The sequence below is a fragment of the Pelodiscus sinensis genome, chromosome 4 (assembly GCF_049634645.1).
Source record: "Pelodiscus sinensis isolate JC-2024 chromosome 4, ASM4963464v1, whole genome shotgun sequence".
NCBI lineage: Eukaryota > Metazoa > Chordata > Testudines > Trionychidae > Pelodiscus > Pelodiscus sinensis.
In genome coordinates this window covers 30,874,955-31,000,408 of record NC_134714.1, presented here as the reverse complement: position 1 = coordinate 31,000,408, position 125,454 = coordinate 30,874,955, and the positions used below count along the sequence as shown (strand labels likewise).

Below are 125,454 nucleotides of genomic sequence, written 5' to 3'. Positions count from 1 at the left end.
AGGGCGCACCATACCACCCGGGACATCCTCCCACAGCCGAGGGTTCCGCAGGCCCATCCGTCCAATGTACGAATACCAGCAGCAGCACCTGGGGGCACTACGAGCCCTGCACTGCACCCTTAACCACTCGGTGGAGGAAAACCTGCAGCTTGCCCAGGGCCATGCCATCTGTGCCTATCTCCAAACCCTGGTGCAGATCATGTTGCCTCCTGCCACTCCAGCCTCTGCTGCCTCCCCAGTGATCACTCCTCCTCCCACTCCCTCTCCCCCTCCTGCTTCTCCCTCCACACATCCCCAGGAATGCTGAGACCCCTGCACCTGTGGTGCTGAGAGCCAGCGGCCCTGGCACCACTCTGATCCTGAGCTTCTCTTCCCCCTTCCTCCTCTTTTCTCCCCCTTCTAGCTCCCTCCTCCCAAGTTTCCCCCTCCCCTCTCCCACCCTCTCTCCTCTCCTGCCTTCTTTCCCCAGTCTCACCCGAATTTCATTTCCACCCAGTTTGGTTCAATAAACAGAGTTCAGTTTGTTAAAAAAAAAAAAAAACAAGCAAACTGTCTTTATTTTCCATGAGAAACAGGAGGAAGTGGAAAGATGTGAGGGAGGAGTGAGACACAAGCCCCCAGTGGGGTGGACCAGAAAGCACTGTTACTGGTCCTCCAGGTAGAAGCTCTCCTGCAGGGCCTCCTGGATGCAGACAACCCCCCAATGGGCCTCCCGCGTACAGGCTGGCCAAGTGCTCGGCCTCAGCCTCAAGGGCCTCCCCCTTCTGCTCATACACATTCTGCAGCACACAGCACGCTGCCACCATGTGCAGAATATTCCACTCTGAGAGGTCCAGGCGGGCGAGAAGGCATCTAAAATGGGCCTTCAGCCTCCCTAAGGCACTCTCGACCATGATGCGGGCCCTGCTGAGCCTGGCATTAAATGCCTGTTGGTTGAGGTGTCCAGTGTAGGGCTTCATCAGCCAGGGCTGTAGGGGATAGGCCGCATCCCCAACCAGGCAGACAGGCATTTCCACATTTCCGACCATGATGTGGCAGTCAGGGAAGAAATTCCCAGCATGCAGTCTCTGGCACATGGAAGAGTTGCAGTAGACCAGCGCATCATGTACTTTGCCCAACTAGCCAACATTAATGTCCACAAAGTGGCCCCGGTGGTCAGTCACGGCCTGCAGGATCACTGAAAAGTATCCCTTTTGGAGGCCTGGTGATCCAGGGCATGGATAGGGTTTTGTGTCCCATCGATAGCCCCCCCCCCCCCCGCAGTTGGGGAAACCCAGGGCGCCAAACCCCTCAATGATAGCATCGACATCGGCCAGGCAGATGATTTGGCAGAGCAAGATAGTGTTGATCGCCCTGACCACCTTCAAAAGGACACACAAAGCCCGACAATCACAGGGGCAGCAGGGTGCGTGACAGTTCCCCCCTTGCCACTCTAATCCCCTGCTCCCCCATGCACCAGGAGCAGCCCCCAGAAAGCCTGACCATTGCAGGCATGCCTTTGTGAGGCTGGGACAGAACAAACCCTCCCGGGGAGGGGACTTACACCACCTCCACCCCGGCCTCCCGCTACGGCAGCCCATTCCCTCCTTCCACCCCCTCGTGGGACAGTCACCCAAGATTGCCATACCTGCAGGAGCACAACCCTGATGGTGGATCTCCCCACACCAAATTGGTTCCCCACAGATCGGTAACTATCCGGCGTGGAGAGTTTCTAGAGAGCCATGGCAACACATTTGTGGAGGGGAATGGCAGGCCTCATATGTGCACCCTGTCACCTCAGAGCAAGGGCAAGCCACCCGCAGAGCTCCAGGAAGGTGTCCTTCATCCTAAGTTCTGGATCTATTGTTGGTCTCTCCAGTGTTCCAGGACCCACTATTCGGTGCTGGTATCCGGACGCCAGATGCCATGGGGCACACCGGTGTCCAGGTGCTACAATTGCTCCTCCACATACCCCAGGAGGGTCTGGAAGAAGGCCTGGCGGTTGGGTTGCTGCAGCTCCTATGAAGTAGCCTGCAGAAATTGCTGCCAGACTTGCAGCAACATGTCCAAGAGCAGCAGAGTGCGAAGGGGCAGCTCCAGCTCCATGTTGAAGAGTGCTGTGGTGTCCTGAGTGAGGGCAACCAGAGCACGCAGAGAACAAATGCTTTGCTGTCCCTCAGCGAGGTAGGCAAACAAGGAGGGAAACCTGAGAACCAGCTGTCCAGGAGGAGGGGCGGGGGAGACCATGTAAGCACGAACCTCAGATAGCCTCAGGCAGCAGCCACGCAAGGTAATTCCTGACCTGATGCCCTGCCAGAACCGGTTCCGGCCAGCCTTAAATGTGATTCAGCGTCCAATCACTGTGGATGCGCTATTTCGAAATAGCAAAACGCTATTTCGAAATCCATTTTGTGTGTAGACATGTTATTTTGAAATAACGCTGCAGTGTAGACATACCCACGGAGGCCTCTTGCAGCTCCCCAAAGTGCTTCCTGGGGTTCTAAGAAGTAGCCCCATTCACCTTAATGGAGCTCACCTTGGACTAATTTTGATGCTTCCCTGTCATGAGGACACATTGGTTCAAATTCTTTGAATCGGGAATTCTTAAGTCAAATTTAGCAACTTTGAAATAGTTTCCTATTGTAGACATGGCCTAAAATGACTTGCTGATATCACAAGGAAAAGAAAGTTATGTCCCATTAATCTCTTATGAGTTCTGAGAGCATGTCAAAGTAATGGATGAAGGAAAACCAATTGACTATTTAGTCTTCCAAAAGGCCTTAAAGTCCCAAAAAACCAAGCTGCTTAAGAAGCTTAGCAGGCAAAGTGTGAGGGGCATAGTATTGTCATGGACCAAAACCTGGCTAAACGACAGAAAACAAGGAAGATTAAATGATACCACAGCAAAATCTTAACAGCAGTGATTCTCTGTTGTATGTTAGGTCCTAGATTGTCTAATATATTAATGATATAGAAAGAGGTGAGCAGTGAGATAGGCTAATCTTACAATTTTGGGGTATAATTTTTGAACCCTTTGTGGTTGAAAATACTGTATCTTGAGGTAATCTTCAAGTTTAGCTGCCAGTTATGAGACCTACAAAAATTATATTGCAGGTTTTTTAAATTTCTGAACTCTCCCTGCCTTCTTTTCCCCTCGGGGTTTCTGACAAATCTAGTGTTGCCAACTCTCCCAATTCTGGCCCATGGTGCAGAGGCTTTCACTCCCCCATCTGCCTAGTAATTAATTCTGATCCCATCCCCACATCAGTTCTGTCTCTCCACCTCTGAGTTTCACCTCTGTTCTGCTTGCAGCTCCAGGACTCTTCACACACATCCTCACCCAAATCAGGTCATTCCAGGCAGAGAAAGGGGAGCAGAGTGGCTCACGCACGAAGGAGAAAGAAGAGGGACAGCTCAAGTAAGAAGAGAGAAGAGTTTGGCTGCCTTTCCCCAGGAGATGGAGCAATGGGGAGGATAGTCAGATGTGAGTTTCTCCCAGCTTCATTTCTTGCATCATCACCGCATTGGACTCAGCTCTAGCCAAACTTGGCAATATTTAGGTAATTTAGGTGGATCAAGACCCAAGATGAACTTCTCTACAGTTAAATAGTGCTCAAGTGGCCGCTTTTGAAGGCATGAAACTCATTTTATGTAACTGGTGGTCAGTCTGCTGCTCAGTTGATTTTGGTCACGATCGCATTTTACACTCACTAAGGCTATGTCTACACTGTGTCCTTGTTCCGCTTTTTTATTTTCAGGAGAGGCTTTTCTGACATTTCACCTGTCTACATGGGGCCAAATGTGGGAGAAGCCTCCTCTTTCGGAAGATCCCTTATTACTGATAAAATGAGGAATACAGGGCTTCTGAAAGAATGCACCCACTTTTTCAGAAAATGTTCCAAAAAAGCGGACACGTTCCCTGGACGCGGCAGAGTTTTTTGGGATAACTCTGGTATCCTGGAAAACTCTGCAGTTTAGACATACCCTATGTGTGCCAAGAAAAAGAGGCAGAGTGAGGCCGCTGACTAAGAAACACTTCAGGCTAAAAGCTTTGGTTCATCGGCCAGCATGGAATCCCCATCATTGGAGGTTTTTAGAAACGGGTGAGACAAACATCTAGGTTGACATGGTCCTGCCTCAGCAGTAGAGGTTGGACTAGATGACCTCTTGAAGTCTCCTCAAGCCCTTCGTTTCTATTATTCTAATCTGAAAGTGTATTTGCTGAAGACAAGAGAATTGAGCACTGTCCAGCTAACCAGCTCTCTTCAGAGAGAGACAATTTCAAGTAGAAGTTTTTATTTTTTCTGGTTTCATTTGCTGACAGGGCTGGTCTTCATTACAGTGAAGAAACCTTTTTCCAGAAAAAAAAGAAATGGATGCATGGCTTGATTTCTTACTGGAAGTTCTGCAACAACACTTTCCATCTTCTCAATCTAAACCTTCACACTCACCACTCTAGTTAAAATCTGAGGTAAAAAGCTGCACAAAGGAAACCATTTCCAGCACACAATTACTTTTATTCATCTAAAAAAACTTGTAGATAATTGAGAATATTCTTAAGGACTACACTGACACATTACCTGTTTACATGAATTACAGCTGCTGCTCAAGTTAAGGTTGAGGTATTGCTTTCTTGTTTAAAGGTTGACTATTCTAAGTTCTCTAAAATCTGCACACTTACTTGGAACATCTTGAAATTTGCTGTGCCTCTTGGAGTAGGAGTAGTAGTCCAAATCTGGAATAATTTGAGCAAGCTATTTCTCAAGATACACTTTTCTAAAACCAGCATTTACATAATTACCCTGTTTTTTAATACTTAACAGCAGGCTCCAACACACACATACTATAAAAATGCTTTTGCAGACACAGGACATTGAAGAAATAAAGCACATAAGCATTATAAGACAGAATCTAACATCTTCAGTTTGCGAAGGCAAACTTTGTGTTTTGGTCAGGTGTACTCAAAAGAAGCCATTTACTTCTATACTACACTCAAAAAGGAATCTACCCAACAGAAAAGTTCACACTTTTAAAATTGTATAATCTCTTCACCTCCTTTTATAATTCTTTGTATTTACCTAGTAGTTTTCATCAGTAACCCATCACTGAACCACAGATCATTCTCATTTTTGTTAACCTTTGCATCACCCTTACTAAACCATTTCCAGTGGCTACTGCCCACTCCAAAGGGCAAAGTTAAGGTTACATTGGTCCTTCTCTGTATTTCCTACTTTTCAAAATTTTATGTTTTAAATTACCTTAACTCTTAATTTTCAGAGGTTTTCAGAGGTCTGAGTTTAACTATACTCATCATTCTAGAAGGGACAAAATATCACTAGGCAACTTCAACTCTGCATTAACTAAGTTTTTGTCAATGAGAATACAGACCCAGGACACTTCTCTTACAACTCCTGCCCTGACTCAAATCTTAGAAGTCTTTTTGTTTCCTCAGACAATGTTTAAAAATGAGGCATTTTTCTCATCAAGACAAATATGTTTAAATCAAAGCATTGAAAACTAGGGGCTTGATGACATACTGATTTTAACATCCTTTTCCTCTCTAGCACTGCCATATGTACAGGGGCACGTACTACACAAATGTGTTTAATTTCAACCACTACTGGGAAGCGCAGACGACAGGTCAAGCACTGACTGACTACAGAGACTTAATTACGGGACTCTCCCACCCATAAAAGCGATCTTCTTCAGGGATTGGGGCAAGTTGGGAAGGCACTGGGGGAATACCATGCAGTCAATGCTATTCTTGCATTGTTGACAGAGTCAGGATATAACTTTTTACAACTGTTGAATGTGTCTCTTAAATGTAGTACAAATACCTCAGTTGCATTTTACCTGTTTTATATCAGATTTTTAAAATAGTTAGACTTCAAATACTATGGAAAGAGGCAAAGCATGGAGGTGGTCTGCTTTGAAGTGTTCCTAACGATCTGGATGGAGCTTTCATTAACTATATTATAAAAGCAAATATTCTGGTAATCAGACCGATGATGGAATGCACCTTTGTCAATTTAAGTTCCTTCCTTTAGGTTTTAAAATTAGAAATACAATTTGAGTCGACAGCTGTATGAATGTGAAAGTATTTTGATGAATTGAAAAATACACTTCTCTTGGAGAAAATGATATTTTTCTTGGAAAGACTACTCACAGGTTGTATGCATTGAATTGTACTACAGATACAAGTCTTTTCTAACCACTCTCCTAAACAGTGAGATATATCTTAAAAAAACGTGACTTTTCAGTCTTGAAACAACTGGAAAAGGGTTTGGGTTTTTTTTTTTAAGAAAGCTAATCATCTGTGATACTTTGAAGTCAGATCTGAAACCAATTAGCTGGATAGGAAAAAAAGATTGTATCAGATGCTATAAGATGTATTTTTAAGTGTCTATTTAAAAAGGGCTTTTTAAATTTGCATAAAATACATGAACTCTCTCCAAACAAATACAACTTTTTCTTTAGTATCACTAGATTAGTTTACCAAACTCGAGAATCATGTAGGCCAGAAAAGATAATAAGCCCCCTTTCATCATCCCTGCCCTTCCCACATGCAACATAGCTGGCCCTGATTGTTGTTGATCAACATTCTCAACCTCACTAAGTTGCATCCTTGCCAAATTGTGGCTTGGACTTCTTTAAATGTTTCCCTGTAACTATTAGTACTCAAAAAACATTCACTGTCTGTTCCATTGTGCCTTGCTTGTAACTTATACGAATGCCTTAAAAATAGGAACTAAGAAAATGCAATCAGCATTAAACATTTCTTCAAAACAGGGGTTTTAAGTTCCAACTGCAAGGATGTATTTCTTCAGAGCAACTGTTCAGTAGAAAAAGGACATTAGAAATGTGTGTGTGTGTGTGTGTGTGTGTGTGTGTGTGTGTGTGTGTAGGGGGGTCTCTTGCGAAGGATCACAGTTTCTTGTTGGGACTCTTCCCTGTTCAATGTGAATTTGAGGTCACTTAGGGTGTGTCTACACAGCAAAATTATTTTGGAACAATGGCCATTATTTTGAAATAACTATGCGAGCATCTACACAGAAATTGCACTATTTCAAAATAATTTTGAAATAACAGATGGTTTATTCCAACTTCTGTAAATCTCATTCTATGAAGAATAATACCTATTCCGAAATAGCAATTTTGAAATAAGGCCTGTGTAGATGTTCCACTTCTGCTATTTCAAAATAGCCCCTCACCAGGGCCATTCTAAGTTATTCCTCCTGGGGCTCTAAATCAAGATAGTATGTCTACCTTGATAGCCTGCCTCGGACTAATTTTGAGGCTTCCCTGCAGTGTAGATGTGCTATTTTGAAATAAGCTATTTCAGAATAACTATTCTGGAATAGCTTATTCTGAAATAACTGTGAAGTGCAGACATAGCCTAAGGGTATGTCTACACAGCGGTGTTATTTTGGAATCCAATATTTTCCAAAATAACATTGTGCGCCTCTACACTACATGCCTTTATTTCAAAATGATGTTGAACTGGAGGACTTCTTACTCTGACTCATGGTAACCCTCATTTCATGAGGAGTAAGGGAATCTGAAGGAAGTGTTTTCTTCCTTTGACTTCCTGCAGTGTAGACAGCACCAAAAGCCAAATTAAGCTATATTGACTTAAGCTATGCAATTGATGTAGCTGAAGTTGCATATCTTAATTCAACTTTAGCCCTGCTGTGTAGACGTACACTAGATGAAATTCTGAGGTATTTAGAGTTGTTGTGGAATCTTTACATGTATTCTGCTTTACATGATCTATACCCTGTAGTCGCTTTGCTTTCCTAATATTCAGCAGGAGATTGAAACTTGGAGAAGTTTCTGGGGCACAATCTAGAAAAAAGAAGATACTGGCATGTGAAAGTCAAAGAGGTTTTGCCCATCTTTTGCCAACAGGGAAATCCTGTTAGATCCCATGACTGTTCCTAGCATCTTAAGATAAAAGTTCTGGCCTGGGGTTCATTTCTTCATCTGTGGTTGACCAAGAAATTGCAGCCTTCTTTCTCTTTCAAACCTCTATTACTTCCAGATTAGACTTCAGCAATGTGATTTACTTTGGGATATCCTTCAAGACCATTGAAGAACTTCTTGACGTTGCTTTATGACGCAGAGCTTAGTTTAGATGTTGATTACTGTAACTGCAGAAGTCAGCTGGGGTGCTTCTGTCTTCAGCCCAAAAGGGGTTCTTCTCTTGAAGGCTTACAGCTGTGCAGTGCCAAAAGACAGATCCCTAGCCATGGAATTTGCCCCTTGTTGCAGTCTGTCATCCCAACTTTTGCAACTTAGGGACAGTAAGTATGGTTCATCAGTTTTTTGATGTTCCAATCAGGGTTTTTTCCCCAAGCAGCAGATGTGGTAGCTATTAAAATGAATGTTTTATTGTGTTTACTATCAGCAAACATATAGTTTTAAATCTAGCAAGGTGACAAGTTCTAACCTGGCTCATGGGTAAATAGCCTGTAGCTAGATTTGAGAGCTGATAAAAAGGAAAACAGATCAATTTATTTTTCTAGGACTGACAAAGGTAGACCTTCAGGGACCATGCTTCTGTCTAAAAAGAATTTACACTACAAGGGACTTGATAATTCAAAGCAGACACTTAATATTGCCAAAGCTCTTCTAGTCCCAATATGTGTCTGCAGAGAAACACTTGTGATTTCTCATTAGTTAGGAACTAAGGATGTTAAAATGCAGTTAATTGACTAATCAACTAGTCAATGGAATATCTATTGACCAGTCAATAAGCACTTCCGCATTCCTCTTTTGAAATCTACAAGAGCCCTGAGGAATGCAGAACACCGTGTACCCGTACTGTTCAATATCTTCATCAATGATGTAGATATTGGGATAGAGAGTACGCTTATTAAGTTTGCAGATGATACCAAACTGGGTGGGGTTGCAACTTCTTTGGAGGATAGGGACATAATTCAAAATGACCTTAGCAAGTTAGAGAAATGGTCAGAGGTAAACAGGATGAAGTTTAATAAAGAGAAATGCAAAGTGCTCCACTTAGGAAGGAACAATCAGTTCCATACGTACAAGATGGGAAGCGACTGTCTAGGAAGGAGCATGGCGGAAAGGGATCTAGGGGTCATAGTGGACCACAAGTTGAATATGAGTCAACAGTGTGATGCTGTTGCAAAAAAAGCAAATATGATTCTAGGTTGTATCAACAGGTGTGTTGTAAGCAAAACTCGTGAAGTCATTCTGCCGCTCTACTCTGCACTTGTTAGGCCTCAGCTGGAGTACTGTGTCCAGTTCTGGGAGCCACATTTCAAGAAAGATGTGGAGAAATTGGAAAGGGTACAGAGAAGAGCGACAAGAATAATTAAAGGTTTAGAGAACATGACCTATGAAGCCAGGCTTCATGAACTGGGCTTGTTTAGTTTGGAAAAACGAAGATTAAGGGGGGACATGATAGTGGTTTTCAAATATCTAAAAGGGTGTCACAAGGAGGAAGGAGAAAATTTGTTCCTCTTGGTTTCTGAGGACAGGACAAGGAGTAATGGGCTTAAAGTGCAGCAGGGGAGGTTTAGATTGGACATTAGGAAAAAATTCCTAACTGTCAGGGTGGTCAAATATTGGAATAAATTGCCAAGGGAGGTGGTGGAATCTCCCTCTCTGGAGATATTTAAGAACAGGTTAGACAGACATCTGTCAGGGATGGTGTAGACGGAGCTTGGTCCTGCCTTGAGGGCGGGGGGCTGGACTCGATGACCTCTCGAGGTCCCTTCCAGTCCTATGATTCTATAGCACAGGGCCAGTGGGGAAGTCCCAGCGGGGGCTCTTGTACATTTCAAAGGAGGAATGTGGAAGGCCATGTACAGCCCGGGGCCAGCAGGAAGTCCCACTGGCATGCCCGCTTTGAAATGCACAAGAGTCCCCAGCAGGGGCTCTTGTGCATTTCAAAAGCCATGGAGCCCGGGGTCAGCGGGGGAGTCTTAGTCCCACACTGACCCTTGGCTACATGCTACGCTTCATGCTGCTAGGAGCCCAGAGTCAGCTGGGGATTCACCAGCTGATCTCGGGTTCTGGAAGTCCACAGCTAACCCCCAGGTTCCACGGCTGCCCCTTTGAAAGGCGCAGAAATGGTGTTTTAAAGGGGCAGCTGCCGCACAGCTGATCTGCAGATCAGCTGTGCAGTGGCTGCACCTTTGAAACGCCGCCTTGGGGCATTTGTAGATAAAGATGGGTCATTGTAAGAAACTGATCTTACAAAAGATGCTGGAACAAAATCATCATTTAAAATGCAACAAGTGACTAGGACCAGATGGTTGATATTCAAGAATTCTGAAGGGACTTAACAATGAAATGGCCGAACTGCTAACAAAAATTATATATAATTAAATTCAAATTTGATAGTGGACAGAAAGTTGGCTAATATTTTATTGTGTTTAAAAAGATGATAGGCATATCCCTGAGAACTACAGATGTTTTAACTTTACTTCAGTATTAGGTAAATGGATTGACATGAGAGTGAAAAAAAGAATTATAAAACTCCTTGCATGAACAAACCAATATAACCCCAGCTCTCAGGCAATGCGCTAGCAGCAAGGTTGGGAGCTGTGAGCCCTTTCAACTGCTTCTAAAGGGCTCAGCCTTCCCGCAGGGAAGGCACAAGCACTTTAAATAAAAGCAGTTGAAAGGGCTTGCAGCTCCAGGCCCTGCCCCTTCTGGGGAGGGCCACAACCACTTCCAAAATTTGTGAAGTGGTCCCCCTTCAAAAATTATTGCCTATGTCTGGTTTGAAGGAAATCTTTTTAAAAAAAATAGGTTTAATCTCTACCCATCATGTAAACACTCTATTCGATTGTTAGCTTAAAATACCATTGGGGGAGGACCACACTTTTTCCAGAGGAGATAAAATACCATCAAACAAGTAACTGTGAGGTACAGCTCTCTATAATGGGGTGGGCAATAATTTTCATGAGGGGAGGTGGGCACTTCCTGGATTTTGGCACATGGTTATGGGCTGGCTCCAAGCCTACCAGAAGAGGCAGTGCCTCAGGAAGAAGGGGTAGGACTGGGAGCTGTGGAGAGAAAGCGTGTGTAAGTATGAAAGAGACACTGTGTGTGAGAGGCAAACTTTGAGACCGTTTGAGTGTGTAGAACAGAGAGTGGGGTTTGGCACAGAGATGGAAGAATGTGTGTGTCAGTGACTCTTGTGTGGGGGGGGGGCAGTGAGAGAGACAGTAACAGAGAGAATGTGAGCTAGCTGCTGCTGGGTATGTTTCTGAGAGAAGCCAAGTGCTGTTTCTTTAAGACAGGGAAAGCTGCCTGCTGTCTTCCTCCTCTCCTGCCCTACCGAGATGGAGTCTGGGGCTGGGGAGGGGGGCAGGGAGAGAGAGAGCGAGCATGAGGACTGAAATCTTAGAAACAATGCACTGCCTCTTAAGACAGGCACTACTCTACCATCCATGCTTCAGATTGGAGCAGCTCTGCTGTGTCTCTCTCTGTCCCCAACTCCTGTTCTGCAGAGATGAGGTTGAGGAGCAGGGGACACCATGACTTTACCATTTCCCTCTTCCCCACTCTACACAGGTAGTGGGAGACTACTGAGAGTAATTCGGCTGCAGGATGAAGCAAGGTGGGGGAGGGGCAGTTGAACACACACTGCTGGCTGTAAGTATGCACCTCAACTAATCAGCTGGGCAGGCCGGAGAGAAATGCTTGGCAAGCTGAATCTGGGCCCAGGGCCTGATTTTGCTCACCTCTGCTCTATAGGAACAAGTGAGGGAACAGGGAAGGTATAAAACAGATCAAAATGTCTGCTGGCATAGAATATACATTCTACTTGTTGACACAGGTCTGAAAATTTAGGAAACTTTCAGTGTTACTGTGAAATTCACAGTAATAGTTATAGAGTGTCCAAAGATGAAGAAGGGGTCACCTTTTCAAAGCTAGTAAAAGATGGTCTGCCGGAAAATTCTGAGCAAAAATGCTATTAAATCCCATCAAGACTGCGAGAAGCCATTTCATAAGAATCTTACACTGGCTATGAACAAACTCATTAACTGTTTGTTCAAGGCAGTCATAAACAGATGTAAATCATTAAAGAAATTAACAGCCTATTGTCACGTCAGTAAGGAAGCACATAATATCAAATCACTCAAAGTGGGCAGTCACTTAATGAAAAATGTCCTAATGAAAAATGTCTAGTTATGTTAAATTGATATTTGTTTTTATTTCAGCAAACACGCTTATTTCTTTGATCAAGTATTTCTCATTTGTTTGCCTAAATATGAAAGTGTTAGTAATTTGTCCAAATGATCATTCTGAAACATCAACTAATATGGTCAGCATAGAAAACCCATATTTTTCCTCTGATCTTGCTCTTTTATCCCTAGCTGTTACTAATAGATCAGTTCTCTTGGGCATTATTTGAAACAAAAAGTATTTCACTGATGCTACATATTTAAAGTTTCTAAATCTTAACAGCAAAAAAATCCAACTGTACTTAAATGTGAGTCTGTGGCAATTACATCTATTAGTTCACCATAGATATGACATTTGTGCTGCAGTAAACAACATGTGCAAGTCATTTTTTCTTTTAAATAAAAGCTAGCAGCTGTTCTAATTTTTTTATTCTGCATTATTGATTGCCAATTTACATGTATCATTTTTATTGTTAGCTTTTAAACTTTGTAATGCTGCACATAAATTAAAAAGTATATATATTTATATAGTGCAATGTAGTAAACCACAAATACTACAAGCTGTAGATTTTCACCTTACAAATATTTAAAACAATGAAAGCTAATAAAGATTTTACTAACTAGTAGGTTTGGCAAAATAAGTTTCGTGCTATAAAGATGGATCAAAATATGACAAAATCTCTTAAAATTTTTAAAGCCCTCTTGCTGGCATAGTGTCTCACATATATGTACGGATTTAAATGTCTCTATTTGCTTTTGATATTTAGGAATTTCCAAAGAGTGCATTTTGATGAAAGGAAGACTTTGAACGTACAAATAAAATTGGGAAGTTAGATTTTTGTTGATCAGAAGGTAAGTCGGGCTTAGCTTTCAAAGTTCTTTTTATAAATACTTCTTTGTACTTCCAAATTTAGGCCCTGATTTAATTAGTGCAATTGATTCTTTAGGTTGTTGTTGTTGCCACAGCAAAGTTTTTCTCTCCACAATGAAATGAAAATTTCCATTTTTCTTAAATAAAAGTTTAATGTTACTTGGGTTAAAGCTTAGTCTTCTCTAGAACTTGGGTTGCCAAGATACCTAGAAAATCACAGCACATAATTAACAAATGTGTATTAAATATATAAAATGAATTATTGCAACTGAAAATTGAAATCTTGAACTTTAAAAGTCATTAAGCAGCAGCTAAGCTTAGGGTTGCCAGATGGTTTAACCAAAAATACCGAACACCGCCTCCCTCCCCGCAAAAAAATAACACCAAGAAAAAAAATTCTGCTGAGAAAAGAAAAAGGGGGAGACCAAAGTTATTGAGCCAAAAAAAAAATAATTAAAAAATTAAAAATCAGCATGGCCCCTTTAAGAGGCTTTTTTTTTTTTTTTGCCACTGGCCATTTTGTTTTTCTGCTCCAAATACAAGACAAACCCCTGTGGAACCAGGTAAGTGGGGGGAGGAGGATGTCTGGCAGGGAGTCCAGGGGGCCCAGCAGAGGGTTGAGGGGGATCTGGGGTCTGGGCCCAGTTACTGAATGTGTCGTAGCCTTGCCAGGTGTCCAGTATTTTTGCCTCCTGGTGGGGGGAAAATGAGAAAATACCAGACATTATAGGTGTCAGGTACTTTCTGAATTTTTTTTACTGGACAGGAGGCAAAAATACTGGACGGTCCAGGTCAATACTGGACACCTAGCAACCCTAGCTGAGCTACATGAAAAACTGGTAGTAGCATAAATTTCAGAACTACAAAATTTCCAAGAAGCTTAAAAACTAGGTTTGACAGAATTCAATTTATTTTAAATGGTGGAAGTTAAAAGCTTTACAGACTTTAAAACATAACTTGTCAACATCATATGTGAAAATACAAATCTTCTTATATAACACATCATACCTAATTTTACTATTGACTTGTTAGTCTGTCTGTAATAAGTCAATTTAGAATTTGAAATCACTGGGGTTTGAGTCTAATAAGTTCTCAAGTAGCACTTTTCTTTCTTTGCCTATCTGTACATTTTGATCATCATTGACAAGGCATTTTATTTTCATTGGGTTTGTGTGTAAACAGCGAAAGAGACATTAACCAACCTTTATCAATATAAAACTAACCCTTTTTCCAAGCCTACTTATATAACATGAGAGAACTACTTTTAAGTTAAATGACATTTTCTTTTGTATTAATAATGCCATTGTACTAATCAATCATTGCTTTATAAATTCTTTAAAGTAGTCTGCCTTGTTACAAATTATTTGTGAAAAGTCTTTGTCAAGTGCATAAATCAGGAAAGTAAATGAGATACACATTAAGAGTTGCCATTTCACTTAGTTTTATCTACCTAAGTTGCTGCCTACAGTTTGTTTATACAGGCAGTCCCCGGGTTACGTACAAGATAGGGACTGTAGGTTTGTTCTTAAGTTGAATTTGTATGTAAGTCGGAACTGGTACATATTGTAGGGGAAACTCTAGCCAAACATTTTTTTTAGTTTTGGATAGCATAGGGAAAGGTTAACTCCCCTCTAATGTTTGTTTTGCTGTCTGTTCCCCTGTTCAGAAGATTTCACATCTATTTCTGTCCGTGACAAACTCAGGACTAAAGGAGTAACTCATCAAATACCAAACAGCTCTGCACCATGCTTTGAGCTAATAGCTTTATTTCCACACACTACCCAGGGTTCTAGGAGGAGGGTCCTTTTTTTGCTAACACAATGAGGCCAGCACTTTGTTTGTTTTGGTGAAATCTTTGTTTGCCCAGGGAGCCCAGCATGTATAGGGGGAGGAGGGGCGGAGAGGCTGCTTTTGTCTGCTGTTCGGCAGCCTGTTGCTGGCAGGGGGGGAGGGGGCGGGTGTGCAGGCTGCGAGGCCGCGGGGGGGGGGGGCAGCGGGCGTGGGGAGGCACTTTTCCTCTGCCCGGCAGCTCTGTGGGACCCCAGTCGGAGCTGGCCCGAGGAGGAGAAGGTGGATTCTAGGACCCAGGTGAGCGAGCCCCGGGGACGCTGCTGCGCTCCGGGAGCCTGGCATGTATAGAGGGGAGGAGGGGCAGAGAGGCTGCTTTTGTCTGCTGTTGGGCAGCCTGTTGCTGGCAGGGGGGGAGGGGCGGGGCGTGCAGGCGGCGAGGCCGCGGGGGGGGGGGGGCAGCGGGCGGGGGGAGGCACTTTTCCTCTGCCCGGCAGCTCTGCGGGACCCCAGTCGGAGCCGGCCCGAGGAGGAGGAGGAGGATCCTAGGACCCAGGTGAGCGAGCCCCGGGAATGCTGCTGCGCATGTGCGGGAGTTGCCTCACCCCGTTCGTATCTAGGGATCCGACGTAAGTCGGATCCACGTAAGTCGGGGACTGCCTGTACTGTGATAAATGAGTCATGTTTATTTTTATTGAACATTGGTGATAAAACCGTATTGCAGACAGTTGCACAGATGAGTTTTTAATTAGGGCTGTCAATTAGTGGGCATTAACGCCTGCAATTAACGCAGGGCAGAATTAATGAATAAAAAAAATTAACTCGCATTAATCCCAGAAGTCGGCACACCAGCATAAGCTGCTCCAGAGGCCGTCTCTGGTAAGATGCAGTAATGCACACTGCCACCAAAGGGCGCACAGAAAAATTAAGCAGCCAGAAAGGAGGGGAAAAAAAACCTGAAGACTGGTTCCAGCTCCAACAGAGAAGTAAACAAGAAAAGTAAAGATCCTGACACCCATCCTTCTCCCCTCCCAGGTGACCATATTTTTAAAAATAAAGCAGCCTGGGTGGGGGTGGGGGTTGCCTATGCTGTCATTCTCCCCCTACCCCACCAGCAGGGCTCACCCAAGCCACCCTCTTTTTGCTTCCTGGGACTGGGACTGACCCTCCCCACACATCTGATTCTGGGGCTGAGTCCACTGTCCCAAACTCTGCACTGCCCATGGTGGGGTCTAACCCTCCCTCCCCCTGCCCTGGGGCTGACTTGAGCTTGGGAGCTAATCCCCACCCCGAGTCCTATGCCACCTCCAATTGGGGGCTGAGTTCCCCTCCTGAATTCTGCACTGCTCACCACAGAGTCGACCCCCCTCTGGCCCTGTGCCGCTCACAGCTGGGGCAGAGCTAAAAAAGGACTCTTGAATAGGACACAAATATATTGATTATATAGAAGAATTTAAATACAACTTTCATGATAGAATTTGCACTACAATTCTTTGGAGATGTGAACTGAAGTTATTTTTTAGTGTAAATGTTTTGTAATAAAAAATAAATACAAAGTGAGCACTATACACTTGTATTCTGTGTTGTAACTGAAATCAATGTATTAGAAGATGTAGAAAACATCCAAAAATATTTAAATAGATAGTATTCTTATTTTTTAATTGCATGATTAATCGTGATTAATTTTTTTTAACCACCAGACAGCCCTACTTTTAATGCAAGATATATTTTATTGCATAATGCCTCCAGTTTAACAGAACTACTGTGATACTTCTCTTCATTTGCGTAGCATGGAGTTGAGCAAAGAACCCAAAATGGTGTGATTTAAAATTTTCCCCTTTACAGTGATCTTGGAAAAAAAAGCTGCAGCAAATTAGAATCATGTTGTTCTCCTAAGACAAATTATAAAGAGGCCTATCAGATCAACCTTGGGGAGGATTCACTATGCAGTTCTTCCTGTGGGAATGGAGGTTTGAGGGACATAGTAAAATAAAAAACTTAAAATTGCATCCACTAAAAAAAGCAAAAAGATGTTTCAAGTACTGCACCTGCTCCTATGATCACAATCTTGTTTTTATGCTCACCTTTTTGCTATGTAAAATGTTTCTCCCCTGCCTTACTGTGGGAAAGACCCACACAAATAGCAGGAAAAACTGATTTAACTAATAGACTGTAAATACGGAAACAGATTATGTACGAAGAATCAAAGTAAATAAAAAGGAAAGATCAGAGGAAAACATTTTCACTAATCTTTCAGTAACCACAATCTTGAGCATTGCTTACAATAGTAACAGACAAAACATTCTCAGAAGGAAGTGTGATTAAGTCAACACAGTCCTTTCTGTACACTCTAGTGCAGTGGTCTCCAACGTATAAAGCACACTTTTGCTTTTTGAATTTAAGTCAGTCCAGTATCTACCTCAAACCCGAAAACCCTTGCCCTGCCTCCTTCCCTATGGCCCTGTACCTACACTACCCCTTCTCCCAGGCCCCACCCTGCTCACTCTGTGGAGATGGGGGCATGGAAAGGGAGACACACCCTGACATCAGCATCCCTTTCTTCCACCCTGCACAGCAAGCAGGAGGGCCAGCTCCAAGACAGCAGTGGGGAGAGGGAGAGGCAGCTGAAGACAGCCTCCCAGCCAAACCAGTCAGAATCAGCTGTCAGAAGCTCCAGGATATACCAGTAGATCCCAATCTACTGGTTGGTGACCATTGCACTAGTGGCTAAATACTGGGCTGAACAGTATTATTTCCCAAGGAGGAATGCAGTGGGGGAGCCACAATCTCTAATAGTTACCCACAGACTTCCTAGAACATGATTCGTGTTTCTCTTGGAGAAAGGAAAATGTATTAGGGACTCTGATATTTCCTGACTACCTGTGCTGCCTAGTCAAATCTTCCAAAGGATGAGAAGATTTTGGTGACATTTACCAAGCTATTGAAAAATGGTCGTGATCTAAAGTCAATGGTTCAAACAGGCATTATTTCCTGGTACCTATGAAGCTAACTTGTTTCACTTGTATGCATTTTAAATTTGGTAGAATTTTTACAAATCAAGATGAACATAAGAACATAGGAATGGCTGTACTCGGTCAGACCAAAGGTCCATCCAGCCCAGTACCCTGTTTGCCAACAGTGACAATGCCAGATGTCCCAGAGGGAGTGAATCGAACAGGTAATGATCAAGCGATCTTTCTCCTGCCATCCATCTCCACCCTCTGACAAACAGAGGCTAGGGATGCCATTCCTTACCCATACTGGCTATTAGCCATTTTATGGACTTAACCTCCATGAATTTATCTAGTTCTTTTTAAAACCCTGTTATAGTCCTAGCCTTCACAACCTCCTCAGGCAAGGAGTTCCACAGATGGACTGTGCGCTGTCTGAAGAACTTCCTTTTGTTTTAAACCTGCTGCCCATTAGTTTCATTTGGAGGCCCCTAGTTCTTATATTAAGGGAACAAGTAAATAACTTTTCCTTATTCACCTTCTCCACACCACTCATGATTTTATAGACCTCTATCATACCCCCCCTTAGTCTCCTCTTTTCCAAGCTGAGAAGTCCCAGTCTCTTTAATCTCTCCTCATATGGGACCCATTCCAAACCCCTAATCATTTTAGTTGCCCTTCTCTGAACCTTTTCTAATGCCAGTATATCTTTTTTGAGATGACACCACATCTGTATGCAGTATTCAAGATGTGGGCGTACCATGGATTTATATAAGGGCAATAAGATATTCTCTGTCTTATTCTCTATCCCTTTTTTAATGATTCCTAACATCCTGTTTGCTTTTTTGACTGCCGCTACACACTGCGTGGATGTCTTCAGAGAACTGTCCACGATGACTCCGAGATCTCTTTCCTGATTAGTTGTAGCTAAATTAGCCCCATCATATTATATGTATAGTTGGGGTTATTTTTACCAATGTGCATTAATTTAAATTTATCCACGTTAAATTTCATTTGCCATTTTGTTGCCCAGTCACTTAGTTTGGTGAGATCTTTTTTTAAGTTCTTCACTGTCTGCTTTGATCTTAACTATTTTGAGCAGTTTAGTATTGTCTGCAAACTTTGTCACCTCACTGTTTACCCTTTTCTCCAGATCATTTATGAATAAGTTGATTGGTCCTAGGACTGACTCTTTGGGAATAGCACTAGTTACCCCTCTCCAGTCTGAAAATTTACCATTTATTCCTACCCTTTGTTTCTGGTCTTAAATTTTTGATGAAAATAGTAATTAGCCAAAACATGGCTATCAGCCTCTATAATCAGGAGCTGCCAGCACATGTCCACTTGTATTATGATATACACTATAAAATAAATTATTTTAAAAAGATAAACATTTCTGATATATCAGCTCATCAAAAAGATTTTATTTGAAGTGATCACTCACCCTGAAATAAATATAATTACACATATATAAGAGACTGCACAGACACACCACATGGTTTAAATTTTCTTTAGTCTTTTGGATACAAAATTAGTCATTCTATGAAGGTGGTTTTTTCAATAACACCACACATTTTAAATAGCTTACCTGAATATTCTCAAGAAAGGTATCCAAAAGTGTAATAGGAATTTAAAATGTAGTTCTTATACAACACAATACTTGCTTTCATACATTAAAATATGCCTACTGACCTTTCAGAAATCAAATTTCGAAAGACTTAAAAGTATTCATTAATTTAGCCATAATAGAATTTTATAACAGATACTAGTGATCTGAAACAAAAATTCAATTATTACCAATCTGCTTCTAAATTTGCATTAACCTTCCATTTGAAATTCATACATTGGAGAATGGAATCATCATATGAAAATTATTCTGAAACTGAATTCTTTATGAAGACTGAAGTAACAGAATGAGAAACTTTGTTAGAGAATGCTTTAAAGGAAATGAAGGGATTTTATCATTTTACTTAAAGAAAAGTCTTGTTGAATTCATTATTTTGGCAGATTCTATACAAGTTTCTGTGTTTCATTTTATTAAACATAATTCACAACAATTTAAATGAAGGGTATGAAATGAAAATGGAGGGAGAGGATTAAAGGCTGACAGTTCTAATATAGAACATGTACAATAATCACCTTTAACACCATGGTACTAAACAAGGAATGGCACAAACAGGATTAGAAACTAGGCATTTCCAACAAAGAAGCTTTGTTGCAGATTTTAACTGTTTTTCTAAAAAGGTTAGTTTTAACTTTCGGTATGCAATTCAATACTTTGTCTGCAACACGTAGTATAAAGTGTACAAGTCATCACAGCAAAATTAACATAATAATTGGCTTTGGTTCTGGTCTTCTATGGGCCTATTTACAAATCTGGGATAGGCAAACATTTACCTTGAAGTTCTATACATATGTTCAAACTTTAAACCTGTTTCAAATCAGAATAAAAGGATTTTAAATATACATCTTACACCATTACAATACATTAGCACGTATATATAGAATTTATATATATATATATATTTATATATCTCCATTGATAGCTATTCACCACATGGAAGTTTTCAGAAAAATCAAATATATTCTCCAAAACCTTGGTTTCCAGAATTAACTCCTTGGTGCCCAGAACTAACTCTTTGGTGCCAGTTGTTTTGCATTGCCATAGCAGCTATCAGACTGGGAAAAATACAGTTCCTAGTACAAAAACGACTGATGTGCCTCAAAGTGGCCAACAATTTGGGGTATAACTTATCCTTTTGATATGAGAGTGAGATGTGTTATTACATAAATATCACAGTGGGTAGTTTCAAGTATACCTTGTCATCTCCAGTAATCCAACTCCTACATGTCTCCCTACTTCCTTTGAAATTTGTATTATGAGTGGACATGCCAAGTATGATCCTATTATAATTTTGGTGAAATTTTAATTTCCAGTGGAGGTTCCTCATATGCCTGTTATCAATAACAGATTGTGCTCTTTGAAAAACTGACCCCAACACCAAAGAGTTAATATTGCTGTTGCACTCCTGAAATAACCGAGTACAGCTAGTGTTTTTGACTCCACGGCTTGTCTAACATTTCTACAACTAAGATAGAATAATTTTCTCTAGTTTAAAACCTACCTCAGAACCAATATGAAAAAAGAGCTATAAAGAGAGCAGTTAGTCCTGTGACTCCTACAATTTCCATAGTACTGTTTAGTTCATAATTAAATTTAAAGAAAAACCAAGAAAATCTGCCAACAGGTACATAGCTTTTACAAAAGGCCTCTTTGTGATAAATTATATACAATAAAGAGTTCTCATTTCCTTAAAGTGCTACCATCAATACTGATTCGGAATCATCTATTGTTTCAAGAGGTCTTTTAGTACAGCACCAGCACTGGCATCAGGCAACACTGGCAATGGTGTAAAAGTAGGCAAGGCATCAGAAATAGGTTTCATAAGCAGATGCCCCGATCCACCAGCTCCAAGAGAAGTGGGGGTGATAAGAGGCACTGCTGCAGATCGAGGTGCCAAGAATGGATTTGCATCTGATCTTCTGCTGGTTCCTGAACCTATAGTTTCTGAGATTAAAAAAAACACACACACACACACACACATTAGAAACCATTTACAGTCCAGCAATTGTCTGCATTTGTGTAGAAAGCAAATTATTCTTCAACTGACTCATTCACTGCATCAAATTGAATCTTCTTGACCTAGACTTCAAGGCCTTTCATAACTCTGGATCCTCTCTAGTTATATGCTTTATTATTACATCTCACTCACAAAATTATACCCCAGCTTTCATCATCCATGTATCAACTTCTCACAATCTGCACTTTTCTACAAAATGCTTTCCTATACCAGATTTTGTTCAAGTCGTTTCAAATTTGTATGAAAATTATCTGTCCCAGATGTAACTAGGACCCTACCAGATTAATGGCTGTGAAAAATGCATCACGGACATGAAATCTGTCTCGTGAAGGGAGGGGCACAGGTTTGGGGAGTCCTACTGTTCACAGAACTTCAGCTACTAGTCCCATACAAGCTGCAACATCCTTTGCCCCATGCAGAGGACACTCCTAGGGCAGTCAGACCCATCGCTGGGAACCTTATGCAGCTGCAGGAAGCTACACTGGAGCTGTCTGGAAATCCTGTTCTGAAGCCAGCACCATCAGCACCAGAGTGCAGAAGTGAGTGTAGTATGATATGGAATTGCCACCCTTACTTTCGTGCTCCCATTAGTAGCAGCACAGAAGTGAGGGTGGCAACACCATGACATTCTTACCATTGTGGTGCTGCTGATAATGGTGCTGCCTGTAGAGCTGTGCACCAATCCAACAACTACTACTCTCCATCTGCCCAACTCTGCAGGCAGCACCACCAGCAGCAGTGCAGAAGTAAGGTGACAATACAATGACCCTCCCTACAATAGACTTTCAATGCCATCCACAACCTGCTTTTGTGTAGTGACCCCCTCTAGTTACAATGCTGAAATTTCAAATTTAAATATTTAAAACTATGACATTTAATATTTTAAAAATCCTATGACCCAGAAAATGAGCAAAATTTGAGAGGACCCTAGATATAACCAACCTTTTCCCTTTGTGTGCAGACAGCAGAGGGGGAAGCGGGCAAAAAAAAAAAAAAAATCAGGCTTATTGTAGAATCTCACTTTCTACTACTACTCCATACTAATTTCATAAATGTTTTAAAGATCTTTTATCACATAACTGGTTCAAACTTCTATAAATACAGCAAAGTCACTCAACTCCTTTTGCACTGGTATGGAATTTACATCCTTATCCTATGCTTTAAAACTACTTTCATAAAGTTTATCTCTGGCAACTGAAAACTTAGATACCAAAACAATTAAGGGATATAGGATGGGTGTCTGGTTTTATAAGGCAACAATATGGTTCCTAAAAGAATAAAGGACCTCAGAACTTAGTTTTTCCAGACTAGGGAAATAGGCTTTTGCCAAATAAAATAGGGCGCCCTGTCTATTATATTATAAATGACAAGAGCACAAAGAAATATAAAACCTAATTTAAGTTTATTGAAAGTATTGCTTTCAGAGATAAGCTCACACAACACACTGGAAATTCCTTTTGTTTCTTCAATTTAGTTTACTATAAAAGAGTTATTTAAAACTTAATATTGTGGCTTGCAATTGTTGACATTTTAATTTAAACATGCCTCTATGACGGGGTGGGCAATAATTTTTGATGGGAGGCCACTCCAAGATTTTGGAAAGGAGTGCTCCCCCCTCCCCAAAGATTAATAGAGGAGATGCAGGGTCTGGGATGGAGGCTGGGTGGAAGGAAGCCTGGGGTAAGGGACTAGGGTGCAGGAGGGAGACTGGAGTCTGGGAGGGAGCTGGGATGAAGCAGGTGGTTGTGACCTTGGGTAGTGGATTGGAGTGCAGGGGTTTGGGATGTGTGTAGGAGGGGATTGTGATCTGGGGCAGGAGATTGGGGTGCCAGATCTGGGAGCTGGTATGGGTGTAAGAAGGGGACAGAGGGTTTGGGTATGCTGAGTTGGGGGAGGGCAGAGAGTTGGGGCAGGAAAAGACTGGGGTGCCAGAAGTAGGCTGTGGCCAGGAGATTTACTTGTCAGCTGCCAAACTAGCCTGCCTGCCTGCCGACTTAAAATGTTTCCTAACCAGCCAGCCTGCTTTCCGGGTCATGTGCTTCATGAATAACTGAGCCCACGGTGTGATTCTTCTTAGTTGCCTGTTATTCTAAGCAGCTCCCATTGGCTGGTTTTCTAGAACCCAGCCAATGGGAATATGCTGGGGGCAGGATGGCTCCTAAAACTTCCCCCCTCCTCTCCAGTTAAAAAAAACAAAAAACCAGAGCCCTGCAGCCATGTTTCTGCACAGCGCACGGGGCTGTGGGGCAAGCTGGGGTGCCTTCCTGGGCTGTATTTTGCCCAGACCTGCTCTATGATCAGCAACAGTTGGCATCTAAAAATGAAGTCCTAAAAAGCACAAAAATACATTCCAGGTGCAGAAGACTAATTAATTAAATTAAGGACTTGATCCTGCCAGGTGCTGAGCATCCTAAACACACATTATTCAGCGGTATGTGCTCAATGTCATACAGGATCAGAATTTAAATAAAAGTAAATTGATATTTTTGTACATATCTGCTAGGAAGTATTTCAAGCACAGGCATAATTATTAAAATATTCTGACTTTATCAACATGGAGAACAAATCAGAGATCCTTTCTCAGATCAAAAATCAATCTGCTAGTTTTAGCTTAATACTTAGGAAGTGAACTGGTGTTACACCTCACAAAACCACCACAAGCTTGGCACTGTAAGCTCAATGAGACCCAGGCTGAACAGCAGGTTATGCTGCAAATCAAGACTAGAGAGCAGACATAACCATATGCAGGGAAGATTACCCACCATCTGTTTGGCTCTAGTTTTCACTTTCATCGTGAAAAGCAATATATACACTCAGAGATTAAGGGAATTTTTGGGAGATGGGAAAAAAACGGTATTTCTAAGTGGTCTAAGGTAGCTAGGAACTTAATTCTCATATGCCTTTTTAAAAATCGCATCAGACTGAAAATCAGGAAAGACATGCGCATGCACACACACCTATACAGTGTGTCTCTTTCCCCTTACATTTAACACATAACTTCAAAATTTCCACTAAGGCAGGGTGTTACCTGTAAGGCTGCTAGAATTACAAATTCCTGTTGCTCCTAAAGGCTTCATGTCATGAACAGAGAGCTTGGGTAGGGGAAGATTTGGACGTGATTCTGTTTCAAGGAACTTCACAAATAGTTCTGAAAAAGACTAAAAAGAATATTCCGAGTAATTAGAACATTTTCAATACTTTTTATGCATATTCTAGGAACATCATTTTCTTTTATTTGTAACTGTTTCTGGGCCAAGATTTAGATTGAACTTGAAAAGGTCAGTATTGTGCTGCCAGAATTTTCCTAGCCCTGGGCCATGAGTCATCAGACCTTACAATTGGTGATCAAGGAATTTGACATACGTAAGTTAACATTCAGTGACATGGCAAAAATATATTTAAAACTTTAATAGGTTTCAAAGATAACATTTTTACCTTCACCAAAGTCTGATTATTTCTGGAATTTCATGCTGCTACTCACAGAATAAGCAGTGGAACACCGACACAGAAACAGTAGCATCTAGACTACAGGGAATGGTTGAAAGAAGATATGCAAATTCTGCAGAAATTGGCATATCTTCTTCTGATCCCACTTTCAAAAGCAGAGCTTTCGAAAGTGAAATTAAGATGCAGCTTTTTTCGACAAACCCCCCCTTTGTCGAAAAGCCACATAAACCTCCTTTTTTGAGGAAAAGCGGCTTTTCAACAAAGGGGGCGGTTCACCAAAAAAGCTGCATCTTAATTACTTCACTTTCGAAAGCTCCACTTTCAAAAGGGTGATCGGAAGAAGATATGCAAATTCCCGTAGAATTCGCATGTCCTCTTTTGACCATTCCGCATAGTTTAGATACACCCTAAGTTGCAACAACTTAATAACATGGAGAAAATAATCAGATTTATTTTTAAAAGAACACCATTACTTTCTACACTTTGTTTATGAGAGACACTATGCCATGGATATGGGAACAGGAACTGCTTTTGATGTCAGCAAAAACGTAAGACATAGACTTCGCTAGGAGAACAAGCATTACAGAAAGAAAAATATTAACCTTCTTTATGCCTGTGAATCTAAGACAATTTAAATTATTAGCAGACAGACACACTGGGAAAAACCTCTCAGAGTGGTAGCCGTGTTAGTCTGTAACTTCAAAAACAACAAGCAGACTTGTGGCACCTTAAAGACTAAGAAAAGTATACAGGATCATGAGCTTTCATGGGTAAAAATCACTTCATCAGATCAACTGGGAGTGGGAAAAACCTTTTCTAAATTAAACTGACATTTACACCTTAAAATCACATCTCTGACTGGTAACTTAGGCCACGTTTTCACTACAAAGAAGATTGACACCTGTCTATGTTCCCGAGTTTAATTTAGCAAGTCTAGTAAAGATCTTTTAAATCAAACGCTGAAGGTGCCCCCATTGATGCCGGTACTCCTTGATCCACAAGGAGTAAGAGAAGTTGATGGGAGCACTTGTTCCCTTCGGCCTCCTGATGTGGAGGTAGTGCCGAAGGTGGAATTACGGTATGTCGATTCCAGCTATGCAATTAAGTCAGCTGGAGTTGGGTATCTTAATTTAACCTTTGGGGTAAGTATAGACTAGGCCTTACTTTATTACTCTACTTTATTGCTTGTGTCATTAGAGCAGCCAGTATCCTCCCACACTCTTACAATTTATGATTAATGCTTTACATCAATTCAACATTTTTTATTCTGTGGAAAAGTGAAACCCAAGACAACCCCTAAAGCATCCCACTTCCAAATCCTCTTATTATTCCTCACTGTTTGATTCTCAAATATGTTATATTCTGCTGACCACTAAGAAAGGCTCTATTCTATGGAATATGGTGTCGTCATAACCACTTTATACAAGTTAAGTGGCTGTGTTCTCAAGAACTTCTGAACCCAAGACCAACAATGTACAGCATAGAAAAGCTAGGAATTCCAGCTTTCAAGTTAAAATTGAAGGGAGCATGAAGGTGCTTGGGGTAAGAGAAGGACAAAACTGTAATCAAAAGTATTTCACAGTCTGATATATCCTGCTGAAGACTCTCAGCTTTCAGAAAACATTTTTAACCTTCTAGCTCTGAAGGTTCATACAATAAAGGTCCCTGGTGGACAATGATGTCTTAAGTCTCCAGAAGACTAGTAATATTTTTGTAGTAGCCAAACACTTAGCATGGCCCACAAACCAGTATGACTTTTGAGCTCCTGTTTACTGGCTTTAAACAAATTCAAGATCTATTATCAATAAAACCAACATTAAATCAAGCCCAAAATATCAAAACTAAAAATGCTAGCATTTATATGGAACTGCCATGCAAATGTAGAGAATTGTATATTTAATCCTTACACTATTGAAAACAGATTGATTAGTTGGCCTTAATGGTGTGCTAGGGACACTTTTTGATCCAGCTCCTCCTCCACCAAGCCAACCAGTCACCCATCTGGTAACACCTTTTTGATCTTCAGACAATAACTAGAGAGAAATAAAAAAAAGAGAGAAATGCTGAAACAAAGAAAAAAACCACCAGCCAATCAACAAAAAAGCAAGCAAGCAAACAAAAAGTACCTTATGGGCTGGCTCCCTTACATTTGCTCACGAATTGCAAAGGGAACTGTGTCAGAACCTTATACTGAAATTGGAAAAGGTTTAGGAAAGGGCAACAAAAATGATTAGGGTATAAAACAGCTGCAATATGAGGCAATATTAATAAAACTGGAACTTTGCAGTTTGGAAAAAAGACAACTAAAGGGGGATATGATTGAGGTCTATAACATCATGACTGGTATGGAGAAAGTATAAAGGAAGTGTTGTTTACTCCTCATAATACAAGAACTAGGGGGTCACCAAATTAAATGAATAGGCAGCAGATTTCAAATAAACAAAATGAATTTTTTTCACACAACGCACAGTTAACCCGTGCAACTCCTTGCCAGAGGATATTTTGAAGACAAGACTATAATAGGATTAAAAAAAATTAATAGAAGATAGGTCCATCAATGACTACTGGCCAGGATGTACAGGGATAGTGTCCCTACTCTGTTTGCCAGAAGCTGGGAATGGGTGTCAAGGGATGGGTCACTTGATGATCATCTGTTCCATTCACTCTCTCTGGAGCATCTGGCATTGGCCTCTGTCAGAAGATAGATACTGGACTAGATGGACTTTTAGTTTGACCCATTATGGCTGTTCTTATGTTCTAGATCTTCATGGTATTGTTTCTCCCTCCTCACTGAGCGCTGTATTAGCAACCAAGTAAAGATCTTCCCTTCTACTACATCAACATATATCAGACAAGATAACATCCTGCATCTATTATTCTATTAAAGTCACTGTGAGATAAAGAGGGACATGCTGATCCTACTATAAGAATGAATACAGATGAGAGGCCAGTATTTTATATTTCCCATAAACATTGCCTGGCCTTGGCATTTAGTAGTAGCCAAGAACAACATTTTGGTTTATTAATATCACAAATATACATCAAATGAAAGAAGAAATCTAGTTTTTAAATTCAGTATTTACCTGATCTAGCTCTTCCTTTTTGATCCCCAAAATACTTCCCATTAACCGTAAGACTTCATGACGCTTATTCTTTGGAGTATGAAAATGCCCAATGAAGAGATTTCTCATCAAAACCCTACAAAAATTAAGAGAAAGAGCTAATTAATTCATTCAGCTTTTACAGAACCCCTGGTGTCAAAATATTAACTAGGGGTGTTAGATAGTGTGTAGTTGAATAGTTTTGTAACTGCATAAAATATTATTCGTTACATAACAGTCCCCAGGGTTGGGGCTGGGCAGTCAGTGTGCTCCGGCCCCACTCCCAGGAAAGCCCCCTGAAACTCTATGCTGCTGCTTCTCTATCCAGCTCCCTGTGCAGACCGGCGCCACCTGCCAGCCCTCCGTGGGACAGAGGCTATTTTGCGGCAGCCTCCCATGCTTACCCCCCTGTGCTGCTGCCTCTGAAAGATGATCATCTGAAAAGAGGCAGCAGTGGGGCAGGAGGGGGGATGGGACAGCCAGCTCCTTGCCTGCCCTGCTGCCTCTGTAGCATGGATAGAATTAGAAGCAAAGTGACTATAAATACACCAATTTTAAAGTGTCACTTACTTGTCCACTTTCCCTTCTGTGCTGTTTATAAGGTTCATTAGCTTGTTTTGTGCATCTTCTAACATTTCTTGTTTGAGCTCACCTAGAGAATTAATATGTAATTTCACTGTAAATGAACTAAAATAGAAGACTTTAAGATTATATACACTTCAAAATCATATACAAATTTATGTTTTCAAAGAAAATGCATTGATATTATTAAAATAAAAGATTTTTTTAAATAAAGATGATGTGTTTGGAAAGCGTTCACTTAATTCTGCTAAGGTTAAATTAACTAACGCTGGAAAATAAGCCCTTATGTAACAGTTCATGAGCTGTTTCAATACATTCCTTGTGTGATTTCACTCCTATCTGAAAACTTACAGGCTATGTCTACACTACAGGGTTTTGCCGGCAGAGAGTATGCTAATGAAGCATTCATTAGCATTTGTTGCGCTTTCATTAGCATATTCTCTGCCTGAGGCTTTTTGCGCAAGAGGTTTCTGTGCAAAAACAAGCAGTATAGACAGGTAGGTCTGTTTTGCGCAAAAACTCCCTTTTGCACAAGATCTGTATGCTTCCTCTTTTAAGGCATAAGGATCTTGCACAAAAGAGAGTTTTGTGCAAAACGGGTGCATCTACACTGCTTGTTTTGGCACAAAAACCTCTTGCGCAAAAAGCCTTCGGCAGAGAATATACAAATGACAGCACGACAAATGCTAATGAGTGCTTCGTTAGTATTCTCTCTGCCGGCAAAACCCTCTAGTGTAGACATAGCCATATAGTATAAAGTATGAATTCAGAAACAACTTAGGTCACCAATCTAGACAAACCTACCCCACAGAGTCTACTGAATTAAACACAAATGACTATTGACACCCAACAAGCTTGTAAATGTTAGCACTTTTCTCATGTTGGGAAATAGGTTTATTTGCATTTTTCTTTTTCCCATTTTCCAGGTATAATTTTGCAGACTGCCAATTTGACACAAAACTGACTCTTACGATGTTCTCTGGTCTGTAACAGGATCAGTGTATCCCATCTGGTCAAGAGTGTGCTGCCTTTTTAGCTTCCCAGTGCATACAGTCCCATCCTTTCTAGGAGTTTGGTTTATTAAAACAATATCACAGTTCAACATCAAGTCAATGCAAAACAAACTTTCACCAACTCAAGCATTCCTTCCCAAAACAAAGGTACAGCTGTTCGGCCCTAAAGACTCTGATCAGTAAAGCTTCTATTTCTGCTTTCTGTAGAAATCTCCCACCACACAATCCCATCTCTTTGCAATAGATGCTCCCGAAGTGGATTCTTCCTCTGGCCCTGGGTCATTCTTCTCACTCTCTTTAGCAACTCCATGCTGCCAACACATAATTCAGTCACAGTCCTATGCTGTAAAGCAGGGTGTTAAACATGTGCATGTACCTTAGAACCAGCATACTTACACGGTCTATTTTACCAATAATCCATATGATGAAAAGGAGTTATAGGAGAAACTGAAATGGCTTTTTGGAAGTATGAAAATTCAGTATAAAAAGGTTGGCAAACATCATAGATGCCATGAAACTTACTGAGATATGCAGCTGAGGGATAAAGGAGAGGGCCAAAGGCTGAGAGGTATACAGCTATGATTTGCAAATTGAATGTGTATCAATATTTATGGAGCTAAACTAAAACATTACAAAAAAGATCCATTAGCTGCTATCTTGAATTCCTACTGGCCAACTACATATTCCAATTGGTTACCGTGTTACAATACCCTGATCTGGTGAATATCAGCTGAGTGGAAATCATATGTAAAATGGTCAGCTACAGGGTATGAAAACTGGTTTTGTGATTGATACATTGAGTTACCAAGAACAATGATTAATTTCATACAGACCAAATAGGTATAGCCCTTTCATTGTTAGGAACATAATTTTTCCCCTGGCATCCATTTCTCTATGCATCTAATCTTACTATAGATTTTAGAAATGTGTCTGTCTGTTCAAGAACTCCCTCCTAAACAGTAAGGGAAAGGTCAGGATTTGGTTGTGCCAAGATAATGAGATATGCTTGGAATTTGTTTCTCATAAAATGCAAAGGGAGGAGTCTGCCAGGTGTTACTGCAGAAGGATCATAGCAGGGCAGCAAGAGGCCAGAGATAGGGTCTGAGACAGCTATAACCCCAGTAAGGCACAGGGGTGGAGAAAGGGACAGCTATCTACCATATATTTCAGAGAGTTTGTCTGTCCTGCAACCTGGAGACATGCACACCTCCCCGGGCTGTGCCCTCCGCAGCGGCCATGGACAGGCACTTGTCACCTGGCCTCAAGCTGTTGAGGTGAGACAGGGCTGGGGTTGCTCTCTCTTCCCGGGACAGCCTTCATACTGAATTCCTCATCCCCAGCCACCCTTCCCCCAAAACAATGATTTAAATGAAGAAAAACAAAACTTACTTGAGTTAAGAACATGAGCAACACTGGGTAAATCTAGTATTACATATAACTCAACTACTTGCCTTTTCTTAGATACATACAACCACCTAACTACCCTATGTAACTATCTTGGACTTTGCTTGACATTCCATCATCCAATAATGTGATAAAAAAATAAAATCTTAAAGAAATTCACAAAACCAAACCATTAACCAATAAGCCAAGAGTTCTACTCATAAAACTATATTAAAATATGGAATCAAAAATAGTTATTAGATAAATGAAATATTTTTTGTGCAATCAAATATCAAACTGCTGGACAACTTCATCTTCAAAATGTAATGGTATTTAAGAGAAAGTTGACAATTGCTTAGGAATTAAAAGATATTTCCAGGGTAGTATAAGATGCTAACCAACAGTGTTAGATGCTGACCTCTGGTATACTGCAAAAGCACCACAGGGGGCAGCAAAGAGCCAGAGATGGGGACCAAAGTTCCCTGTAAGCTGTACACCCACACAGGCACACAGCCCTTTTCTGAGTCCTGTGCAGAGGTTCAGAACTCCCTGTACAGGCAGGGAACTCAGCTTATCGGCCGGAAAAGAGGGGGTGGGGGCACGTGGCAAGTTCTAGGTGTGATGCTAGTTGTTTCGTAGGATGAAACCCTATTTGCAAGATCTCTGAAACATGCATCTGTCTGTTAGAAAGGATGATACAAGTACTCCATGGTCTCAGAGGTAGCCATGTTAGTCTGTAACTTAAAAAAACAAAAAACAAACCAACCCTTAAAAAAAGAATGGTCCGGCAGCACTTTAGAGATTAACAAAATACATAAATAATATTAGGAGCTTTGGTGGGAAAACCCATGTCTTCAAAGGGCAGTGTTAATTTTCTTTTTATTTGATTTCATATTAAATAATCATAAGAATTGTTCCTTGTTAATTATCCCTTATTTTAATGCTTTCTTCCACAGGTATGGACTATTTAAAATATATATTTAAAGCTATAGTTTTTATTTGTACCAGTGGGTGCACATCCACACATTACCTAAATACTGGTGTGTCTCATAAGAAATTTCAACCTACCCAAAAGAAAATCCAACCCATTTAAGGATGGAAAATCATAGAGGAAACACAGAGGGACCAGGAGGTGGCGACCTTCATGGCAAATTCCAAAGGAAAATGTCCTCTTTGAAGATCTAGCACCAACTTGATCAATCTTTGACTCTTTATCTAGCTTACATTTGTCACCAACATGCAGGATGCTGGAATGTCTCATTCACAAGTTTTCATTGATCAGTTTCCTCTCTGTGACAGAGAATCTCTTTGTCACTTCAGCTACAATGACAATTCACTAGATTGTCACAGACAGTCTGCTTCAACATCAACACCCTCGCGAACTGGAGAGGACTTCTCCCATCAATAAAATTAAAACAATTGCCTGATTTGAATTCCCTCAGCGTTACATTCACCCTAATGCAAGGGACAGGTAAAAACCTCTATGTACCATATATAAAGGTCGTAAGTGAGGCTTAACTGGAGCACAGGAACTCTGTGCAGAGTCTCTGTGATAAAATGGATTTCAAGTAACACTAACAGAAACCAGGAGCTTTTGCTTCCTTTGCTCTGTAGAGTTGAGTGGCTACCATTCCCAATCCTGTAGGAACGTCCCATCAGTTTAATCTACCCTGGCAAAAGGTTCCCCTGCTTATGCATTGGTATATTTCAGAGTGTTTCAAACTATACTTGTAAATGTTAAAGTTTTTTTCAATTTAAAAAATAATATTTTCTGTATTAAGAAACTGACCATAAGATATGGACATCTACTAGTCCCTATCAATAACATATGCTAGTAAAATTCCTAAGCAAAGTCAATAAGTAAATACGTATTTGGGGGCAACTTTATCTTTTTTGTTACAAATGATCTGACATACATGGAAAAATACTTCACTCTAATTTCCACATGGATTGTAATCCTTCACAAAATTCAGCCCACAATCATGTTGGCACAGTGAGGTTCTCTCAGTTAACAACTCCTCCCCCCATGCCACCCTCAGCAGGACTTTCTACATACATCAAAGACCTGAGCGATAAAATTGATAAGTTCTAATGTATCCTGTTTGAGGACTCCATATATAACTAATAGTTTTGCTTCACAAACTGATTTTACAGTGTACAGAGTGGAAAGAAAGTAACTAGTTTCACGTTGGGAAAAATCTTACTCCAGGGGCATAAGGATTAAACTTTTTATTCAAAACAAAGTAAAAACTTTTATATATACTATTTAGAGATTGATTGATCTCTGTTCACGATTACTCTCTAACACATACCCCTTTAATAATCAGACTTTTTATTGTACAACACTATCAATTATATTCAAAATGCAAGAGGATGCTTAGAAATTCTACATATTAGCATTAATAAACTTTGAGAATTGATTTTATCAGCGAATCATCCTGATGCATAAAGTGCCAGAGTATCTCAGCAAAGCTTAAATACAAACATACACTTGCAAATTACAAAAGTTTTGTAAATGCTAGACATTGAGGATGGGGATTACACTGCATTTAAAATGAAGGTTTTAACTATATAAATTATCATAATTTATATAAAAAAACTTAGCATGTGGGATTACCCAAGACATTTTAAGAAAAGATGACAGCTCTGAATGTAATTTAGTTGATCCAGTATTTTGTGTAACAGGGAAGAAAAAATCATTTTTGAAAACATCATAGAATATAGAACACTAGAACTGGAAGAGACCTTGAGAGGTCATCGAGTCCAGTCCCCTGCCCTCATGGCAGGACCAAGCACCGTCTAGCCCATCCCAGATAGATATCTATCTAACCTGCTCTTGAATATCTCCAGAGATGGAAATTCCACAACCTCCCTAGGCAACTTATTCCAGTGTTTAACCACCCTGACAGGCAGGAAGTTTTTCCTAATGTCCAACCTAAACCTCCCTTGCTGCAGTTTAAGCCCACTGTTCCTTGTCCTGTCCTCAGAGGCCAAGGAAAACAATTTTTCTCCTTCCCCATCATAAAACTCCTTTAGGTACTTGAAAACTGCTATCATGTCCCCTCTCAGGGTGTGTCTAGACTACAGGGTTTTGTCGACAAAAGTGGACTTTTGTCGACAAAACTAAACCTGCATCTACACTACCACTGAGTTCTGTCAACATAACATCGACAGAACTCAGCAGTTTTGTCGACACTGGTAAACCTCATTTTACGAGGAATAACGCCTTTTGTCGACAGAGTTCTGTCGACAGAAGGCGTTATTGCATCTTAACTGTTCTTTGCGTCTACACTGCTATGTCGACAAAGCAGCTTGCTTTGTCGACAGAACTGAATGTAGTCTAGACGCTCTTTGTCGACAGAAGCTTTGTCGACAGTATCTGTAGACAAAACTTCTGTCGACAAAAGCCTGTAGTCTAGACGTACCCTCAGTCTCCTCTTTTCTAAACTAAACAAGCCCAATTCTTTCAGTCTTCCCTCATAGCTCATGTTCTCTAGTCCTTTAGTATTTTTTCTTCCTCTTCTCTAGACCTTCTCCAATTTCTCCACATCTTTCTTGAAATATGATGTCCAGAACTGGACACAATACCCCAATTGAGGACTAATCAGCGCAGAGTAGAGCGGAAGAATGAATTCTCATGTCTTGCTCACAACACTCCTGTTAATGCATCCCAGAATCATGTTTGCTTTTTTTGTAACAGCATCACACTGCTGACTCATATTTAGTTTATGGTCCACTATGATCCTTAGATCCCTTTCTGCAGTACTCCTTCCTAGATAGCTGCTTCCCATTCTGTATGTGACAATCTGATTGTTCCTTCCTAAAGTGGAGTACTTTGCATTTGTCGATATTAAACTTAATCCTATTCCTCATCCCATTTCTCCAGATCATTTTGAATTATGACCCTATCCTCCAAAGCAGTTGGAACCCTTCCCAACTTGGTATCCTCTGCAAACTTAATAAGCATACCCTCTATGCCAATATCTAAATCTATAAAGATATTGAACAGACCCAGTCCCAAAACAGACCCCTGCGGAACCCCACTTATTATGCCCTTCCAGCAGGATCGTGAACTGTTAATAACTACTTTCTGAGAATAGTTATCCAGCCAGTTATGCACCCACCTTATAGTAGCCCCATCTAAGTTATATTTGCTTAGTTTATTGATAAGATGATTATGCGAGACCATATCAAAAGGCTTACTAAGGTCTAGGTATAACACATATACCACTTTTCCTTTATCCACAAGACTTGTTATCCTATCAAAGAAAGCTATCAGATTGGTTTGACATGATTTTTTTTTTTTTTTTTTTTTTACAAATCCAGGCTGGCTGTTACCTATAATCTTACTACCTCCAAGTGTTTGCATATGAATTCCTTAATTACTTGCTCCATTATCTTTCCTGGCACAGAAGTTAAACTGACTGGTCTGTAGTTTCCTGGGTTGTTCTTATGTCCCTTTTTATAAATGGGCACTATATTAGCCCTTATCCAGTCTTCTGGAATCTCTCCTGTCTTCCAGGATTTTTCAAAGATGATAACTAAATGCTCAGGTACCTCTTCTATCAGCTCCTTGAGTATCCTAGGATGCATTTCATCAGGTCCTGGTGACCTGCAGACATCTAACTTTTCTAAGTAATTTTTAACTTGTTCTTTTTTTATTTTAACTTCTAAACCTACCCTCTTCCACTAGCATTCACTATGTTAGGCATTCCTTCATCATCAGACTTCTTAGTGAAGACCAAAACAAAGAAGTCATTAAGCACCTCTGCCATTTCCAAATTTCCTGTTACTGTTTCTCTCTCCTCACTGAGCAGTGGGCTTACCCTATCCTTGGTTTTCCCTCTTGCTTCTAATATATTTATAGAATGTCTTCTTGTTTACCTTTATGTCTCTAGCTCGTTTGAGTTCATTTTGTGCCTTTGCCTTTCTAATCTTTCCCATGCATACCTGTATTGTTTGCTTATGTTCATCCTTTGTAATTTATCCTAGTTTCCACTTTTTATATGACTCCTTTTTTAGTTTTAGATCATGCAAGATCTCCTGGTTAAGCCAACGCGGTCTTTTGCCATATTTTCTATCTTCCTACACAGCAGACTAGCTTGCTTTTGGGTCCTTAATAATATCCCTTTTAAAAACTGCCAACTCTCTTCAGTTGTCTTTCCTCTTAGTCTTGCTTCCCATGGGACTTTACATACCATTACAAAATCAAAACATTGACAGAAGCAGATATATCTGAAATTAACTTTTAACAGTTCTCCTCTTTAAAAAAAAAAAAAAATAAAATAAAATATTGACCAGATTTCAGCGTAATGATGTTGCTTTAGACCAGGGATGGGCAATAAAAAGATGGCAGCCCCCAGGCTTAGTCCCTAGCAGGCTGCTGCCACTAATTTTACTTGTGCCTCACAGGTATTGGAGGATTGCAGCTCTGATTGGCTGTGAATCTCCATTTGCGGCCAACATGAGTGGTGGGAAGCATTGCAGACTGGGACCCTGCTTCCCGCTGCTTGCATTGGCTGCTAATGGTGACTTGCAGCCAAAGAGATCTGCGATCCTCTGATACCTGCAGAGGAAGCAGATAAACATGGACACAGGGTCTGCCAGGGACCAATCCTGCGGATCAGATCTGGCCCACGGGCCAGAATTTGCCCACCCCTGCTATAGTCTATGCTAATTTTCAACTATCCATCTAAAAAGTTATCCTCATAGTCAAAACAAACATTGCCGATACATTTTAAAATTAAATTATTAATGATAAATATATGATTCTGCTTTTGCCAAAACATTTATTCCATCATGAGCTCTCTAAGGGTCACTTTAAAGACTATCTTCTATCATAAGGTTAATAAGAGTCAATTTAATGGCTATTACACACCCACAACCATGTGTAGAGTGAATAAATTGTTTAGAAGCAAACAGATTTCTGATGTGGAGTCTATTAAAATATTGTAACATCACAAGAATAATTCACAGTTGAATACAATTTAATCATTCACTTCATGGCTATGAAAACAGTGCATAATAGAAGGGAGCTGAACTGAAATTCAGCATGGATCGTCTTAAACAAGTCTTATATGACAGTCTCTAATAATTGGTTAACTATTTATGGGAATTCAAAAAACTGCATCTGGTATGTCTTCTATTTTTCCCATTAAATATCAATTCTCCTGCCCCCCAAAAAAAATCCATAAAGAAATTCTCCAAAAGCTTTGGCCAACAAAGCTCTGTCTGGGAATGTATTTGGCCCGTGTTCAAGAGGACATATATGCTTTCTTGAATATGTAAGATTTTAAACTGAGAGCCTTCTCTTAAAAATCCACAAAAATCTATCTGACAGATACTTCTAAGTAAGTAAAATGTTATTTCCCTTATACATCAAATGTGAGACAAGGTGGGTGAGATAGTATCTTTTATTGGAGCAAATACTGCTGGTGGAAGAAACAAGCTTTAGAATTACAAAGCTCTTATTCAGATTTGGATATTCTCTCATATATCCTGGGATCAACATGGCTAAAACAACGCTGCAAAGAACACTTTATAGTTTGAAATAATAATAAGAAGAATTAAACTTACCTTTAAGTTCAACCCTACAGACCCTCATTTCCCACAATCATAATCATCAAATAAAAAAATATGGGATTCAATTTACCCTGGCATGAGCGCATCCTCTCACAAAAGAAGGTGAGTTTTGTCCACTTACACCGAGGCTCAATTTGGCCCCTGGTGTTGGTGAGAGTTTCACAGGGAATGGCTGTGCTGAAATCAAGCCATACAGACGGTTGAACTAAAACCAAAAAAGTTAACTAGCTGCATGTTCATATAGCAGCTTGCTATTTAATTTAGGATGTACAGAAGTCATGTGTGAACTTGGGAAAATACCCCTAACTTAACACATTGGAGGCCAAGTTTTGCACACACACAGCTGGAATTTCAGTAAACACTTATTGAATCAACTAAGAGTCACACTTTTTTTGGAAAATGGTTGCTAAAATAGCAGAGAGCTGCAAAATTACTTTGCATCCCCACTTCATCTTTGACCCCAAGCATTCTTATCTGTTTGTTTTAAAAGGAAAAGTTTGTTTTAAGGAAGAAGAATAAGTTGATCAATGCATATAAGGAGCAAACAAAAATAAAAACACCAAAAAAGTTTTAAAACGAGCAGTAGGAATCAGATGAATATGTTCGTTGCACAACAGCAGATGATATTCTTCTTTCTAGTGGACAACAAGACACACCGGGCTTCTTCCCCCCTGGGAAACTCAAAAGAAGGAGGATCCTCCAATAATTTCTCATTGACAGGGGGGAAGAGAAGAGAATGAGCAAAAAAACAAGAGTTGCTAATAACTGCAGTGTATAAATGACCTTTTGCCACCACCTCATCTTCATACAAATTAATTAATGTGGACACTTTCTGACTCTCTTCCTACCGCCAGATTCTCATCAAGCCTGAATCTATGCAGAGATGGGCAGAGTGAAAGCAGAGTGTACAAATACAGTAATGGCAAAGCAGATCAATCAACCACCATAAAACTGAAGGCAATAGCATTAACTGTATATCTTATTTAAGAAAGGAAAATGACTAATGTAGAAGGGATTATAGATCTAGTCTGGATTATATTGATATAGCTATACAGCAGAGCTAGCACAACATTAACATACTATCAGACTATTCTGGTGTAGGGATGTTAAATTTAAATTAATCAGCTAATCGAGTAGTCATTGGAATTTCCATCGACTACTTAATTAGTCGATAAGTGGGGTTCTGGCTATCTCCCTGCCTCTCTCCCTTTGAAACACACAAGAGCTACCCAAGATTATTGTATATTTCAAAGAGAGAGATGCAGCAGGTTCGTTGCCTCTCTTCCTTTGAAATTACAAGAGCCACTTGTGACTCCTGTACCATTTCAAAGGAAGAAGAGCAGCAGTTGCATTGGCACAAGTGGGACTGTTTCAATCCCTGTTCACGCTGTTTCTCTTATGCCATCTGCCTCCCTAATGCCCGCAGAGATGGTGCTGGGGGGAACTGGCTTTTATGCGGCTCCCCACAGCACTGCGTCATGCTTTCCCATCCCCCTTGCTGCGTCTCTCTGATAGAGGCAGCAATGGGGAGGGAGGGAGGGAGGGGAAAGCAACCAGTCGAGTTCCTATTTGACTATCGGATAAGTATTTGCTTATCAGGTAGTCAACTAGTTGCTTACATCCCTACTCTGGTAACAACTCAAATTAATTGATTCAAAAAGAAAATAAAAACAATATGAACCCCAAAGTTCTCTATATACTCATTATCTGAACTGCATCAGAGGTATCTGTTTAAAAACTAATATTTTCACAAATCTAACCTTACTGATGTTTTGTCTCATACAAATACCTAAATTTTCAAAATTACGTTTTTGCGATGTGAACTTGAGGCTGTATCATACAATGTGCTAATAAAGGTATGTAAAAGCAGAGTTGATAATTTTCATTGGAATATTACTGTGCTTTTTAAAAGTTTGCTTACATTGTTTTAATGCTAAAGCTCTTTGTCAATGAATCATTAATCTGCAGCTTGTTTATGAAAGAAAATGCCACACAACTCTTCTTTATATGATTCATGTCTATGTGCAGTCATAAAGCAAAAACAATTTATCTTTTTCAAAACTGTTTCTCCTGGCAAACTCCTTCACCGTCTGGCCAAGTTTTGTCTTAAAAATAACGTATAATATAACAACATCTATCAACATTAAAAATATTTAATCTAAGAATATGTGCAAAGCATCTTTCTAAACAACAGGGCAATGAAGAATCTTGTATTCCAAAATAAGTGAAATCAGAAACAAAAATACAGTCTTTAAACCAATCTCAGAGGTAGGCACATAACTTCCAATGATGTCAATGGGAGTTAGCTGTATGTGAAGCGATCTGACGCTTTATTAAGAAAATTTTAAAAAATAAGCACAAAGCATAAATATAAATTGCTCTTTGCTTACCAACCACCTCTGGTTCTCTCTCTACTGCAAATTGTTTAAAGATCTAAAGCAGGAATGTTAATTAATACATGTTAACACCCACGATTAGCACAGGAAAGCATTGACGTGTTAATTTTTTTAACATGTTGATCACAGGTGTTTCCATAGCACTGCTCTTTGAAACACCACTGTGGTGTTTCAAAGGGGCAGTGCTGCACGGAGCCTGGGGTCAGCTGGGGAAAGGAGGGCAGCTAGTGCAACATAGATAAAGACCACACACCTCCAAGAACTCCACCCCTTTCTTCGAGTGCTCGTTCCTGTTTGTATTTTGCTGTGGATGACCCTCAAGCAATACGCATATTTGAAGAGGGGACAAACTTGCAGGCAGTTTAAATGCTTGCAAGATTGACACCCCAAAGATAGAGGCCTGAACTAGGGTGTTATGCCTTATGAAAGTATGGCTAGAGCTCCACATTTCTGCTTTCTGAATGTAAGTAAGGACTAGGGATGTAAGCAACTAGTCGACTATCCAATACACAAAAGCTTATCAGATAGCTGACTAGTCACTTGACTAGTAGCTTCCTCACCCTTGCTGCCTCTATCAGAAGCATCAAGCTGGGGAGCAGGAGCTTGCACTGGGAGGAGCCGGCTTAAAAGCCAGTTCTCCCACAACACCCTCTCCACGGATGACAGGGGAGGGGTAGTGGGATCAGACGCGAGCCAGGAATCAGCTGATTCCTGGTTCACACCCAGTCTCAGACACTGTGCCTCTGCTTTTTAAAAATCAGAAGCGCAGCAGGGGGGACCCAGTGCGAGACGGGACAGTTGATTCCTGGCTTGCGCTGGGTTCCTACTGCTGCTCTTTAGCCTTTTAAATGTATTAAGAGCCTGCCGGGCTCAGAAACCTGGGAACTAATCCTGCTGCAATTCTGCCTTTCAATTGTATTAAGAGCCTATTAGCTCTTAATACATTTAGAAGGCTAAAGCGCAGCAGGAAGGACCCAGTGCAAGCTGAGACAGCTCATTCCCAGTTTGTGCTGGGTCCCCACTGTTGCACACCAGCCTTTTAAATGTATTTAAAAGGCTTGTGTACAGTAGGGAGGAGAGGGGGAGACCCTGAGTGATCCAATAATCAGCTGTCCCAGCTCATGCTGGGACCCCCCCACCCCCAAACACACACACACACACACTGTGCTTTAGCCTTCTGAATTTATGAAGAGCCTGTAAGCTCTTAATACATTTAAAAGGCAGAGTTGCAGCAGGGTTATCTCCTGGGCTGAGCTCACTTGCTTATCGACTAGTTGATGGAAAATCCATCGATTAGTTGATTAAATGTTACATCCCTACTAAGGACAACTCATGAAGTGATTACTGAGGTTGCTTTTGCAGGAAAGGAGACACAACCCAAGACACACCCTGAGAGAATAAAGCTTGCCCTCTCATTCATTCTGCTATAGAAAAAGATAATGTATGCGACATTCTGATCATTTTAATTTTTGCAGGTAAAGTACTAATGCACATCTCACCCTGAAGTAACAAGTCTGCTCTCTTCATTGGTGATAGGAGACATCACAAAAAAACAGTAGTAAGTGTATTGCCTGATTTATGTAGAAGTATAAAATTCACCCCTAAAGTGATTTCAGGTGCAGGCATAGAAAGACTATCTTTGTGAAATACTGCATATAGTGGATCAGCCATTGTAGTGATGAGTTCACCTACACATCTGGCAAAAGTGACAGCAATCTTTAGTGGTTTTTTTCCAAGAAAGCTCATACTAGATATATTTTTGTTAGTCTCTAAGGTGCCACAGAACTACTACTTGTTGTTAAAAAATAACTGATTACCTTGAGCCTAATTAATGTCGAGAATACTAAGATGAGTTCCCACGATGGGGTTTGGTTTCAACACTGAGGGGAGACACTTCAGAAACCTTGATGTCATTGGGTGATTTAAAGAATGAATAGCTTTCAATTGCCTGGGCCATTAGGGAGCAATGAGAATGACTAACTAAGTGCTCTGTCCTACCGGATCTTCCATAGAAACTGAGGAAATAGCAGAATGGGAGGAAAAGCATATCTAGGACAACAGGAGAATACTGCCTTTGAAGCTGTGTCCCTGAAGTCTCTTGGAACAAAATGTGTCATGCTTCCTGATCACATGGGATTCAAGTATCTCAAGCAGCAGCTCCCCTCTCAATGAAAATGTTATTCTCCCACCTTGTTGTGTTGTTCCCATTCATAATCAGTGTCAAAATGTCTGGTGAGGCTGTCTGGCAGTGAATTGGGGCATCCCGTAGGTGCAATGACACCATAATATTGTTCCTAATACACCAATTCAATAAATTTACCATTTCCATGTGTGGTGGATGGATTTAGCCCCTCCCTGTTTATGTGGCACATTGTCACAATTTTGTCTAATATTATCAGGATATAAAAGAATGATAAGAATGCCATGACGACTTCAGACTGCTTTTAGTTCCAAGAGAGTTAGACGTTCAAGTGTGATCATCTGTATCGGGGCAGGCGCCTGGGTTAATTTAACCCGGCCTGTGGCAAATCTCTGCACCACAGCCTGAAGCAGAAGTGCTGGCTCGCCCCGCTGAGAGAGGAAACCCTGAACCTCGGCACCCTGCCCCCCCACTGCAGGGCTGAAGCATGGTGAGCACTCTTAAGTATAAGTGAAGAGCAGAGTTTTTTTGCTTCCCACCTTGGGAGCAGGTGAATAGAGAGGTCGTCCCCCCATTTGTGTGTGGTTCCCGACTGATTTTTCTGAGGGTACATCTAGACTGCAGCTCTATTTTGGGATACTGGAAGTATCCGAAATACCACCACCACGTTTTTAAACGCCATTTCCCGAAATAGCAGGTGCATTATTCCAGCATCCCTGTAGCTCTCATTCCACAAGAGTTAAGGGATTTGTCGGAATAGTGCCTTATTTTGAAATTTGGCACTGTCTACACAGCACCAAATTTCAAAATAAACTCTTTTGACCTAGACTCAGAATAAACTACGCAATTTGATTAACACAAATTGCATAGCTTATTCCAACAGAAGGATGTTGTCTAGATGCACCCTGAGAGTCAGTGGCTTTCACTGAAAAAAGGTTTCCCATCCCTGATCTATATGAATTCCCCAGCCCAACAAAGAAGTATCTGTAATTACCATTATCTGGTGTGGGGAGAAGGAAAGGGCACTATACATTCACACTGAGGGTATTTCCATTATGTCAGCGAAGCCATCATCTTGAGAGTATATATACTGTTCAGAGCAAGCATGTCAGCAACATAAGTGGAATTTGGTAAATGGCATCAATTCACATAAGTACACAATGACACAGAAGAGTGAGGCACATCCAAATTGATGTCTGAGGGTTGTACATGATTTGGTCAGATCGATTGTGACATGGAATATGCCTGTAGCAAAATAAGACCTTGCCCTGATCAAGTCCAGAGTTGCTCCTCCAAATTTTATGGACTATGTTGGGGTCAGAGTAGATTTTTCCAAGTTCAATAAGATACCCAAGAATGTTAAGAGATGAAGCAGCAATGGAATTGATACCTGGACTTTAGGTCAGGACGTGCCTTTCAGAAGCCAGTCATCTAAGCATGGGGACACGGTGGAGCTGTTGCAACTAAGCTATTCTGCTACTGATGCAAGGCCAAATAGAAGCATTTTATACAGGTAGTGGTCAGACCCACTGCAAATCTGAGGAAACCTTCTGAGAGAAGGGAGAATGTCCACATGAAAATAAGCAGCTTTCATGTCAAGGGCTATGAACCAAGTGTCTTTGATCTAGGATGGAATTACTGATGCCATTGTGATAATGCAACATTTCTGTTTACAAATAAAAACACTGAGTTGACATGAGTAAAGAATATGTCTCCACCCTCCTTCTTACGGAGCAGGAAATATTTAAAGAAATATCTTTCTCTCTGATGCTAATGTGGCACCCCTTCATTGCTTCCTTGTCATAGTGGTTCCTGAAGAATAGTAGGGAACAGGGATTAGAATAGGACAGAGAGAGAAATTATTTGTATAGCTGGAAGGGATAATATCATTCATCTGTCTGTTGTTACTATCCAAAATCAGGAAAATTAGGCTCCGTGGCCACTGAAGTGAACCTTGGAATACAGTGCTTATGATATCAACATCAGTGGCAGCTCCTGAGTGTTCTGCCAAAAATATTTTCTGGACCGAGGAGGTTGGATAGATGCAGCTAATGTAAAGAGGAGCAACAAATCTAGATCATTGCCCCCCTAGTTTGGGACTGTCTGAAGACCCATTGTATGGTCCATGAGATTCTTGCTAAGCCAGTGTTCTAGCATCTTCTTTGTCTGGCAAGGAAAAGTGCCAGACACTGAATTTAGTGAAGGCATGAGCTTCTCTGACAGTAGTAAGGGCCTGTTTAGTGGCTGTCAGACTGAAAAGCAGCAAGGACAGGAAATCATTTTTGAAGTCTCATATCCTGGGCATAATCTAACTCCCGTAACAGAGAAGCTGGGGTGGGATTCTAACACTAACTATACTAATACTAGATAGCAAAAACTCTATAGGTCCACAAAATGTCATGTAATTTTGAATAGTTACAGAATGAAGGGAAAGGATCAGCTTTAGGTACTGGAGGTTTGGTTCCAAATTAGGTGGTTGGTCTGAACTGCTCCTTATGCATGTGGTTTGGAGACCAAAGGAGCAGGTGTGGACCAATGAATAAGACTTTTTCAGTCCCAGTGACTAGAGAACACTTGTATCTAAAAGTGAAATCCATACAGGGACCAACACTCAAAGACCAGTTCACATCTTAGTGTGATTCTACTGAAAAGCTAACAATCTCCTCAATTTCTTGCACACGTTTAGAAAAAAAATCAACTTGTTTACCTTGTTTCCTAAGGTCCTCAATCTGCTCCTCTTTGAGATCCAACTGCTCTGTTAGCCTTGATGCTGCATCCAAAGCAGCATTTGCTTCCTCTAAACTTTCCTGCAAGGGAGGGAAAATCACTATCACACTTACCTATTGTGAAAACAAAAATCAAGTATTCCAGATTCAAAGACCTTAATTACTGTTATTTTAAACACTTGGGACTTTAAAAATCCAAGGAAAATAGATAATCGGAAAATTTCATCTTACTGGTTAGCTTGCCCTCCTTTTCTTCCTCCCTTGCAACCAAAGACTATTACTAATGAATTACAAGCATAGATATATTAGAAATGTCTGTCCGTCCGTCTGTGAGTCTGTTCGTTCAAGAAGTCTTCCTAAATAGTAAGAGCGAATTTGGTATGCAGCTTCCTCTTATCCTATCGCAAGGCAAAGTCAGGGTTTGATTGTGCCAAGAAAATGGGAAGTGCTGGGAATGGAACAGTTTTTCCATAGCATGGAAAGGGAGAGGAGGCAGAGCGAGGAGGGATGTGATATTCAGAGTGACCACTGGGAGAACCAAGCCCACAGCAGAGAGATGTATGCAGAGTGGCCACGAGGGGCAGCTACACCACCAAGAGAGTGGACAACAGGGCTGGGGCTCCACCATCTTGCCTACCATGAGACCAAGTAGCCCTCTGTCCCAAAACTTCCCCTCAAACTCCTGGACACAGTGCCGGAAGGTGGGAAAGGCCCCGTGTGGGTGGGGCACTCCGGGGGAAGAGGGAAGAAATCTTCTGGTGGGTGGAGTTATGGGGGAGGGGCAGAAGGCCCCAGACGGCTGGGGGGGAGACTCTGCCAGTCAAAGAGGGAGAGAAAACCCCTATGAATGGGACCTTACCCACCATACTCTGAGCCCTTACTCACCCATCCCAGCCTTCACTCTTGCATTCCCTCAAGTCCTCAACCTCCTGCCCTGCCTCTCTCCCACATCCCCATGCACCTGCTCTAACTCCTGCACTTAAGAGTTGCCAGATGGTTTAACCAAGAATACCAAACGCCCCCTACTCCCCCCAAAAAAACACTGGGGGAAAAATTCTGTTGAGGAAAAAAAAAGGGGGGGAAGACCAAAGTTGTTGGGGGGGGGGGGAGGGGGGAGGACCCGGAGAGTTGTTATGCAAAAAAAAAAAAAAAACCAGCACAGCCCCTTTAAGAAATGCCCTTGAGGCTTTTTGGCCCTAACAGATTGCCAGTGGCCATTCATCATCTTGTCTTCCTGCTCCGGGCCCGACAACTCCTCTGAGGAACCCAGTAAGCACCTGGTATTTTTGCCTCCTGGCCAGGAAAAAAAAAAAAAAATCAGAAAGTCCCGGACATTTTAGGTGTCCGGTGTTTTCTGAATGTTTTTTTTTTTTTTTTTAACCGGACAGGTAAAAATATCTGACTGTCCAGGTCAATACCAGACACCTGGCAACCTTACCTGCACTTCCCACAAGTCCCCTGTCCTGAAAGACCCAGACAATGCCAGGTAAGTCTTCTATTGTAATATATTCCGGTGTAATAACATATTCAAAAACCAACAACTGGGAATATTTAGTACTGTAATTTAAAAAATTTTCCGCCTACCTGCAAAGACTCAACCTTCCCTTCTAGTTTTTCAGTTTTTTTTTTCCATTCTGCTGTTTGTTTTTGGTGTTTTTCTAATTCTGCTGAATACATGGCTTTCTCCTCTAAAAGGGAAAAAAAACCCATCATACAATTAGCTCTCACTTTCTAATCCTCTAGGTTTTGTGATGCAAAGCAGTAAGACTAACTATGGAAATCCAAATACAACACAGCTAGCAATGAAATTTTGGACCCACTGATGTCAATGGGATTTTTACCATTGAATTCAATGGGACCAGAATTTCACTCTAAGCCGGGGTAGGCAAGAGCCCGTCAGCAGGCCGGATCTGGCCCACCAAGCTCTTTCATTTGGCCTATGCAGCAGCTCCTGAACCTGCCCTCTAACACGTTGCCTGGGAGCTGGGGAGACGTTATTTAACTATTAGCAGCCACAGGGAAGGAGTGAGCCCTTTAAATAGAAGCAGTTGAAAGGGCTTGCACCTCCCCAGCTCCAAGGCAACATGCTAGCGGTGTGGCTGGGAGCTGCTAGCCCCTTCACCTGCTTCTATTTAAAGAACTTGCGACTTCCCAGTGAGACCTTTAAATAGAAGCAGTTGAAAGGGCTTGTAGATCCTGGGCCCACTGCTAGTGTGTTGCCTGGGATCCACCGGGGATGCGCAAGCCCTTTCACTTGCTTCTATTTAATGGGTTTGTGCCTGCCGGTAGGCTGCCAGGCAATGCATTAGTAGTGCCTGGCAGGCGCAAGCTCTTTAAATAGCAGGAGTTGAAAGGGCTTGTGCCTCCCTGGAGACTCCCAGACAAAGCATTAGCAGGCTGGGAGCCCTTTCAACTGCTTCTATTTAAAAGGTTTGTGCCTTCCCAGCAGCTGCTAAAGACACAAGACCTTTAATTAGAAGCAACTGAAAGACTGCAGCTCTCACCCCCTGCTAACACATTGCCTGGTTGCTGCAGGGGAGGCACCAACAAGGTTCCCTGTAAGTCGCGCAACTGCAAACTCATACAGCAATTTTCTGAGCTCCGCCCAGAAGTTTAAAAGTCTTGTGCAGGCAGGGAGCTCAGCTGATTTGCAGGGGGAAGGGCATTTCACTGAGCAAGCAGCTAGGTGCCTGCTTGAATTGAGGAGCTCTGAGAGATTAATTAACTGGCTAATGAGAAATCAGAGGGGAGGGGAGTTTAGAGAATCCCTCTGCAGGAGGAGAAAGAGACAAACTCAGCACTCTCAAAACCCCATCTCCTGGGAAGGGGGAGGTAAGGGGCTGACTGCATAGGGTAAGTTGGGGAAAGAGAGGGTCATTGGGTGTTGGCATCTGTGTAGTGAGGTGGAGGCAGGGGGCAGTTTGTTTGGGGTGTCTTACTAGCTACAGTCCTCTCTCTCTGACTTGGTTATGGGGGGAGCAGGCTGCAATGGAAGTGTGTGCCAGGACATTTGCATAATTGCATTTCAGACAGTTTGCATAAGGTGTTAATGACTTATGATAAGCAACAGAATGTTTTGGAGAGTTGCAAATATCTAAAGCTCTGAACTTAATGATTTTTTAAAAATCTGTGTTACTAAATAATACATGGTATATTGTATTGCATTAAGGCCAGACCTTTGCTATTAGGCTCTTATTAGTCAGAAGTAGCAAGTACTGTACTAGCTTGAGCTGTTAGAAAGGTTGATACATGTACTCCAAGGGTAGTGTTAATTTTCTTTTTTTAATTTAATTTCATATTAAATACCGTTTGCGTGCGTGCACATATGCACACACACAAAATCTGTGGTGCACATGAGAAATTTCAACCCGCCCAAAAGAAAATTCAACCTCCCCAAGGATAGAAAATGATAGAGGCAACACTAGATGTGAGCCCTTTCAACTCCTGCTATTTAAAGGCCCTTCCCCCTCCAAGGCGGCCCGCAAACACTTTGAACATTTTTCAAGTGGCCTCCCCTTCAAAAATTACTGCCTACCCCTGTGCTCCAAGCATATTATAAGTAAAATACAAATTTTGACATTAAAATATACTTGAAAGCAAGTGGTGACCACCAAAACTGAAAACACTGCAAACTACAGCAATTATACTGAATGAAAATACTCAGTGCAATCTTTTCTTCAAGATTTTTTATGTAACTTACCTTGCTGGAATTGCTCTAATACCATTTGCAGGTTGGCTAGTGACAGTGCATACTGTTTCACCTGATCCTGTGAGATGGTAAGCTGAAGAACAGTTTCATCTCTTTGCCTGGTCACTAGGTTTAGCTGTTCTTGCAAGGATTCCACCTGCAGACTAGCTTGATGGCTTCACCACAAGAAAAAAAATATATACACATACATGTTTACACATACATACATATAATTCCAATTATCTGGATTCCCTTTCTCAGGTAAGCAAAATTATCTGAATCCACAGTGCATCCCCAATGTTAATTAATAGAACTGGCATTGATCCAAAAGTCTGGGATGTCCCGCAGCCCAATCGGATGAATGGGAACATAGTGTAGCATAGTACAGTGTGTAAAATGCTGCCTGAATACAGAAGAACCTCAGAGTTATGAACACCTCGGGAATGGAACTTGTTCCTATCTCTGAAATGTTTGCAATTCCGAATAAAACGTTATGGCTGTTCTTTCAAAAGTTAACATTACTTCATAACAGCTCTGAAAATTTATTATGCAGAGGAAAAATACTGCCCTGATTTTTTAGTAGTTTACATTTAACACAGTATTCTGCTTTTTTCCCTTTTGGGTCCATTGCTGATGGATTGTGTACTTCTAGTTCCTAATGAGGTGAGTGGCTGACTAGTCAGTTTGTAACTGACCTTCTACCATATCTATTTTCTTCCTTGATTATACAGGCTGAAAGTATTTTCATAGAAATAGGGTTCTGATCTCAAAGGCCCAATTCTTTTCCCACTGAAATCATAGGTGTCTTTCCATCAAATGTCATGCAAGTTCACTATTCCAGAGTTCAGTTGATCTTGTTCCTTATTTTCCATTTGAAGTCACATTCCTCTATTTATTACAACCAAAAGATTATTGATCTGATTTACTACTATGTTATTCCCATTTTATGCTAGGACTAAAATGTATGGGAAATAACTAGAGCTGCCTGGAAAACACATGAAAAATTTGGAAAAATATTCTGATGAACAGGGCTCGACAAATAATACAATCTACTCGCCTGTGGTGAGTAGATTGCAACCCAGAAGAACCGGGTTTAGGCGATCTGTGCATGCGCAGATCGCCAGACAGCGCAGCGGGCAAGCAGGGCTCACCACGGTTCAGCGAGCTCTGCTGAGGAAGACAATTATATAACTTTTTTCAGCCTTTCCCAATAGTTCTAGAAATAAGCGGAAGAAAATATTTTGCAAAGCAAAGATCCTTGTTTTGTGCTAATACCATTTATGCTGATGACTGAAGGAACGAACAATAAAAACAATATGTTGTGCAAGAGAAACAAGATGTCACAAAGATCTGTAAGGAAGCCAATTATTTTTTAAAGTTTAACAATGTTTGGACACAATTTCCCCCCCTTGCTTTTTATGAAACTAAACTGTTCATTCTCCAAATTTATTTTAAATTAAAATGGGAATATAGCAGACAGGAAGAAGAACATAGATTCTATTTATATACTAGCCAATTAGCCCATCATAAGACAGGATTTTCAGGTCTCTCCTCCTCAGCTCTCTCTCCTCCTCCTCCTGCCTCCCCCTCTCTCTCCGTCTCTTTTTTTCTCTTCTCCTCCTGCCTCTCACTCAGGGGACCGCGAGCCCAAACAGCTGTTTGGGCTCCACGCTCCCTGTGCTGCATGGAGAGCGCAGACCCCAAATGGCCACTTGCTCCCGTGTTGCAGCCTGGCTGAGCGGCGCAGAAGTCAGCCGAGCTCCATGGTGGGAGGCAAAGGGGGGCAGGGTGGTGACGTTCACGGCCAGGGGGCAGGGCCCGGAGCAACTGTCATGCCGCACGTCACCACCCCACCCCTCTTTGCCTCTCGCTGTGGTGCTCAGCTGACTTCTGACCGCTCAGCTGGGCCGCCGGGGGGAGCAAGTGGAGAAAGCGACTGTTTGGGCTCCCCTGCGGTGGCCTGGCTGAGCAGCCCAAAAGTCAGCTGAGCGCCATGGCAGGAGGCGAAGGGGGGGGGGGGCGAGCAGTGACGTGACGCACACAGTCAGGCCCCACCCCCTGGCGGTGTACGTTACCGCCCTGCACCTCTTTCCATCCTGCCATGGCACTCAGCTGACTTCTGCACCACTTCTCTGCCACGGGAGAGCAAGCAGTGCAAGTGGCCGTTTGGGCCCCGTGCTTCCCATGCAACATGGGGGTGCTGCATGGAGACCACGGCACTCAAACAGCCGCTTGCTCCCCTGCAACGGCCCGGCTGAGCGGTGCAGAAATCAGCCAAGCACCACGGCGGGAGGCAATAATGCCGCCCAGAGGGAACAGCTAGCGTTACAGCATCACAGACATTGGGCTACTATATATATGATTTAAAAAATACGCATCTTTCTGTCCCATCTGTGAGTCCATTTGTTCAAGAACTTCTAAAGGGTAAGAGGTAGGGCCACCAAATTTAGTATGCAGCTTCCTCTTATAGTAACTTAAAGCAAGGTAATAATTTGGTTGTGCCAGGATAATGGGATGTGCCTGGAATTCAGCTGTTTCTCATAAAATACAAAGGGAGGAGTCTTCCAGGAGGGAGTTTATACTGCAGAAGGACCACAGAGGGGCAACAAGGAGCCAGAGATGAGGATGGGGACAGCTATAACCCCACTGGGCCAGTATGGGGCAAGGATGAAGACGGGGACAGCTATCAACTACATAATTAAGAGAGTTCATCGGTTTGTGTGTCTCTGTCTCCAAGTAAGGGAACATGCACCCCTCCCATGGCTGTGCCTGCTGGAGCTACAGCAGCCATGGACAAGTGCTTCTCACCTAGCCCCAAGCTGCTGCAGTGAGAGGGGGCTCAGATGATCCTCTCTCCCCAGGGCAGCCTGCATACTGAAAAATCCATTGGTAGGAGGTGGTGAGTCCTCATCGTGGGCCACATATGCAGCTCACTGTGTTATGTGGGCTGCATTCACATAATATATATAATACCCCACTTGCTGTGGTTGCCCGGTCAGGTACATGACCCTCAACACCTACTCCCAGTCAGAGACAGGGGAGATCCACCCACTGAGTAATAGACCATCCTAACTTGGAAGCAGTCCATGGGACAAATTTCCACTCCACACGAGCTTTACCCTACAGATAGGACCTAAAGGGCAGCTTCCTGCTTTGGCTATTAGCTCTGGGTCTGGACATAGCAGAGGAAGGGCAGATGAGCGCCCTCAAGTCCCGCTGTCCCATCCCTTTTCCCTTTCGCTTTCCCTTCCACACTGTCTCCTGCCCTATTCCCCTCCCCTCTGCTCTATTCCTCCATCCTCTTCTCTTCCCCATGTCCTCTCCCATCTCTCCTCTTTCCCCACTGCCTCTGATGGCACAAACAGGACTCAGCATACACAGAAGACAATGACAGGATGTGGTACCCTGGAGCTGGCAGTCCTGGAGTGAGCTTGGAGAAACTGGGGGTGGGGTGAGGGGAAGGATGCCTGTGGCTGACGCAGATTGAGGACTCACCACCTCCTACCAATGGATTTTTCAGTCAGAAGTGTTCCTGCAGTGTGGAGATAGGAGGGAGGAAGCAGCAGACTAAGCTCTTCTCCCAACACAGGGGGCTTCTTCATCTTCCCTGCGGCATCCTTCCTTTGGCCAGCCAGCCCACCCCTGGCCGGAGCCAGTATGGAAAACTGAATTTTTTTTAAGCACAGCTGGGGCACAGCTATGTGTTAATTGGGGCGCATGCGCCCTATGGGCCAAGGGTGGAGAACCACTGTATTAAATAAAATAATTGGCTTATATTTGACAGCTCCTGCCCCCTGTGAGGACTCTCGTGTATCCTACTGGTACTACATCTGCCATAGATACGTATGGAAAACCAACCCAAAGAGGTAAGTGTTTCTGTATCTTAAATAAATATGAAATTGTAGCAGATGTACCTGGCTATTGCTCAGGTCTTGAACTAAAGTAATCATTTGGGGGGCGGGGGAAGAGGGGGGAGAGCAGAAATAAATGAAAAATGTACACGCTTCATTGCCATTATTCTGTTTTTTGAAAATGAAGGCTGGAGTGAGGGTTATAGGGTAGGGAGAATCCAGGGCATATCTAAGCTCTTTAAAGCTAATAAAAATCACATCATCACTCTAGAATACGGCAATTATCCAAGGAAATGCGGATGTTGCATCAAGGCAAATATTACCTGGCATTTTCCACTGCAGTAGAAGAGGATACTAGTTTTTCCTCCAAAACCGTGACTTTCTTTCTTAGTTTGGTTTCTCGGTCCTCTGCAGCTAAAGCTTCCTGTGTATAGGAGTCCTCCATTTCTAAGAGGTGACTGCGCAGTCTCTCTAGTTCTTGGTTTAGACGCTGCTCCTTATCACGTAAATGTTGCACCTGAGTAGAATGTATTTCACATTCAATAATACATACTACTTTGTGCATGGTACTGTAAGCAAATCAAATTATTCCCTTTGATAGATATTTAGGGCTACTAAATGATTTAAAAATCACGTCCAATGGTGAGATTACAAAAGTCATGATTAATCATAGTTTTAATCACAGTTTATTGTGTTAAACAACAGAATAACAATTTACATTTATTATAAATATTTTTGGATATTTGTCTACATTTTAAAACATTCATTTCAATTACAATACAATATATAAATTACACAGTGCTCACTTGATACTACTTTTGATTGTAAATATTTGCACTGTAAAAAACAAAAATAGTATTTTCATCAATTCATCTGCAGTGCAATCTCTATTGTGAAACTGCAACTTACAAATGAAGAGTTTTATTTTACATGACTGCACTAAGACCAAAACGATGTAAAACTTTAGAGCCTACAACTCCACGTAGTCCTACTTCTTGTTCAGACAATCATTAAGACAATCAAGTATGTTTACATTTATGGAAAATAATGCTATGTTTCTTATTTATAAATGATGAGCTTTCGTGGGGCAGACACACTTCTTCAGCCCCACAAAAGCGCATCACCTAATAAACTACCTTGTTAGTCTTTAAAGTGCTACGTGACTGCTTTTTTTTTGTTTTACCAAAATCAGACTAACACGGCTACCTCTCTGTTTATAAATGTTTTCCAAAAGTGAGGAACACGAAGGTTCTGCTTTTTAACAAGCCAAAGCTGTTGAAACTAATGCACTCTCATTTTCATCACCTGAGTCAGCTGCCACCAATAAAAAGCTGACTTTCTTTTTTGGTGGTTCATGTTCTGTAGTTTACACATTGGAATGTTGCTTGTTTAAGATTTGATAGCATGTTCCACACTTTGTGCCTTTCAGATTTTGGAAGGCACTTCAGATTCTTAAATCCTGGGTCAAGTACTGCAGCTATCGTTAGAAATCTCACTTAGGTATCTTCTTTACATTTTTTCAAATCTTCTGTGAAAGTGTTCTGAAAGCGAACAACATATGCTGGGCCATCATTCAAGACTGCCATAACATGAAACATATAGCAGAATCTGATCAAAATCACATAGCAGGAGATATAATATTCTCCCACATAGAGTTCAGTCACAAATTTAAACAACAGTTTTTTAATAAGCGACATCAGCAAGGACGCATGACCTCTGCAATGGTAGTTGAAGCATGAAGGGAACATGAATGTTTAGCATATCTGGCACATAAACCTTGCAACACTGGCTAACACAGTATCATGTGAATGTCTGTTCTCATTTTCAGATAAGACTATGAATAAAAAACAAGCAGAATTATCTCCCATAAATGTAAACAAATGTGTCACTCTCCACTATTAGCTGAACAAAAGAACTGATTAGACTTACTAGCTCTAAATTTGTAATTTTTGCTTTTGAATGCCTACATATATGTATATACACAGAGAGAGAGAGAGAGAGAGAGAGAGAGAAATATCAGTTGCACTTTCACAATAAAAAGATTGCCTTATAGTACTTGCATGAGGTAAACTGAAAAATACAAATATTTTCACTGTAAAAAATAAAGTAATAAAAATAATATAAAGTGAGCACTGTACACTTTATATTCTATATTGTAACAGAAATCAATATAAATGAAAATATTGAATAATGTCCACAATATTTATAATGCCTTTAAATTGGCATTCTATTATTGTTTAATAGTATTATTAAGACTTCCATTAATCAACTTTTGATATCGTTAATTTGTTTTTGTTAATGACTTGAGTTAACTGCAATTAATTTATAGCTCTAATTATGTTGCACAGATATACATTTTAGATGCTTTTTGATAGTTATCTAAGAATCTTAAAACAAGGTAAGCTATAGTCTTGTTTCATGTCATACCTCATTCTGTAGGGCACTGCTCTCCATTTGTTTTTGTTTGAGTGCTAACATGACTTGGTCTCTCTCTTGCTGAAAAGAAACTGCCTTTTCTTGCATTGACTTAACTTCATTTAACAGATGATTCAATTCCCCCATCTTGCCCTTTGAAAGGTGGATATACAATTTAAAAAAGGTTAGGAACTTATAAAAACTTTGAGGAATATATGCTTAAAACACTAAAAGAGTCTATTACTACTATTTATTACACATTTCTTCATTAACATGCTAGGCACAGTATAAAAGAAAGCATATTTTCTGTCCCACTTTAAAAAAGATTTAACAGACATGGATGGAGGAAGACCGTATCTACTGCACAGAAGATGATCCTTTGAAGAAATAGTTGCCTATTTTGTAATGATTTCACTGTCATATTGTCAATAGATCAGAAATTGTCATACACAAATATAATTGTTCACTAAATGCACTGAATAGATATCTAGCATCCTTCAATATCAGACGTGTACTTTAAAACTGCAATCCTCCTAATAAAAATCTCCAAAGCTAAACTTCCTTGTCAAAATAGCTTTTGCTAATTAACTTGATTTGAATCTTCTTTAGGCATTAGTTTGTGTTATTGTTTAGATTTGTTTTGATAGCTATATAAAAATAAAACTCTTGCCAAAAGATATATTACAGTCAGATGAGTAGAACTTAGCTGAAAATAAACCATTAGGGGGTACTAATGTTTTAGGCACACTCCAAACTTTCAAGAATAAAAAATAAAATGATTATGTCAAAAAATGGCATCTTCCTGATGCACAGATCTGCTCTCCACATGTATTCAAAATCATATCATAATCTGATTAAGAAAAACACTAAAATATGTCTTTTTATTTAGTTACTACTCTTATTAGCTCTTCAGAGACAACATGATGAAGAGTAAGCTACACTGTATCTCATTCAGCACAAAAGGAGTTGTTTACTAAGTTCCACTTACATTGTGAAACCCACTGAAAACATCTGAATTAAACTGGTGACACCAAGAGGCCTAATTTATTCTGCAAGACTTTTATTATTGAAAGTGATGCAAGAGACTGAGAGAAACTAGCTTGACTCAAGAGCCAAAGCTGAGTTTGCTGAACTAGCAGTTAGAAAAATATATATTTATTTGTAATTGTATTTTATATGGAAATAATCAAGAGTAAACATGAAACCATAAAATGACATTTTATAGTTTTACAAAATCAATCTGAACTTAATGATTTAAAGTGCCTTATCAATGCAATTTAATATTTAGCTGTAATAATCCAGAGTAAGACATTTGGACTGGAAGAGTGCTTCACATGTGTTTGAAGATGTTATGGATTAAAAAAAATAAGATGACAACACAAATACAATTCCAACTGTCATTAACATCATACCATAAAGATTAGGTTACTTTTTATGTCAAGTCTCAAAGGGGTAGTGTTAGCCTGTATCTGCAAAACAACAAAGAGTCCTGCGGCACCTTAAAAACTAACAGATTTATTTGGGCATAAGCCTTCATGGGTAAAAACCTCTTCTGGTCACTTACTACCAGACGCTCTGCCCATGGAGTGCAGTACATTCCACTGCTACCACCAGTGTCACCGAGGTGTGGTGAGTGATTGCGCCTTGCAGCCCCATTCATAGTCAAAAGAGACTCTCAGGCAGCAGATAGAACAGAAGGTTTATCGGACAACAGGGACACAGCGTAGAACAGACTCAATACAATCCATCTCTGGGAGAGGGCAGCCCAAAGCTAAGTCCCTATCCATCCCCCAGCACCTCAAACCCACTGACACTAACTCACATGCCTAGCCACCCAGTTCTAGCCCTCCTCCAGGTCTCTGACCTGCTTTTTGGGCAAAAGATATCACCTGGATGCACCCCCTTCTGGGATCATGTTACAGGGGGCATTAGAGGGGGCTGAGGTAGTCTCCCTCAGTCAGAGCTGAAAGGCTTATCACCATCTAAGTATTGGTGCTGTATCCCAGGAAACTGATGAAAGCTTATTCCCAAATAAATCTCCTAGGCTGTGTCTAGACTACATGCCTCTGTCATCAGAGGCATGTAGATTAGACACATAGGCAAAGGCAAATGAAGCCGCCATTTAAATGATCGCAGCTTCATTTAAATTTACATGGCTGCCGCGCTGAGCCGACAAAAAGCTGATCAGCTGTTTGTCCGCTCAGCGTGCTAGTCTGGACGCTCCCCTGCCGACATCAAAGCCCTTTGTCGGCAGCCCCGGTAAACCTCATCCCACGAGGAATAATGGGGCTGCCCACAAAGGGCTTTGATGTCGGCAGGGGAGCGTCCAGACTCAGCTGTTTGTCCGCTCAGCGTGCTAGTCTGGACGCTCCTCTGCCGACATCAAAGCCCTTTGTCGGCAGCCCCGGTAAACCTCATCCCACGAGGAATAACGGGGCTGCTGACAAAGGGCTTTGATGTCGGCAGGGGAACGTCCAGACTAGCACGCTGAGCGGACAAACAGCAGATCAGTTGTTTGTCGGCTCAGCGCGGCAGCCATGTAAATTTAAATGAAGCCGCGATCATTTAAATTGCAGCTTCATTTGCATTTGCCAAAACAACAAATCTACATGGCTCCATCGACGGAGCCATGTAGTTTAGACGTACCCCTAGTCTTCAAGGAGCCACAGGTCTCCCCATTGTTTTTACTTTTTATGTAACTCAATACATTTTCAACATCTATGAAGAGTTGTGCTTTTTCAGAGAAATGGATTCCACTTAGATACAGAATGCTGAAAATCATGTCTAATAAATCGCAACTGCAGCTGGGGGGGGGGGGGGAGGGAAAGGCAACTAATTTTTTTTAAACTGCATCAGATCACTTTGAAATGATTTCTTTAAATGTTACTCTTGCGAGTAATACTGATGATCTTTGAAGACAAATATAGGTTTCTAAAAGATCCTTAACAGCACACTCACTAATCTTGCAACTGATCACTCAAAACTTTCAAGTTCATTCACTTCTGCTTTTAGTACCTCTTGTGATGTAGTGTCAGTACCTTGCTGGTTGCTATGCTTGGGCTATGGATGACCCTACTGGCCTCTGTCTGTAAGCACTGCCCAACAAGGGGGGGGGGGAGGGGGAGGAGCACCTTGAGGGCCCCCATGACAGTGACCGAACTGGTCCTACCAGTTAAGGGAAGGGACGGAACAAAGAAGTGAGTGTTGGGGAGGGGGGGGGGGGGGCGAAGAGGCAGTCTTTGGCTGGAACCATGAAGGAGACAGACTACGGAGGGGGCTGGGAGTCTCGGGGCCCAGGCACCCCGTCTCAAGGGTTCTGAGGCATCCAGGCCCTGACTCCTGTAGCCACATCACGTGTATGTTGTGCAGTATCCTGGAGAAGCAATAAACCCTCTCTATTCTACTGGCTGGCGGAGCCTGTTCTTGCTGCTACGGGGCTGCAGGATCGGGGGGGGGGGGGGAACTCTGACACGCCATCATACCTCTCCACACTGTATTTGTGAGAATTTACAGTCACATGCATGATTAAACATGTTTATATTTTCTCCATTAAATATTTATAACTACTGGGACAAATAAAACATTTTAAGATACCTGTTCTTTTTCTTTCAATAGTTTTTCAAAGGCAAGAGCCTTTTCTTTAATTGAGTGAGATTCAAATTCTCTCTCTCTTAACATCATTGAAAACTGCATGTTGGTCTCTTGTAATGCCCGGAATTCAGTTTCTTTCTCCTTGCATCTTGTCACTATTTTTTCATTTTCTTCTTTCAGCTTACAGATGTCCATTTCTAAAATTAGATTTCTTTCTTTAAGATTAGTGACAGCTTGTTTTAAAAGCTCATTTTCATTTTCTTTGTTACTAAGATTTTCACTTATAGAAAGTAACTGATCACTTTTAGATTTAATCAAGAGGTCTTTTTCCCTAAGTGATTTCTGGAAAACATCCAATTTTTCCTTTATCTGCCTCATCTCTGGATCAGTGTCTTTTTGTCCCTTTCTTTCCAACTCTGAAATTGCAGCCATAGAATCAGACAATCTTTGATTATTTTCCTTAAGAGTTCTTATAGTCATTTCTTTTTCTTGTAACATTTTTTTAAGTCGCTCCAATTCTTGTTGAAGGAGTTTGGATTCATCACTGACTATTTCAGGAGGAGTTCTGGTTGGAATGTCTGATGCGTGTGAAACAGAAGAAGCCATGAGTAAAGGTGGTGGTACCATATCAAGTTTTCCTAGAAGAAGATCCTTGGTATTATGAAGCTGTCCTATACTGTGCTGAACTTGTGCTAACTCCTGACTAAAACCTTTCATTTTTCTCTCATTCTGCTCATAACTCTGGATCAAACCATTGTAATCCATCTGTAACTTAGAACTGCTATCACTGTCAAGTGAAATTTGTGCCTGAAGCTTGTGTAGCTCCTCTTGGAGATGAGCTGACTCATGCTGCATGTTCTGGACTGTAGTCATTACTTGTTGCTTCCACTCTTCCATCTTCTTTACTTGTTGCTTTAATGTATCACGTTCTTGTAAAAGCTCCTCAAACTGATTACTGTTAACACCTCCTGATCCACTGTCAGTACCTACGTTGGATGTCTGTAGGACAGTCAATAAGGTTTGGCATTTCTGACTCAAGGCATCTATTTCAATATCCTTCTCTCGAATGATACGGGACAAATTCTGAATAGTTTCTCTAAACATATCTTGGCTGCTATTTTCAAACCTATTAGATAATTTTTGGTTGTCTTCTTGCAGCTTCATCAGAGCTGCTTCCTTAGCTGCTACCATATCCATGATTTTATGATACTCTGTTTTTAACTGACTGTTTTCTCTAGTCTTTTCACTTAAAACTGCCAGCACCTGTTCTCTTTCCATGGCATAGGCTTGTAGCTGCTGTTGAAGGTACAGAATATCCTGCCTATATGACGAAGAGGAAACACTTGCATGGAGAGCTTGTATCTCTAATTCTTTCTCTTGGATGATCTGAGTGAGTTTACCAACTTGATCTTTAGACAAGAGATCAATTTGTTGAGTTAAAGAAACATTCTTTTCATTCAGAAGCTTAATTTCCCTCTCTCTCTCTCTGATACCTTTTACTAGTCTTTCAATTTCAGACTTAGACAAGTCATGTTTTTCATTACCATTTTCACAATTTAGGGTCTGGACTTTGGTTTCTTGAAAGAGATCAGAGGAGTCCGTCTGAATGACTTGCCTTTCTGCGTGCAACTGAATTTTAATTTGTTCAATTGTTTCTTGCAAACTTTTAATTTCCTCATCTTTCTCCAAGAAAAGCTTTTCATGTGTGACATTCATTTGCTCATACTGAAATTTAGACTCATCTATTTCCCTTTTGTGCTCCTGCAAAGACTGTTGAAGTTGCACAGTTTTCCGATTTTGATCTTCAATTGTTTTTTTGTGAAGTTTTATCTCCTCCTCAAGATTGTTCTTTATTACGTGTAATTGTGTAATCTCACTTTCAAGTTCAGTAATATCATCAAGAGTTTTAGGCTCAGCAACAGGTGGAGATCTGCTTTGCTGGTCCTTTAGTCTTTCAATCTCTTCCTTCAGATGATTGTTTTCTTCTTTCATAGCTGCAAGACTTTTGTCTCTTTCTTCTAAATTTTGTCTTAAAATCTCATGCTTTTTGGAATCTTTAACGTATTCTTCAAGCTCCTGTTGCAATGCTAAAGCTCTATTTTTAAATTTTTCAACAAACACCTCTTTCTCTTTTATGAGTTCTGTCAATTGCTTTTGTCCTGCTAAGCTAGTTGTCAACATCTCTTTAGTTTCTTCATGATCGGCTTCCATCTGCTCAATGTTCCTTTTGAGTTCTGCTATCTCAAAGTCTCTCTCTTGATTGCATTGCACTAGACGCTCATGTTCAACCTGTAATTCAGTGATATTCATGTTATGTGCACTTGACAGTTCTTCAATGGTTTGTTCATATTTTTGAGCTTGTTCTAACAACCGCTTTTCAGTCTGTCTTAATTCAGTTTCCAATTGTCCTTTTTCCATCTTCAAAGCCTCTAATATAGTATCTTTTTCCAAGGAAACAGTCTCAGAAAAGGCTTCATGCAGCTGCTGTTTCAGTTCTTCACAGGCTGACAGAAGCTTTCCATTTTCTATTTTAAGATCACAAACTGATTTCTCCAAATTCTGATTGAGTTGTTTATTTTCTGAAATGTCTTTATTTAGTTTTGCAATTTCTGCTTCTCTTTCTTTAAGTGAATGATCTTGATAATTACTGTTAGATTCTTGGTTAATTATCTTTGTTAACTTATTCTGGGAAACAGAAAGTTCCTCTTCTTTTTGTTTCAGATTTTGCTTCAATTCTGAAATCTCCTTTTTATTATTTAAGTTACATTCTTGGGATTTCTTTAGTTGTTCTTCTAAATCCTTAATATTATGCTGAAACTGCTGATTACTTATATGCAAATCATTAAGTGCAGATGTACAGTGGTTCATTTTTAAATTTTGAGCTTCTAATTCCTTACTCATTTCCATCTTCTCAGCTTCTACTTCAGACACTTTCCTTCTTTCAAAATCTATGTCAAGTTTTAGCTGGGTGATGGTACTATCAGTTTTTGTATGCTGTTTTGATATTTGCTCTTTCAGGGTAATCATATGCTAAAATAAACAGAAACAAGCATTCATCAGGATAAAAGCAGAGCCAGGAAAAACAGAACTTTTATTCATTTAATCATCTGGATAGTTAAAGAATGTAAAGGAATTTTTAAAGGAGTTGATTAAGCAATTTAATATTTAAAAATATATATATATATTCCATCAAACCTACAGAATCACTCTCCAAAAGGGTAAGTTAAATGTAAAAGTAAAAAATGTCCAGGTTTTCTCAGGATAATTAAATTGACATACAGTAAACATCCATTTTAGCTGCATATGTTCAAATATTTCAAGCGAATATTTAGAGCCAGTTAATTTAATGCCTGAGTCACAAATAATTAAATGTTATTAGTGTGCATTCACATGAATACACAGATATAAATTAACATACAATCTCTACCACTGCAAGAAATGTTTATATTTATTTGAATTATACAAAACTTGATAAATTGGTATACCATGCCTACATAATACAGACCTTATCAGAATATCTGCAATTTAACTAGAGATTAATAATTTTATTAGAAGATATAGGAATATTTTTTCATTCCAGTCTTTATTAAAAAGCCTGTAAAAAACACCAGACACTGAAACTTTTTTAAACAAGTGGCCAAAACACAATGACATTAGCACACAATAGCAAAGACATATTTACTGAATATTCACTTTTCAATTGATAGCTTTTTTATAACATTTTTATGTTTAAAAAAAATCCAGTAATTAACTAAATGCACTGTCCTTTTGTGGACTTGGTTGAATGCCCCTCAAACAAGTTAGTTCTTTCTAAGAGCAGATAGCCTAATGTTTTCAGATACACCATAATAATTCATTTAACGATTTTGGTCTACACGATAGCTTAAGACATGAAGCCTTAATATAAAGGCTGTCACTACTTTTTTTTTTTAAACTGTTTCAAAATATGGTTCTTCATTAAACCCAACTCATGAGTTCTTATTTTTCTCATGTAATTATGATTTAGTGTAGAGAATTTATATTATACATATGCCATCTATATTTCATTTTAGTCTTTGGGAACCTATTAGATCCGTGAGCAAAGATTAACACGACACACGGAAAGTAAAGCAAGTCCTTTAATTCTTGACAATATTATTACCTGCATGGTTTCTTGATTCTGCTTGTCCAATTCTTCCAATTCTGCTGTTAGTGTTGCTCTTTCTGTAATACTTTCCTTGAGTTCATGCTCTTTCCTTGCCAAATCTTGCCTTAATTGATTTAATTCCAAGTGCTGATCTTTAGTAGCTGCAGACGTAATATCCTCATCTTTATGTTGTAAACTTGCCAGATTCTTCTGAATTTCTTCCTTGTATTAGACATAAATTGAATTTTATACTATTATTCAAGTTTCTTAAACACTAGTTTGAAAAGAGATTTTATATTTAGTCAACCAGAACAAAAGAGCAAGCCTTTTGGATACTAGGAAACACAAGTTTACTTGAGTTTTATCATTAAGCATTATTCAGTGTGAATAGGGTGCTTCATTAACATAAATTCATATATGTAAAAATATTTTCATCACAAGAATACCAGTACAACTTATAACTGTGCACAAAGAAGAATCATAGCATTCCCAAGAGAAATCGGTCCTAAGCTGGTGTAAACTGTCATAGTTGTATAATGGATATGTGTCCATGCAAAGTACAGGGGACCTTAGTTTTAAAGTCCTATCAAACACATTCAACTCTGACTACTATAGAATTAAGAATTCTATACAACCTTGCCAAAAGGAAAAAAGGTTACTCACTATGTACAGTAACTGGAGTTCATTGAAATATGTGTTCCTGAAGGTGCTCCACTGGAGATGTTGCAGCAGCACTCCTTGAGCCTTGGATCGGAACTATTCAGAAGCACTGCCGGTTGGGCCACACATGCGTTCCTCTCCATCTCACACAATGATGGGCATATGTATTTACCTCTGTGTGTTCCAACCACCCTAAGTTCCTTCTCTACAGCGGAGCTTATTTTAGAGCTCTGAGCAGAGGGGAGTAAAGTGGGTGGTGGAGCATCCATAGGGACACATATCTTGAAGAATATCTGCACATGGTGAATACCTTTTTCTTTTTCAAGTGGTGTCCCTCTGGATGCTTCACTAGTGATAGAAATGTAGCCGCGTTAGTCTGGGGTAGCTGAAGCAAAATGCAGGACAATGTAGCACTTTAAAGACTAACAAGATGGTTTATTAGATGATGAGCTTTCGTGGGCCAGACCCACTTCCTCAGATCCTTTTGATCTGAGGAAGTGGGTCTGGCCCACGAAAGCTCATCATCTAATAAACCATCTTGTTAGTCTTTAAAGTGCTACATTGTCCTGCATTTTGCTGGATGCTTCACTGTAGCTAACTACAAAGCCAGTGCCCATACACAGAAAGCCGGGGCTTCAAAATTATGTCCAGTAAGGAGGTAAGGAGTGTTTCTTAGTGGGGCTTTTGTTGCTGCAATATGAGTAATTGCATCATGTTCACCAAAAGTCTCTGTGCATCCCAAGTGGTCACTTGGCTAGCGTCAGTGATTAGCGCATTGTTGTATGGGGGTCCATACATAGGCCTTGGTTCAGTTCTGGATAACGCAGATGAGCAGAGAGTTGTCTGTGTTCCATATATGCAGGTAGAATGAAGTACTTTTCATCCATTCCCTCCTGGTGAGAAAGGGAGTTCTCAGCGGTGAAGGAGAGTAGGGTTGTGACTCTGAGAAAGAAGACAAGCTAAAGAAAGTTTGCTATAGAGGACCAGAGACTCAGGCATATCAGAGATGACCAGGTGTGCCTTTGCTACTTGAACTGCTGTGGAACAGGCAGGAGCATCATCAGCACCAGTGACTGTTTAGAAAGATACTGAGGGCGGAGTGCATTCTCTCATGCAGCCAGTAGATGGTATAGATCAGGGTCAGCAACCTTTTCAAACCAAGGAATCAAACTACATCCAAATTCAGAACAAGTGGTCAACAAAAAGAGCCATATATGAATGCTCATTTACATGACTGAAAATATACAACTTAATATTACTGGCAATTGACATAATGATTAATAACAAATGAAACATTGTACTCTCAGACTTTATTTAATGGGATTTCTGGTGCGGCATTCTTTTTGTATATTACTTTGAAGTTTACATCATAACTGGCCAAATCCAGCTTCATGCATGCATTCAGGCTGTCTTCTGTCAACCTTACGGTAGGGGGCTGGGGAGATTGGGGTGCAGGAAGTCTGGGTTGGTGTGTATGATGGACTCAGAGCAGAGGGTGTGGGTACATGATGGGCCCAGGGCACAAGGTTGGAGTATGGGGGAGGACGGGAAGGAGTATTATGGCAGGAAACTGCGGATGTGGGGGTATATGGGGCAGAGGCTTCAGATACAGGATGGGCTCAGGGTTGGGGTGTAGGTGTGTTATGACACTGTGGCCAGATGGGGGCTGGGCCCCAATTAGGGGCTTGTTGGCCAGGCTTAATTTTTAAATAAAGTGAAATATGTCCAACACAAAAGGCAAGGGAGCCACTGACCCATAGAAAAATCAGTTAGGGACCACACAAGTGAGAAGCAAAAAAACACAAAACAACCTCCCCCCCCAAAACTCCCAACTCTCACTAATGTGGTCTCCCCAAATGCCTTACTCCCATTATGCTCCAGGCCCAATGGTAGGGGGGAGAGGCAGGAAGGATTGAAGTTTTCTGGGGTTCCAGATTTAGTGGATTTTGTGGACTCCCTTAGACTCTGGGGTGAGGCAAAAAATGAGGGGTTAAGTGTGCAGAACAGAGCTGCCAGTGAGTGGGATAGGGATGGGGGTACAGGATCTGGGCAGGAGGTGGGGTGAAGGAAGGGATGAGGGTGTGAGTGGGAAGTAGGGTGTAGGAGCAGGCTGGAGGCAGCAGTATGTGCAGCTGCTTCTGGCTCCAGCTTCTTCCCCACAAGCTGAATCCTAGCAGGGAGACTCGGGGCTCTCTCCCGCATAGGAAGCCAACACTGGTGCTCCAATATTGTGGGGTGGCATGAAGCTGGAATGTCAGCTCAGGCTCCCTGCTGTTGGGGGAACATAAGGGAGCTGAGCTCAAGCAGCAAAAGAGCCGTATCTGGCTCCCTAGTAAGCCACAGGTTGCCAACCTCTGGTATAGATGGTTTACTTGATCTCAAGAGCTTGTTCAGTGCCAAGAATTTGGTCAGTGCCAGCACTGGTGTCGGTGCTGAAGCACCAAAGTTTTTCTTGGATGAGGCACTCAGTACTGTTTCAGAAGCTCTTGTACTATGCTTCTTGGTCTTGAGAAACAGCATGTCTGCTTATTTCAAGGTTCCTGAACTTCTGTTTAGCTCCACTATTGGAGGTACCCTGATGGTCATGGTCATAGGAGCTAAATCTCACTTCTGATGATGCTAAACCTACTCACCTTACAGAGAATGGATTTCTCTGAGGTAGTTCCTTGGCAAGTGAATTAGTGGCCCATTTCTTCCTCTCCTTCCCACTAAGATTGGATTTCCTCTTGGATGGCCACAGCAAGTAGAGGGGAGGAGGTCACTTGCTGACTGAACCTAGAGCGAGAGCCATGCCGGAGAGGTGAAAGGGCTGGCGTCCAGTAGCTGACCACAGACAGCTCTCCATGAAGAGAATTTCTATTCTGAGTTCACAGTCCTTTTGAGCTTGGGGTGTCAATTTGATGCAGTGAGAGCACTTCTGTGTGACGTGGCCCACACAGAGGCAGCAGCAGATGTACCATAGCTCACAGGAAAGGTAGCCAAAGGGCAGGGGAGAGGAAAGCTGGTGCGCATGGGGAGCCATGATTATACGTTTACTTGAATAAATGCTTTTTAGCATCCTTAATAACTACTAATGAGAGTTTCTCTTAAAGGTTAATGAGGTAGACGAATTCTCCAGATTCCATCACCAAAGGATGATTGAAAAACAACCTGAAGGCAGCTAGATCACACCACGCTAAGTGGCTCACAGCAGATGAGTGTGTGTGGCCCAACTGGCACTGCTACTGAAGATCTGTGATTCCAGGTGCAGGGAAATCACACCACATACAATGAAGTACGCATAGGGACATTTCTTGAAGAAGAAACTAAATTTCCAAGGAGACCAGGTATTTCAACTTGATGCTTTGAATACTATGCCATTTCTCTGATTTAACAATTTTTTTACTAAAGAATATGAAGACTTTGGATCTCTTATATAGTATCAAAATGTTGTAATTCTGGGTGGGGGAAGGGATGCACGGTGTGACTATAACAGCAAACAGAATTTGGAGGCCACAATGCAATGCTAAGGGGACTCATATTTAACCAAGCATTGACAGATATTGATGGGAACACTATAGCTATAAAGCTAGTAATTCAGAGATTATTTTTCCTTATATTAAAAATGAGGTAACATAGTATCAACACAATTCTGTAAAATGGTTAATATTAGAATTCAAAACACATCAGCTCCTATGATATAGTATTCATCAAGTAAACAAAAAGTGCAAAACAACAAGTGGTCTGGTAACACATTATAGACTAACGAAACATGTAGATGGTATCATGAGCTTTCGCGGGCACAGCCCACTTCTTCAGGTGACCAGAGTAATGAGTTGGGGATATGAAAACTTGAAATAAATAGGAGAGGAGAAGGGGAGGGGAGGAGGGAGAGAAAGAAACATTACTGTACATCCAGTAATTTGATCTATGCCATCAAATGCCAGCAGTGCCCCACTGCTATATATATTGGACATACTGGATGGTCTCTGCGGGAAAGAATCAATGGACACAAATTGGATATACATAAAGGGAATAAACAGAAGCCTGGTGAGCATTTCAGCTTGCCTAACCACAGTCTGACAGACCTGCAAGTAGCTGTCTTGTCACAAACCAGCTCTACAAGCCAAATACACAGAGAAGCCCTGGAATCCCAGTTCATCCACAAATTCAATTCACATGCTAATGGACTCAATTGTGATATGGGCTCCTGAGGACTCTACCTACTTAATAACCACTGAAGGTGCTAACAGCTCCCTGAGTGGTATCCTTCCTGTTTTAGGAATCTATCTATTGACTATGATTTTTATCTGCTTAGGTTTAAGTACCCATTCTCCAGATACTTAATGATGCTCTGTCTCCCACCTCCCTCCCTTTTTCTCTCTCTTCCCCCTCTCCTATTTAAAGTTTTCATATCCCCAACTCATAACTCTGGACATCTGAAGAAGTAGGCGGTGCCCACGAAAGCTCATGATACCATCTACATGTTTCGTTAGTCTATAAAGTGTTACCAGACCATTTGATGTTGTTTTTCTGTAACAGACTAACTTGGCTACCCCCTAAAGCTCCAAAAAGTGAAAAGGGTGGCTCTTTCCCTCACAATATGTCAGTGGGATGTACTTTCAAGCACTAGTGACAAACAACATTCAGAATCAAATATTTTAATGTGGACCTTTAATTGAAATTTTGTTTAATTTTGAGATGGGACTGAATTTTCTTGAGATTCTTATAAAACCAGAGAAATAAAAAACCCCACCAGAAGTCCAACATCTTCATGGAAATACCTTAATGAACAAAGTCAAATTTTCTAAGCAGAGTTAAGGCTGGCCTGAAAACTTTAAATAGGATGGTATATGTGTACAAGTATACAGTACTCACACAATATGTCCGTTAATACTCTTCTTACACTACAGTAAACATATATACAAAACTAAAACTATAAATGGTCAATTAACTAACAAACCCTTTCTTTTCCTAGTTTATGATTTTTTGCTTTTAGAATGTGTGTATCTGTTTTAACCTTTAGGCCATCTTCTCCTGCACCAATAAAACTGCCAGCCTATAAAAACAGTTGATGTATCTGATAATTTTGTTTCTTACAAATTCACATCAAAGTATCAAAACAAAAACATCTGCAAGAATTCTATAATATTTTATAATTTTGTATAGAGGAGCATGTAAGAATGAGACAAACTATTTTTAAAAGTGGTAATACGGATACTATAATATATTATCACAAAGTCTACATATGATTTTTAGGTGGTCTTCACCACTTAATTAAAAATAAGTTATACACTGTATTAGACTGAACAATAATCTGTTAGAGGGAGTACAACAGTTCTAACTACTAGAGTGTATGAGTTTCTCATAGCAGACTAAATATGTTTTCCCTATCTCTTCTACATCTAATCTACAGATATAAAAAAAGGTTTAAAAACATTAACCACGTAACAATTAAAAATCCTAGCAGTTAAACAGTTGACCATTCTTGGGGATCTACAGCTGGATGGGACTAGGGAGGGAAGGATAGTGAGTGGTGCCCCGCACTGCTCCTGGGTAGCCGGTTACTGCCCTGTACTACAGGCGCTATAGTAAAGGAGACCACAGCATGGAGCAGCAGGCGGCTCCCTGGGATCAGGGCCGACAGTCGGAAGTGTGGAGCTGGAAGAGCCCACAGTGCTTAAAAGCTAGGACTTATCAACCAGCTTCCGGCTGCTGGCCCCGTTCCCGGGAGCTGGCTGTGTTGCAGGAGTTTAATGGTAATGGAAACCTATAAACTGATGTTTCGTTTAACCAGTTAAACCAAAACTCTTACATTTCTAATCCAATCATGAAATCATTACCCTAATGTTATTTCCTTGATTATCACAAGGAAAATAAAAAAAGCTTTAAAACTGTTCAATTCAAAACACGTAATTGCAATAGAAGGCTTTCCCTTACACTTACATTAAGGAGACAGAATTGGGAGCAAGACCTGTCAGGATAAAAAGAGGAAAAACAAGTGTGTCATGGGAGGAATCAACTATGTACCACCCAATCAGGAAGAAGAGGTGGATGAGGCTTTGTTAAACAAAATAATAAAAAAAACACAGGAACTGATGGTAATGGGGGACAACTGCTCAGATATCTATTAGAAAAATAATACACCAAGACACAGATTATCCAACAAATTCTTGGAATGAACTGGCTACAACTTATTACAGGACATGGAGAAAGAGAATAAGGAAGAAGCTATTCTGGATTTGGTTGTGACAAAAAAGGGAATAACTTGGAGAATCTGAAGATGGAAGGCAACTTGAATGAAAATTATCATGAAATGATAAAATGAAGGAGCCTAAGGAATGAGAGGAGGGAAAATAGCAAAATAAAGACAATGGATTTGAAGGGAGACTTTAAATAAAAATAGATCTGTATGAATGTACTGTTAATGTACTTAAGTACATAAGTGTATGTAAGTACCGTATATACTCGAGTATAAGCCGAGTTTTTCAGCACATTCTTTGTGCTGAAAAATGCCCCCCCTCGGCTTATACTTGAGTCAGCGTCTCGAGAACTGAGGCGGGCGGGCTCAGCGCGTCTCTGCCGCCGGCCGGGTCTAGCCGCGTGAGCCCGGAGCTCCGGCCCCGGTAACCGAGGCGCTCGGGGCGGGGGGCACTGCCGGGAGCGGGCTGGGCTCCGTGTGTCGGGGGCCGTCGCTGCGCGGGGCGCTCGGAGCCTCTGCCGGCCGCTTGGGTTGCGGCTGCTCGGGGGTTCCTTGTTAAGAACACAGAGGCAGACCCGGTGAGTGTCTGAAGTCTTCTCCTCTGGCTCATCATGAGATGTCATGGCAGAGCTGATTCAGAGCCTGCAGATGATAAAGACTGTAGCTGCTTGCCTTCTCCGTGCTGGAGACCCTGGCTGTATGTCAGCTACCAATGCCAGTTTAAGGCTTTGATCCTACTCGTCAATGCCATGGATGGATCAAGCCCCAGCTACTTCAAAGACCAAACAGTGGCATATAAAGCCCCACAAGGGCTGTGCTGTTCTGGGAAAATGCACATCATAAGACCAGGATGGAAGCTGGGGACAAAGCATTCTCAGTGGGAGTTAACACCTCCCCTGCTTAGTGAAAATCCCACTAGATGCCTATTTGCAACTTTTACATGCCTAAAATACCTTTGAAAATCTGGCCCCTGGATACTCTGGTGGTGGGTGGCCATATAAAGCATAATGTGGGGCTGATAGCATGCGTCTGTTCCCGTGTGTGACTGGTGCTGGCGCTGGGCGCTTTCTTGCAGGCGGCCCTTCAGGGGCTCATTGGAAATAAGGGATAAGCCTTTCGGAAAAGGCTTTATTTTCCACAAGATCAGAGTCTAGACTGGCGCTTTTCTCCAGCAAAACTCCGTGTCGAAAAAAAGCGATAGCCATTTTTATGCTAATGAAGCGGGAGAGATTTAAATCCCTGCTTCATTAGCAATTGCGATACGTCTAATTTACATCCCTTTTACGAAAAAGGGATGTAGTCTAGATGTAGCCCAACAGTGGAGCATTCACGGGGACATCACTCGAAGAAGAACTATAGACTAGATAAATCTACTATAATATGGGTGTATAATTGGCTGGAAAACCGTATTCAGAGTAGGGATATAATAGTATAGTTGATTAACTGATAAGCAAAAGCTTATAGGTTAATGCAATAGACTACACGCATTACCCCCCTTCACGACCCCAATTGCCAGGACATTTTTTTAGACCAACATTTGTCTATTGGGGTATTAGAGCATAAGCTTTCAAGAGCTGCATATCACTTCCTCAGATGCTGATGTTCGGGACAATACTGATGTACAGCATCTAAGGCAGTGAGTTGTAGCTCAGAAAAGCTTATGCTCTAATACTCCAATAAATGTGTTAGTCTTTGATGTGTCACTGGACTCCTTGTTGTTGCTAAAACACACTAACACAACTATTTCTCAGATGCTTTAGGAAAAAATACTACAGAAAAGGATCTGGGTGTTATAGTGGACCACAAATTAAAAACAAGTCAGTAATAGACTAATGTTGCAAAAAAACAACCAACAAATAACCAGCATTCTGGGATGTATTATGATTCTTGTAAGCAAAATTAGAAGTAATTCTTCCACTTTACTCAGCATTGGTAAGACCTTAACTAGAGAACTGTGTTCAGATCTAGACACCCTATTTCAGGAAAAAGATGGAAAAATTGGAAAAAGTCCAGAAGAGGCAACAGAAATGATTAAAGGTCTAAGAAACACGATGTATAAGTAAAGATTTAAAAAACTGGGTGTGTTTAGTCTGGAGAAGACTAGACTGAGGAACAACAAAATAACGAACTTCAACTACCTAAAAGGTTAGAAAGGGGAAGGGGATTAATTGTTCTCTTTAACCATGGAGGACAGGCCAAGAGGTAATGAATTTAAGATGCAGCAAAGGAGAGTTAGTTTAGACTAGTGGTCTCCAACCTTTTTAAGCACAAGATCACTTATTGAATTTAAGTACAATCCAAGATCTACCTCAAACTCAAATACTCTTGCCCCACCTCCTTTGTGCTCCTTGCTCTGCCTCTCTCTGAGGCTCTGTCCTGACTCACTCCATTCTCCCTCCCTCCTCCACCTTCACTCATTTTCACCAGGCTCAGGCAGAGGGTTGGGGTGCAGGTTCTGGTCTTGGGTTAAGGGATTTAGAGTGTGAGGGCTCTGAGCTGAGCTTGGGGCAGGCAGTTGAGTTGCAGGAGGAGGGTTCTAGGGGCAGGCTCTGGGAGGGTGTTTGGATGCATGGGGACTCAGGGTTAGGGCAGGGGCTTGAGGTATAGGAGGCGGTTCATGACTTTGGGTATGAGTTCAGGATTTGGACTCCAGCTGGGCACTGCTTACCTCAGGTGGCTCCTGGGTGATGGTGCAGTGGGGCTAAGGCAGGTTCACCCCTGCCCTGGCCCTGCACCACTCCCAAAAGCAGCCAAGAAACTTGCTCTATCCCTAGTCCTGTTGTGTCCCCCTCTCTGCTCTGTGGAGAAAGGATACAGAGTGGGACAAGAGGGCTTCATGACATTAGCACCCCTCCTGTCCCTCTGCTGCCCTGCATCGCAAACAGGAGGCTTCTGGGGGAAACAGCGCCAAAGCAAAAGGCCAAAGAGGCGCAGCCATGAGAGAAGGAGCAAATGAAGTGCAAGAACTTCATAGCCTCTTTGCCAACCCAGTCAGGATCACCTGTAAGAGACTCCAAGATCTACCAGTAGATCCCGATCTACTGGTTGGTGACCATGGGTTTAGACTTTAGGAAAAGCTTCCTAACTATAAGGGCAGTTAAACACTGGAATAAATCACGTAGGAGATTGTGGGATCTCCATCATTGGAAGTATTTAAGAACAGGTTAGACAAATGCCTGTTAGAAATATTCTAGATAATAATTAGGCTTATGGCAATGTAGGACACTGGACTAGATGACTTATCAAGGTCCCTTCGAGTCCTTTATTTGCATGATTATATAATTAACATGCATTCTCACTATTATGACTTCAGTGTTGATATTTCAAAATCAGTTTACCTGATGTAGGGTATTAAGTCTCATTATTTCTTTTTCTGCATCTGTAAAAACAGCAACAAAATTAAATTATATTTCTTTTGACAACCAAAATATTAGATCATTTAAATGGCTATACAGATCAAGCAGAAAAATCCTATAGCCCTAAAACCAAATTAATGTCTACAAGCAATACTGGGAAAAATCCATAATGTAATAACACAACAGTATGATTCAGGTTTCATCACTACTCATCTTGATTCACCCAATGGTGTTAGAATACAAAGTTACAGCCACAGTCCATCAGCAGTTATTGAATTTTTGCTTTGAATGACTAAGTACTTAAGATTTATTTAAAACACTAAGAAATATTGTTCAGGAGAAAATGATTAAATATTTGACCACAACACACATGCTGCCTAAAAATCACAAATAAGCATCTGTAAATCACTCCTATAATATTAAGAAACAATTCATTCTAAAGGAAAAATATTCTTTTAAATGTAACTCCTACTGAGTTTTTATAGCAGTTACAAGTAAAAGCATATGCTTCTGTTATTTCTAAGTGAATATTACTGTGAGAAATTAATGGCTAACAGTCTTGTTTTCAGACCAATTCCCTCAAAAGAAACCACAAGAAGTCCGATGTAAAAAAAGGTTAGGGGGCAAGAAACATTACGAAGTTCATTTCACTGTCTTGACTGGATTCTCCAGTTAGGAAAAAATACGGAGTTCTGACCCTGTGCTCTGCTGTTCTCTGGGAAACTATTGCAGAAGCTCCTGGCTGAACGATCATGTTGCCAGGGACTTCTTAGAATCCCCTGAATGGTAGCTTCTATAAAATTGATGTGGCTTAGGCAGTATTAACGCTGGAGCATATATACTTTTTTTGTGGAGGAAGGAGGGGGCTGCAGCCCTCCCTTTCATACTTGGTAATCTGGACCTGCAGGCCTCTCTGTGGATTCTTTGGGAAAAAGCAAATAATGCTGCAGATGGGAAGATCCATACTCAGAGGTGCTCTACAGTATACCATTCATAGCCCTAGGTTTGCTGGAGCAAGAGAAGAAAAACAAGACATAGTAAAAATAATAAATGGTCTGGTAGCACAGTATAGACTAACAAGGGCGATGTCATGCTAGGAGTCTTCTACAGGCCACTACCCAGGTGGAAGAGACTTTTTTTAAACAACTAACAAAATCATCCAAAGCCCAAGTTTTGGTGGTGATGGGGGATTTTAACTATCCAGCTCTATGATGGGAAAACAACAGAGCAGGGTACAGACTATCCAACAAGTTCTAGGACTGCATTGGAGACAACTTTTTATTTCAGAAGGTTGAAAAAGCTACAGGGGGGAAACTGTTCTAGATTTGATTTTAACAAATAGGGAGGAACTGGTTGAGAATTTGAAAGTGGAAGGCAGCTTGGATGAAAGCAATCACGAAATCATACAGTTCACAATTCTAAGGAAGAGTAGAAGGGAGAACAGCAAATTAGAGACAATGGATTTCACGAAGGCAGATTTTGGTAAGCTCAGAGAGCTGATTGAAAAACTACCTAAGGGACATTGTTAAAGGCCCAAAAGCAAGGCATTCCGCTGCGTAGGAAAGATAGAAAATATGGCAAAAGACCACCTTGGCTTAACCACGAGATCTTGCATGATCTAAAAATAAAAATTTTTAGAGTCCTATAAAAATGGAAACTAGGACAAATTACAAAGAATGAATATAGGCAAACAACACAGGAATGCAGGGACAAAATCAGAAAGGCAAAGGCACAAAATGAGCTCAAACTAGCTACAGGAATAAAGGGAAACAAGACGACATTTTATAAATACATTAGAAGCAAGAGGAAGACCAAGGACAGGGTAAGCCCACTGCTCAGTGAGGAGGGAGAAACAGTAACAGGAAACTTGGAAATGGCAGAGATGCTTAATGACTTCTTTGTTTTGGTCTTCACCGAGAAGTCTGAAGGAATGCCTAACATAGTGAATGCTAGTGGGAAGGGGGTAGGTTTAGAAGATAAAATAAAAAGAGAACAAGTTAAAAGTCACCTAGAAAAGTTAGATGCCTGCAAGTTACCAGGGCCTGATTAAATGTATCCTAGGATACTCAAGGAGCTGATAGAGGAGATATCTGAGCCTCTAGCTATCATCTTTGGAAAATCATGGAGACAGGAGAGATTCCAGAAGACTGGAAAAGGGCAAATATAGTGCCCATCTATAAAAAGGGAAATAAGAACAACCCAGGAAACTACAGACCAGTTAGGGATCTAGGGGTTAGAGTGGACCACAAGCTAAATATGAGTCAACAGTGTGATGCTGTTGCAAAAAAAGCAAACATGATTCTGGGATGCATTAACAGGTGTGTTGTGAGCAAGACACGAGAAGTCATTCTTCCACTCTACTCTGCACTGGTTAGGCCTCAATTGGAGTACTGTGTCCAGTTCTGGGCACCGCATTTCAAGAAAGACGTGGAGAAATTAGAGAGGGTCCAGAGAAGAACAAGAATGATTAAAGGTCTAGAGAACATGACCTATGAAGGAAGGCTGAAAGAATTGGGTTTGTTTAGTTTAGAAGAGAGAAGATTGAGGGGGGACATGATAGCAGTTGTCAGGTAATTAAAGGGGAGGAGGAAGAAAACTTGCTCATCTTGGCCTCTGAGGCTAGAACAAGAAGCAATGGGCTTAAACTGCAGCAAGGGAGGTTTAGGTTGGACATTAGAAAAAAGTTCCTAACTGTCAGGGTGGTCAAACACTGGAATAAATTGCCCAGGGAGGTTGTGGACTCCCCATCTCTAGAGATATTTAAGAGTAGGTTAGATAAATGTCTATCAGGGATGGTCTAGTCAGTACTGGGTCCTGCCATGAGGGCAGGGGACTGGACTCGATGACTTCTCAAGGTCCTTTCCAGTCCTAGTATTCTATGATTATATGAAAACTTGTAGATGGTATCATGAGCTTTTGTGGGCACAGCCCACTTCTTCAGAAGACTAGAAGAAGTGCCCACAAAAGCTCATGATACCATCTACATATTTTGTTAATCTATAAAGTGCAACCAGACCATTTGTTGTTTTAAGTTTATTCTGTACAAACTAACTCAGCTACCCCCTGAAGCTTCCAAGACACAGTAAGACAGCAAATGATAATGGAAGACAAACCAAACCAGCAGGAAAGCTCATTTATCCATGAGCCATGACATAAGGATAAAATTGTCATCTTTAGCTTCTCTTCTTTCCAACATAAATCATAGTATTTTCTGTAACATTTAAGACCTGTCATAACATTTGTCAATCTCTCTTTACACATTCTGATCTTAGCTGTATCTTTACAGAGTGATGCAACCAATATTTGAAATAATCCCAGTACAATCAGCATTACTATTTTAGTCTTTCAACAGAACAGAGAACCAAAATTTCTGCTAGGCCATAAGCAGGGATCTTCACTAAGCTATCCAAAGACTTCTATTTCACTTTTGGGCCTGTCTACATGACAGAGAAAATCTTCTGGGGTTCGAATTAGCAGGTCTAGTGAATTGGTAGTCTAGTGAAGAGATGCTAACACAAATAGAAAGGATCCTCCCGTCAGCACCGGTAGTCCTGCTCCTCGCAAGGAGCATGTGCTCTCGTCAACTTCCTGCTGTGTGGACCTCACTAAAACACAATTTAAGATACCTGAACTCCAGCTATGTAATTAATGTAGCTGGAGTTGCGTATATTATGTCAACTAAGCCTTTCAGAGTAGTGCCAAGGTAGTTCTTTCAGATCTTGTTTGAGCTGATCATTTCAGGTGTAAACAGTTTTCTAAGATGGCTCTATTCATAGTTATCACAATCTCATATTTAATCACACTTCTTTTCCTAAAATTGCTTCTATTTTTAAAAGTGTAAAATCTTTCAGATAGGATCTGAAAACTTCAATTGCTTCCTACCCAACAGTGCTTGTTGGAGTCGGAGCACTTCTTCCTCTGATGATGTCATCGGTGGGAGTTTTTTCCCCTGTTCTTTCAGAAGGGTCTCCTGTTCTGTCACAAAATTCTGAAGCTTAATAAACTCAGATTTCAGTCTTTGATATTCTTGTGTTATTTGGCTCTTTTCCACCTTTACCAGTTCTCTCTCATTCAGCAGGATTTGGTTCTCATTTTCTACAGAGGACAATTTCTGATTGAAATTTTTTATTTTATCCTCCAGTTCCTTCATAGCCTGCGTGTCCTCTAGTTTTTCAGTTTGTAGTATTTGAATATTCTTTTGTAGTTCGCTAATATTAGAATAATCACTGATGTCAATGCCTGCCCCACCTAGAAAAGCACAAGAGATTGAGTTTATATTAGTAACCAAAGTCAGCATTACAGAATTTTCTCCTGGAACAGGTACCAAGAATTTTTATTTTTGAAAGGTTGACAATGTTAAGCAATAACTTTAGTGAAATGGGGGTACTCACTTCATCTACAGAAAATGAGACACACATTTACAAGAACAAATGTTTGAAGTATATCAAGATATGCAATTTGCTTTGGAAGAGATATACCCCACATCTTTCATTGACAACTATAAAATGGCAATTTTTAAACAAGTGAAGTAAGGCAGACATGGTTCTAATCACTAAATTAAAAAATGACTAATGGGGGAAAAATCAAATATAATAAATATTAAAAAATAAAGTTGTATAGTCAGTCCTTCATATGTTCCTAAAACTATTTGGCTGTTAGCCTACCAGGTTCATTCTGGATCAAAGGACACTAGGTTTGTGATTTGTTATTTTAATGTACCATAATTAATGAATGGCTGTCAGAGGTTATAATAATATGTATATTTCAAATGTACTCATTTTAGTGAATTTTAAATGCTCAGGATTGTGGCTTGAAAATGGCAATTAGTACAAATTTATTAGATTAATTTTAAGCTGCTGTAATAATTAAAGAATGTTTTGATTGCAATCATAATTTCTATAGACCACACAACATTTAAATTCTCATTACATTTTACTTTGTCATACTATATAGCAGGGGTGGGCAAGATCCGACACACCAAGCCACCCTAAGTGCACAAAGTCTCCTCCCTCTGCCAGGTATGTGCAGTGCCTAGAGAGAACCACCCCTTTCCACCTGAGACCCCGCCTATTCTACCTATCAAAATTCGTGAAGTGGCTCCCCTGTAAAAATTATTGCCCACCCCTGCTATGCTAAACTAAATCCTAATATTTATAATTCAATATACAATCAACAGAAATGAATTTTCCTTTTAAGATTGAAATTAAAAGTGTTGCTTGCCTACCATAGACAGGAAGATAGTTTTCTTGTAGAACAATGTATCAGACTTTCAACATAAAAGTCATGTTCAACAGAAATTTGGCTTTTATGGGCACCAGATATTATGTCCCTGAAATTTTAGGAGCCTTCATATAGTTCGCACAACTTAAAATGCAAATTATTTATACAAATTACAGAGCTCAAGGCAGAAAGCCAAAATGTAGATAGAAGCTGTTAAAAGATACGTTGCTTGTCCATTCACAATTATGTAGACGCTTTGAAAACAAGAATCTCCAGGATCTGCATCCAGATGATCCCAGACAGGAAAAATTAACAAGGATATGGTCATAGGTGACTAAGAAGTGTGAGAAGTATTTTGTCTTATAGCTGAATCATGATGCAAGAGATGTGTGGCTCATAAGGATGTTAAAGATCAGTTACTTGCCTAAATGTGTAGTCAATACAATTTGTATGGACTACATGATTAGTCGATAAGGGGTCCACTCTGCAAAGCTGCAGTAGCTCCCAGAGCCAGCTCGAACTACGACTGAGCTGTCCCAGCTCGTGCCAGCTCCAGGATTGCTGCGCCTCTGTATTTTAAATATAGTAAGAGCCAAATGGCCAGCCTCAGCTGTCATGAACAGAGGCTGCTCTGACAGCAGCCCCGCTCCATGGCCAGCCCTGGCTCCCTCCCTACCTCACCCCCGTCACAACAGCCTCCCTTATCCTGCCCCCTCTATCAGAGGCAGCAAAGGGGAGGCAGGCAGCACTGTGGAGACAGTACTGGTGGGAACCCGCTTTTAAGTCAGCTTTCCCCAGCACCGACCTCTGTTCTCCCCTGCTTGTTGCCTCTCATACAGAGGAAGAGAGGCAGGGGAAGAAGCAAGTAGTCATGTACTCTACTCAAGTATCTGATAAGCATAAGCTTATGCTTATTGAGTAATTGAGTACTTGCTTACATCCCTAGTGGCTTATGCCTTTGACTTTATCCAAGACTAAAAGGATTGTTTTGAAAGTAGTCAGAAGACAGAGAACAATTTTAACAGGCATTAAGATACCATGAGTTAATTCCCTACCATTTCTGGTTGAGAATTCAAAGTTCTTACATGGTACTTTTGCCTACTCTGTATCTGAGGGGACACTATCGATGATGGAGTTTCCCCTTCATTTGGGAAGGGACAATGGTCACTAGAAGTACGTCTCTTTTCCAAAGAATATCATGCACTCTGTGGCTGACAAGGCTTTGACAAATCAATTACAAACTTACAAATTCTGGATAGGATTTTGTAAATGATGCCCCTTCAAAAAGAGACTCAATAAGGGCTCATCTAGACTATGCTAAAATGTAGAATGTCGAAAGAGGATATACAAATTCCATGGGGATTTGTATATCTAATTCCAATCTCACTTTCGAAAGTGAGAGTCGTCTGGACACGTTTTTTCGGCAGCTCCCTCCCTTTTTTGACAACCCCCTCCCTTTTTCGAAAAGCCACGTAAACCTAATTTTTGAGGAAAAGCGGCTTTACGAAAAAGGGAGGTTGCCGAAAAAAACTGCTTCCAGACTACTTTCACTTTCGAAAGCTCTGCTTTCAAAAGTGAGATCGCAAGAAGATATGCAAATTCCAGTGGAATTTATATATCCCCTTTCAACACTTCAGAGTAGTCTAGACATAGCCCAAGACATACAAACTTGTACTAGGATATCTTTGGATACATAAAAGTGAAAAACACAGATAAACTACGGCACTTGTTGCTACCAAGTGTTCTAGCTTCCAAGTCATCCAACCAGGAATTTATACAGCCCACATCACCATCATGTCTGACTTCTTATAATTCAGTGAGTGAACCATTTAGTATCTACTACTTGTCTCGAGAACCTTTTTCTAATATTCTTTACTCCGCAGTCTTTTTTCAGATCAACACTGGAGTGCAATCAACCATATGTTGGATTTATGGATTTAGAACATACCACCTGCCTGAGAATAATTCCACCCTAAATGGATGCAAGCAGATTACGAGGGGACAAATTATTACTCAAGAGTTTACAAGGAATATGAGAAGAAATATATCTGTTTCTCAGATAGTTTTCAACTCTAGTGTATTAAGAATAGCAGGAGAGAAGTATTCCAAAAGTAGAACTTCCATAGTTCGGAAAAATTAATTTAAACAGACCTGAAGAGTTTTTTTACTATCTAGACCAGAATCTGCATGGTGGGCAGCTGAAAGTCACATATGCATTTCTTATGAAGAACAGGCATTCAAAATGCAATTGAACGTGTTCAAATTAATTATAACCAAACTAAAGATTTGCTAAGTCTATATGAATGTATTAGACAGCAAGTACACTGCTCATCTTCATTTGCATTTGATATTCTGAATAAAGTTCACTCCGCATAAAAGCTGATGGTAGCAGCCAATAAAATAGAATGATTGCAGGTAATAAATACCTTGCTGTAATTGATTTTCAAGTTCTTCAATTCGCTCCTCATATTCACTTAACTCCTCCCGGTGCCGACTACTTATCTCTGCTAGTTTCTGTCGATGTGCATCCTGTAATACTGAAAGCTCATGCTGATGTTCATCTATTTCATGACTTAATTTCTGTTTCAGCTCCTAAAAAGTATAATTGGAAAAAATATTTAGAATGCAGACACAAACTTTAAAAGAATATTTTTCTGCATATGCAAAGATACTGCCAAATATTTTACACTTGAAATAAAAAATACCTGTTTATAAATTCTTTGATTTGGGGATATTTTTTATTGTAATTTGTACCATGTCAACCACACTGTTTGCATAAACTAATAATTTTTAATCTCAGACTCACAGGAGACTATACCATTTAGAAATAGTCATCTAACTTTCTCCTCCTCCACTCACATACACATAATCTCACTATCACTCCTCCAGGCTTTGTCTACACCAGTGGTCTCCAACCTTTTTACACTAAAGTTCTGAGATTTAAAAAGTGATCAAGTAAAGATCTACTGCCCCTCCCCTCAGAGACTGCACCCCTTCCTTGAAGCTCCGCCCTCTCTATTCTCCTCCTCTCCATCACTTGCTATCCTCAGACCTTATACACTCTACACTGCCACTTCACCTAGGCTGAACACCACGGCCAGCTGGCTGGGCAGTCACTCCTCTTTGCTCCAGCCTAGCTGCATCACGCTCAGCCCAGGGAGGCTGTGCTTCGCTCCAGCTGGGCTGGAGCAAAGAGGAAAGGCTTCCTGGCCAGCAGGAGAATGGCGCAGCCTCCCCGGGCTGAGCCCAGGGCAGCTGGGCTGGTGCAAAGAGGAGCAGCTGCCTAACCAGCTGGCCATGGTGCTCAGCCAGGGTGCATGATGCTCCACATGGGCTGGAGCAGAGGAAAAGCAGCCCTATCAGCTGGAGCGCGGCGCAGCCTCCTCCCCCACAGCCAGCTGGCCAGGGTGTTTCAGCCCTCCCGACCCAACAGATCCCAACACAGCTACTCAACTGTGTTGCTGCTCCGTGAGCAGCTGCTCCACAAAGAGTCCCAATTCAAAATTAGTTGTCCAGAAGGAGCTAAAGATCGACTCATAGAGCCCTTGCAATAGACTGGTAGATTGCGATCAACCGGTTGGTGACCACAGGTCTACACTTTCAACTGATCAACAAAACTTTTGTTGTTCACAAGTACTTACACCCTCTATATCGCCCAATGACAAAAGTTTTGCCACAGCTGCTTTGACACTGCTCTGTCAGCAGCAGTGCTCTCCAGCCAACAAAGTGAAAGCTGCTTGCAGGAGTTAGACGTATTTTGTCAGCAAAAGTTCAGACAAATACCATTCACATATGCAACTTTTACCGACAGGACTGTGTCGATACAGCCTTGTCATTAAAAGCTACATAGTGTAAACACAGCCAAAGTTAAATTATAATCAGGTTAATATGAGCTCACATATTAAATAAGTTGTATTATCAGATCTACCACCTTGTTCCAATGGCAGACAAAAAAAATCCCTAACCTCTGTTAATGAAAGTTCAGATAATATTTTGTTTGGATGGAGAACTTATGTTAATTAGGAAACTAACTATTGATACAATGTCAGGGATGCCAAGTAAACAGACATTTCTTGTTGGCTGTATTGAGAAAATAACAAAAAATGTGTGTTACCATTTCTGTAAAATACCATGCTATGTCTCATGGATGTACACTTCTACTCTGATCTTTATATCACAAAGTATGGCAATAATGGCACATACCCCACAGTACGTCCGTCCCCCGCACTCTCAGATAACTGATGCTATGGGTTGCTTTAATAACCAGTTACGTTAAGGCCCTTTATCTTTCCTTTAGGTTCTCAAGTCCCTGGAAGTGCTCACACTGAAGATTATTGCATAAACAACAAAAATGCTTAGCTAACACTTATACAGCATGTCGTATATTTTAAGAACTTTACAAATACTGAAACGAAAAGACATCTTGCAGCTCGACAGTACAGTAATGCAAAACTGAAACCAAAAACATTTAGCCCTAGCAATAGCTGGCAGTGTTAATTCACCAAAAATACAACTTAAGGTTTGTGCACATGACAAATTAGTGCCTAGCAAGCCAGCGTGTGAAGCGACAGATCACGAGCTTGCCTTGCATTAACTCACCATAAGGACATTACTATAGTGGAGTGAAAAATTCCCAAGTAGTATTCTGCACAGTCCACCAGGATTTTTACTGAGAGATAGCAATGTCTACATGGTGAGTTAGTGTGTGGCAAGCTGATGCCCTACAGATTCACATCTTGGCGTGCTGGGTATTAACTTCCCATGCAGACAAGTCCTTACCTTATTCAAGCATAGAAATTTACTAACAGCCAGAAGTTAGCCCACAACTTTAACCTTAACATTCTCCTCTGTAAGCAACAAGAAAATTCAGACCCACTAGGGAGAATAGTTGAGACTATTCTTGAAGAAAACTCAAGATCCTGGTCAATTCATTTGTACTGAAGAAAAAAAAAATCAGCACTTGCCATAGATGGCTACAAAAATTAAAATACTGGATTGCTCCTACTTAACAGAAAGCATGCTTAATTCTGTAAAGTGGGGTCATCTTGGAAGAGATTCCACAACCCTGAGATTCTCTCACAAGGCTTAAACTTGCACCCAAAGAAGTCAGAGAGACCTGCAGTACAGTACATCACAGAATTCAAAAGAAAGACTAATTTTCTGATTCAGCTACAGAGCAAAGTGTCTGTGGGGAAAGCAGTGGGGCAGGCTGGTCCACAATACAAAGTGTATGTAAAAAGAGCTGCAGCTCTCATACAACCTTCTGTGAGTCTTATTTAGAGCAATGATTCTCAACCAGGAGTACGTATCCCTGAGATATCCAGTCTTCTAGAGAGGATATCAATTCATCTAGGTATTTGCTTAGCTTTACAAGGCTACATAAAAATTAGTAACAAAGTATGCAGCTAAGTACAATGACGATACACTGAAATGTAAGAGCAATTATTTATATTTCACTTTATTTTACCATTATTTTATAAAAAGTTAGAATAGTTAACTTAAAATAACAGGACACAGAACAGAGCTAAATTACATCCAGATATGCACATATAGAAAATATGTACCTTACAAATTAAGACAAAAAATGTTATGCCTAATTTAGCCAGCAAAGGCCTTAAATTCAGTAGTGTGCCGCCCTTATAGTTCCCACTGACTTAATTTGGAGTTGTAGAGACTTAGCCCACTGTGGCAATGATTTTGGGAAGGAAAGCAAACTCAAAATATCAGACACAGGCATCAAAAAATTTAGGCACTATAAATCACTGGCTACTTTTGATGGCCTTAATCTTACAAACTTTAAACATTCAAGCTTCTAATACTGTAATAAGTCATTTGTATAACCAACCTGAAAGACACTAGTTTAGCTAATCTCCTATATTTAAAAAAATTCTGAGTGATGTGGCAACATTTCAGTCAAACACAATTACATTACATGCTAATACACTTTGTACTAAACAAAGGACTTAGGCCCTGATTAGGGATGTTAGCAAGTATCGTCCACTCTCTCTCCCCCCCCCCCCCCCCCCGCTGCCTCTGTGAGAGGCAACAAAGGAGGAGGGGGGAGAAAGACATGAGACGGTGTTGGGGGAGCCAGCTTAAAAACTGGCTCCGCTTACCACTATTTCCACGGTGGCGCCTGCCTCTATCAGAGGCTAGGAGAAGCTGCTCCAGCAACAGCCCCTGTCTGTGGGGGTCCCAGCTGGGAGCTGCTCTGGCAGCCACGCATGGCCTCTGCGAACAGGGCCTGGTACCGAAGCAGCCTCTGTTTGCAACGGACAGAGCTGGCCGCTGTGAACAGGGGCTGGTGGACTTGGCACGAGCTGGGATCAAGCATTCCAGCTAACACTGGTCTGGGACCCTGCTCCTCTGCATTTTAAATGTGGTAAGAGCCCAGCAGCTCTTAGTATATTTGAAATGCAGAGCCACAGCACGGGTAGCTCCCAGAGCTGGGACTGCTCAGTCCCAGCTCAAGTTGGCTCCTGGAACTACCCCCACTGCAGCTCTGCAGAGCAGCCATTATCGATTAATCATGTAGTCAATACAAATTGTATCGACTTTGAGCTGCATGACTGAAGTCATTAGTACTACACATGTACATTTTTGAAGGATTGGTGGTTTTGCGGCAAATCATAAAAAATGTATTTGTGTGAGTGGATTTGTCAAAATTGTCACCTTACCTTGATAATATTTTGCAGCTTGCAGATTTCACTTTGATCAGCATTATTTGTTCCTTGAACTCTGGAAGACTAGATAAAGAAGAAGAAGAAGAATTCAGTTTGGAAAATAAATTGAGATAAACAATGATTTATTTTCCTTTGAACACTTCAACAGCAAAAAAATTTAAAACAATAGAAAATGTAAGTACATTAGCTGTATCACCACTGTGGATTAGGTCAGCATTGGTATGGTGTTCAGATATATGGATTTGTTACACTCCAAGTACTGCAGTTATGTCAACTTACATCCGGGACATTAGATAGCATCTAATTGAATACTCATATAACCGCATCACATTTTTGTAGTTACACGACTATTCAATAGTCCTTCGAGGCAGGACTGAGAGCCAATGCACTCCTGGCCCCACTCCCAGGGAACCCTCTGCCATCCCCTGCTGCTGCCTCTCTATCGGGGCAGGAGTGCGAGGTGGCAGCAGCCCCTGAACACTGGGGGGTCCGAGCTCTCCGTGCTTATAAGTTAATTGTATAGTTGACTACACATTGGCACCCCTAACTTAAATGCTACTTCTCTACATATATCTGCTGACCATGAACTTTAACATGACTGATTTCAAGAGTGATCAATTCACTTAATGTACTAAATATAAGGAAGGATTACCTGTGCTATCTGCATCCAGTGAGCAACCTCAGATTCAAGTCTAGAAACTTCATTGGACAATCTATTTATTTCTTGCTGGGACCAGATTACATCTCCAAAGTCCATGTCATCTCCTTGAAAGCCTGAAGAATGATGTTTAACCACAGGAACAAAGGAAGCTGGTGTAGTGGTTGGCGGCATAACACCAGGTCCTAACTGTGCTGACTGAGCAGCTGACTGTAACTTTTGCAATTGTTCCTGCAGTGCATTCTGTCTAGCTTTTAGATGGCTGATTTCAACCTAAATATACAGAATACAGTACATGATTTTAGTATGAAGAAAATATCAAACTATATTCACTTTATCTTTTGTAAACAAATAAAATGTAAACCTCCTATTTGTATACTCATCTGACCTCATACTGAGGTCTCCTTATTCTTTCATTAGTAAAACAAAAATAAAAGGCATTTTCTCTCCAGCTCAATGGAGAGAATGTTCTTGATTGGCCTCTTTTACAAGAGCTTTGCTTTATAATTGCTTGCAAAAATTATTCCTATTACATTTAACAACTAATAAGCTAAACACACCATATAAGCAAAGAATAAGCACTGACCATTAAAAAGAATGCTTCCCTTGTAAATAAAGATTTTGGGATATTCAGCAGGCAACTATACCTAAATTCTATAGCAAGGCTTCCAAGTGCCAAGTCCCACAACACCATTAAATATAAAAAAAAATGGTGTTTTTTTTAAATTAAAGATGAAAATAAAAAACAACCAGTACAGGTTTCCTCAAATTATTTATTTTCATTTTAAAATTGAGTTTATTTTTATACTCCTGTTTTTCAATGTATTCAAAGTTTTGCATTTACAACATACTATATTATAAAAGTCACTCTTGGATAAAAGTATTTATACTAAGATATAGAATGGACAATATATTACAAATATCCAGATGTTGTTTTTCCACCCTCAATATGTCGTTTCCTATGCATGTACAAATCAAGAGTCTGTTCTTGCTCTCCTTGAAGTCACTGGGGATACATCTAGACTGCATCTCTCTGTCGGCAGAGGGATGCAGATTAGACAGGTCGACATTGCAAATGAAGTGGGGATTTAAATATCCCGTGCTTAATTTGCAGAAAAAGTGGCTGCTGTTTTTGCCGACTCAGCACTGTGTCAGCAAAAAGCAACAGACTAGAGGGGGATCTATCGAGAAAAGAAAGTCTTTTTCGACAGATCCCTTATGCCTCCTGCAAGGATGTTTACAGGAAAAGACTCTCTCTCTCTCAACAGATCCCCCTTTAGATTGCCACTTTTTTTCCGACAAAGTGCTGAGTCAGCAAAAATGGCGGCTTTTTTTTATGCAAATTAAGCACGGGCTATTTAAATCCCCGCTTCATTTGCAATGTCGACCTGCCTAATCTGCGTAATCCCTCCGCCAACAGAGGGATGCAGTCTAGACATATCCTGGGAGATCAGCACTGACTTCAGTGGGTGCATCATGTCTCAAAGACAGGCTTTAGCAGAAAGAATATTCTGTAAAAGCAAGTTTTATAAATATTTTCCTAATTTGGAAGACTAAAATCTCACTGTATACAGTTGCATACATAATGGGTTATTTTATATACCGAACAAGCCACTTTCCAGAGCTGTGACTGATAATTCTGTTCCACTCTAAGTCTACACTTGTAACCAAATGAACATCCGAAAGAACAAGAAAAGAGAACTGCCTCCTTTTATCTATCCTTCCAAAAATTACGATTTAGAATTATAAAATGATTTTTAATAATATATGGTGATTAATATTCCCTGTTATTCCTTAGTGGTAATAAAATAGGGAGAAACTATGGCATCAGCCAAGACATTTCTGAGGCTAATTAGATCATTAGCTGTATTATAGTGAGTCATCTGGCAGATTTAAGTGTAAACTGATGTGTGTTATGATTTGTATGCATTATGTTGGTAACTGAAACAATTATACATTTATAAATGAGCAACAGCATAAATGGCAGGATGAACAATATTGTACTTTGTACCATGACGAACTGCTTGCCCTTCCTCTTTAGAGATTATATATTTACTGAAGACATACAGATATTAACTACCAGAAAAACAAACTTAATATAGCATATTTTTGTTAATAAACACAGATATATATTGCCTCAAATTGTATATGCTGCACTGTACCTCTCTTTGTTGCAGCTGATTGCGGTACTCTATGGACAACTGCTTTATCTGAAGCTCTGCTGCTTCATGCTTTTCTTCTAAATCACTGCAAACCTTTTTCAGTCTCTCATTCTAGAAAAGTGCAAAGCGACTATTAATAAACATAAAAACTAAATGTTATGTTTCTATGGAATTGGTAATGGGAGAAAAATTAAAATAACCATGCTGCAGACTTTCCTTGTTCTCCTACTTCACTTTTTCAAACTTTAATGCCTCTTCATTTAAAATACTGCATATAAAAATGTGATACTGAGGGTGATACGCCAGAAATTACACCTTCTAAATTTGTTCTGATTTGTAGCCAGATCTTAAATGCAAACACAGCTATTCACAAAGCATCTATTTATCTCCTTATCAGTCAAAAATTTTGAAACTTACAATAAACCTGGACTTAAGACCATTACAGAGTCAGAGATTATTGTTACATTTCAAGGTCCTACTGTCTGACAAGAACAAAGTCAGAGTGATAAAGTCAATCAAAGCAGGGATGTAAGCGACTAGTCGACTATCCAATAAGCATAAGCTTATCGGATAGCCAACTAGTGATGTGACTAGTTGCTTCCCTCCTGCTTGCTGCCTCTATGGCTTAAAAGCCAGTTCCCATTAGCACTGTCTCCACAGGGGGGCAGGGGAGGTAGAGGCACAGCAGAAAACGGTGCAAATGGGGACTGAAGCAGTCTCCCCTCATGGTTCTGCTGCGATTTTGCTTTTGAAATGTACAAGAGTCCTGGCAAGGTTCTTGTACATTTCAAAAGAAGCCCCACAGGCAGCATGGGGCCAGTGGGGGACTCCCCCACTAGCCCCACACTCCCTGCGGAGCTTCCACTTTTGGACAATAGTAAGAGCCCTGCTGGGCTCTTGCTACTGTTCAAGATGGAGGCACCCTTATCAACTAATTGAATAGTCAATGGAAATCCCATCAACTGTCTGATTAACTATTCTAAATTTAATATCCCTAGTAGGAAGAGGTGATAAATCTACAACACAGATATGTCCTGTGAGTCTTGCAATACCAGCAGATAATATTAGCCTCAGAGACTAGCTATGGTTCTATACACAACCCCTTTCTCTTTACAGGAGGCAGGGTCCACAGCTTAGTGAGCCACACTCATCACCAGGGCTCGACAATTTAGGTCATCTACTTGCCACAGGTTAGTAGATTATAGCCTGGCACCATGCCGCAGCGCAGTCTGCGCATGCGCAGCGTGCTGAACAGTGCGGCTGGTGAGCAGGGCTCGCCGCAGCTTGGCGAGCCCTGCTCATCACAGGCTAGTCCATGGTTTTGAGGTGAAAACACTCTGATAGTCCTGGTCTCCCTTCTTGAGACAGGCTGTGAGTTGGCATCAGGTAAGGTCTGGGGGGAACCCGGGCCCGTCCACTCCTCTGGATTTCAGCCCAGGGACCCTAAAGTAGCAGCAGAAGTCAAGGTTGTTTTCCTTCTGGCTTGGCAGCTTTTTCACTGGGCCACTTCTCCAAATAACCTTTCACAATCAGGAGTGCTGACCAGCACCTGGTGACTAAGGGCTTAATTCATGTACTTAGCTAAGGTGTTGGGCAGTCGGCCAATAACAATGCAGGTAGGAATTTCAAACTGGAAAAAAGGGGTTTTACTCTCTCTGTTCTTTGTTTGAAATCAGAGCAGTTTCTTCCAGGTATTAAGGGAGATGAGAGAAGCGTCTCTCTCCAAGAACGGACTTCTTACAATGAGTAAGTAGTGAAAAGTTTAGATTGTCAGGGTTTATTGTTTTCCTTGTTTGGAAACCATGTCTGAATTTTCTAAGGGTTTTTCTTTTTCTCTTTTGAAACTAAGCCTTACAGCCCAAGGGTTTCCCCTGAGAATCTATATCAAATGGTGGCTCTTTCCATCTAGCCAATTTACTATGCTTGCAACTGTAGTTTTGTTTTGATACTTAAAGATTCTTTATTTTTTCTAATTAACCATTATTGGTTGATTCTTGTGTCCTGGAAGGTCCGCCTGTGTGCATCTGACTGAGGGGTCAGCTACCGGAGACTGCAGCTTGGTTCTCTCTCGTCTCCCTTTGATACCTGGTAACCAGCTCTCAACACACACAACTTCTCCTTGTTCCTCCCTTTCTCCTTCCTGTCTGTCACTCTTTGTCTCCCCCTTCTTCCTTGTGTGGAAGAGCCCTTTTAAAGTGGCACTGCAGGCCTTAATTGGCTGCAGGTATTGAGTGACTTGCCTGAGGGAGCAATCTATTTAATTAGCCCCAGGTGTTTTCCTGCCTGGTTTTATAGCAGCAGGATCTAGTAGTTCATTCTGGAATGAGAAAACCAATTATCCACTGTCCTGAATCTCTGCCTTCCAGAGTGTGGCAGGCTGCTGGCAGTTCATACCCAAAAACATATCCGGCCTTCTGAATATGATGATGGATAGTCACCAAGCTGAAAAATTGGCATTTAAACTCCAATGTCATCTTCTTTTCTAGATTTTATCAGAGTGAGCATTTTTCAAATCATATTTCTAATGTGTAGAGACAATCGAAGTTACCCCAATCAGTGTATCTTTATTTCTTCTAATTATCTGCATTCCAGAATAGCTTACCTCCAACCTCTGCGTTGCATTAACACTTTCTATTTCTCTTAGCCTAGAATTGGATACTTGGTGTTCTGTTGGTGCATCTAAAAATTAAAAAAAAAAAAATCTCAAATTTTGCTCATCTGAATTGGCTGTGACAGTTCCACAGGAAGACACGCAATATATATTCTCAGGTAAAGAGAAAAATAACCGAGTTTGGTGGTACTGACAAAAGTATTAGGGAATAAACTTTTGTGAGCTACAACTCACTTCATTAGATGCTGAAGGAGGAAAAAAAAAAGATAGAGAAGACAGTTTAACATTAGTGCTAATCAAATCAGAGTGGATGTGGCTCACCTCCAATGATGATGAGAAGTCTCAAAGGGGTAGCAGTGTTAGTCTCTAACTTTAAAAACAATGAGCAGTTCCATGGCATCTTAGAGACTAACAAATATATTGTATAATGAGCAAAAGTAGTTACCTGTCAACTGTAGGGCCAGTGTTAATGATGCTAATTGAGTCAGGCTGGATGTGTCCCATTCATAGCTTTTTGATATCTAAATCTGAATATCAAAAGCAGGGGAAATTGCTATTGTAGTATGTTAACCAATTAATATCTTTATTTAAGCACAAGTTGATAACATCAAATTTGTAAATGAACTCCAGTTTCCCTGTAGAATTGGGTAATAACATTCCTTTGTAGAAGAATGGCTACACTGTCAAGTAACTGCTTGTGCATTTATATATACTCTGCTTTCTGTAATAACACTCCAACACATCTGATGAAGTGGGTTTTACCCATGAAAGCTCATGGTATAATATATTTATTACTCAGAGATGAGAAGGTGAGAGTACCTGATTAGGAATTACTACTGTAAGATGAGAACCACTCAGTATGTCTATTTAAATCTTGGTTTAGGTGTAAAGAGGTTAAGGTAATATTTTAAAGTCTTTATTTGGTGAGATACATTTATGGAGTAATAATATGTATTAGTTGTTTTTTTCCTTTCTATCTTTTAAAACATTGTACAGATTACAACCTCGTCAATTCAGATTGTGGAATATCTTCCATTATTTATGCTTTTTTATAAATCTTGGAATCAACTGTTAAACTGTAAACTTATTTCTATTTCATTAGGACTAATATTCTGATCTCAAACCATTTAAATATTCAATGTTCTGTACCCTTTATAATTGTAAACACTTCAGTGAAGTTACTCCTATCATATTTTTTGAAACACAAAATATAAATCCCATGTTGCCTCTAAATTTTTTGCCCACTTCTTTGAGCTTATTTCAATTTTGCTACACCTTTCTTGATGGGAGATAACCAAAATTAGAATAGCACAGTACTACAAATCAGGCCTGGGCAAAATACAGCCCATGGGCCACATCCAGCCTGCCAAGCCACAGGATCCGACTCGCAGAGGCAACAGGGAGCCCCAGGCAGGCTCCCTTACTCGTCCCACATGCCACTCAGAACGCTGCTGCAGGGGCATTTTCTATTTAAAAACCTGAAAGGAGGGGGGGGGGGGGGAAGATTCAGATGCTGTTCCTGCCCCCAGCGCAATCCCATTGGTTGGTTTCTTGTCAGAAACTGGTCAATGGGAGCTGCCTGTTTGAATAACAGGCAGCCATGAAGTACAACCCCCTTCTCCTGCTCAGTTACTCACTCAAGCACATGGCCAGGCAGGCAGAAACATTTTAAGTTCTGCAAGCCTTTAGCTCTGCAGGCAGGCTGGTAAATCTCTTGGCCAGAGCCTGCCTCTGACACCCCAGCCCCTCCCTTCCCCAACCCTCTGCCCCCCACTTCTGCCCTGCTACTTCACATATCCAGACCCTCTGCCCCACTCTTGCACCCATATCCCCTCCCACATCTGTCACCCCAATCTCCTGCCCAATATCACAATCCCCTCCTACCCTAGGTCACATCCAAAAATGTTGAACCCCAGTACAGGCAGTCCCCGGGTTACGTACAAGATTGGGACTGTAGGTTTGTTCTTAAGTTGAATCTGTATGTAAGTCAGAACTGGCGTCCAGATTCAGCCGCTGCTGAACCCCAGGCGTCCCCAAGTCAGCTGCTGCTGAAACTGATCAGCGGCTGATTCCAGGAAGCCGGGGGCAGAGCAACTCTGCCTCAGGCTTACTGTAGTCAGCCGCTGGTTAGTTTCAGCAGCGGCTGACTTGGGGATGCCTGGGGCAGAGCAGCTGGGGTGCTGCCGGGTTGGTCCAGTAGCGCCGAGGAGCAGAAAAGCCTGGTCTGCTGGGGGGGAGGGGACACTAGCTGCGCCCCCCCCCCCCCCCCCCCCCGAGCAGACCAGGGAGACGCGGAGCAAAGCCTCGGAGGACGTCCGCTGCGGGACAACCGCGGCGCGCCTGGGCTGTCCCACTGCGGGCGTCCTCTGAGGCTTTGCTCCCCGTCTCCTTGGTCTGCTGGTCAGACCAGGGAGACGGGGAGCAGCTTTTCTCGCCCCAGAGAACACGGGTGGCGGGACCGCGGTTCATCTGGGCATTCTGCAGCTCCCGTCCTCTGGGGCGAGAAAAGCCCCGTTCGTAACTGCGGATCCGACGTAAGTCCGATCCGCGTAACTCGGGGACTGCCTGTACTCTGTCCTAGGTCACAACTGCCTCCTTCACCCAAACTCCTTCTCAGATCCCATTCTCCTTCCTGCACCCAAACCCTTACCCCAAGTTCCCTTCTGTACTCAACCTCCATCCCAGGCTCTGAACCTCCTCCTTTAATACCATGGAAGAGTGCGGCCCTCAACCACTCTCCAAATTCTTGAGGTGGCTCCCCATCAAAAATTATTGCCCACTCCTGCTATAAACAAAGGTATATTGCTAGTAATATTTTCTACATGATTTTAACCCTTTTTAAAGCAATTCAGTATTTCATTTCCCTTATTGCAGTTGTGCGATGGAGGATCTTCCTCTTTACTGAGCACAATGTAAAATTCAGAGCTCACCTCTATATAACCTATTTAGTCTATTTTGATCAGTTTGCACTACCTTACATTTATACAAATGTAATTTGTCATAATGTTACCAGTTCTATTTCCTACCCCAACTGTGTTTAAATTCAACTGGAACTGCTCACAGTTTTACCAAAATTAACTTAGGGCAATTGGGTAACATGTTCTCTATCATTACCAAGGGTCAAATGTTATTGAAAATATCCTTCACTTCCATTAGCCCACTTCCCCCACAATATTTAAAATTTCCTTATGGCTGTTCACTTTGAGCTAGTTACACAAAGGGACTTAAGACAGCATGACACTGAATGTCATAACACCTAATTTCTAGGTACCTATAAAAATCACAACACTGATTCATAAAGACAGAGTTAGATACCAAGGCTCCCTAAACAACGCATAAGGCAACATAGGTCTACACTAATATTTTTGTTGGTAAAACTTTTGTCATTCAAGGGGTGTGAAAAAATACATTAATCAGGGGGTAAGTTTCATCAACAAAAGCATTGGCATGGATAATGCTATGTCAGAGGGAAATTCTCTCCTGCTGACACAGCTATCACCACTTGTTGCGATGGTGGTTTAATGATGCTGACAGGAGAGCTCTTGCTCTTTGGCAGAGGGCTACATGGGAGATCTTACTGCTGCACTGCTGCTATGGTACAGCTATGCCCTGCTTAGGTACCCAAGGTGTTTCTTGACTGAATGAGTTAAGCAGGCACCTAACTCCACACAAAATACCACCGACCTCATTATGATGTTTATCCCAGTGGTTAGAACACTCATCTGGCTTATGAGAGATCTAGGTTCAACTTTCCCCCACGGGCATCTGGTGCAGAGGGGTAAGGAGAGGTGGGAACCAGCCACAAGATCCTCCCAGCCTGGGGAAGAGCCATGGCAACCCCCTTTTGCCCCAGTCCCTGACCTTGCTCTGCTCCTATTCATCCTCTCCCAACTTCTCCTACTTGTGCCATCCTCCTCTTCCAATGCATATGAAGAAAAGAAGGGTTGAAAGCCAGTGCCAGCAGTAGGAGTCCGCCCACACCAACAGAGCAAGTGGAGCTACCTGGCCCCAGGTTGTTTCGCTCCACTTCCCACAGGTGAGTGCAGGGTGGTCCTGCCCCTCCCTGAGCAACGCAGCTGGAGAAGAGCTGTGAGCTGGGGCTGTTACTCTGCTTGCCTGTCTCTATCAGTGAGTGGAGGAAGGCTGAAACCCCTGCTGCAAGCATACTCACATCCCACCCACTAGTTCCTCAGCCAGTTGCTGGCCAGTCCTTTGCCCATCCCACCAATGGCATTTGGGGGTACATGCCCCTCATACTCCTCACACATGTTGCCTATGACTGCCCCCTCTATTGACGGGGAGAGAAGATTTGAACAGAGGACTTCCCACATCCCAGATGAGTGTTCTAATTACTGGGATTAAAGTTGTAGAGTATGCAGCAGCAGCATCACCACCTCTCCTTCAGCTAGATTTTGATTAGAACCCTTACCCAAAGTGGTGGGCAGCCTCTGAACTCACCTACTGGAGTGGGCCCCCCTCCCCTCCACAAGATAGGGAAGTGAACACCTACCTTCTCCTCTTCATGAACTGCACCAGGGCTTAGGTGAGAGATAGGCATCTGCATGTCTAGAGCAGTGGTTCTCAAACTTTTTGGCCTGTGGCCAATCCCACTCAATATAGACATTTCTGCTGACCACCAGCTAAACACCCTTGATGACAAAATGGGTGCAGGATGGGATGAGTGGGTTTGGATCTGAGAGGGAGGTTGGGTCCAAGAGTGGGACAAAGGGAGGAGTCTGGTAGTGAGGGAGGCACAAAAATAGTCTGGGGGTGCAAGGTTCTGGCAGGAGGGTGCTTGGGGTCTGGGCATAAAGGTGATGGGGGGGTGCATTCCTGGCTCTGTGCTCAAAGGCACTGCCCCCGCTGCTCCCATTTGCTATGATTCTGGCCAATGGCAGCAGCATTAGGGAAAGCTTTCAGGTGAGGGACGGGGAGCAGCATCATGCGGAGCTGCTTACTTCCCCTGCAAGGTGGATCCATCCTGTGAGGCTCTCCCCCCACAACAGGCAGCTGGTGCTCCAACCTCGCAGGGGGACCACATGGGGCTGTAGTACCAATACAGGGGCAAGGGAGCCCTTAGCCTGGGGCTCACCCGCAAGCTGGTCAGAGACCTCTAGTAGTCCCTGGACCACACTTTGAGAACCACTAGTCTAAAAGGAGGCAGGCACAGTGAACATACTCAAAAGTGGACACATAGGCACCAAGGAAACTTTTACTCTGAAATTTAGGTGCCTCCAGGATAGGGATGTTAAAATGGTTAACCAGTTAAATGACAGTGCTTAACCAATTAACTGCTTTGACTCCGGTCCTGCTGTCCAATCCCACTGCACTGCTGATGTCCCACTACGGATGTTAAATATCAGTTAACTGAATAGTTGAATAACCTCATGAATTCTTATCGGATACTCAACTACAGGCAGTCCCCAACTTACGTGGATCCGACTTATGTCGGATCCGCACTTATGAACGGGGCTCTCTCGCCCCGGAGCTCGCAGGCAGCGATCCGCCACCTTGACCTCCGGGGCGAGAAAAGCTGCTCCCGGTGCCCCTGGTCTGCTGGAGACCGTCTCCAGCAGACCAGGGGCACCGGGAGCGAAGCTGCAGCAGCGCCGGGTTCCCGCGCTTCTGAGGCTTTGCTCTGGCTTTGCTGCTGCGGCTTTGCTCTCGGTGTCTCTGGTCTGCTGGGGACCGTCTCCAGCAGACCAGGGACACCGGGAGCGAAGCCGAAGCCACAGCCGCGGCGGAGTCCCGCGCCTCTGAGGTTTTGCCAGAGCAAAGCCTCAGAGGCACGGCACCCCGCTGCCGCTGCGGCTTTGCTCCCCGTGTCCCTGGTCTGCTGGGGAGGGGGAGGCGCAGCTAGTGCGCCCCCTCCCTCCCCAGCAGACCAGGCTTTTGTTGTGGACCCTGGGGCAGAGCAGCTGGGGCGCTGCCGGTTGGTCCTGCAGCGCCGCTCTGGGCACTACTGGACCAACCCGGCAGCACCCCAGCTGATCTGCCCCAGGCGTCCTGATTCAGCAGCTGCTGGTCAATTTCAGCAGCGGCTGAATCAGGACGCCTGGGGCAGAGCAGCTGGGGTGCTGCCGGGTTGGTCCGGAGCTGCACTGCGGGACCAACCCGGCAGCCCCCAGCTGCTCTACCCCAGGGGTAGGCAAGAAAAGCCTGGTCTGCTGGGGGGGGGCACTAGCTGCACCGCCCCCCAGCAGACCAGGGAGACGGGGAGCAAAGCCGCTGAGCACGCCCACAGCGGGAGTGCTGTGGGCGTGCTCCAAGGCTTTGCTCCTGTCCCCCTGGTCTGCTGGGGGGGGTCCATCAAAGCCGCTGGACCCCCCCAGCAGACCAGGGACACCAGAGCAAAGCCGCCGCCTGGGCGCCTGGTGTCCCTGGTCTGCTGGTGGGGTTCAGTGGCTTTGCTGGACCCCCCCCAGCAGACCAGGGGGACAGGAGCAAAGTCGCCCAGGTGGCGGGAGTCCCGCTGCCTGGGCGGCTTTGCTCCGGGGCAAATGAGCAAAGCCGCCCAGGCAGCGGGACTCCTGCCGCCTGGGCGGCTTTGCTCGGATGTCCCTGGTCTGCTGGGGGGGGTCCAGCAGCTTTGCTGGACCTCCCCCCCCCCAGCAGACCAGGGAGACCGGGAGAAGCTTTTCTCGCCCCGGAGGACACGGGTGGCGACCCGCCGCCCGTGAGCTCCGGGGCGAGAAAAGCCCCGTTCGTAAGTGCGGATCCGACATAAATTGGATCCGTGTAAGTCGGGGACTGCCTGTAGTCCCTGGAGGTGGGCCAGCAGCCAGTGCACTCCTGCCCCACTCCCAGGCAGCCCCCTGACACTCTGCACTGTTGCCTCTGTATCAGAGGCAGCAGCACAGCTTGCCAGGCATGAGCTGGTCTGTGAGGGAAGTCAGTTTAAAAACCAGCTCCCCTCGCAAATCATCTGCCTGTTGCCCCACGCTGCTGCCTCTGATACCATTCTGGCACGAGTTGGAACTGAGCCAGGCTGCCTGCCTGACTCTTAATAAACTTTAAATGCAGAGCTGCAGCAGGGGTAGGTCCTGGACCCAGCACAAGCAAGGACTGAGCCAGGCTGCTAGCCAGCCTGCTAAAAAATTTACCGGAAAGGGGAGTGGCTTATCGGTTAATTGACTGCACTTTTATCCCTATGTTCCACCACACTGTGGGGCACTGCCACCCAGCCTCTCTGTGGCCAGAGTGCCTTTGGGAATCTAATTCTATGTGACTGTTTCTTATTGCTGAATAAACTTTTAATCCAAACCAGGACTTTGTTCCTTTACACAATGCTTTCTTGTTTTTCTTAATACTCCCACGTGATGGTTTGCATTAAAATCAAATACGTTATGTCCAATGGGTCACTTTTTTGCACTTTTATTAACTTTTCCAAGGACAAATATGGAAGGCAGATTTTCCTTAACACAAGCAAATCTGAGTTGACCATATGATATATTTAATACAACATCATAATACTGTACTCTGTCCTTAGACAATATGATTAGTTTCCCTAGAAAACAGATAAAGTTCACCACTGTACCACAATTTATCTTGGATCCCCTTTTTTAGCAACCAGACACAACATTAAAGCTTTCTCTTACTACAGAACAGTCATTGCTTTTAAAAGATGTACAGGTCAGGCCTCTTGTTTCGTCATTTTACGTCTTTCAAAACACTTTCAAGACACTTTACGTCTTTCAAAACTCAAACAATGTTGGGTGATTTGCTGCATTTGCAATCTTCTACCTGATGTTTAACAATTGATGATGAGAGTTTCCACTGGCTCAAGTATTTGAAACTACACTTCTATGTCTATAAAATAGCTAATTAAGATATTAAGGAAAGCTATATATTCCACAAGAATTGTTATGCACAAGATTGGAAGTCAAGAGATGGTCAAATGTAAGAGATGTGATTGTCTTGTAAGGGATGCAAATGGATTTATATGGCAAGGAAAGGAATGAGATGATAAAAAATGTTCCGTATGCAGTACCTGAACATCTTCACTAAAAGAGAACAGCTCATAAACAGCACTGGAACCTACTCTCTCTCTAGAAGTAAGTCTACTAACTCACAGAACAATACATTTGACAAAGTCTCATTATAATACTCCTGCAAAGACAAAAACGGAAATTCAAGAGTTCACTATGATCAATGAGATCGAGCACATTTGGGGAGTAAACCACACAACATGCTTTTCATTTCTGGGTCCAGAAGAGTTTGCTTGCAGTACACTGTTTATTATTCATCTTTTTTTGAAGGGAAAAGCCAATATATCAAATTACTAGATAGTTTAGCATCCTTCACACAAATGGGAATTTGAGAACAGGATATCTCAGATTTAATAAACATTTCACATTTTATTAGTGCAATTATTTCAACATTCTAGATGAAAAAACAACTCAGATCTTAGAAGTAGGGTATTGTCTTTATAGTGCTGTCACAGGCATCACTTATTGCAGAATACAGCTAATGTGGGAGCATAAGTTACTAGAAGCAGTTCAGATCAGCATCCAAAGTACAGTGGAAGTCAGCTTTTGTGACTGATATCATTTCCACTTTTTTCTTGAGATCTACATACCTAGGATTTTCTATCAACATGACAAAAGAATATTAAGAGAAAAATCAAATGAGTATGTTCGCACGTGTAACCTCTGTAAACAGGAGATTTACAGGACTAGAAAGGAGAATTTTTGTCCCTTTTCAAGAAAGCACTACTTGCATTGACATTGGATATCTAGATATATACAGACTGACCCGACCCCTACTGCCAATCATAGCCACTATCTGGTTCTAGATGTAAGCAGAGTTTGAATGAGTATTCCTCTGGTAGCTAGCTGTGAAAGGGAGAGACTTCAGAAGGGGAATGAGGAGAATAGGTGGTATGCTGGTGCAGACTCTGTCCGCAGCAGGTTCCCCCTCCCCCCCCCCCCCCCGCAAACAGGAGCTGCTCTGTGGAATGCAGGTGCAGCCTCTGTCCGCGGGGGCGCTCGGGTCCTCCTGTGGACAGGGGATACAGGAGCAACCTCTCTCCATAGGGATCTCAGGCCCCCTGCGGACAGGGGCTGCTGCCACCTTGTGCTGCTGGCAGGCAAGAGGCAGTCTGTGCTGGGAGCCAATTTTTAAACGAGCTACCCTCATGGACCAGCTCCGCCTGCCACCCCGTGCTGCCGCCTCTGATATGGAGGCAGCAACGCAGGGTGCTCCCTGGAGTTGGGCTGGAAGCACACTAGCTGCTGTCCCCACCCCCAGGGAGTATTTTAGTAACTGTGTAACTGCTAAAAATTGTTGTGTTGATACAATTACTAAAATACATGACATCTAACATCCCTAACGTTTACATTAACATTACTTTGTCTAGAATGATATCTAGCAGCTAGAGGAGGGGTCTCCAACCTTTTTAAGCATGAGATCACTTTTTGAATTTAAATGCAATCCAGGATCTACCTCAAACCCAAACACCCTTGGCCCACCCCTTCCCTCAGGCTCCGCCCCTGCTTACTCCATCCTCCCTCCCTCACGTTTATCAGGCTAGGGGCAAAAAGCTGGAGTGTGGAAGAAGGGGATGCTGATTCTGTTCTTGGGCTAAGGGATTTGGAGTGTGGGAGGAGTTCTCAGCTGAGCCTGGGGCATGGAGTTGAGGTGCAAGATGGGTGCAGGCTCCAGGAGGGAGTTTGGGTGCAGGGAGACTCAGGGCTAGGGCCAGGATTTGGGATGCAGGAGGGGTTCAGGGCTGGGGTTTGGAATGCAGGCTCCAGCTGGGCACAGATGGCATCTGGGTGGTGGGGAATAAGTCAGGCTTACCCCTATTCTGGCCCTGCACCACTCCCAAAAGCGGCCAGTAATCTCTCTCCATCCCAGCCTCCCCCCCCTCCACCTCAGTGGAGATGAGGTACAGGGTAAGGGAAAGGGCACCTAGACATCAGCATCAACAGGCTCGGGGGAGGAGGGAGGAGAAGAACAGCTCCAGGGCAAAGGGCAGAAACAGCACTGAGACGGGCAGACAAAGTGCCAGCACTTGATAGCCTCCCGGCCAAACCAGTCAGGATCACCTGTGAAAGGCTCCAAGATCTAACAGTAGATCCTGATCTACTGGTTGGTGACCATTGAGCTAGAGCTAAGCTGCTCAAAGTGACAAAAGTATCCCAGGCAAGAGAAGTGGACTCTCCCTAAACCTTCGCACCCCATAACAACAGGGGGGAGGGGAGGTCTGATTTAACCTTTTCCTCTATTTTTCTTCAAAGACAGAGCTAAATAGGCTCAATTTGTAGCCTTTTGTTATTGTAAGTGGTCAAAAGAGCTGATAATCATTGTCGTGAGATTATGTTTCTGCACATCCTAAACTGAAAATCTCAGAGCTGGGGCAAACCTTAACAGGTTTGTAAAGGTCACAGCAGAGAGGCAGGTGGCAGAAGGTGACTAGTAAGGAACAGTGGCTAGTAGGGTGAATGGAGGGGGAAAAGTGGGTTTCCCCTGGGGACGAATGAGTGGCTGGCGTGGCGGCCAGCCAGAGCAAGTGCTCAGATGGTGGAGCAAGTAAAGTGTTTTCTTCCCTGAGTAAACTCACATGATGTGGGGTCTTCACTGACCAAGGACAACCACTGTGAGCAAGGTATGGTGAGAATGCAGTGAGGGGCACAGAAAAAGAACTTTTGGTTGTCAATCTCAATAACATGAGGCAGAAGGCACTGCCCCATTAACGCTGAGGGGGTTGTCCTGGTCAGAGTTTTATCATTATGAATTCTAAATGGGGCATTTTCCCTAATTAACTTCCCTCCCTTCATCAAATGTTTATTTTCTATGCAAGTAGTAAAGTTCTGCCTATCAGAGAAAGCTGGGTTGATGTGTAATTTTCCCAAGTTACTGGGCAGGGGCTTGAGCCATAGATACTGAACCCAATCCTGGCTGCTGCCAGCTCCATTTGGCAAAAGGTAACAAATATTTATGGAAAGAATTCTCACTGAGCTGAAACATCACATTTCCAAAGGCATTGTTAACTATATTAATTTATAAAAACAAGGATTGGTCCAGTAGCACCTCAGAGACTAATAAGACCACTTGTTTTAAGTTACAGACTAACATCGCCTAATAAACCATCTTGTTAGTCTTTAAAGTGCTGCATAGTCCTGTCTTTTGTTTCATGGTTACGTCTATGAGTATATTTATGTATGTATATTTTCATTATGTTAGGAAGATAAACTATAACAGGAAAAGTCAAAAGTTTAGTTTATAAATCTTAAATGCCTTGGAAAAGTTAAAAATACTAACACAAAGTCAGAATTAAAACTGTGTTGTTGTCATTGAACTGATCATTTTGCTTTCACATTGCATCCCTTTTATTTCTCATCTCTTTTAATCATTTTAAATTGTAAGCTCTTTCAGACAACAACTTCATTTTCGTATTTGTTGTATGTAATACAAGAGGCTCCAGTTTTGATTGGATTCTTTGAGCATTACTCTAAAATAAATAAAAAAGTTCCAACTCTATTAAAACTTTGCCTGGGTGTCCACGTCACATTTAGAATCACATACATATGTGGAAAACACTGAACTTGCAACTAGGGTGCAGTTTTACAAAACTTCCTCCTTCTAAATGGCACAGATCAAGCCAAACTATAGATAAACTGAATAAACAAAGATATAACCAAAGAATGATATGCTTCCCTCCTAATCAACCAAGTACCCTAATACATATCCAACAATTCAGGACAACAAAACAAGAGCGGGAACTAGACACACTTCAATAACTTTTTCAATATATACCTCTAAATAAGTTTATGTATACATGGTTTGCTTTGCTAAGTTTGTTCTCCATAGAGCCCACATAGTGTGGTCTGTACAGATTAAGAACCGGAGGGGAAAAAAAGGAGAGAGCATATAGCTCCTCCAGAAAAAAACAGAGGGGCAAAGTTTGGTTGTTCTGATCAGCAGGAAACATCTTTTTATTATTTATTATTACTTATTTTATTATTTATTATTTTTAAAAAAGGGAAAACAGAGGTAGCAATTCTCTCTTTAGACTGATATGTTCCAGTAAGACACTGAAAATCTCAGTCATGTTTATCTCTACATTCAAGTGGTCTTGCAGGGCCCAGTCCTAAATAAACCTTTTCCCCACTGATAACTAAAAGATGTAGCAATTGTTATTCATTATCCAGCAGATGAGTACATGGTACTTAACAGCCATATAAAGCATTACAGCCCATAGAGCTGAAGAAGCCCATGAAAGCTCATGCCACCATCTAAATGCTTTGTTAGTCTCTAAAGTGCTACAAGACTATTTGTTGTTTTTTAAGGTTTAGCCCCTAGAGCTGACAATCCTTCCCCATCGCCCAGTTCCCCCCAAGACACACCGGCCCTCTCTTACCTCCTACTTCCTCGGTGCCCTCCAGCAGGATGTCTTTGGTGAAACTGGAGATCTGGCCACTGAGAGAGGACAAGCTGCCCCCCACCTGCCCCAGGGACTGGCCCAGCCCCGAGCCCAAGCCCCCTAACCAGGACGCCATCGCTGTTGCTGCTGCTGCTGAACAGGCCCCAACACACGGTCCTCAGAGCTGGCCGGAGGCCTCCACACGGGAGCAGCCCGGCCCCGGCTCGCTGCCTCCTGCGGGCGCTGGGCAGCCTGCTCGGAGCCGGCTCCTGCTACCAAGCCCGCTCAGCAAAGACCGGTGCCAGCAGGCGCCTAGGGAAGGAGTCCCAGTGCACCGGCCATTATTCCCGCCCGGCGCGGACCGCGGCGTCAGCGGCTCCTCCCGGCTGCTTCAGGCGCTGCCACCTCGACGGCAGCCATGACAGCTCCGAGCCCACACAGACGCCCCGCATAACCATAGAGATTCGCTGCGTAAGCCTAGAGCGGCACCTCGACTACTGGAACGTGTACAAGGCAGCAAAGGCGCTCGGGATAGCGGCGGCCGAGCAGCGTGTGTCCACTGGTGTTAGGAGAGTAGCACGCAGGTTCCGCCGGAGCCTTTGCTTCATCGGCTCCGACAGTCCGCCAGGGCCACTGCCGCCGCGCCACACAGATGTGGCCGCTCGGCCGGGGTGTCCCATTTCACCTGCGGCCGGCCGGCTGCTCTCCCTTGCGGGCCCTCTCCGCCAGCTCCACGCGGACCCGATCCCTGGGGAGCTCCTCCCGCCCCGCCAGCTCCACGCGGACCCGATCCCTGGGGACCCCCTCCCGCCCTGCCAGCTCCACGCGGACCCGATCCCTGGGGAGCCCCTCCCGCCCCGCCAGCTCCACGCGGACCCGATCCCTGGGGAGCTCCTCCCGCCCCTCCAGCTCCACACGGACCCGATCCCTGGGGAGCCCCTCCCGCCCCGCCAGCTCCACGCGGACCCGATCCCTGGGGAGCTCCTCCCGCCCCTCCAGCTCCACACGGACCCGATCCCTGGGGAGCCCCTCCCGCCCCGCCAGCTCCACGCGGACCCGATCCCTGGGGAGCCCCTCCCGCCCTGCCAGCTCCACGCGGACCCGATCCCTGGGGAGCTCCTCCCGCCCCTCCAGCTCCACACGGACCCGATCCCTGGGGAGCCCCTCCCGCCCCGCCACTCCACGCGGACCCGATCCCTGGGGAGCCCCTCCCGCCCCGCCAGCTCCACGCGGACCCGATCCCTGGGGAGCCCCTCCCGCCCCGCCAGCTCCACGCGGACCCGATCCCTGGGGAGCCCCTCCCGCCCCGCCAGCTCCACGCGGACCCGATCCCTGGGGAGCCCCTCCCGCCCCGCCAGCTCCACGCGGACCCGATCCCTGGGGACCCCCTCCCGCCCCGCCAGCTCCACGCGGACCCGATCCCTGGGGAGCCCCTCCCGCCCCGCCAGCTCCACGCGGACCCGATCCCTGGGGAGCCCCTCCCGCCCTGCCAGCTCCACGCGGACCCGATCCCTGGGGAGCTCCTCCCGCCCTGCCAGCTCCACGCGGACCCGCTCCCTGGGGAGCTCCTCCCGCCCTACCAGCTCCACGCGGACCCGATCCCTGGGGAGCTCCTCCCGCCCTACCAGCTCCACGCGGACCCGATCCCTGGGGAGCTCCTCCCGCCCCGCCAGCTCCATGCGGACCCGATCCCTGGGGAGCCCCTCCCGCCCTGCCAGCTCCACGCGGACCCGCTCCCTGGGGAGCTCCTCCCGCCCTACCAGCTCCACGCGGACCCGATCCCTGGGGAGCTCCTCCCGCCCTACCAGCTCCACGCGGACCCGCTCCCTGGGGAGCTCCTCCCGCCCTACCAGCTCCACGCGGACCCGATCCCTGGGGAGCCCCTCCCGCCCCGCCAGCTCCACGCGGACCCGATCCCTGGGGAGCCCCTCCCGCCCCGCCAGCTCCACGCGGACCCGATCCCTGGGGAGCCCCTCCCGCCCTGCCAGCTCCACGCGGACCCGCTCCCTGGGGACCCCCTCCCGCCCTGCCAGCTCCACGCGGACCCGATCCCTGGGGAGCCCCTCCCGCCCGCCAGCTCCACGCGGACCCGATCCCTGGGGAGCTCCTCCCGCCCCGCCAGCTCCACGCGGACCCGATCCCTGGGGAGCTCCTCCCGCCCCGCCAGCTCCACGCGGACCCGATCCCTGGGGAGCTCCTCCCGCCCCGCCAGCTCCACGCGGACCCGATCCCTGGGGACTTCCCTCCCGCCCCGCCAGCTCCACGCGGACCCGATCCCTGGGGACCCCCTCCCGCCCCGCCAGCTCCACACGGACCCGATCCCTGGGGACCCCCTCCCGCCCTGCCAGCTCCACACGGACCTGATCCCTGGGGACCCCCTCCCGCCCTGCCAGCTCCACACGGACCTGATCCCTGGGGACCCCCCTCCCGCCCTGCCAGCTCCACACGGACCTGATCCCTGGGGACCCCCCTCCCGCCCTGCCAGCTCCACACGGACCCGATCCCTGGGGACCCCCTCCTGCCCTGCCAGCTCCACACGGACCCGATCCCTGGGTACCCCTCTACCGCCCTGCCAGCTACACATGGACCCGATCCCTGGGGACCCCCCTCCCGCCCCGCCAGCTACACACGGACCCGATCCGTGGGGAGTTGAGCCCCTGCCCATGGTCAGTTCTGCACAGACCTCGCTCCTGTGGTATCCCGTAGCCCAGAGGTGGGGAGGCTCAGGGGCCAGATGTGGCCCCCACCTTGCCTGGATCCAGACCCTGAGTCTCAGCATTGGAAAGCCCAAAGCTGGCGTTTCAGCCACCCACTCACAGGGCTGGAGCACACAAAATCTCCCCTTCAGGCTCTCGTATGTGAGTGGAATGTTGGGAGTGTCTCCTTCTCAGTCAGGGGCTTCTCACTTTGTTTCTTACTTGTGTGTGGCCTGGACTAATTTTTCTGTGGGTCAGTGGCCGTGACCCAAAAAAGGTTCCCCACCTCTGCCCCAGCCCCTCACACTCTTACCAGTCACACACAGACAGATTCCCTGAGCCACTCTCAGCCTGCTAACTACACACAGGTATTGGCCTCTGGGAGTTCCTCATCCTTCTCACATGGCAGCAGCTACACACAAACACACAGAACATCCCCCAATAATTTTTGCATAAAGCTCATAACTTCTATTTAAGATCTAGAATAGCCTTTAAAACGGGTGGGGAACCTTTTCTGAATCAGGGCTGTACACAAGTGAGAAGAAAAAAAAAACCAAACAAAAAACCTCACTGGCATAGCCCCTGAGAAGGAGACATTCACCACATTCCCCTCGTACACCAGAGGCTAGGAAGAGCCAAGCTAATATATTTTGTGTGTTCTAGCCCCATGGTTGGGTGGCAAGGATCTGGAATTCCAGCATAGTCTTCCCAATGCTATGGGGAGCCCTGAACCTCGGGGGCTGGATAAAGGCAAGTTGAGCTGCATGTGGCCCCCAGGTCTGAGATTCCTCACCCCTGCTTTAAAATATTCACTCTTCACTTAAATACTTCAAGTGATGGAGAATCCACCACATCTCTAGATAATTGTTCCAATAGTTACCCTCACCATTAAAAATGTGCACCTGAATAGGTTGAATATTCAAAGCTTCAGCTTCCAACCACTGGATCTCATGTCCTTCTCTGCTAGATTAAAGAGCTATCTCCGCTCAAAGATCTTTTCCCCATGTATAATGTGTCATATCATGATCAAGTTGCCTATTAATCTTAGACAAAATCAAGATTGGGCTTTTTAGATCTCTCACTATATGATTTTTAGAATTCAGCTCCTTCCTGTATCTCTTTTCTGAACCTTTTCTGGTTTTCAACATCCTTTTTGAAGTTTGAATGGACCCTAGTACTGACAGTATTCTAGTGAGAATCTCCATAATGCTGCATGCAGAGCTAATATTTTCCTGCTTTTACATCCAAGGACTGGATTAACTCTCTTAGCTACAGCATAGCACTGAGAGGTCGGATTCAGTTGGTTAGCTGTTGTGACCCCTAAAATTAGTCCCCATCTGATAACTGTGATCTCCATTCTTTGCTCCTAGATTTATGACTTTCATTTTATGATGTTAAATCATGTGTTATTCATTTAGCAGCCCATATTGCTGATTTTGAAAGTACAGAGTAATTACCGTATTTTCCGGCATATAAGGCGACTGGGCGTATAAGACGACCCCCTAATTTTCCAGTTAAAACATAGGTTTTGGCCTATACTCGCCGTATAAGACTACCCCCCCTTCCGAGGCAACACCATTTAATAACACCAGCCCGCTGGATGTGCCCTAATACAGTACTGTAGCTTCGGCTACATACAGAACGTCCCTGTGCTGATACTGTATGTACCGCGCTGAACCAATCCTGGCAAGCGGTGTATTCTATTAATGTATACAAAGCCTGCTCAGACTGGCAAAGGTTGTAATAGCCCGCCTCTCTGACTCAGCCAATCCGAGCAGGCTTTGTATCAGCACAGTATCAGCACAGGGACGTTCTGTATGTAGCCGAAGCTACAGTATGTTTATACCCGGCATATAAGACGACCCCCGATTTTTGGGGGATGTTTTTTAGTATAAAAAGTCGTCTTATACGCCGGAAAATACGGTATAAGATGCTTGGAATAACAGAGACACAGTGGGATAACCTCACATGATTGTGTAAACTGCTCAGGAAGGACAAGTGGGGGAGAAAAGATGAAGGAGTTGCACTGTATGTAAGAGCGGTATGATTGTCCAGAGCTCCAGTATGAAACCAGAGAAGTCTGTTGGGAAACTTTGGGGTAAGATTAGAGGCAAGAGCAACAAAAATGATGTTATGTTGGGCATCTGCTATAGACCACCAGAGCAGAAGGACAAAATAGTCGAGGCTTTCTTTGGAGAACTCACAGAAATATCTAGATCATAGGCCTTGGGTCTCATAGGGACTTCAATCATCCTGACATCTGCTGGAAAAGCAATGCATCTGTGCACAGACAATCCTGGAAGTTTTTGGAGAGTGAGGACAACTTTCTGGTGCAACTAGAGGAACTAAGTAGAGGTCATGCTCCTTTTGACCATCTGCTCACTAACATGTAAGAATCGGTAGGGGAAGCCTAAGTAGGTGGCAACTTGGGCACAGTGACCATGAGATGGTTGAGTTTAGGATCCTGAAAAAAGGAAGAAAGAGCAGCAGAACATGGACACTGGACTTCTGAAAAGCATATTTTTACTCCCTCAGGGAACTGATGGGCAGGATCCTTTGGAAAGCTAATATGAAGAAGAAAGGAGTTCAGGAGAGCTGGCTGTATTTTAAAGAAGTCTTATTGAGGGTGCAGGAACAAACCAGCCCAATGTCCATAAAGAATAGCAAATATGACCAGCGACCAGCTTGTTTTAATAGAGAGTATTCTGATGAGCTTAAACACAAAAAGAAAGCTTTCAAGAACTGGAAATTTGGAAAGATTATTAGGGAAGGGTATAAAAACATGTCTTGAGTATGGATAGGTTAATCAGGAAGGCAAAAGCACAATTGGAGATGCAACTAGCAAGGGATATGAAGGATAACAAGAAGGTGTTTCTACAAGTACGTTAGCAGTAAGGTGGTGGTCAGGGAAAGCATGAGACCCTTACTGAATGGGGAAGGCAACCCAAAGGGGGTACATCTACACTACAGCGCTAATTCAAACTAACTTAGTTCGAATTAGTTAATTCGAACTAAGCTAATTCGAACTAGCGCATCTAGAACTAAGAACTAGTTCGAATTAGCATTTTGCTAATTCGAACTAGCGCGTCCACACTGATTGGACGCAGGGGGGCATTTAAGGGCAGCTGAAACAGGTTCTGGCAGGGCATCAGGTCAGTAGTTGCTTTGTGTGGCTGCTGTCTGAGGCTATCTGAGGCTCGAGCTTAAAGGGACCCCCCTGGACAGCTGGTTCTCAGCTTTTTCTGCTTCCTTGCCAACCTCGCCGAGGAACAGCAAAGCGTTGGTCTCTGTGCCCGTCTGTGTCGGTGCTTCCCTTCGGGGGGGCCGCCGCAGGTGGCAACATGGAGCCACAGCTCGCCCTGCACCTTCTGGTGCACTTTCTGGACTTGCTGCTGCAAGCCTGCCACCAATGGCTCGAGGCTGCCTGGCACCACCTGGTGCACGTCAGCCCCCTGCCTCTCCGCCTGGCTGCCCTGGGGGCCGTGGAGGAGCCGCGGCAGCGCCCCGGCACCGGCGTGCCCCGCTGCATCTGGCGTCTGGACACCAGCACCGACTGGTGGGACCGCATCGTCCTGGAGCGCTGGGAGGACCGACAGTGGACCCAGAACTTCAGGATGAGGAGGGACACCTTCCTGGAGCTCTGCGAGTGGCTCGCCCCTGCCCTGCGCAGAAGGGACACTCGCATGAGGCCCGCCATCCCCCTCCAGAAGCGGGTGGCCATTGCCCTATGGAAGCTCTCCACGCCGGACAGCTACCGATCTGTCGGGAACCAGTTCGGCATGGGGAGATCCACCGTCGGAGCGGTGCTCATGCAGGTATGGCACTCGTCGGCCACCGAGCCGGGGGGGAGGGGGGCTGCGAGGAGGGGATGGGCCGCCCCAGGGACAAAGGGGGGGCGGGAGGAGGCGAAAGCGCCCCGCACCGGAGGGGTCGGTCTGTCCCGGCCGTACTACACGCCGCCAAGGGGGTTGCTACCGGGAGTGGGGCGCGGGGAACTGCCAGGGCACGAACGCTCCCAGCCACCCGGGCGCCCCACTGATTGGCGCTTTGCTGTGTCTCTCTCTGCAGGTGGTCAAGGCCATCAACCGGGTGCTGCTCCGCAGGGTGGTCCGCCTCGCCGACCCGGACGCTGTCATCCAGGGGTTCGGCGCCCTCGGCTTCCCCAACTGCAGGGGGGCCATCGACGGGACACACATCCCCATCCGTGCCCCGGAACACCAGGCGTCCCGGTACGTCAACCGCAAGCGGTACTTCTCTGTGATCCTGCAGGCCGTGTGTGACCACCGGGACCAGTTCACGGACATTAATGTGGGCTGGTCCGGCAAAGCACACGACGCCCGGGTGTACCGCAACTCCTCCGTGTGCCAGTGGCCGCAGGCCGGGACCTTCTTCCCCGACCGCCACATCAGGGTCGGGGACGTGGACATGCCCGTGTGCCTGGTGGGGGATGCCGCCTACCCACTGCAGCCGTGGCTCATGGAGCCCTACACGGGGCACCTCAATCCCTCCCGCCAGGCCTTCAATGCCAGGCTGACCAGGGCCCGCATCGTGGTGGAGGGGGCCTTCGGGTGACTGAAAGCCCGCTTTCGATGCCTCCTCACCTGTCTGGACCTGGCCGAGCACAACATCCCTCCCGTGGTGGCAGCATGTTGTGTGCTCCACAATTTGTGTGAGCGGAAGGGGGAGGCTTTCCTGCCAGGCTGGATGGCTGAGGCTGACCGCATGGCTGGACACTACAGTCAGCCCCACACCGCCACCATCCGGGAAGCCCAGTGGGGGGCCGTCCGGATCCGGGAAGCCCTGCGGGAGAGCTTCCTGGTGGAGGAGGAGGACTGAACTCTCCCTGCATGCGCCACGGGGGCCTTCTTCCACCCTACCCCCCTTCCCCTTTCCCCTCCCTACCTACTGTAAAATAAAGATACCTGTTTTTCAAACAAAAACGTATGTTTATTTAACATAAGTGGGGTGGGGGGGGAGGATGGGAGAGGGGAGGGGGAAACCTGGGACGAGGGAGCTGGAAGGGGAGGGAAGGGAGGAAGGGAAAGGAAAGCTCAGGGGTGGGATTCCGGCTGCCTCTCCCGTCTCGCCACACTGCGGGTCTGGGGGCGTCGGTGGGAAATAGTTGTGGAGGGGGGGGCAGGAGGGACAGGGGGTGTGGAGGAAGCAGGAGCGGAAGCAGGAGCGGGAGCAGGGGGAGCAGGAGGAGCAGGGGGAGCAGGGGGAGGAGGAAATGGGAAGCGGTCGAGCAGGCTCTGGAGGTGGCCTCGCAGGGCACGGCCCTGCTCCTCCAGGGCCTCCAGACTCCTCCGGCGCAGCCTCAGGTCCTCCTGGACCCAGTGGTCCTGGGTGCGGAGCTGGTGGTCCATGAACCGGAGGTGCCGCCTTTGGTACTCCTCCTCGTTCCTGGCTCTCCTGCTTGCCCGGGCATGGGCAGCTGCTGCAGGCGGTCAATTACCCCAGGGGCCCAGGTGTGTGAAACCCAGCTCCCCTCTGCAAGGCCAGGGCCCCTGCAGGATCCCCAGCTGCTGCTCCTTGGTGGGCAAGGCCCAGGCGCACGGTCCCGGGGCTCCCTCTCGCCCCAGCCCCCCATACACATAAGGGGAACACGATGGTACCCACATGTGGACGCCTCCCCGGCCTCGGACGACACAGGCGAACGGCTCTGTGGGGTGCCTCGGGGGTCCCGGGTCCTGGGCAGGCTGGTGGCAGGCTCCTGGCTCTCAGAGCCCTCCTCCTCCTCCTCCGTCTCCAGGAGCGGGCCCTCTGCCCCGGGGTCTATCACGTCCCGGGGGGCAGGGATGGCATGAGCCCCCAGGAGGCGGTCCAGGGCGTGGAAGTGGGGGCAGGCCTCCGGGTCGGCCCCTGGCTGGCAGGCCCGGGAGTAGGACTGCCGCAGGTCCTTAATTTTGCACTGGACCTGCTCCCGGCTGCGCTGGTGGCCCCTGGCGGCCAGGCTGTCAGCCATGCGGCCGTAGACGGCCACGTTCCTGTGGCTAGTGCGGAGATCGTGGACATTGGAGGCTTCCCCCCAAACCTTGATGAGGTCCACGATCTCCGCACTTGACCAAGTGGGCGCCCGCCTTTTGTGCCCCCGGGCAGGCTCCTGGGAGCCGCCAGGCTGGTCCTGGGGAGCAGTGGAGGGCTGGGTGTCATCGGGTGGCTGGCTCATGGTGTGGCAGGTGCAGGGTCTGCTGGCACGGGTGCTGGCAGCCTTGCAATTGGCACAGTGTAGCCAGCCCGTGGCCCTTTAAGGGCTCCGGGGCCGGGAGGGGGGCAATAGAGGTTCCCTGGTGTTGGCCAGAGTGGCCACCAGGGAAACCTGGAAAGCCTCCCACTAGTTCGAATTAAGGGTCTACACAGCCCTTAATTCGAACTAGCTAGTTCGAACTAGGCTTAATCCTCGTAAAATGAGGTTTACCTAGTTCGAACTAAGCGCTCCGTTAGTTCGAATTAAGTTCGAACTAACGGAGCGCTAGTGTAGCGCCTATCAAAGTTAGTTCGAACTAACAGACGTTAGTTCGAACTAACTTTGTAGTGTAGACATACCCAGGCAGATTATGTGGAAAAAGCTGAAATACTCAATGCTTTTTTTGCCTCAGTCTTCTCTAAGTCAGCTTCCAGACTGCTGTGCTGGGTAGCACAGTATGGAGAGGATATGAACAGCCATTAGTAGTGTAATAACAGATGAAGGACTATTTAGAAAAGCACAAGTCCTGGAAGCCAGATGAAGAAGTTACTCACCCCGTGCAGTAACAGTGGTTCTTCGAGACGTGTGGGTACTCCACTCAGGTCTCGATGCATCCCTGCACCGGCAATCAGAGAATTTTGCATAGCAGTGCCCCTTGCGCCACGCCTGCGTACTCAGCCTCCCCCTGCTTCCCCCCGGAGGCCATAGAGCACGCACATGGCGTGAGTCCCGTCTGTTCCTTTTCTACTTGAAGTCCCAGAAACTCCAAGCAGAGGAGAGGCCAGGAGGGTAGTGGAGCATCCACAGGGACACCCATCTCGAAGAACCACCGTTACTGCACAGGCTAACTTCTTCTTCTTCATCGAGAGGTGTCTCTGTGGGTGCTCCATTCAGGTGACTCCAGGGCCGGCTGAGGAAGTGGGCCTCCTGCCCCTCAGTGCCCTCACACATTACTTGCTCCATCCCCACCTTTATCATGCCCATCCCTTCTTTCAAGTCTTCTCTCAGCACCTCCCGCTTCCCACTATAGCCCCCAATGTCCTTCCCCTCTCCTCTCCTCTTCCAGCATCACCCTGTCCCCCCTCCCACTGACACCTCCCCTCCTGCCCTTTTCCTCATTGTCTGCATTTGGCCCCCTGGCATTTGTCTCTCCTCCACGCTGAACCTTGGTGCCTTTCCCTTTCTTCCCCCTCCCCTTCCACACAAGCCCCTTCCTCTGCCACTCCTTCCCCCTCCGCCTCCGCCTCAGCACAAGCCCTTTCCTCTCCCACTCCTTTCCCCTAGTTTTCCCCCTCCCTTACCTTCTGCCTTCCACTTTGCGAGGCCGGCATCTGCACTCGGGCCCCAGACTCCAAACCCGGAGCTAGGCCGAGCTGTGCAACGCGGCACCAAGCAGTTTTAAAGTCCCGGGCCATGACGTCACGTCACGCCCGGGTATCTCCCCGCTCACCTGGGAACGCCACGCATGGCAACCGCAGCAGCTGGCAAGGGGGAGCCACAATGAGAGCTGCACATGGCAGGGATGGGACGGGGCCAAGGGGGACACACTGGGGCCGGGGTGGGAGGATGCGTGGGGGGGGGGGGTCAGCAGGTGGGGTCCAGGCAGAGCCGGGGGAGAGACCCAGCTCCAAATATTGCTGGAGCAGGGCCTCTGGCTCTGAATATTAACTCGCTACCCATAGTGCCCGGCACACTTCCAGGTTCAGGGCGCGGGGCCTGATTCGGGGGAATCGGGCGAATTGGCCTAAGGCTGGCCCTGGGTGACTCCTTAGCAGTATCCATCTAATGGAGGTGGCATTGAAGTCTTTCTAGGTGGAAGAGGGAAGAACCACCTCTGCTAGAGATGTGGAAGGTATTGGCCCGCTGTGAAAGGCATAGTGATGCACGAAAGTATGGTGCGAAGACCATGTGGCTGCTCTACAAATGTCTGTCAGCGGTACATTATAGAGGAAGGCTGTTGTGGTGGCCATCACTCGTGTGGAGTGTGCCCTAATAGGCTGCAGTGCATGTCTGCCCTTAAGTTCATAGGCAGTGCGTATGCAGCCTGCGATCCATTTGGATAGGCGTTGAGCGGAAACTGCTCTTGCTGTGCGTGGTCCTGACCATGCAACAAAGAGTCTGACTTCCTGGTCGGTGTGGTTCTATCAAGGTAGAACGCAATTGCCCTCCTCGCATCCAAGGTGTGTAATATAGACTCCTTGAGGGAGACATGAGGTTTAGGTAAATAGGCTGGTAAGTAAATGGGCTCGTTTACATGAAAGTTAGATATAACCTTAGGGAGAAACCTGGGATGGGGTCTAAATATGATTTTATCCCTGGTGAATGTAGTGAAGGGCGGGTCTGCCATGAGGGCTGCGATCTCTCCTACCCTTCTAGCTGACGTTATCGCCACTAAAAATGCAACCTTCATAGATAGGTATTGTGGTGATATAGTGGCTAGTGGCTCAAATGGAGGCTTGGTAAGAATGTTGAGGACCAGGCTCAGGTCCCCCGGTGATACTGGAGGGCAGATGTTTGGCCGCATTTTCTGCAGGCCTGAGAGAAAATGCTTCACCAATGGGTGTGTGAAAAGGGAGAAGCCGTCTACTGAGTCATGGAAGGCTGTGATCGTGGACAGATGGACCCGGATAGAAATGATGGAGAGGCCAGAGTTGCTGAGGTCCATAAGATAGTCGAGTAAGGTAGGTATGGGAACTGTGGTGGGATGCAGATTGCGTCTCATGCACTAATGTTGGAAACAAGTCCATTTGTTCCGGTAAGTGTTCCTTGTGGAGGGATGATGGCTGTTTAGAAGAGCTTGTTTGACCCTGTCTGAGCAGGTAAGTTCTTCATTTTGGAACCATTGAGGAGCCAAGCTGTAAGTTTCATGGTCTTGATACTGAGATGGTGTATAGTACCGCAGCATTGTGTGAGGAGATTCGGCAATGCTGGGTGAGGGATCAGTTGGTCTATGGACAGGTAGGATAAGTAAGGAAACCAGGGCTGTCTCGGCCATGCTGGGGCTATCAGGATTACTGTGGCCCGATCAGATCGAATGTTATTGATCACTCTAGAGCTGACTGGGAAGGCTTAAAGAAGAGGAGTGTCCCCTTCCAACCTCTTGCCTACTCCTGCCCAAAAGCAGAATCTGTGACACTTGCGGTTGTGCAGTGTTGCAAAGAGGTCTATGGTCGGGAAGCCCCATTTGAGAAGATTGAGAGAAGGGCATTGGTATTGATCTCCCACTCGTGCTGATCTGAGAAATGTCTGCTCAATCTGTCGGCCCTGACGTTCTGTTCTCCTGGAATATACATTGCCATTGGCATTATGTGGTTCCTGATGCACCAATTCCAAAATTTGATTGCCTCAGCATATAGAGTGTGTGATCGGGCACCCCCCATAACAGTTGATATAAAACATGGATGGTGTGTTGTCTGTGAGGATATGAATCGTTCTTCCCTTTATGAGAGGCAAAAAGTGGGTGCACGCCTTGTGAATGGTTCTCAGCTCCAAGATATTGATATGGAGGTGTCTCTCGTGCTGGGTCCTTGTGCCCTGTATTGATATTGACCCAAAGTGGGCTCACCATTCCATAAGGGATGCATCTGTTGTTATAGAAACTGAGGGGTCTGGTCAGTGGAAGGGTACACCGGTGAGAAGATTGTGCGGGGATGTCCACCAGTCAAGGGACTGTAATACCATTGGAGAAGGTGAGAGGTGTTTGGCGATGCTATGTTGGGCTGGTATATAGTTGTTTGCGAGCCAATGCTGTAGGCAATGCATGTGCAGTCTTGCAACGGGGACCACCAAGGTCGTAGCCACCGTATGGCCTAACAGTTGTAGGTACACGCGGACCATGGATAAAGGGGCCTGTCGGCTCTGTTGGCCAAGGTCGCAGATTGCAGTGAATCTTTGAAGCGGAAGGTAGGCTCTCACTGTGACTGAATCTAGTAATGCCCCAATGAATTCTATCTTTTGCGTGGGTTGTAGGGTGGATTTTTGTATGTTGATAAGCAAGCCCAGACGCAAAAAACATTCCCTAGGTCGTCATGATAGTGGTTTTGTGATGGGTGGGGCCCTTGATTAGGCAGTCATCCAGGTAAGGAAAGATGATGACGTTCTGCCTTCTGTGAAATGCTGTGACTATGGCCAACATCTTTGAAAACACACGAGGGGCAGTAGAAAGGCCAAAGCGGAGGACAGTATACTGGTAATGATCCTGTCCCACCACAAATCTGAGGAATCTTCTGTGGGACTGGTGTAAATATGAAAATATGCATCCTGTAGGTCCAGTCCCCCTCGTCCTGTGCAGGTATTATTGTTGCTGAGGTCACCATTCTGAATTTTGAGTTTCGAATAAACTTGTTGAGGTTCCTGAGGTCTAAAATTGGTCTCCAACCCCCTGATTTTTTGGCTGTGAGGAAGTAATTGGAATAGAACCCCTTCCCGTGATGTTGTTCGGGTATGGGTTCCACCGCTCCTAGAGCAAGAAGCTGCAGGACCTCCGCCTGTAACAGAGGTTCATGAGAGGAGTCCCTGAAGAGGGATGCGTGGGGGGATGGGGAGGGGTCATGGAAGTAAAGGGTATTGTGTAGTCCAATCAGATGACTTCTAGGACCCATTTGTCTGTAGTAATTAGGGCCCACTGGTGGTAGAAAGGCCTCAGGCAGTGACCAAAAATGACATTGGACTGCACTGCGGATGTGGGGTGGTCATTCAGACCCCCAACCAAAACTTCAAATTTGCTGTTTGCGAGAGGTGGACTGGTTTTTGTGGTTCCTCCTCCTATTAGGGTGTTGCTTGGGTCTGTTATCGTATGGCCAGTATTGCTGCCTATAGTGATTGTAATTGTAACTATAACCCCTTGGTTTCTGATGAGTAAATTTGCGTTTATTGTTGGGAGAAGTGTACATCCCCAGGGTACGTAAGGTCGTGCAAGAATCCTTCATAGAGTGAAGGATCTCATCTGTATTTGAAGCAAATAGCAGTTTCCTATCAAAGGGGAGATCCTCTGCCTTTGCTTGCAATTCTTTTGGGGCCCCCAATAATTGTAGCCAGGAAGCCCTGCGCATAACTATGGCCATCGCTGTGGTCTTGGGTGCAGTGTCTGACACATCCATAGCGGCCTGAAGAGCTGTTTTTGCTATAGATAAGCTCTCCCTCCATGATGGGTTGAAGGAGAGGGCATTTGCTTTAATGTGGGAGGGATAGTTCAGTGGTTTGAGCATTAGCCTACTAAACTCAGGGTTGTGAGTTCAGTCCTTGAGAAGGCCATTTAGGGATCTGGGGCAAAATCTGTCAGGGATGGTACTTGGTCCTGCTGTGAAGGTAGGGGACTCAACAACCTTTCAACGCCCCTTCCAGTCCTAGGAGATAGGTATCTCCATTCATTTCAATCATTTTGAAGGAGATCCTGTAATTGGCCAACAATGCTGTATAATTAGATATATGGAATTGCAATGTGGCCGAGGAGTATACTTTGTGGCCCAAGGTATCTAAGCGTTTACAATCCTTGTCATGGGGCATAGATGTAAATTGTGGTCTTTTTGCCCTGTGGTTCATGGAGTCCACCACCAGCAAATTTGGCTGCAGGTGGGCAAAGTCCTTGTCCCTTGAAGGAACAAAGTATTTTCTGTCTGCTCTACGGTTTGTAGGTGGGAGAGAGGCTGGATTTTGCCACAAAGTGTCTAAGGTTCAAGAATAGCTTCATTGATAGATAAAGCTAGTTTGGAGGATATCGAGTAATTAATTTATATTGTTTAAGTAATTTATATTGTTTATCCTGCGCCTCTTGTAGAACAGTATCTTGTGATTGCACTACCATTTGAAAAGTTCTTGAAAATGTTTCAGATCATCCACCGGGGGAGAAAGCAAAATCTGAAAGACTGCTTCGCTTTGGACCCATGAGACGAGGTCTCTGAGTTGGACTGAGGTAGGTCATCATGTTCTGTGAAACCCGCCTGAGAATGTACTGAGGGGGGGTGAGGTGGCGAGGAGCATGCAGATATTGGGGGTGAGTGCCTAGAGGTGCACCATTGCCTAGAAATAGAGGCTGGGTGCCTTGGTTGATAGGTGTGAGAGGGCGGCGGTCGATATGCTGCCATATATCACAGGGACTCCACTGAGGAGGGAGTTGATGTGGAGGATACATCCATGGCTGGCTGTGCCACGTGGAGTGTTGTTGAAGGGAGTAATCCCTCTATGAATGCCAGGAGAATAGTAAAGGGGCAGGGAGGAATGGTGTGATGGAAACCTGCTCCTATTCCCACTACCATAATTGGAGCCTGGGGATACAGATATAGGTGAGTGGTGGCCGTGAGGGGTGTTAGAGTGCCCCTGCACCGTGGAGCAAGGTGAGGTAGTTACTCCTCTAAAGTCAAGCTGAGGAGATTTTTGTATGTGCCGCGTCTTTCGCAGCACTTTCTTGTGCTGCTGAGCCATAGGGTGGTCATGATCACTTGGGTGCAGAGGAGGAGCTCGCTGGAGCGAATGGGGGAGGTAGGTGTGGCTCGTCTGAAGCCTCTGCCTCACTATTGCCTGATAAAGCAGCATCTTTAGTTTGTGCCTTAGTCCTCCTGGCTGGTACTGGCTTGCGTTTCTCTGCGGTACCAGATACTGATAACGGGGAATGAGAGGCTCTATGCAGCTCGGACCTGGAGCATGCTGGGGAAGTCCTTGAGGCTTGAGAGCCTTTGCGGGGTGGTGAGGCTGCCCTGGCGGAGGGCATTTGCTGCACCCATGTGTCCTCTGGTTTTTCCCTTGGTGAGAGAAGAGACTTTTCCCAGAGGATTGCTTTACGCTGTGCTTCGCAGTCTTTTCTCGCACTTGCTGACATGCTCTGGCAATGCAGCCATTTGTGAGCCATGTGAGACTCCCTCAGGCATTTGACACATGAGGCATGGCCATCAGACGAAGGCATAGAGTCTCTGCAGGAATCGCATTTCTCGAAGCAGGGAGAGCCTGGCATTGTGGCAGAGGAGAAGTCACCACATCTGCGGCTCCCGCTTTTTTTTTTCCTTCTTATGGCAGTTAAAGAAAGGATAAACTAAACTATGAGTTAACAGGGGTGGAATTAACTAAGAATTGACTTTTTCTCCCTCAGGAGGAAGAGCACTGCTGAGTTCCGTCTTCAGCCAGGGATGGTTGAAAAGGTACTGATGGGACTCATGCCCTGCACGCACTCCACGGTCTCCGGGTGGGGGTGGAGAGGCTGAGTGCGCAGGTGTGGCACGAGGGGCACTGGTATGCAAAGCGCTCTGATTGCCAGCGCAGGGATGCACTGAGACCTGAGTGGAGCACCCACAGTGACACCATTCAAAGAACTAATGCATCTGAAGGGGCAGAGAGAATTGGCTGATGTGATTTCAGAGCCACTGGCTAGTATCATCTTTGGAAACTCTTGGTAATCAGGGAAGGTCCAGACAATTGGAAAAAGGCAAATGAAGTGCCCATCTTTAAAAAGGGGAAGGAGGAGGAGCCAGGAATCAAAAGACCAATTAGCCTCACCATGAAAAAATCATGGAGCAGGTTCTCAAGGAATTCATTTTGAAACACGTGGAGTGAAGAAAGTGATCAGAAACAATCAAAATAGATTCACCAAGGGCAAGTCATGCTTGACAAACCTGATTGCCTTCTATGATGATTTAACTGACTCTGTGGATATGGGGAAAGCGATGGCAGAAAAGGTCTGGGGTGACAGTGGATGAGAAGCTGGATGTGAGTCTATAGTGTGCCCTTGTTGCCAAGAAGGCAAACAGCGTAGTGGGCAGCATTAGTAGGAGCACTGCTGGCAGATCAAAGTATGTGATTATTCCCCTCTATTTGGCACTGCCGAAGCCACATCTGGAGTAATGTGTCCAGTTTTAAGCCCCTCCCCACTACAGAAAAAATGTAGACAAATTGGAGAGAATCCCGTGAAGGGCAACAAAAATGATTAGGGGGCTATGGCACATGACTTATGAGCAGAGGCTGAGAAACTGGGCTCATTTAGTCTTCATAAAAGAAGAGTGAGAGAGGATTTGATAGCAGCCCTTAACTACCTGAAGGAGGTTTCCAAAGAGGACGGAGCCAGGCTATTTTCACTGGTGGCAGATCACAGAACAAGAAGCAATAGCCTCAAGTTGAAGTGGGGGAGGTCTAGGTTGGATATTAGGAAAAACTACTTCAGTAACAGTGGTGAAGCACTGGAATAGGTTGCCTAGGGAAGATAGTTGAATCTCCATTTTTAGAAGTTTTTAAGGCGAGGCTTCAATGATTTAGTTGGGGTTGGTCCTGCTTTGAAGCAGGGGTTTGGACTAGATTACCACCTGAGGTCTATGATAGTGAGCTCCATTTAAGGTGTTGATGAGTAATGTTGTCTTTAGTTGGCTAAGGATATAACTGTTTTACAACAAATACTGTGATTTTTTTAGACTGAATAGTTTTAAAAGGTTTCTCATTCGCAATTATGAAAATTCAGTGGTTAATTAAGCCAGAACTGTTTTGTATGAGCCTCCAAAAAAAAAAAAAAAAAAAAAAATCAACTGATTAACTTTATATTTGACAAATCATATTTCACATTTTTTAATCTTACCACTGATTCTGATTTTAAATACCTTAAAACCTAAAACCCAAAGAGATGGGATGCTAATAGGAACTGTACAATAAGATTAATTTGCAAATATACATTTTTGAGATGAGCTCACAGAAATTCAGAAACTCAAAATTAGTATATTTTAACATGCATCTGAAACACTATAAAATATATTAAATTCTGGATACTGTGTCCTCCTATTCAGTTTATGATAATTGTAACTTTTTTGTTCACTTTTAAAAATATGAATAGCAGTTTTCTAAACAAAATAGAATATTTTGTGACTGACAACTATTTGGCTGAGATTTGGAGATAGAATTACATTTACTATGCATGATGCATCAAGTACTTTACATACCTGCCTTACACACACAATATTATGGATTCATTATAACCAAATTAGTACTACGATTAATACATATTTTAAGCAATACAGCAATCTGGAAGTTTATGTAAGTATTATTTGCAATATAAAACCTGTGCCGTGTATGCGAAAATGAAATTTAACCATAATTTGCATTTAGCCATTGCTTCTGTTTTTTCTAAAGGAGGATATTTTGACACCATATGGAGCCCAGATTATAGGAGATTATGAAGCCAATTTGTTTTTACTACTGGTTTAATATCAGAAGAATTTTAATTCTTAGAACTTTTATAGTGCAGTAAGTGCCTAAAATTAACCAGAATTAAGCAGGATTGTTGTCTGGCCTGAACTTGTTTTAGCATGACCATATCCTTACCTAGGAGGACAGAAAAAAGTTTCTATAATATTACAGAACAATGTTTTTATTCTGTTGCTACCCAACATGGATATAATTTTTTCTTCCCTGACTTCTATGGACAGAATAATATGCTAAATTACATTGAGCATAATGACTAAACATGGTAATTAGAGGATAGATAGAATCTAAAAGTTCCTACAAATGTCAGACTGGAACAAAAATAATTTATTCTCCCACAAAATGGGTTCTCTACCACTAATGCTTTAACATTAGGATGAAACTTCAGCTTCTAACTTTATTTACAAAAGTGTTTCACAATTTTTACATGTCAGTAAGTGCTTATCACTCAAACAATGCACACTAAGAAAAATGAGATCAGTTTTTATTGATGGCTTCTTGGCAGCTCCACACATTCTGTACTTTGGATCTACCCTGTAATACGTGTATTGTTACTAGTTCATATTCACCTTTTCCTCTGAAGCAATTAATGTATGTAGCCGTAAGGGCTACTTCTTAACTGATTCACTAACAGGTCACCAGTCTGAGTGAGTTTATTATTCTGCAGAATGCCAAGTGCACATTAGTTCATTTACTTTTTAGAATTATACTGTTTGTTGAAAGGAGTATGGTTAATCCATAAAATCTAATTCACCCTGTTGTGCCTTTTAAGCATCATATGTTCTTAAATTTCTTGTATGCTACAATATTTAGGCAGTGAGGTGATTTGAGAATGGATTTTGGTGCTTCAATAATGAACTTCCATGCTTTCATGATTATAAAAACAATTAACTAACACCAGTAGAATAGAGAAATTAAGATTTTTATATAGAAATACTACAATGTATAGCTAAAGAAATATTAATTTAAGTGAAGAGGAAGTTAGTAATTACTATGTCTTTAAAAAAAAGAAAAGTCTTAACCAGGCTTTACAAATCTGTATCCATTTATAAAGATAAAATCTTACATTTTAAATTAAATCAAATAAATTCATCCAGAGGTTACTTTCATCATGCTGAAGAGAAGAATGTTTATGGCAGGCAAAACGTAGGCAGAGAAAAAAAATAGGAATGTCCAGTCACATAAAAAATATATTTCATGCTTTTTATGCATCCTTTTACAATTCCATTTTCAAGCAACAGTCAGTCCTGAAGCCAAAATCTATACTGATAGGTTTGTGCAGCCATTCAGCATCACAAAGTTTTGAGTTTGTTTTTTTTCCATTTTTTTTTAAAGCAGTGACAAAAAATAAATTTGTGCAACAAGCATCAGGTACGTAAATTCCTGGTTAAAAAGCTAACCAGTTAGACATTATGTTTAACCAGTTAACCTTGGAGCAGCCCCTCTGCCTGCAGTGCGCCGAAGGTAGGGAGCTGCTCTGGCTACAGTCAGCTGGGTACTGCTCCAGCTGGACTGGGCCCGCCAGTTAACCGGTTACTGAGTAAGCATGCTGGTAAGGCTGATGCTTACCAGATAACCAGATAACCCTTTACATCCCTAGTAGGCATGGCAAAAGAGTTAACCTGTTAGTGAGTTAGGCAGATGGGAATGCAATACAGTATTGCCTAAAAAGGCAGAGAGAATGGTGAAGCTAAAAAAGCAATTCTGAAAAGCATTACTTGTCCTCTGGTCAAATCGACATTGCCTTCCTCATGCAAGTAGTCCTACTGAAATCAGCAGAAACTAATCATACAAGTAAAGGAAACAAGATTTGGCCTCAGGATCTATCTTACAATCATATTCTAAGCCATCAAGACGACATCTTTTATACAAATCTTTACCAATCCTAATGGTCCTTTCATATATAGTACTATTCTGTGCTGAATGTTTCTTCCCATCTAATTCACTCTAATTATAATTAAATACATTACTATGGTGCAACAGTATAATTTTAAAATATTTGGTAAAGAAATCAAATGTATAGTTTCAAAAGATTATTCTTAGAATGTCCGTGGCCACTGCTTACATACTAAATAAAATACAGCTTAAACACCATATATCTAAAACATATTTCCATATAATTTATATGTAAACAGAATTTATATTTAAAGCACCATTTATGAAAAAGGAACATGTTTGAACTGTTGCAGTAAAGATAATAGCCAAATTTGGTCACTCTATCGCACATTCATCTTGAGTATCAAAGGGTATGTCTTACAATTGATTGAACAAGCTAGTTTGTATATTTTGCTCCCTATTTTTGTCAGTAACAGAAACAACATGATAAACAAATTGTAAGGTGCATGAATGAAGGCCATTCCCAAAAAAGCTGCAAAATTCTGACAAACAAGATATTCATAAAATGCATTTGAGAAACACACACACACACACACACACACACACACACACACACACACACACACACACACACACACACACACACACACACACACACACACACAGTCAGTCTTAACAAAGCTACTTGCAAAGGGTCATTTCAGAGTGCAGGAATGCATCTTAGATATGTGGCACTGAAGTTATGGTATCTAAATTTTTCCTGCTTTCTTTCCCCCCTTTCTACACAGCTTGATGAACTAACTAGTTAGGGAAGAGATAGCTGCTATTACTAGTAGTGTGAAAAAAGAAATGGTGAGAGGCCAAGATAAGGGGCAGACTCCAAAGAGAAAAAACAGAACAGGAATGGTAAAGACCAAAATAAACTATTTAGCCCAACTGGCAACATGAGCTGTGTCTCATTCACAGACAGAAGTGCCATCTCCAGTAAAGCCAACTTCAGAAATCAGCAGAAAGAGTACAAAGAGGGAGCCAAGTCATCTGACTTAAAGAAAGAAAACTTTCACATGAGCTTTCTTTTAATGATGATTTTCAAATAATAAATTTTTGCAAATACAAAAAGGTAAAAGATCTTAAATAATTTTGTTAGCATTATAATTACAAATATACTGAAGGTAATTCTTTTTACCTGCCAAGACCTCATGGTTTTGGGTTTCTCTTACAGAAACACACAAAACAGCAGATCAGAAAGCTCTGTTCTGGAAGTGAAACACCAATAATTCTTGCAAGAGAAACATAAAATCATGACCTCATATTCTAGAAAGTAAAGAGTCTGAATTAAAATGTTTCATTTAAAATATGCCTACCCGTCATTTAAAAAATTGTCCTTATTTTCTCTTTAATGTTTAACAGCCTTACTTTTTTGTATTTATTTTTAAAATTAAATTGAATGGCATCTGAGTTCACTGATAAGAATATTGCAGTAATTTAGAAATTGTGTGCTCAATTCTTCAAGCATTCAACACACAGGCCCTGAGCCTACAAGGCACTAAATTATTTGCATAAAACTTTGCTCACTTGAGTAGTCCTCCTGAAATCAATAAAATTACTCACATAAGCAAAGTTATGTGTGTGTTGAAGTGTTTTGCAATATCAAGGCCGTAATTTCTAAACTGGTGCAATCTTTTTATTTGCAGATCCTCTTTTAACTCTCACGCCGTTTGCATCTGTGGTAAAACAATACCTTGCTTCCATATGTTTCTGAAATGAACCCTGCTTATACAGCTTCCACACAAGAATATTACATTGAAGATTGAGTGTTTTGACCAAAAGAAACAACAAAAAAAGTTTTCATTTCTTTTCTTCTGTATTCAGGCAGTTCCTAACAGATTCCAAGGACATATTCATGGCTGCTTGAAGCATGTCTTCTTCACTCATATTGCCTCCTGGAAGAAGACAAACATACACAAACTATTTATGTTTAATTACTTCTAGAATGCAGCTATAAAAACATTTTTACATCACTTCTTGACTTTTGCTTCTGTTTATCATTTCATGTTTTTTCAAATGCCTTCAGATGCCTTATTTTCTATCATCAAATGATCATTTCAGATTTACTTTTCAATGGCCTCTACTCATCTCTCTATTTAGATAAAAAAGTTTTTCCTGTGGGAAAACAGGCTCCTGCAGGCTCTGCTCTCCCACGGCCTCCCTGCCCCGGACACTATTCAGGGACTGGCAAAACCGCCTTACAACCCAGCGTGGTTAAATTCCACCCCCTGAAAGGCTGCAACCAGAGCAGAGCAGGCAGGACCCTTTGGAGACAGAATCTACACAGGCTGGACTGCCAGGTGGCTTTGCCAGAGCAGGAAGCCATTTCATTCAGGGCCTGAGCACTGATCCGTATCAGCCTGCAGCGTGGAATGGGGCTGCGACAGCGCTGCTACCATTTCTTGGAGGGGAAACCCCAGGAAGGGGCTCTAGGGCAGCTGGACCTGAAGGCTTTGGGAACCTTCCTGGGCCAGAGGCACTGTGTGAGAACAGGCCCACAGGAGAAGCGGCCAAAGGGAGATGCTGGTTGCACGCTGGGTGGTCCCTGGCAGCCCCTACCTCAGGGGAAGCAACTACTCACCATGTCCCCTTCTGGCAGCTACCTGTGGTGCATGACCGCATGTGTGGGGCAGGCTGAGCTGTGGCTCGTTGCCTGGGGATGGGGGCTGCAAAGCCATGCTCCTCCCAACTGGGGGCTCTCAGCCCCCAGACCCGGGGGCTGCTTCAGGTGGTGTGAGGCCTGGGGCGCAGCCCACCTGCATGGGTAAGGGAGGCAGGCTCTGAGCTCCGCGACCCCAGCCCCCGCATCATCCACCACATCCCAAGTGGCCGCATCAGTGCCGAGCTATCCTGGTGGAAACCGCCGCTACAGTCCAGCAACCCCTGAGGCATCACAGAGTGGAGGCCCAGTAGCGTTCACAGCAGCTGCCAACACAGCCAGGTGCGGTGGGTTTGCCAGAGTGGGAGGAGGGCGCCTGCCTCTGCATGGTGGCACCTGGAAAACTCTCCTCTCTACAAGGCTCCTTGGCCCTGTTTCCATCCTTCATGTGTGTCCTCAGCCCTTCTCCTGCCCTCTCACAGACTCCCATCCCCGCATGTCAATCTGGCATCCCAACGGAACCCCCGCTTTGTGCCCCTCCCTCCAACCTCTTTCTCTGCCTCCTTTCTATTTCCTCTGCC

At 43.5% G+C, this 125,454-nt stretch overlaps 2 protein-coding genes across 13 annotated transcripts in view; both read right to left on the bottom strand.

The window, feature by feature from the left end:
• Nucleotides 1–19,160: 19,160 nt before the first annotated feature.
• On the bottom strand, nucleotides 19,161–102,800 carry TRIP11 (thyroid hormone receptor interactor 11). Of its 2 annotated transcripts, XM_075926705.1 has the most exons (21): nucleotides 102,334–102,800; nucleotides 89,961–90,037; nucleotides 87,359–87,469; nucleotides 85,191–85,469; nucleotides 84,533–84,601; nucleotides 80,282–80,447; nucleotides 76,518–76,883; nucleotides 72,618–72,658; nucleotides 68,041–68,136; nucleotides 62,454–62,660; nucleotides 58,316–61,342; nucleotides 54,734–54,874; nucleotides 52,630–52,823; nucleotides 48,468–48,631; nucleotides 46,352–46,455; nucleotides 44,749–44,848; nucleotides 28,516–28,597; nucleotides 27,928–28,042; nucleotides 26,752–26,877; nucleotides 24,426–24,555; nucleotides 19,161–21,324 (listed from the first exon to the last, which is right to left on the bottom strand). In XM_075926705.1, exons 1-21 carry the CDS (start codon nucleotides 102,470–102,472, stop codon nucleotides 21,104–21,106), a joined length of 5,955 nt encoding a protein of 1,984 aa, XP_075782820.1. In that variant the 5' UTR covers nucleotides 102,473–102,800; the 3' UTR covers nucleotides 19,161–21,103. The 2 variants fall into 2 exon arrangements, with proteins under 2 accessions (XP_075782820.1, XP_014434360.2); XM_014578874.3 differs by lacking the exon at nucleotides 68,041–68,136.
• An 18,439-nt stretch (nucleotides 102,801–121,239) lies between these two features.
• ATXN3 (ataxin 3) overlaps nucleotides 121,240–125,454 on the bottom strand; it is a 24,474-nt gene continuing 20,259 nt past the window's right edge. For all 11 annotated transcript variants that reach the window (XM_075926695.1, XM_075926701.1, XM_075926696.1 and 8 more), the window contains one exon: nucleotides 121,240–124,169. In XM_075926695.1, the coding sequence (XP_075782810.1) occupies nucleotides 124,075–124,169 (95 nt within the window). In that variant the 3' untranslated portion in view covers nucleotides 121,240–124,074. The remainder of the gene's footprint in view (nucleotides 124,170–125,454) is intronic.

What these genes read in the sequence shown, in the direction of transcription:
- TRIP11 (XM_075926705.1), bottom strand. Translation starts at nt 102,472, where the DNA reads ATGGCGTCCTGGTTAGGGGGCTTGGGCTCGGGGCTGGGCCAGTCCCTG. An exon ending in AGAATCAAGAAACCATGCAG is followed by an intron (nt 61,343 to 62,453) that starts GTAATAATATTG and finishes TGTTTATTTTAG; the next exon opens with CATATGATTACCCTGAAAGA. An exon ending in TAATTCTAGCAGCCTTACAG is followed by an intron (nt 21,325 to 24,425) that starts GTAACACCCTGC and finishes TTTTAATCTCAG; the next exon opens with AAACTATAGGTTCAGGAACC.